Raw genomic sequence first — 144179 nt, forward strand, 5'->3', positions numbered from 1 at the left:
AGTAGGTAAACCAAATAAACAACAAGCCAAGAATCAAAACACACTACTAAACTACATATCAATTAACCATAAAGAAAGAGCAAATGATTACACAAATGGTATGCCTCTACTTCATGTACAGAGAAACAAGATGTATCCCATTTGTTTACAATAAAAATGAATTTAAAAAAAAAAGAAAAGAGTAAAAAAAAAAAGAACAAAAGAGAGGGAGAAAAAGAGAGAGAGAGAGAAATCAAGTCTCAGATTGTCTGTAGTAATACTTTACCTATTGATAATTACTTTAAATGTAAATGGATTAAGTTATCTAACTGAAATACATATGGTGCCTAAACAGATTGAAAAGCAAGAACCAACTAACTGTATATTGCTTATAAGAAATATATGTCTCTTCTAAGAACATGCATAAAATGAAACTGAAGGAATGTAATAACATATTCCATGAAAACGGAATCCAAAAGAAAGCCTAAGTAACCATACTTATATCAGAAAAATATATATACTTCAAATAAAAAATAATAAAAAGAGATAAGGAAGGTTATCATACAATTATAAAAAGGTCAATTCATCAAGAAAATAAAACAAATTTAGGCATATATGTACCCAATATCAGAGGGCCCAGATCTATAAAGCAAGGAGTAGATCGAAAGATTACAATACTATAATAGTAGCAGTATTAACACCCACTATTAGAAATAGAGAGATCATTCAAACAGAAAATCAACAAAAAAATGGAGAGTTAAATTTTACCCTATATCAAATGGACCTGACAGACATCTACAGAACATTCCATACAGCAAAATACAAAAATACACAAACTACAAAATACACAATCTTCTCAGCAAATCATGGAATATTCTCTAGGATAAATCACATGCTAGATAATAAAATGAACCTTAATAAATTAAAAACAAATTGAAATCATATTGAGCATCTTAAAATCACAATGTAATAAAACTAGAAATAAATAACCATAAAAACTTTGGAAATTATAAAATACATGAAAATTAATTTACTCTTGAATAAAAAAAATTAATCAAGGAAGATACCCAGAAGTAAATAAAAAAATTACATAACACAAATGAAAATGGAAAATACTAAAACCAATGGGAAACAGCAAAATAAATAGAAAGAGGGAAGTGTACAGAAATAATCATCTACATCAAAGAAGAAAGATCTCAAATAAACATTGTGGTATTACAAGGTGCTAGAAAAAAAGAACAAACCAGATCACAAATTGGGAGGGGAAAAATAATGATCAGAGTATAAATAAATGAAATAGACAACAACATTTTTAAAAATGCAAAAGCACAATGAAATAAAGACAAGTTTCTTTGCAAAGCTGAACAAAATTGGCAAACCCCTTAGTTAGACTTACCAAAATAAATAGAGAAGATTCAAATAAAATCAGGGAAAAAAGGGAAAGAATATGATTGATATCACAGAAACACAAAGGATCTTTAGAAAATCTTATGGACGACAATATGTTAAGAAATTTGATGATCTAGAAGAAATGGACAAATTATTGGACACATAACTTATTGAATCATGAATATATAGAAAACTTGAATAGATATGAGGAATGAGATACAAGGAATTATAAAATGTCTCCCATCAAAACAAAACTCAGGACCAGATAACTTCACTGCTGATTTCCACTAAATATTAAAAAAAAGAGTATTGATGCTTAAATTATCCCAGAAAGTTGAAAAGGAGGGAATTAACCCAAATCTATTCTATTAGACCAGAATTACCCTGATTTAAAACAAAAAACAAAAAACAGACAAGAAACCAGGTGCAGTGGCACACACCTATAATCTCAGCTTCTTGGTGGACTGATGCAGGAGTATTGCAAGTTTATCCTATGGGACAAGTTAAGGAGACACTGTCTCAAAATAAAAAGGTCCAAAGATGTAACTCAGTAGTAAAATACAACTGGGTTCAGTTCCCCGTACCAGGAGCACACACATACACACCAGAAAACCAGGCAAGAATACAGCAAAAAAAGAAAACTATAGTCCAATATCCTCCTTTTCAAAAAAATAAAAAGATAGCAAATTTAATAGCACATTAAAAATTTTACCATGATAAAACTGGATTTACCTCAGCATGTGAAGATTGTTCAAAATATGCAAATCAATAAACATGATACACCACATTCAAAAATGAAGGACAAAAACCATATGATTATCTTAATAAATGCAGAAGAGTCATTTGATAAAATTCAACATCACTTTGTGATAAAAACTGAGCAAATTTATTATAGAAGGAACATACCTCAACATAATACAGGGCATGTATAATAAGCCATCAATTAACATCATTGTGAATTTAGAACGCCTGAAAGTGTTTCTTTCTAAAATCTGGAATGACAGCAGGATACCCATTTCCACTACTTTTATTCAAAATATTATTGGAATCCTAGCCAAAGCAATCAGGCAAGACAAAGGAATAAAGGGCAACCAAATTAGAAAAGTGGAAGTCAAATTGTCACTGTTGACTGATTGCATGATCTTACATTTAGGAAACTCAAAAAAAAAAATATATATATATATATATGTGTGTGTGTGTGTGTGTGTGTGTGTGTGTGTGTGTGTGTATTAGGAAAAAGTCAGCAAAGTCACAGGATACAAAATCAATCTACAAAAATCAGTAATGAATCTATACACTGATAGTCAATTATCTGAAATAGAAATCAGGAAAATTGTCCCATTTACAATAGGTAGAAAAAATACCTAGGAGTAAATTTAACCAAAGAGGTAAACTATTTCCACAATGAAAACTTGTATGAAATAGAATAAATCAAAGAAGATACAAACAAATGTAACAGTATTTATAGATTAGAAGAATCAATATTTAAATATTCATATTGGCCAAAGAGAGCTACAGATTCAAAATTCAACTCCTATCAAAACACCAACAACATTCCCCACAGAATTAGAAAAAGAAATCCTAAAGTTTGTATGGAACCACACACACACACACACACACACACACACACACACACACGGCCAAAGCAATCTTGAACAAAAAAAAGCAAAGCAGGAGGCATTCACCACCTGATTCAAAAATACACTAAAAAGTTTCAGTTATCAAAAAAAAAAAAATAGTATTAACAGAGAGAGAGACACAGAGAGGCAGAGAGACCAACCAATGAAACAGACAAGATAGCACAAAATTAAACTGGTACATCTACAGTTAACAAATTTTGGGCAAAGGTATTCAGAACATGCATTAAAGGGAGGATAGTCTTTCAATAAATGGTGCTGTGAAAACTGAATATCTACATGCAGAAGAATTAGATCCTTATATCTTACCAGGTTACAACAAAACCCTCAAAATGTACATAAATGAAAGACCTGAAATTAATTACAAAACTATCAGAAGAAATCACAGGAAAACTACTTTAGGTCATTGAAATGGAAAAGTATTTGGACAGCAAAACCCCCAAAAGCCCAGGAAGTAAAAGCAAAAATAATGTCTATTATCAAAGACTAAAAATAACCATCACTGACAATGATGTGGAGAAAATGGAACCCTTGCAAATTGTTAGTGGGAAGGTAGACTGGCATTAAGGAAAACAGTATTAAAGTTTCTCAGAAAAATAAGTTGTTATCACTTTAAACATGTTTTATTTATTTGTGGTAAAAATATTCAAAATCCTCTCTTCCACATTTTGAAATATACATTACCATTAATTATGCAGTCCTACTGTGCAGCAAAACACCAGAACTTATAAATACCACCTGTTCTCACACATATGTGAAATATAAACTACTGGATCTTGTAGAAGTTGAGAGTAGAGCAGAGGTTACCGGAGGTTGGTGGGGCATGAGGGAAAGCAGAGAGGTTAGTCAAAGCACACGAAGTTATGGTTAGAAAAACACTTTTCTTTCATATGAATATTTAGTACAGAGATTATTCCAATAAATTTTATTTCACAAGTTTTTTACTCGTTCACACAAGTAGATTAACAACACAAGTAGTTGCTTGAAACTTAGAATTTAAATAAAATATACTTCATAATCAAAGGCAGGTTTTTTGTTCCTATTATAGATAATGGATAATTGTTTCAAATATTCTTATGAATGTTTTCCTTCCTCCTAGGGACTATTTAATGAGCCATAAGCATTATTGTCTGGGAAAGGTGCTTGCTTATCAATTGCTTAAATGACAAAGATTACTATTATATTTAAATTTGCAATGCAAATTCTGAATTGGTGCTATTTTGATAGTTTGTTCAATAATAATAAGTACTTATCAATTGCCTTCTACAAATGAGTAACTGAATAATACAGACACTCCTGTGTCTCATTGAATTTACCTGCCAACATGGATTATGAGAATTGGTTGAAATGATTATTCAGGTGCCAACAATTTATTCTTTTGTACTCTCTTACATTAAGGTAGGAAATGATTACTGGAAATTGGATTATTTTGGAGTATATGAGCTTATTTATCTTCTGAAGAGAATCAGAATTTTGTTCTAAACGCTTAGAGCACATCTGGCATATTGGATAAGTACAATGATAAGTCATTATACAAACTGCAAAGGGTCATAATGGAGCATGTGCCCATGTGTGAACATGAGAACTGCACCCCAGGGAGGGTAGAGGCATGTGCGCCCTGCTGTTTTAATTTATCTGCACACGATTTGTTAAGTGAACAAAAGAACATGGAAGCTTGCTTGTGCAAGTGTGCCAAACTGCAATCAGGCACTCCACCCATTCTTTTCAGCCTGTCACCCCTGTGAAAGCTGCAGATACAGAAAAGTTGGCTGCTGCACTAAGGTATATATGGCACAGTAGCCAGAAAGAATTTTGAGCTATAAGAATGTAAACCACAGATGTTGTACTGGAAGGATACACAGAGAGGGGAAAAAGAAAAAGAAAACAAAACAAGCATAAAATATTCATAGAAGGGAAAAATGAAACTCACTTTTTCAGATGTCTAGATAAGCAAAACTTTATATTAAAATATACTATGGAAAAGATATTCTCCCACTCTGTAGGCTCTCTCTTCACATTGCCGATAGTTTCCTTTGCTGAGAGAAAGCTTTTTAGTTTGAATCTATCTCAGTTGTTGATTCTTGCTTTTATTTCTTGTGCTATGGGAGTCCTGTTGAGGAAGTCTGGTCCTAAGCCAACATGTTGAAGATCTGGACCTACTTTTTCTTCTGTAATATGCAGGGTCTCTGTTCTGATTCCAAGGTCCTTAATTCATTTTGAATTTAGTTTCATGCATGGTGAGAAATATGTATTTAGTTTCATTCTGTTGCATATGGATTTCCAATTTTCCCAGCATCATTTTTTTTTATTGTAAACAAATGGGATACATGTTGTTTCTCTGCCTGTACATGAAAATCTTTACCAATCATACTTCAGATAGAGCACTAATCTCCAGAATCTATAAAGAACTCAAAAAACTCTACACCAAGAATGCAAATAACCCAATCAACAAATGAGTTAAGGAAATGAACAGACACTTTACAGAAGAAGATCTACAAGCAATCAACAAACATATGAAAAAAATGTTCAACATCTCTAGTAATAAGAGAAATGTAAATCAAAACCACCCTAAGATTCCATCTCATCCCAATTAGAATGACGATTATCAAGAATACAAGCAACAACAGGTGTTGGCGAGGATGTGGGGAAAAAGGTACACTCATACATTGCTGGTAGGGCTGCAAAATAGTGCAACCACTTTGGAAAGCAGTGTGGAGATTCCTTAGAAAACTTGGAATGGAACCACCATTTGACCCAGCTATCCCACTCCTTGGCCTATACCCAAAGGACTTAAAATCAGCATACTACAGAGATACAGCCACATCAATGTTCATAGCTGCTCAATTCATAATAGCCAGATTGTGGAACCAACTAGATGTCTTTCAATTGATGAATGGATAAAGAAACTGTGGCATATATATACAATGGAATATTACTCAGCCATAAAGATTAATAAAATTATGGCATTTTCAGGCAAATGTATGAAATTGGAAAATATCATGCTAAGTGAGATAAGCCAATCTCAACAAACCAAAGGACAAATGATCTCACTGATAAGTGGAGGATGACACATAATGCGGGGTGAGAGGAGTTAGTGTTAGGGTTAGAGTTCAGGTTAGGGAGGGGGCAAGAATGGAGGAAGGAAAGACTGTATAGAGGGAAAAGAGGGGTGGGAGAGATGGGGGGAAGGGAAAAAATAACAGAATGAATCAAACAATATTACCCTATGTAAATTTATGATTACACAAATGGTATGCCTTTATTCCATGTACAAACAGATAAACAACATGTATCCCATTTGTTTACAATACAAAAAATAGAGTTTTGTATGTAAAAAAAAATATATATATATACTATGGATAACTGATGTAAATATTAATGTGAATTGTATAACATGGAACATTAAACATGATGGAAACTGACTCTGTAGAGAAGAAAATCTGTCACTTATGAGAGAAAATGATTTTCCAAGGCAAATAATAAAGTGTGACTGAAATTATGGCTTAAGACTCATAATTCCTAACTGATCATCTTTCCACTGAAGTATGCTATCTCTCTATAACACCAATAACACAGACATTCATGTTACTAATAAAATGTTGCTGTAAAACATGTTACTTATTATATCAAATATATCCACCTAGTATTTTAAATTGTTATGTTATGTTTTAATATTATTGTGTGAAATAAACATGGAAACTTTTGCTAACTTTCTCATTGATTGAGCAACTAATAGTGATTTTAAAATAATTATATAAAATAAAGTATATATTATGATTTTCCTGTGGCAATATTCCTTCTATGATTTAAACCTTTTGCTGTTTTTGTGATTTCTTTAAAAAAGTTTAGTTTCTTAAAAAACTGGAATAGTCAAAATAATCTTGAGCAAAAATAGACCAAAATTGCAGACATGAGAATACATGATCTTAAGACTCACAACAGGGTAACTAAAACAATTTAGTACCGTCATTAAATGTGGCATTAAAAATGACACATTGACTGCCGGGCATAGTGGCGCACACCTATAATCCTGGCAACTGGGATTGAGGCTGGAGGATTACAAATTCAGAGCCAGTCTCAGCAACTTAGTGAGGACCTACACAATGTAGGGAAACCCTGTCTCAAAATAATAAATACAAAGAACTGGGCATGCATGCCTGGGTTCAACCCCTGGTACAAAAAAAGAAAAGAAAAAAAAAAAAAAGAAAGAAAGAAAGAAAGAAAGAAAGAAAGAAAGAAAGAAAGAAAGAAAGAAAGAAAGAAAGAAAGAAAGAAAGAAAGAAAGAAAGAAAGAAAGAAAACAAAAAACACGTAAACACATAGGCTTATGGAAAAGAGAGCCCAGAGCCCAGAAATCTATCCACAGTCCTTTGTTTTTTGGCCAAAATGCTGAAAACATTGAATTGAAAAACAGACCCTCTTCAATAAATGGTGATGGATAATCAAATGAAGAAGGAAATTTGATCCCCACTGCTCGTCCCACAAAACAATCAAGTCAAAATAAATCAAAGACATAATCATAAAACTTGAGACTTAAACTACTAGAAAACATTTAGAGAATAAACTGTTTAAGACATAGTTCATGGCAATGCTTTCTTGAATAAAAGCTCTAAAATGCAAACAACAAAGGCAAAGGAGCCAATCAAGTGAGTAAGAGACAAGCTACAGAATGGGAGAAAATTTTTGGACACTATTGATCTGAGAGAGGATTGGCATACCCATTAGAATAACTACTTTGATAAAAAATAAGTAAAATAAAAGTATTGGTGAAGATAAGGAGACATTGGCGTTCTTATACAATGCTAGTGATAACATAAGATTAGAACATTTCTTATAAGATATGTTGAAGAAATTAAAGAAATATATGAACACAAGAAAAGTAAAAGTAAAAGTTGTGAGAAAAAAATCAAATGTTTTATCTACCACTGGGAACTATAATGTATGAAATACAATATGTAAAACTGACTTGATAGTCTTTAACAGTAGGTTAGAGACTCTAAAACAAATGATTTCTAAAGAAATAGTAAACTGAACACAAAATGTTTTTTAAAAAAGAAAAATTTTCTGGTGATATGTGGGGCCAAATCAACCTGCCCATCATTTGTATAAAAAGGTAAGACTGTCTAAAAACTTTGTGTGTGTAAGAGGAAGTGGGGTGAGGCAAGATGGGGGTGGCAGGCAGGCATGTAGGCAGGCAAAGGAAGCAAGCCAGACAAGGAAAGAATGTGATGACATATTTAAAATATCAAAAGATATTTAAAATAAACACATCAGTCCGTAATCCCATATCTAGGGAAAATATCCTTACAATGAATCATAATGCAGTCTGTAAAAATTTAAAAAAAATTTTAATTAAAAAAACCCTAATATATAGAAGAAAAAAAAGAAAGAATGAAGGCAACCTGGCATGGTTCTGCATGCCTATAAGACCTGTTACTTAGCTACTTGGGAGGCTGAGGCAGAAGGAACACAAGTTTGAGGCCAGCAGCCTGGGAAACTCAGAGAGGTCCTGTTTTATATATATATATAAACAGAGATAGAAGGGAAGGAGGGAGAGACACAGAGGCAGGCAGGCAGAGAATGAGGATGAAATAATATCCCGAAAAAAAGAAAAGTTGATAGAGTTTATAATAACTAGATCTGAACTATAAGAACCATTAATGTATAAATGTATGTGCTTCAGGACAAAAGAAAAATGATACTATATTGAAAGTTGGATCTGCACAAATAAAAAACCTATAAAATATTGCCAACACACACACACACACACACACACACACACATAGTTCTTCAGTTTTTAATTTTATTAAAGATAATTAAAAGCTAATAGAAAACTAACAATCATGGGTTTCATATCATGTAAGAAAAAATGACAACAGCAAAAGGAGAAAGAAGGAAGAAATGGAAATAAATTGTTTTAAGATTTTAACACTATGCAGTGAGTACTTTAATAGTATTTGCAGGTAGATTATTACAAAATAATGATGGATTTTATATACACTGGAGGTGCCACTAAAAAATAAAGAGACAGCTAGGAATTCATAGACAAGATATTATAGACACTAAAAATATTTTAAAAGAGAAAAATAAAAGAACAAATAGAAAATCAGAGCAAGAAAGTGTGTCAGATAGGTAGTAACCCAAACCATTACTGATACTCTGCCTCTTCTTCCAGCCTTAGTGTTGCTTATTTCAAGATGTGTTCCATTGTCTCAGTTTCCAAGGCTGTTTATTTTGAAGGAAGGATCTATATTGCCTCCTCTCCTTTCTCAAAGATTCAGAATTCAGCTCTTTGGGCTGTAAAGGGAATTTCTCCTCAATAAAATCTGCCTTTATGCTAACACTGAATTACCTGACTCTATACCCAGCTCATTCAAATCTTACATGGCCTCATTCAACTTTTAGTTATTCTTTTTCTTTTTTATAATTGTTTTTCTGCATTTAGTATTAATACTATAATCCCCTGAATTCAAGAGGTAAATTTAAAAGTTCTTGAGGCATTACTTTAAAACTATCTTCTATTTATCTTTATTGCCTCATTTTTTTTGTTTTTGTTTTTGTTTTCGTTTTGGTGTTTTGTTTTGCTTTAGTTTCTCACAGTCATAACATTGCCTGTCTGACTCTCTGGAATCTTAGTTTGTGCTCCCCTTCCTTAAGGATTTTTTGGGTATTTTTGATAGTTGATCATCCTATCTATAATAATTTAAAAAATCAGACTTATCTACACAAAAGAGATACTTGATATAGTAGAGTTAGCTAATCATTCAATTAGAAATCTTGAATGGACACTCCAGAGTTCATTTAGTTAGTTAAAAAAAAAAGGAAAAGAAAAAATCTCCTTTGAGTAGAACTTTCAGTGTGCAATCATAGGACTGCTTTTTTAGTAGGCTTCAGTAACATTTTTCCTCATGATCCAAGAAAGCTTTGGTGACTTTAGCCTGACATCTGCATCTCGGGAGAAAGAAAAACAGAAGAATGATGCAAATGTTAGACATGCTTTCTAAAAAACTCTCCTACCCGCCTGGACTTTCCCTTTACTATCTTTGTCCAGAAATACTATACATGGTCACACTTGGTGCAAGTGAGTATAATGAGGTGAATACAAATGGACACCTTGCTTCTCTCAAAAAAAAAAAGTGCCAGTAGCAAAGAAGAAAGGAGACCTTGGAAATTAGGGATGTAACTGGTATATGCTGCCTCTGGTCAAAAGATTCCTTAACACCTTCTTTTTTGGGTTCCTTGGTATAAACATAATAGAATGTCTTTTTATCTCTCAATTGTGCTTTCCCAAGCACACAAGACAACTGATGCCACATAGAATTAGTTTGTGTAGCAAAATCTTTGAACATTTGCCCAAGGGCCCCTCTTCTACCTGAAGTCATTTGTATAACTGATTGTCCTAAAACATTCTCCTTCTTTAAGAAATCTCAACTTGAGAGGAAATAAGAATCATATATTTTGGGTCCTTTTTCCCTCTAGATAGTCACAGTTTGTCCATGAGAACTCTCCCTCACAGATTTAAACTGTAAAATCTTTGATCTACATTTTCCCAATCTGTCAGTATATGACATCATGAAAATAAATAAAACCATAATTTGCTTTCTACATAGATATTTCTAGTATTTTAAAGTTCTGCTAGGATAAGAGAAAATGTTCATGATATGATTTAGTAAATCATTCAAAATGTTTACTGTTTTATCATTATTTAGATGTTATTTATTATTCCCCATCAATCTGAATACCTACTTTACCTTTTGGAAGCTAACACAATAAACTTCATTAAACAAAAATAAACCAAATGTTTATAGCTTTTCTTGTCTATAATTTATACCAATTGGCTGTTCAAGCATAGCTCTTTATTTTAACTAGTTTTTTCTATTAATTCAGTTCATCTTTTTCTAGAAGACTTTTAAAGTAAACACAAATATCAGTATATAACCTCTCCATGCTGAAGTAAAGACAGTATTTTCTCTGTATAATACTCATATACAATAAATGTACAAATCTTAAGTGTACATTGGCTGAATATTTTACATTTTTAATATTTATCTTTGGTAATTTTTCAATTTGTATTAGTACATTGTAATTATACCTAATAGTGGGATTCACTTGCCATATTCATTAATGCACATAATTTGATTAATCACATTCCCCATTACCTTCTCTTTTCCTTCTCTCCACTCTCACCTTGATCTGCTTGCTCTTCTCTACTGATCTCCTTTGTGTAATTATTATTTCAATTAGTGCTTCATAATTTTATATATATATGCAGGATTCACTGTGCTGTGTTCACAAATAGACATACAATAATTTGGTAGATTGTTCCCCAATGTTTCCCCATTCCCTCTCATGTATCTTTCCTGTTGATTATGTTCCCCGATTCTTTTGGTTTCCTTTCTATTTTCGTGAGATCCCCTTTTATATTCCTTTTTCTTCCTCTCTCTCTCTCTAGCTTCCACAGATAGGAGAATACATTCAACCCTTGACTTTCTGAGTCTGGCCTATTTCACCTAACAAGGTGTTCTCCAGTTCCATTCATTAACCAGTAAATGACATCATTTTGTTCTTTATGACTGAGTAAACCACCCTTGTGTATGTATACCACGTTCGCCTTATCTGTCTATTGAGGGACACCTACTCTGGTTCCATAACTTGATTATTGTGACTTACACTGCTATAAACATTGATACGCATGTATCACTACAGCATGCTGAATTTAGTTCATTTGGATCAATACCAAGGCGTAAGATTGCTAGGTCATACGATGGTTCCATACCTAGTCTGTGAAGGGATTTCCATATCACTTCCCAAAATGATTAGACTAATTTGCAGTCTCACCAACAATGTGTACTATACCTTTTTCCCCACATCCTTGCATTAGTTAACTTTTGATGTATTCATATTCTTATGCTCCTTACCAAGATAAAGAACATTACCATAGCCTCAGATATTTCCTTAATTTCCTTTCCCACCCAATCATTACAAATCTTTTCAAAGGCAATCATCATGATTTTTTTTCCATAAAAATTAGTTTTATTTGTTCTACAAAATCATATAAATGAAATAATTCAATGGTATTCTAGGGAAGGTTTATATCATACAACAAAAAATTATCAAGATTTATCCATGCTGTTTTACACATCATTATTTTGTTCCTTTTCATTCGTGCATAGCATTTCACTATATACATTATTATTTGTTTAGCAGCTCTATTGAAGGAGAATTGTTTTCATTTTTGGCTATAATGAAATAAGCCTGCTATGAGTATTCATTTACCCTTCCTTTTGTGAACATTAGTGATCTTTTCTCTTGAAAAAATACCTAGGAGGGAAAGTTTGAGCCATAGTGCAGTTTATTTTTACCTACAAAGAGGGGGAACTTCAGATTGCTTTCTAAAGTGGTGTTACCATTTTATATTAAACCTGTATATGACAGATCTGGTTAGTTCACATTCCTGTAAATATCTGGTGTTGGCAGTCATTTTCACTGTAGACATTCTGATAGATGTGTAATAGTATCTTGTTATTGTTTTCATTTGAATTTCCCTGAAAAGTGGTGATGCTGATGTGAGCTGCTATAAGTGTGCATAAGTTGGCTACAGGTATGCGTGGTTTTGGAGTGAGCTACAGATTTTTACAGAAGTTATACACAGAATTTGGAGCTCTTCATTTCTATTTTCAGATCTAATATTTCCACTGGATTTTATTTCATGTATGCCATTCCACTACTGACATTTCCTATATTTGCACTGATTATAAGCACATTTTTTCACTTCTGCGAGCATAGCCAAAATTGCTATTTAATTTCTCAGTCTGATAATGCCAGCATCTGATCTAATTAATAATTACCATCTGTACTTTGCTGACTGTTAAAGAATTAGATTTTGTCCTGAACATGGTGAATAGAATGTTGGATAGTCTAGATTCTGTTATATTGTTTCAAAGAATGCTGAGGGTTTTGTTTTAGCAAGAAATCAACTTGTTGAATTTACATTGCTGATCTTAACACCTATCCTGAGTGGCAGTTCAGATCTCCTCTCAGCTCCTTAGGCTTTACTTACAGGCTGCTTTCAATTAGACCCTCATCTGTACAATTCAGGAATCATTCAGTGATTGGGAAGGAGTTTGTGAATGAATTTAAGAATTCTCTCTGGCTGTCTCCTTTCTGGGTAATCTTCCATACTTTTTAGCAACTCTAGTTTCCTGAAGCTCCTTCTCTTGCTGTCTCATACTTTTTTCTGCTAGACTTCTGGAATCAGATGCCGTCACTTTTGCAACTATGGCTTCTCACAGGAAAAAGTCACAAAAGCATGGGAATCACTTCACACTAATTAACTCTTCCAAGTGTTGCATCCCCTATCCCTAAAAAAGTCCCCAAATTTTTTAAGCTTCAAGAGTTCCTAGTAGTGTTTTATTTATTTATTTTTTCCTTAATTTTGGGGGGAGGTAACAAGTATTGAACCCAGGGGTGTTCAACCATTAAGTCACATCCCAACCCTTTTTTAAATATTTTATTTAGGGACAGGTTCTCCCTAAATTGCTTAGGGCCTTATTTAGTTTCTGAGACTGGTTTTGAACTCATTCCAAGCCACTGGGAGTATAGGCATGTGCCATCTCTCCTTTAAAATATTTTAATAAATTATTTGTAGGAGGTCTAGTATGTTAAGTACCCACGCCTACATGCAAGACACCAAATTCTTGTAGCATTATATAAAACTTACCTGTGTTTGATTAAAACTCTAATATCCAAAATATTACACATATCAGTCAGTGATGAAAGGAGAGACCTTATATAAAGTTTTTTTCCTTTTTGACGGGCATTTAACTTTCATTACTAAACAAATATTAAATGAACTCAGGGCATTCCTTCTGTATCTGCTAAAGACATTATTAGTTCATTAGTCTAACTATCCTAGTAGTCTCTTTCATTTCCACAATTCCAATAATGTTTAGACAACTAAGTTATTTTAAAAGAGGATATATGGCTCATGTAAGAGGGACTGGAAAACCAATGTTCTGTATCTGTAAGGTATTGTGTTTGTTAAAGAAATTATCCCCACATATCTGGCTCTCTTAAATTCATCCTGGCTGTCCCATCTTTTCACATGGTTCAGATTAGTGAAACCTTAAATTTTTAGTGTTCAAATAGAGCCTAAACAAACATAAGTAACAACAATGAAGGACTCTATTTACTAAAAGGTTTTCAAATTGAAAAATTTATATAGTAACATAGTATTTTTATCAACACAAGCAGGAATTTTAAAATATATATCTAAAGACAGATTAGGAGATAAAATGAGTGCATAAAATAAGTCAGAACACAAAATAATTATCTTCAAAAATGATAATGATTTTCTTCATCTGTAGATAATGTGGCAGCAAGAATAAATGTTTTAAATTTTACCCAGGCTAACATATTTTATAAACTTTGTTTAACCTGCTGATTAAAGTCAATTTCTATAGTCAATTCTTCTTTCCTTAATTTTCATATAAAATGGGTTTCATGTCTTTTAAATTAATCTTAGCACATTCCAGATTTTAGAAAGTCTATATACTATATTAGTTAAGTAATAAATGACTTAGACCCTGTGGTTATTTTATAGGTATACTATATTTTTTATATATTTGCAATAGATTGAATGAAAAGATGCAATAATTCTTTCAAATTATTCCATTGGCACATAATACACCAAAAATTATATTAAACAATACCAGACTTAAAAAAAAAGTCCTTTCTGATGAAAAAAATCCAGTCATTCTCTATGGTTCAGTTTACCCTCACCTCTTCTGATTTTATTAGGCATGCCATTCACTTACAATTGATCATGTACTCTCCTGTGATATCAAAATCTGCAAGTGTAAAGTACCAAGACATCTTTTAAGGATACCCACATTAGACTAACAGCATATTTCTGACCTGAAACCTTATAGGTCAGAAGGGATTGAAATAACATATTTCATGTTTCAAAGAAAATTAATGTCAACCAAGAATATTATATCCAGCAAAGCTATTCTTCAGCAATAAAGAAAAAATAAAACCTTTTCAAGAAAAACAAACCCATGGAAATTCATCACCACCAGACTGACATTACAAAAGATGCTTAAGGGAATCCTATATCAAGAAGGAAAAGAAAGTTATGTACTCTCACAATAACATATGAAAGTATGAAATTCACTGGTTAAGTAAACACACAATAGAGAAATAAATAACAATCAAAACTTATTGGTACAATAAGTGACCAGCCCCTCCCCCCCCAAAAAAAGGAAGAATCAAACAAATGATATCCAAAACAAACAAAATTTAGCAAAATGACAGAATCAAGTCTTTGTATATCTATAATAATCTTGAATATAAATGGATTAAATTCCACAATTAAGAGAAACAGACTGGTTGTATGGATACAAAAACAAGACCCAATATTATGCTGTCTATGAGAAATTCATTCACCAGTAAAGACACACACAGACTAAAAGTGAAAATACAGAAAAAGATATTCCACACAAACATAAACCAAAAGTGAGCAAAAACAGCTACATTTCTATCAAAGACTCAAAAACAAAAACTATAAAAAGAGATAAATAAATTTCACTATGTAATGATCTCTAATCAAGAAAAAGATACAATTATTGTAAATGTATATGTACCCATTGCTGAGTTACACAACTTGTAAATCAGATAGTATTAGATCTAAAAGGAGCAATAATATCCAATGTAAAAAAGTGGAAGAGTTCAACAACCTACTTTCATCAGTGTACACATTATCCAGAATAATAAAAAGAAAACTTTAAAGGAAGCATCAGTTTTCAATTATACAATAGAGTAAATGGACTTAGGCAACAACTTACAGAACATTTCATCCAACAGTTGCAGAATATACATTATTTCTTATTTGTTCTTTTTAGGTATACATGGCAATGATGTGTATTTTGATATATACATACATGGAGTATAACTTACTCAAATTAGGATCTCATTCTTGTGGTTATATGTGATGTGGAGTTACAATGGTCATGTATTCATATATAAGGAGAGGAGACTTATGTCCAATTCATTCCGCTGTCTTTCCTATTCCCATTCCCCCTCCCTTCCCTTCATTCTTCTTTGTCTAATCCAATGAACTTCTCTTCTTGCCCTCTCTACTCTCCCTTGTTGTGGATTAGCATTCACATGTCAGAAAGAACATTCAGTCTTTGATTTTTGGACTGCCTTATTTCACTTAGCATGATATCCTCCAATTCCATCCATTTACTGGCAAATGCCATTATTTCATTCTTCTTTATGAGTAATATGCCATTGTGCTTGTGTTTTATATATATATATATATAAAACACAAAAAAGTTGTGATATATATATATAAAGTTGTGATATATATATATATATAAAGTTGTGATATATACATATATATATATATATATAAAACAACTTTTTTATTCATTCATCTGTTGAAGGGCACCTAGGCTGGTTCCATTCCAGGATATACAAAGGACTCAAAAAACTTAACACCAAAAAACAAATAACCCAATCAATAAAAGGGAAAAAATAAATGGTCAAAAAAAATGAAAAAATGTGAATGTGAATTGAGCTACTATAAACATTGATGTGGCAGCATCACTGTAGTATGCTAATTTAAGGTCCTCTGGGTATAAGCTGAGAAGTGGGATAGCTGAGTCAAATGGTGATTCCATTCCAGGTTTTCTGAGGAATCTCCACACTACTTTCCAGAGGGTTTGCACCAATTTTCAGTCCCACCAGCAATGTATGAGTGTACCTTTTCCCCCACATCCTAGCCAACATTTTTTTGTGTTTTGTATTCTTGATAATTGCCATTCTGACTGGAGTGAGATTGAATCCCAGTGTAGCTTTAATTTGCATTTCTCTAATTGTTAGAGATGTTGAACATTTTTTTGATATATTTTTTGACCATTCATTTTTTTCTTTTATTGATTGGGTTATTTGTTTTTTTTTGTGTGTGTGTCAAGGGTTTTGAGTTATTTGTACATCCTGCAGATTATTACTCTATCTGAGGTATAGATGGTAAACATTTTCTCCCATTCTGTAGGCTTTCTGTTCATATTCTTGATCTTTTTCCTTTTCTGCAAAGAAGATTTTTAGTTTGATACTATCCCAGTTTTTGATTCTTGATTTTTACTTATTGCCCTTTAGGAGTTTTACTGAGGAATTCAATTCCTAAGCTGATGTAATAGAGAGTTGGGCCTACTTTTTCTTCTAGTAGGTGCAGGGTCTCTGGTCTAATGTGTATGTCCACTTTGAGTTGAGTTTTGTGCAGTGTGAGAGACAGTGGTTCCATTTCATTCTAGTACATATGGATTTCCAGTTTTCCCAGCACTGTTTGTTGAAGAGGTTATCTTTTCTCCATTTACACATTCTTTTCTTCAGATCAAGGAACGTTCTATAGAATAGACCACATATTAGGCACAAAAAAAGTTGGGACAAATTTTTTAAAAACTGAAATTTTATCATTTATCCTCCTGATAACAATAGAATAAAACTAGAAATAGTGAAAGAAACTTCAGAAACCACAAAAATTCATGGACACTTAACAACATGCTACTGAATGAGTAATGGGTTATTGAAATGAATGCATAAATAAAAATATGTGTTAAAACAAATAAAACTGGAAACACAACATTTCAAAACCTAAGGGATACATCAAAACATTATCAATAGGGAAGCTTATATGAATAAATGCCTACATGAAAAAAACAGAAGGATTTCAAATAAACAACTCAATGATGCATCTTAAGGACCTAGAAAAACGACAGCAAAACAAACCTCAAATTAGTAGAATGAAAAACAATATATACATATATATGTTAAAGATCAGAGTATAAATAAAATAGAGACTAGAGAACAATGCAAAATCAATAAAAGAGAATTTTTAGAAAAGGTAAACAATTGAACCTTTGACCATACTGAATAGGAAAAAAAGAGAGAAGACCCATATAAATAAAATTAAGCATGAAAAAATAGCCACTAAAACTGATACCATGGAAATACAAAGGAACATTGGGATGATTACAAACAATTATATCAAAAAATTAGAAATATACCCAAAAATAGATAAAATCTTGGATACATATAATCTACCAAAAATGAACCATGAAGACATATGAAGACATAGAAAACCTATGAAGACTATTAATGAGCAGTAAGATTGAGTTAGTAGTATGTCTCTCCAAAAAAAAAAAAAAAAAAAAAAGAAAGAAAGACCAGGAGCAGATGGTTTCACTGCTAAATTTCTATCAAACCTTTAAGGAAAAAGGAAAAACTAATACCTAATTTTTTTTCAAACTATTCCAAAAAAACTGTAAAGGAGGGAATTCTTCCAAACTCATTCTATAAGGCCAAAAATACATTGATACCAAAACCAGACAAGGAAGCAATAAAAATAACTATACACCATATTTCCAATGAACACAGACAGAAGTATTCTCAATAAAACACTAGGAAACTGAATTCAACAACATACCAAAAATATCATTCTTCATAATCAAGTGAGATTTATCCCAGAGATGCAAGAATGATTAAATGCATGAAAATCCATACATTTAAGACATCATATCAACCAACTGAAGGAAAAAATATCATGTGATTATCACAACAAATGCAGAAAAAGCATTTTAAAATTCATCATCCTTCATCAAAAAAGTTCTGAAAAATTATTACTAACAATATTATTGAATGGAAAAAGCTTAAAACTGTTTCTCCAATATCAGGAACAAGACAAGGATGTCTGGTCTCATCAGTCTTGTTTAGCATTAGTACTAGGAATTTTAGCCTGAGAAATTAGGCAAATGAAGAAAACAAAACTTGTACATAAGGGAAAGAAGGAAGTCACTTTATCTCTCTCTGAGGATGAGATGAGTCTATATACAGGAAAACCTTAAGACTTCACCAAAGGATTATCTTCGCATTTTGATCTCAGAGATAGCATATGAAAAGTGAAGCATGTATCAGTCAAGGTTCAGCCAGGGAAACAGATCCACTTAAAAAAAATTGTAGCAAGGAGTTGACTTATGAAATTCTGAGGGCTGCCAAGGAAAGTTTGAAATGTGTAGACAAAACTTCAATGTAACATCAGACTAGAACTTAAGTATAAACTAAAGCTGCTATCCACAACAGAAATTCCTCTATTTCAGGGAAGCCTGATTTGATGTTAAGGTCTTTCAACTGATTGAATAAGGTCTGCTGAGATTATCTACTATAATCTCCCTTACTTAAAGCTAAGTGAATATGAACTTCAATCACAAAATAAATTCACTGATCAGTTCTTGACTGAATAATTGAGGATTATAACATAGCCAAATTCACACATAAAATGGGACATCACAATCTGCACATGTTCAACAGCATCAATACACATCTCCTTAAGCTACATATAACATCTAAATGAGAATAACAAAACCGCTTTTCCAACTAATATGGTAAAATCATCCAATATACCACGACAAACATGTTAACTCTTTATTAAAAAGAGGATTAAAGTTTTGGGGTGATGTTCATTCTTCCATACTATTCTAAAATTTAAATACTGTGATAAAAAGTTGACTATTATAATCTTAGATTATAAGTGAATGAGAATTGGAAGAACATGCACATAAAAAATGTGTGTACAAATATTCAAAACAAATAATGAAGAAATACACATAGCTTTTACAGTTTTTATTTCTTCAATTCAACTGTCATATGTTTGTAGTGAGTATTTATAAATACCACCTTCCAAAATCCATTCCACATTCCATATCTTCTTTTGCCTCATTAAAACATTTCAAATGGTTGCAGTTCTTTGGTAGGGTGATTCAAGTCTTCAGTCTAGGTTAGAGTTCTACATGAATTTGATGTTGTACTTTTCCATTTTTTTATTGGTTCTTTTTAGTTATACACAATAGGATTCATCTTGACATTATTATAAAAGCATGGAATAAAATTTGTTCTAATTTAGTCCGCCAGAACTTCCCCTCACCCTCTCCTCCCTAACCCTCTTTCCTTCCATCTACTCTACTGAAATTGCTGCTATTTACTTATATTTTAAAAAATAGTGTCTTGTGGATGTACTTGATGGTGAGATTCTTGTGGTATATTCATAAATGCACATAGTAAAGTTAGGTCAGATTCATTCCACCATATTTCCCTATACTATCCTTTTCCCCTTCCCTATGTTCCCTGTCTACTCCACTAATATGTCTCCTATTCTTTCTTTTTAATCTCTCCCTTAGTTTGGATTAGGTTCTGCATATCACAGAAAAGATTTGACTTTTGACTTTTTAGGACTGACATGTTTCACATAGCATAATAAGTTTAAGTTCCATTCATTTACTGGCAAATGCCATAAAATCATTCTTGTTTATGGCTGAATAATACTCCATTGTGTACATATATACCACATTTTCTTTATCCATTCATCTTTTGAAGGAAACCTAGGTTAGTTCCATAGTTTAGTTATTGTGAATTGAGCTGCTGAAAACATTGATGTGGTTGCCTCACTGTATTATGCTGATTTTAAGTCTTTTTGGGTATATAACAATGAGTGGGACAACTGAGTCAAATGGTGGTTCTAATCCAAGGTTTCTGAGGAATCTCCATACAGCTTTCCAGACTGGTTGTACCAAACTGCAGACACATCAGCAATGTGTGAGCATACTTTATTCCCCATATCCTCTCCAACATTCATTGTTGCTTGTATTCTTGATAATTGCCATTCTGACTGGACTGAGACAAAATCTCACTGTAGTTTTAATTTGCATTTCTCTAATTGCTAGAGATGTTGAACATTTTTTTCATATATTTGTGAACCACTTGTATTTCTTCTTTGGAGAAGTGTCTGTTTACTTCCTTTTTCCATTTATTCATTGGGTTATGTGTTCTTTTGGCAGTGTTTTTTTGAGTTCTTTATATATTCTTGATGTTAATGTTCTGAGTAGCAGGTGGCAAAGGTTTTCTCCTATTTTTCTTGGGCTTTCTCTGCACATACTTAATTGTTTACTGTGCAGAAGATTTTTAATTTCAGGACTGGGGAGATAGCTCAGCTGGTAGAGTGCTTGCCTGGCAAGCACAAGGCCCTGAGTTCAATCCCTAGTACCACAAAAAAAAAAAAAAAAAAAAAAAAAAAAAGGATTTTTAATTTTATACCAATCCACTTACTGATTTTTTATTTTATTTCTTGAGCCTTAGGAGTCTCATTAAGGAAGTGATTTCCCTGGCCAACATGTTGGAGTATTGGGCCCACATTTTCCTCCAGCATGTGCAGAGGTTTTGGTCTAATGCCTAGGTCTTTGACCCACTTTGAGTTTTGTGCAGACTCAGAGATAGGGGTTAAATTTCATTCTACTACATACAGGTATCCAAGTTTCCCAGCAACATTTGTTTTAAAAGGCTATCTTTTTGCCAAAGATAATTAGTTTTAATTCTTCTTTAAAGATCTGCAATAACTACACTGAGAATTCATCTGGTCCTTGGCTTTTCTATGTTGGAAGAAGATAGCTGCTTCAATTTCATTACTTCAAATTGATTGATGGAAGTTTTCTATATGCTTATGGTTAAATTTGGGTAGGTCTTAGCTTCAAGATTTTCTAGCTTATTGGAGTATAAATTTTCAAAATAGTTTCTGATGCTCCTCTGGATTTCAGTAGTGTCTGTGGTGATATTTCCTTTTTCATCTTGGATTTTGATGATTTAAATTTTTTCCCTCTTTCTTTCAATAAGTTTGGCTAAGAGTTTATCAATTTTGTTTATCTTTAAAAAAAAAAACAGATCTTTGTTTCATTGATCTTTTGTATTTGTTAAGTCCAAATTTCAATGATTTTTGCTCTGATTTTAATTATTTCCTGTCTTCTACTGATTTTAGTGTTGGTTTGTTCTTTTCCTATGGCCTTGAGATTTAATGTTAGATTATTTATTTAGTATCTTTCTATTCTTTTAATGTTTGAGCTCAATGTAAAACTTTTCTCTTAGAATTGCATTCATACTATCCCAGATATTTTGATGTGTTGTATTACTATTCTCATTTACTTCAAAGATGTTTTTATTTCTCCCTTGATTTCTTCTGCTATCCATTCATCATTCAAAATTACAGTATTTAATCTCCTGTGTGAGAGTGGGTTTATCTTTTCATTGATTTCTAATTTCATTCCATTATGTCTGATAGAATACAGGTATTATCTCTATTTTTTTTTGTATTTGCTAAGATTTGCTTTGTGACCTAACAAATGGTCTATTTTAGAAAATGTTTCATGTGCTGCTCAGAAGAATGTAAATTCAGTTATTGATGGATGAACTATTCTATAGATGTTGGTTTAAGCTCATATTATTAACTGTACTTTTTTAGTTCGGTCAAATCCTAGTTTATGTTTGGATGATCTATCCAGTGGTGAGAAAGACAAGCTATAGTCACCCAGTATTATTGTATTATGGGCTATAAATTTCTTAATATTGAGAAGGGTTTGTTTTATGTACATAAATACACCATTGTTTGGGGCATAAATATTTGTTATCATTATATCCCTTTAATATATTATCCTTTAAGCTGTATGAAATTACCTTCTTTGTCTCCTGATTAATCTTGGCTTACAGGCCACCTTAATCTCACATGAGAAGTTATCCCTGTTTATGTGGTATAATCCCCCCCCCATACTTCCACCTTCATTCTGTGAATGTCTTTGCCTGTGAGATGAGTCTCTTGCAGATAGCATATTGTTGGGTCTTCTTTTTTGATCCAATCTGCCAATCTATGTCTTTTGATTGAAGAGTTTAGACTGTTTTACACTCAACGTTATTATTGGGAGATGATTTTTATTACCTGCCATTTTATTTCTAATGTTTAAATTGGACTTGATTCTCCTTAATTGACTATTCTAGTGTAATTCTTCCCTGTGTTGGTTTTCATTTTTATGCTTCATTTTTTCTTCATGAAATATTTTATCTAGTATTTTTTACAGTGCAGGATTTCTACCTATCATTTCTTTTAGCTTCTGCATATCATGGAGGGATTTTATTTCATCTCCAATTCAGCGGTTTAATTTTGCTGGGTGTAGCATTCTATTGGCATCCATTTTCATTCAGAGCTTAGTATATATTATGCCAAGACATCCTAGATTTTAGGGTCTGGGTTGAGAAAATAGCTCAAATCTGGACTGGTTTTACCTCTAGTGACCAGTATTTTTCCTCTTGCAGTTTTAAAAAATCTGTCCTTATTCTACATGCTAGGCATTTTCATTATAATGTGCCTTGAAGTGGATCTATTGTGCTTTTGTATATTTGAAGTTCTACATGCTACTTGCATATGCACTTTCATTTTATTTTTAAGGACTGGAAGAAATTCATTTTTATTTATTTTTATTTTTTAATTTGTTCTAAATAGTTTTACATGACAGTAATTGCATTTTGACACATTGTACACCAATGGAAGCACAACTTCTCATTCCTCTGGCTGTACATGGTGCAGAGTCATGCTAATAGTGTAGTCATACATGTATAAAGGGTCATGATGTCTCATTCAACAGTTGTTCCTACTCCCACACCCCTCTCTTCCCCTCACTCCCCTCTATCCAATGCAAATTTCCTTCATTCTTTCCTAACCCTCCCACTTCCCATTATGGATCAGCATCTGTTTGTCATAGAAAACATTCAGCCTTTTCTAGGTTTAGCTTATTTCTCTTAGCATGATATTCTCCAGCTCCATTCATTTACCTGAAATCCCATCATTTCATTCTTTAAGTCTGAGTAATATTCCATTCATCTGTTGAAGGATATCAGGTTGGTTCCATAGTTTGGCTATTGTGAATTGAGCTGTTATAAACATGGATGTGGCTGAGTCAAGGTAGAATACTGATTTTAAGTCCCTTGAATATAAACAGAGAAGTGGGATAGCTGGGTCAAATGGTGGTTCCATTCCAAATTTTCTAAGGAATTTTTATACTGCTTTCCAGAGGGATTGCACCAATTTGCACTCCCATCAGCAATGTATAAGTGTAACTTTTCCTCCACATTTTCACCAACATTTATTATTGCTTGTATTCTTGATAATTGCCATTCTGACTGGAGTTAGATTATATTTTAGAGTAGTTTTGATTTGCATTACTCTTATTGCTAGAGATGATGAACATTTATTTTCACATGTTTGTTGATGGATTATATTTCTTCTTCTGTGTCTGCTCAGTTCCTTGGTCCATTTATTGATTGGGTTATTTGTTTTTTGATGTTGTTTTTTGATTTCTTTACATATCCTGGAGATTAGTGCTCTAGCTAATGTGCATGTGGTAAAGATTTTCTCCCATTTGCTCTCTCTTAATGTTATTTTTTTCCTTTGCCAAGAAGCTTTTTAGTTTGAATTTATCCCTCTTACTGATTCTTGATTTTACTTCTTGAACTTTAAGATTCTGATTAAGAAAGACAGATTCTAAGCTGACACAAAGAAGAGTTGAGTCTATTTTTTCTTTTATTCAGTGCATGGGTCTTTGTTCTAGTGCCTAAGTCTTTGATATACTTTGATTTTTGTGCAGGGTGAGAGATGGGGGTTAATTTCATTTTACAACATATGGCTTTCCAGTTTTCCCAGAACCATTTGTTGAAGAGGCTATCTTTTCTCCAATGTATGTTTTTGGCACCTTTGTCTAGTATGAGGTAACTGTATTTATGTGGGGTTGTCTCTGTGTCTTCTATTTTGTACCATGGTCTACATGTCTATTTTAGTGCCAATACCATACCATTTTTGTTACTATTGCTCTGTGGTATAGTTTAAGGTCTGGTATTGTAATGCATCCTGGTTCACTCTTCTTCCTAAGGATTGCTTTGCCTCTTGAGGGTCTCTTATTTTTTCAGAAGAATTCCATGATTGTTTTTTCTAGTTCTATGAAGAATGTAATTGGGATTTTAATAGGAGTTGCATTAAATCTGTATAAAATTTCAGCAGTATGGCCATTTTTGATAATATTAATTCTGCCTATTCAAGAGCATGGGAGATCTTTCCATCTTCTAAGGTCTTCTTCACTTTCTTTAATGTTCTGTAGTTTTCATTGTAGAAATCTTTTACCTCTTTTGTGAAATTGATTTCCAAGTATTTTTTTTTTTTGAGGTTATTGTGAATGGGGCAGTTTTCCTAATTTTCCCTGCAGAGGGTTCATCATTTATATATAGATTTACGTTTGATTTATAAGTATTGATTTTATACCTGTTACTTTGCTGAATTCATTAATTAGTTCTAGAAGTTTTCTGGTGGGAAATTTTTGGATCTTCTAAATATAGAATCATATATTGATAATTTGAGTTCTTCTTTTCCTATTCATATCCCTTTAATTTCTTTTGTCTCATTGCTCTAGCTAGATTTTCAAGGAATATGCTGGATAGAAGAGTTGAAAGAAGACATCCCCATCTTGTTCGTTTATAAAGGAAATGCTTTCAATTTTCCTCCAGGTAGAATGATGTTGGCCTTGGGTTTAGCTCTTACAATGTTGAGGTATGTTCCTACTATCCCTAGTTTTTCTAGTGTTTTTAACATAAAAAGATGATGTATTTTGTCAAATGCTTTTTCTGCATCTATTCTGATAATCTTATACTTGTCTTTAAGTCTATTGATGTGATGAATTATGTTTATTGATTTCCCTATGTTGAACCAAACTTGCATCCCTGGGATAAGTCCCACTTGATCGTGGTGCACTACTATCTTTTTAACATGTTGGCCGTTATTTTATTGAGAATTTTTGCATTTAAGTTCATCAGGGATATTGGAAATTTTCTTTCCTTGATGTGTCTTTCTCTGGTTTTGGTCTCATGGTGATAATAGCCTCATAGAATGAGTTTGGAAGGTTTCCCTCCTTTTCTATTTCATGGGATAATTTGAGGAGTACTGGTGTTAATTCTTTGAAGACTGAGAATCCATCTAGTCCTGGGCTTCTTTTGGTTGGTAGACTTTAATGACATCTTCTATTTCATTGCTTGAAATTGACATATTTAAATTGGGTATGTCCTTCTGATTCAGTTTGGGTAGATCACATGTCTCTAAAAATTTGTGGATGTCTTCAAGTTTTTATATTTTATTGGAGTATAAATTTTCAAAACAGTTTATGATTATCTTCTATATTTCAGTAGTGTCCATCATAATTCCCTTTTCATCATGAATTTTAGTAATTTTTCTCATTTTTATTGTTATTATAGATAAGGTTTTATCGATTTTATTTATTTTTTCAAAGAACCAACTTCATTTTTTCAGTTTTTTGAATTGCTCCTTTTGTTTCAGCTCTGATTTTAATTATTTCCTGTCTTCTGCTTTTGGTGTTATTTTCTTCTTTTTCTAGAACTTTCAGAGATGTAATGTTAGGTCATTTGTTTACTTTTTATTCTTTAATGAGCTCAATGCAACAAACTTTTCTCTTAGCACTGCCTTCAAAGCGTTCCAGAGATTTCAATATGTTGCATCAGTTTTCTTATTTACCTCTAAGTATTTTTTTTCCTCCCTGATTTCTTATGCTATCCATTCATTATTTAATAGCATGTTATTTAGTCTCCTGGTGTTGGAGGGGCTTATGTTTTTTATTTCATCATTTTTATTTCATTCCATTATGATCTGATAGAATTCAGGGTTGTATTTCTATTTGTTTTGTATTTGCTAAGAGTTTCTTTGTGGCCTAATATATGGTCCATCAGAGAAGGATCCATGTGCTACTGAGAAGAAAGTGTATTCACTCATTGATGCATGTAATACTCTACCTATGCCCATTAAGTCTAAATTATTGATTGTATTATTTAGTTCTATAGTTTCTTTGTTTAGTTTTTGTTTGGAAGATCTATCCAGTAGTGAGAGAGGTCTGTTAAAGTCACCCAGTATTATTGTGTTGTGGTCTATTTGATTCTTGAAATTGAGATAGGTTTCTTTGACATATGTAGATAGATACCTAATTATTTGGGGTATAAATATTTATGATTGTTGTATCTTATTGATGTATGATTCCCTTAGGCAGTATGAAGTGCCCTTCTTTATCCCTTCTAACTTTGGCTTAAAGTATACTTTATCTGATATGAAGATAGAATCCCCTGCTTATTTATGCATTTCATGTGAGTAATATGTTTTTTCACAACCTTTCACCTTCAGTTTGTGAATGCCTTTACCTAGGAGGTGAGTCTCTCAAAGACAGCATATTGTTGGGTCTTTTATTTTTTTAATCCAATCTTCCAGTCTATGTCTATTGCTTGATGAGTTTTTGGTTTTTAACTTGACTTGGTTTCTCCTTCAATTCAATTTTTTTTAGCATATTTCCTCTCTTTGCTGATTTTCATTATTTTTTTTCACTTCCTCCTCATGGAATATTTTGCTGAGAATGTTCTATAGTACAGGCTTTCTAGTTGTGAATTCTTTTAACTTTTGTTTATCATGGAAGGTTTTTATTTCATCTTCAAATCTGAAGCTTAGTTTTGTTTGATATAAAATTCTTGGTTGGCATTTATTTGAGGGTCTGGGTTGAGAAATCAGCTGAGATCCAAATTGGTTTCCCCCATACTACTTTGATTTTTTCTCTCGCAGAATTTAAAAGTCTATTCTTATTCTGTATATTAGTCATTCTCATTATAATGTGCCTTGGTGTGGGTCTGCTGTGATTTTGTACATTTAGGGTCCCGAGAGCCTCTTGTATTGGGTTTTACATTTCATTCTTTAGATATGGGAAATTTTCCAATATTTTATCACTGAAAAGACTACGCATTCCTTTGGTTTGTATCTCCATGCCTTCATCTATCCTGATAAATCTTAAATTTGATCTTTTCATGTTCCCATATATCTTGGAAACTTTGTTCATGGTTTCTTACCATCTTCTCCACAGAGTATACTTTATTTTCAAGAGTATACATTTTGTCTTCATTGTCCGAGGTTCTGTCTTCCAAGTTGTCTAGTCTGTTGGTGATACTTTCCAATGATTTTTTAAATTTGGTTTGCTTTTCTTCATTTTGAGGATTTCTGCTTTTTTATTATCTCTGCCTCTTTATTGAAGTGCTCTTTTGCTTCCTGTATTTTCAAATACCATCCTTAATTTTGAACATTAGTTCTAACTATATACCTTCTAAATTACTTCTCTGACATTTCTTCTACTGTCTTGTTTATGGATTCTACTGTTGGAACATCTTGGTTTGTTTGAGGCACTCTATTCCCTTGTGTTTTCATGTTCGTGAGTCTTCCCATCTAGCAGTATGGATCTGAGGCAGTAGAGTTTCTACCCTGTAATCTTGTGTTGTCCCTGAAGGCTTCTGGTACCTCACCTTTAAGGAGGAGACAACTAGGGAATTGGCTCCTGTGCCCCTGCAACTCTGGAGAGACCCACAGCCAAAGACTGATAGACATCCACTAAATGTTCAAACCCCAATGAGATACAAACCAACATTTAACCAGAATTTTCTTCACCTTGACATAGTGGTGGGAGTAGAGGTTTTGCATGGGCTCAGTGACATGGACTTTTATTCATCAAAACTATATTTTTTGCTGAATAGTTTATTTGGCAAATCAATCACTTCATTCTTCCTATAAGAAAAGAAAAAAATCTTGTGAAAATAAGTTTAATAAATAATTGTATGGCATTCTAAAATTTCCATTATGAAAACTGTTTCTTGATATATAATTGATACAAAATTTAGAACCTACAGAAACAATGATTTCCGTAATTATTTTTATCTAAGACAGAATTCAATATATTTTAAATGAGAACAAATCTAAAACAATATTTAGATCTCTCAGTGAATACTAATACTGAAATTAAATAAATAACTAATAAATGAGGACTAATGGAATATTTAATCCTTAAATGACAAATTTTCTCTTAATTTGTCTTTCTCATGAAAAAAACATTTTTTGCATATTTAAAATCTCAATAAGAAACAATAACTCTGATGGTCTCTTAAATTGAAGTATTACTATATTTTGAAGTATTACTATATTTCCTGTGTTCATTCCCTGAGTCAGAATAAAAAATGTTAAGAGCATATCCTCAACAGCCAGTAGCTGAAAATCACTTTATCATTACTTTTTTTTTTTTAAATCTTAAAGAAATTTAGAAGAAATATTTACAGGGCCACTGTGACCCTTTACAAGGTTGAAATAGAGAAAGAGCACACAATCATGAAAGAAACAGCATAAAATAATTTGACTGAGATGGGCATACATAGTATTTATTATGTTAGTAAGTGAAAATAAATTATTATATTTTTCAAAACAAAGATTTCAAAGTGCACCATGAAGCAAAACCCAACACTTTAATGCAGAAATATATCTAAAACAAAGTGGTTCAGAAGAATTTTAAATAAAAATAAAGAATAGTGTGGCAAACATGATACTACTAATACAACAGGAGTGAGCTCATGATATCAGACAAAGTAACATTAAAACAAAACAACAAAAAAGAAAGCAAAAATCTCAAATAAAAAACAAAAGAATGGAAAGGTTTCAATTTCCTTCATTTTGGTTTTTAGGTTTTTTTTTTTTTTTTTTCTTTTTTTTTACTTGCAGAATGTCACTCAAGGTCTTTTTAAATTTTAACTTTCATTACTTTTGAAACCATACTAAAGATTAAGCTTTTCTCAGACTGTTCACTAATTAGGTGAAAAAATTAATCACCTCCCCCCCAAAAGCCCATAACTAGTAAGCAGCTTCCTGAAATAACACTGTGATCCCCTGAAATGTTAATATAAACAACCAGCTGGCAGAACATGATAAGGATGCAGTAATATTTTTAATCAGCACTTGTTCTGAACACTTATATTAGAATAGTTATAACACCAACTACATAAATAGGTGACAATTATCCATGTTAACAAAAAACCAGATTCCTCTTAGTTCAATATTATAAAAATAAAAAAGTAATTACATAACCACAATTAAAGGAACTGTACTTAAATAAATGTTTACTCATTAAAAAACTGAAAAGAACAACATATTTCTATGGTTGACTACATTTAGTACAGTACATGTCCTTCTTAAATAAAATCTTAAACTCAATACTAGTTTCAATCTAATAAGTAGAACAGATTCAAAGTTACAAGCTTGAGCAGTTAGTGTAATATTTTCTTTTCTTTCTTTAATTTTTTTTTTTTTTTTTTTTTTTGGTGTTAATAGGAATTGAATCTAGGGGGTGACTTACCACTGAGGCACACCAGTTTTACTTTTTGAGACAGGGTCTTGCTAAGTTACTGAAGTTCTCATTAAATTGCTGAGGCTGGCCTGGAATTTGCAATCCTCCTGCCCCTGTCTCCTGATCATCTGGGATTATAGGCATACACCATTTTGCTCAGTTGTATGATATCTTTTTAAACTGTGCTATTTCATAGAAAATTGATAGAAAACTGAGTTATAAGTTTAAATTTGCAATTTTGGAAGATAATTCATTTTATAGGGTCACTGTATACATATTTATAAAGCAAAATATTCAATTGATAGTCAATAAAAATTTCTATTTTCACATTTAAAGCAATTTGCTTTGAGAATTTCTTATTGAAATATAAATACTCTAAATCCAGTCTCTTCTTGCACATTCAATTTTTTCTTCCTTAAGCTCAAAACATGTACATTACATATTGACAAATTTATTTAAGCAAAGTATGTGAACTATAGATTTATAATATTCTCCCTGTTTGAAAGACTCTATTTGCTATTCTTTTTATTTTGTTTTATTTTTAAAAAATTACTTTTTTATTTTTATTTAGCTTTCAATTTTTTACAGACTGCATTTTTTGACCTACTAGATATTACACATTACTAACAGTTTGTGATCTTCTGTTTAACAGAATAATTACATCTTTATGCAAATCAGCCATCTACTTTGGTTAATTTGTTAATCCTGAGGTTTTATGAGCATGAGTGCATGAAGCTAGATAATCACGAAATCTTCTATTAAAAGCAAAATCTAACACAACATTACTATTATAAATTTATAATGCACATGTTTATAAAATAAATAAATGTGAAAACAGGCCATAACACATTTTTTGCTATTCCATAGCTCATGTTATTAACATTGCATAGGGAAACAGTAATTTATTAGTTAAAAGCATGGGATGTCATCTAAAACAGGACAGAGACAATTAGAAGAATCATGTTCATAAATGAATGACAAATAAACAAGCAATCAAACAAAAGAAAAGAAAAGGAAAAGAAACTGGAGATACCCTGAGAGAAACATCAGTAATGTCCATTTAAACAGTGACCAAGAAAAAACAAATTTACTCATTTACTGAGTACTATTTATTGAATAACTACTATTGAGATCATTCTATGTAATGGGAATGGCAGGTACTGTAATAAATACTGCATTGACTGAGAAACATAAATATCTTCTCTAAAGCTTTTTTCATTTTATCTTGATAAGGCAGATAAGACAGATAAGTACAACCGTATGCAGAGTTCCATCTTAACTTTCATTTAAAAAGGAGCTGAATGCCCACTAAAACTTGGGTCTTCTCAAGGTTTTCCTTCTATAAGTGACTGTGTCATCTCCTCTTACTGTAAGGACACAATTATATCGGATTAGGGCCCAATCTAATGACCTTATTTTAATGTTATTGTATGTTTCCAGAACCTATTCTACCAAACAGTAACATTCTGAGGTATGGTGGGGTGGGGGAGCTAAACTTCAACTTATGCATGTTGGCAGCCCAGAACAGACTCTAAGGTTTCTAAGGGGATGACCATACAGGCACTTGTTTCTAGCACATATCAAAATTCCCAGGTTCCTAGAAAGAAGGCAGGTTATCAGCATAAACCATATAATTTTACAGATAGTTTAAGCACAATGAACTGGTCTTTTCAGTTTATGAATAATTCAACTGCCAGATTCCCAGAAGCCAGCCAAGGAGAAATCTTGCAAATCTGCCTTTCTACAATATAGTAGTCTGTGTTAAAGCCTACTGTGTTATATCATTTGAACAGGTAGGCTGACAAGTACAAAAGTATTTTCAATTTGTAGTATATTTTCATTGCAATCATATAAATCATGTTTATTGTGATTACTTAAATTTGCTTTAATTTTTTAAAAGATATAAAAATCATAAAATTTTGTAAATTATTCCATAATAAGAAACTGGGTCACTTTTACTTATCATCTTTTGTCCTTTATCATATAAACACATAATTTGAAAAATATCTAAAAATTTTCCAAAGATTTAGATTGAAATTTGACATGAGTAAAAATTTCATAAAAAATATAAGAAGTGAAAATTGGGGAAAGAAGAAAGAAAATTGATTATCTCTAAAACCTAATAAAGATATACATAGGGACAGAGAGATTCTTGTCTATTACCTGAAACCACAAATTTTGAGATAGGTCTTTTCAATATGGAAGGAGGATAATAACCCATGCACATACCTTCTCTGATTCCCATTTATAGGAGGTCACATTAGTGTAACAGCTTTGAGAAAAGCTTGACCAAATCTGGAAAAACAAATATTGAATTGGACATACACTTTAATCCAGCAAGCTGTTTTAAAAGGATACTTACTATAGAACTTTTGTAATATAAAAATTCTAAAAATTAAAAAATAGAAAACTAATTAAATAAATGAATTACAAGACTAAATACCTTATACACATGGCTAAATACTGAATTAAATCCCAGTATGCTCATATGGAGTCTTTGTCAAGATATATTATACAGTGAAAAATGTAACATGTAGAACTCTGAATGCTAATAGTTTGCAAGATATGTTTGCATGTGTGTAATTATACACAATCTATTGATATTTGCTCCTGGGTTGAAAGCCTTAGGGTCTAGGGTTAAGGGGTGAAATATATTTCTTCTAACAGATGGCTTTTGGCCCAACATGTATATTATTTCACCAGTGTAAAATTGTGCCTCCTATATTTCTAGGGAATACAAAACTGACTGAATCAATCAGTAAAAGAGTTAAATTTGAGAAGGGCCATCACAAAAATCAATACAGTTTGGAATTTTAGATAGCATAAAAGATCAGATTGATAATTCAGACCCAGAGGACTCAGAGATCTTATCTAGCATTGAGCTTTACTAACAATTTCAAGGACATGTGTAATTATAAGCATAAGTAATGCAAAGAGAGGTCTAGCTCCTCTGGTACAGTTCCCCAAGTGCTATCATATTACATCATTCTGATCCAAGTAAATAAATAAGATTGCTATGAGATATGCTGGGGCCTCACTTTCATAGAAGCAGTTATATTATAAAGCATTAATGTCATGTGTGTGTATATATATATATATATATATAGACACATATGGGGGGTTATACAATTATATGGTAAAAATTTTACTAGAAGTCATTATGAATAAATCTATGTATCCCAATGTGTCTACCTTAAGTAATTCTAGAGAATTAGGCACATCCTGCTAAAAGTATACAGCATGCACCAATCTTTTGCTAGCAAAATCCTTTTCTGTCATCATTGTTTTGCCTGGAGTTCAGTCATTAGTATGTTGATAAGAGAATTATTTCATGACACTTGCTTTCTTTCCTCTTCCTGGAGCACTCCTAGTGAAGGAAAAGAATGTACTGCAGAGCTCCAACATAATCTTTTCTTTTCCAGATAGACAGATGAGGTCAATGGAACCATTGCTCAAATACATTTATACTAGAATGAGGAGAGAGGTAGTCAATTCTGATGGGTCAAGAAAGGAATTAGCAATTAGTATTCAATATACAAATTATTTATTTACATTCCTCTATGTTAAATATAAAAGGTAACTAAAATGAATGTAAATAAAAACAGATTTTGATAAACAGATGAATGAGATGATAGAAGATTACTGAAGTATTTAAAATAGTTTAGGCATTTTATTTTCAATATATGAGATAGAATCAGGGAGAGAAATCATTATAGCAGTTGTTCTATAACTGTCCTCAAGTCTCTTTCAGGCTTCGTCAGAGTTATGGTGCACAATACAGATAATGAAGCTATATCTATGCAGTGGGTTTAATGTTGTCTTTAATTGTTTACCCCAATTTTGTACTAGTGAAAGTCAATGTGGAAAATAAATACATACAGGATTTTTAAAAATATACTTAATATGTAAGAAATCATTTTATTTTTAAAAATTTGAGGAGAAAGGCAGATACCTTACAGGTTAAGAATAATCCCTTGCAACTAAGACCATTTCAAAGCTTTATAATATCAGGCAGGTATTTTTCCCTAAGCCTAAAGTTCTTTGTAAAACAGAGATTTTGATTACTGTCTCACAAAAATAATAAAAGCATTTACTATGTCCACTCTGTTAGTTGATTGACACAATGAATAGTACATAGAAAGTGTTAGGCAGAAGGGAGTGAAAGGAGGGGAGGTGGCTTGGGGGTAGGAAGGATAGTAGAATAAATCATGCATTATTATCCTATGTGCATATATGACTACACAACTGGTGTGATTCTATATCATGTACAACCAGAAGAATGAGGAGTTACACTCCATTTATGCATAATGTGTCAAAGTGCATTCTATTGTCCCATATAGCTAATCAGAACAAATTTTTTAAAAAGAAATAATAAAAAAAAAACACTGAACATTTAGCATATCAATTTCTGGTTCTGAGAAGTCTGAGCACAGCTCAGCAGTATGCATTTCTTACAAAGCTGCAGTTAAACTGTAGGGCAGATCTGAGGTTTTACATGAAGACCAAAATGAGGAAGAATTTGACTCCAGCTCGAATTATATGATTGTAGGCAAGATGCAGTTGCTCACAGGCTCTTGAACTGAGGATCCCAATTCCTTGCCACATGGCTTCTCCATACATTACTCACAAATGAACAGCTGCCTTCATAAAGGATAATCTTGGAAGAGATATCCCATCACTATTGCAACATTCTGTATTTTAGAAGAAAGTTACTAAGTCCATCCCACTTTTTAAGTTTTGGAGATTATACAATAGTGTGAATACAAGAAGACAAGGATCACTGGGAAACAGCAGACCTCTAGAAATGGAGAGATATTATAATCTGTATTAATGTAGTCCTACTGAAATTTGGTCCTGAAGTCTCCCATGTCTTCTGTCACACTTCCATAAACCCACCTTCCATATTGCTGGCAGAGAGTTCTTCTAAAATGAGCATTTGTTAAAACTCTTTATGGGTTCTCATCTGTAGGTCAGAACAATAGAATAGTCACAAGTACTTGCTAAGCACTATGCTTGGGCTGTGCATATATAATTGTATCAGTCAGTCCCTGTTCTCAAGGAGTTTACATTCTAGAACAAGGCTGACAGGTCAACAGATATTTTTGATGTAATGTGAAAATATTAAGATGGAGGTAACCACAGAGAAACTGAATTCGTTAAAAGGTTGGAATGTCAGGATGACTTCCCACAGATGATGACATAAGCGGCCTTAAAGGCTGATTGAAATTCGCTAAGCAATGAAGTGCAGAGACAGAGATAGAGACAGCATGAGCAAAGACAGATTCATGAATCAGCAGTCTGCATGTAGGGAACTAATTACAAACAGTTCTGTATCATCTGAGGTTCAATTTTGAGAGATGGCACAGGAATGTTGTGTCCAGATAGCGAAGAAAGGTCTGCAGTTGGCAGTACCATAGACCCCAAAGATTTCTGCATCCTAATTTCAACATTTTTGAAAGTCAAGGAGGAATTAATATTACTGATGGAATTAAAATTGGTAATCAGTTGACCTCAAAATAAGTACATTTTCCTGGGTCATCTAGATGGGCCCAATGTATTCACAACAATTCATTAATTGCAAAAGAGTAAGGCAGAGATCTGAATCAGAGAAGATTCGAATATACTATACTGATGGATTTGAAGTGGGAAGAAGGGGAAACTTGTAGAAGCTAGAAAATGGAAGGACAGATTGTGCCTCAAACCTCAAGAAGGAACATGGTGAGAGAATGAAGCAGGAAGATAGACCACCCACAGGCAAACAAATGCAGGACTCAGAGAAGGAAAAGAGGGCACGAGAGCATGTCATCCTAGAAGGAGATACCGGGCCTGGAGAATATCTTGTCGCTGCCCCTGACAGCTTCAACTGCAATAGCTCTTCCTTAGTTACCCCTACCCCTACCCTACCAACAACCAATCAGTCACAAAATATTCTCTAAAGCATTGCCTCTTGTGCCAACAAACCCTCAGCCCCATCCTTATGTTAATAATGGCTTGAACACTGCTTCCCCAGATTTGTTCAAGAAGAAAAACAGAGTTGACTGAATCCTATCATACCACAAGTCAACTATGGGGATAGATAGAGCCCATAAAAAGCCCTAGACAACAGACAACTCTTAGCATCCCTCTCTTGGAGCCTCTGCTTTCTATTACTCTAATAGACCTCTTTGGACCTCTGCTTTCTATTACTCTAATAGATTCTGTTGCTTTGCTCTCACTCTGAGTACGTGGATTTCATTCTTTGTATTTTCACAAGACAAAGAATCCACCCACCTATACTCTGTGTTACAATGGCACTTTCAACACCTTAGTTTAAGCCCAGTTAGATTCATTTTTGACTACAGACCTTCATTAAGATAATATACTTTCCATATTTTAAGCCACTTATTTTGTGATGATTTGTTAGATGAGTAATAAGGAACAAAACAGATTAAGTAATAGAGGCTGTCACATGCTTTTGGTCTTCCTCAGTGCAACAGGAATTTTAATGCAAGAGAAATGGTGAGTTTGCCATCAAAGATCAGTTTGACAAAAGATGAACCACTGAGGTAAATAGACCTTTTGTAAGGCCACAACAATGACATAAATAAAAAGTGATAATTTGCTTAACTGGGAGAGTAGTGAAGTGATAGATAAGAAGGGACACATTAATTTTAGTGACAATGGAGATTTAAGTGTGTACCCAATATGGGTACAAGGGAAAGGAAAGTATCCAAAAGTATCCCTTAATTAGATAAAAAATGCAAAAATGAGCCCTTTATTTTATACTGTTTTGGGGAAGGGTGTCTGCAGATTGTGTGTGTGTGTGTGTGTGTGTGTGTGTGTGTGTTGCAATTTCAGTATATTGAATATGATTGTGTACAACCACATGGAGAACTGGCAGTAGACTTCAAGTTGAATCCTATGCACACTAATGAAATTGAAAGAGAGCAAAAGTAAGATGATATTGATGAAGAAAACAGTCTCTGCCCCCACCATTTAATAGTGATTATTCTTTTTTCTCAATATTTGAAACAAAAGGGTAACTTTTGGCAAGGTTGTACTGAGAATGAAATGTTTTAAAGGTGTTTGGCACAGTATTTCTAGGGGCCTAGAAATAACAGGGAACAGTAGTGGGTCAAAGAACCTATGAAGCCAAGTTCTAACTTCAGACTGAGTTCAAATAATATCTGCTTTAGTCTCCTAATGTGGCTTAAATTCAGGAGCCGTATGTCAACCACAGTGATATGGCTGTCCCTATTTCGGTGGGTGGGGCAAAGGAGGTGAGAACTGTATGAAGTTTGGATAGTTTAGCTCAGCGGAAAGAGGGAAATAGGATAAAGCAAGAGAGTCCTAAAAGTCAGAGAGATGAAGAGAGCCAGTAAGGGAAGAGTGAGGCCAGAGGAGGGAGGAGTCGGGCGGAAGCTGATGAGCTCCTGGGTGCACACACGTGTTCCCAGCATGTGTTCGTGCAAGGTGCGGAAAGCCAGGCAGCTCGCCCCAGCACCTCTAGACGTCGGCCGAAGGACACCACAGCTCCCGCGTGCTCAGGAGACCTTAACCAGCCATCCTGCAACCAAACTTTGTAGGTTTGGGTTTGGATCCTCAGAACTTGACTGCAGTTGGGTCCTCTAGGACCAGGCCTGATCACCGGTCTTCCCAACCGACGGGCTCTGGACCAGCGCGAGCCGCCACCGCCCGCGAGGACACCGCGCTCTGGCCTGGACGTTCCACGCGGCGGGTGGGGCCTCGGGACACCGGGCACTGGCCATTCCCGGAGAGGTCGCGACAGAGGGACGACGGCGAAGCGCAGCGAGGGAAAGCGAGCCCGGAGGGCGACAAGGGAACACTGGGCCCTAGCTGGTCATGGAGCTGTACCTCAGAGCCTGCTCCAAGGCTGCCAGTGTCGCCGCCACCAAAACAGCCTCCAGCAGCCTGGCCGCAGACAGTCAGCAGTGCGGAGACGTGAGTGGCCGCTCGACGTTCTCGTCTTCAGCTGGGCCTCCGGCCTGCCGGGCCGGCCTAGCCACACAGGGTCTGCGCGTATCCTAACGGTCCGGCTCGGTGCCCCCTTGACGCGCACCCGGGGCGCTGGAGCCGGTGCCGCGAGGGGCGCGAGGGCTCCGCGGACGTCTGCAACCCGAATGAAAGGCCCGAGTTTCCTTAGTGGGATTGAGGGGAGACTGGCCTGAACCAAAGGGTTCACCAAAAAGAAAACACTAAACTCTCCAATTGTACCCGACAGGGTGGCCACAAGACCCATTTTCCAGGGATGGGAGCCTCTCAGCTACTGGATTTGCCCCTCGGGGTCAAACTGCCTGTGATTCCAGGAAGTGATACTGTTTTCTTTACTACGAATATAAGTGAAAAGGTAAACTAATTTTTAACTGTCTTACTTTAGTGCTCTTTAATTCAGAGGCTACAGTATACAAAATTCATTAAGGGAATTTGCATTAACCTTCACAAGAGAGAAAGAAAAAAAAAAAAAAAACACATCTAACCAGAAGCATTATTTAGAATATCTATAAGCAGTTTCATCCAATATGATTTGGATAGACTTATAAGCCAGAAAGTTTATATTCAGAGTTCTGTTTTAATTTATATTTTGTGGAAGTTTATCAACAATTTTAATAATGATAAAGTGTAATAATAATAATAGAGTGATTATGAACCCAATGCTATTTTCACACACGAAGTGGAAAAAAAGTGGAGTCAAAATAATTTTCTGTGTTTAGTACTTCACTCCGTTCAGTGAAAGAAGGCCCTGCCTCTATAAGGAGGAGTTCCCAAGATTTACCCAATCTGGCCTTTCAGTCATTTCTCCAGAGCCTCAACTACTTCAAGTAGATGTCTTTTATAACCACCTCTCCATACCGTTCTTTTGTCCTCCTGTCTCCAAACCTACGATGCCAGTTTTTCTTCTCCCCAATCCATGAAGCTTTCATTCTTCAAGATCCTTTGGGAACCAGCACAGACTTTGACTAGCTTATCTTTACTAAGAATGCACACGTCCTCGGTTTGATTGATCTCACTTAACTCTCAGACTTGATTATAATGTTTACTTCTCTCAAACTTCTTCATGTTTCTAGTCCTCAACCCTATCCCTGTCTGAAAACTTCCCAGCTCTTTATTGACAAATTCTTGTGATTTGGTATATTCTTATTCAGTGATTACTTTGACTGTATTCCATAAAGTTCTATAAGAAGGAATTCTAAATGAACTCAACCCTTTCACTATGATGTCATCAGAAATAAATAGAGATCCTCGATATTTTATACTTGCCTAATGTCTTAGTTTGGGTTCCTATAATAAAGTACTATAGACTACAGAGCTATAAAACAAAAGAAATTTATTTACATAGTTCTGGAGGCTGGAAGTCTGAAATCAAGGTGCCAGCACGGTTGAGTTCTGTTTAGGGTCCTCTGCTTATAACCCTTAAATGACAGAAAAAGAGTTAATCAGCTGTCCGTGGTCTCTTTTATAAGGGCATTAGTAAAATTCCTGAGGACTCAATCCTCATGGCTTAATTACCTCCCAGTCTCTACTTTCTAATATCACATGTGGCAAATAAGACTGCAACATATGAATTTGGTGTAAAACTTTCATTATATAACAACTTATGAATATGATTTCCCCAAATAAGTTTTACTTCTGTCAAAAATATAATTTACTTTTTGAAAGCTAATTCTTTTTACTTGAATAGAGAAATCTAACATATAGATAGCAGAAATTAGTTCTGTATTCTCTTGCACATAGAGTGACTATAGGTAGTGATAGTGTACTGTATATTTTTCTCTTAAAAAAACTTGAAGAATTTTGAATGTTTTCACCACAAAGGAATGAAGCATATTGAAGAGATATGTGTGTTCACTCTGATTTGAACACTACACAATTTATACATGCATTAAATCATCACATGGTACCCCATAAATGTTTACCAGTGTTATGTATCAATTTAAAAAAGCAAATGAACCAACCTCACAAAATTTGTGCCCTATCTACAAATTAACTGCTAATATTTACTTGAAATTTATTGCATTACTGTTGACACAATAATATAATTTCTCTTTAGCATAGAAACTTAGCCCTTTTATTTGCTGTTTCTGAATGTTTACTGTAATGCTATTTTTCCATCAATTATAAATTCCCTTGTATATTACTTTAAAAAATTATATTTTCTATTACTTGTTCCAAAATTATGCATCTAATCATAATTAGGTACCAGATCAGATCCCTGAAGACTGACTTTGTGAGTTATTTTTCCTCAGTGTTATCTCTTTGATGAAGAAAACCTTTATTATTTTTATATATAGGAAAACTAATTGTTTAGATTGACAACAAAGGTTTACCCTGACTTTAATGAATGGATGTGTTAAAAGGTAATATCTTTTTACTGCATAGGTGATTAGGTTGCACCTTGAGAAACATGCCTGTTACAACTAAAAGTCAACATTTGTCTGGAGCAGTGGTGCACACCTATAATCTCAGGGGCTCAGTAGGCTGAGGTAGGAGGATTGCAAGATTAAGTCCAGCCTCATGAACTGAAGGAGACCGCCTCAAATTGAAAGAAGTGAAAATAACAAAGGGCTGGGAAATATAGCTCAGTGGTGGAGTGCCCTTGGATTCAATCCCAGTACCACAAGAAAAAAAAAAAAAGAGAGAGAGAGAGAGAGAGGAGGATTTAAAAAAAAAAATAAATGAAAATAAAGGTCAAAAACACCTAAAAGAAATCGAAAACTAAATGTCACCATCTAAAAGAGACAATCGGTCCCCTCCTCAACTTATCATTATTGATTGTATCCTTTCCAGGAAAGATGTTGGCATTCTCACTGAATTCAAGACTTTATGCTAGCAGATTCCTTTTTATGTTTTGTCAGAGAAACATTTGGTCAACAAGCAATTTGGTTTTCTGATTTGGCCACTTGAAAAGAATTAAAGTTTGGTGTTAAACAGGAGGTCAGAAATTTAACAAAGAAGCTTTTCAACAAAGGGAGAACTCCATACTATTACTACTGTGCTCCTCCTGTCTACCCTTTTGTGGGAGTTTTTGTAGGGTTCCACCCAGCTAACCTTCTGAGTATAAAAGAATTGAACACAGTCATATGTAGCCAAACTGGACCTAAAGGTCACAAATGAGTAGCTGCACTTATGTCTGGAACGTGCACAGTGTTGTGCAATAGTATGAACTGAACTGGATGCCTACAAAAAGGGCAAATGCTCTCTGGTTTTCCAGATCGTCCATGTCTTCCACTTCTTTCACCTGATTCCTGATTTGGTTTTGTTTTGGACTCAGACTTGTGTTGTTGCAGTCAAGCTCAGAAAGAATGCAAAGAAACCTCATTTCTTATAAATATGTTTTAAAAATGACTCTTCAGTATGTTGAAGATCTAGAATTTTATTTGAATGTAAAATTTTCTTCGGGTTTCTTTCATTAAAGACCCTAAATACAATGACTCTTCAACCCAAATGTTTTAGCATCTGAGTTTTGCTTTTACTGTTTGTTCAAGTTACTTCCATTTAATTATATTGAAATATTTTTTCAGATGATTGCCATATAATAAATATGATTAATTCTATCCCTTTCAGATGTAATGCCATGATCTGATAGAGTGAGGTAGAAAAGGGAGAATCATAGTATTGCTTTTTGCCTTAAAAATTTTATACGATTTTTCTTTTCTTTTCCTCTCCTCCTCCCTTCTCTGGATCAGGGCCAAAGACTGATACACATCAGAGAAAGAACTAATTCAGTGGGTGTAAATCTTTAGAGTAGTTCATGTAATTGAGGAAAAGAAGAGGAGAATAGCATTGAAACTTTCTTCAAGTAAATCTTTCTGTTAGATTTTCACCAGTTCAGATTCTTCCTCCATGTTTTATTTTCTAATCATCTCAATGGGTTATTTAAATTTGAAAATGCACTAATTTTACATATGTAATATTTTTGAATCCGTGTTTGCAGCTTTTTCGACCTTCCTACGGTTTTAACCTGACTGATCCTTATTGTCAGCTTATGGAAAACCAGTATAAAAACCTACATGATCCACATTTAAGAGCATACTATAAGCGCAAAGATATCCTTAGAAGACTAAAGAAAGGTGGCTACATCACTAGCAATAATAAAGTGAGTTAAAGATTACTATTTTTAAATGAAAAAAAATGCTTTCAAAGTTTAGTATATATGTGCTTCTATACCTTCCTGGAGAGCCATTATCACCTTTAATTTGGTCAAAGGAGGGTACTTAATGGACAATTCCATAGAATATTCAATGTTTGAGTCAAAGGAAATCAGACAACAGGTGTTTCTAAATGAAACTAACTCCTCACCTTTTTTTTCTTTGAAATATCAAAAGATTATAAATAACTAATTTATGATGTTAAAAATATATTATTTGTCTCAGCTGTATTATAGTCTTGTTCATCTGTCTCTAAGGGCACTGTACACTTCTCAGGATTATGTCCCATATACTTTCTTATTGGTTCTTTTTAGTTATTTATAATATTATTATTTATTTTATCATAATAATGAAAGTATAGAACATAATTTGTTCTAATTCAGTCTCCAGTACTCCCCATTTCCCTCTTCTCCTCCCTCCCATTTCCCTATCTTTCCACTATTTACTTATAGTTTGTTTGTTTTTTTTATTAGTGTCTTAGGGATATATATGATGGTGAGAGTCACTATGGTATATTCATGTAAAAAAGTTAGATGAAATAGGATTGTTCAGCCTGTTTGAATCCTGATGGAATGTTCTTGAGTTAAACATGATTACATTTATAATTACAACCCAGTTATAATTAATTAGAATTATTATTTTAATAACTTCAATTAATAGTAAATTCCTTATGGTATAGGTCATATTAATAAATTAATATTTTTGGATAGAAATTTTATGTTAACAAATGTAGAAAGATACTATTCATGATATTAACAGTTTATTGTTATTGGTACCAAAATGTGATTAAATTTTATGTCATTACTGTTTTTCCTCTGAAGAATTAATATCACTTTTATATATATTTAAAATATTTATACATTTTTGTTTTTGTTTTCAGATTGTGTGTACCTTGAGGGAATTAAATAAATATAGGCAATACCTTACCAGCTTAAAACTAGACTTTGAAAGAAATTATGTAAGAGAACAAGTAAGTTAAATACTTAAATTTGATTTCTTTAAGCAGAGTTTAGAAAAAAGTTTTGTTTGTGTTTTCTTATAACATTTTAATTGTTTAATTGTTGACAAAGTAATTTGACATTTCTCATTTCTTTAATTGTTGACAAAATAATTCAGTATTTTTACAAATAAAAATAAAGAATATTTGTCAACAATATTTGGAAGTTGGCTATGTTTGACCAAAAAGGGGAAAGGAAAGGTCATGTATTAATACACTGGAGGTGACTGACATAATCTGAAAATTAAATTTCTAGTCAAATGTGTCATTTCTGTTTGATTTGTGGCCAATAAGAAGTGCCTGTGACAGCAAGATTCTTAAACTGGAATCCAAAACAGGTTGAGCAGTAGGAAGAGAAAAGTATGAGGAATATCCATGAACATGGACACAGTGTGCTTGTACTCACACCCATGCAGCTGTATTTATCCCATGAAAATGTTCTTAAAAGTGCATTGGAATTCTGGGCCATAGAGAGTGGTTATAGGCGGTGACTTTCTTCTGATTTTTGACTCTTAAGTTGTATATGGAATGTGTGTGTGTGTGTGTGTGTGTGTGTGTGTGCGCGCGCACACACATGTGTGAGAATTCAGGTTTCAGGGGCAAGAAAGTTAATTCAAAATAAGGAAAGGTGGGTTTTTGAAATTTTATGTTCTGAGATTAGAGTTAGATAAAAATGATAATGAGGTCCCTACACTTTTAAGTGTTCTGTATTTTTCCCCACTTCCCCTCTCTGTGCCTAGAGTGTTTCCTCTACTTCTTCCATGTTTTTATTTAATTTCTTTAGAATTAGCATACAAATGAAGCATTTATCTTTAGTTTTCAGAGAGATAAATCTTCAGTTTGGTTTGCTTGTCCATGTCTTGGATGGATTCAGAATAGACTTAAGTTCAATTAAATGATTAATCATTTATATAATTTAGAAATGTTAATGGTTCTATTTCTGGGAAAAATAAGAAATTACATATTTATCATACACATTTCTAAACTAGAAAATGATTGCAAAACAACTACGTAGACTGCAGGAAACCAGTCACCTCCCTGAATGTTCTGATGTTGCACGGTTCCAGAATTGGTTGTTACAGGAGGGTGCCACCCGGTCTATTAAGGACCAGGAAAGATTAATAAGACACAGGTAAGATTGAAAGTAATGCATGTTTTTACATATATATCATGAACTCAAATAAATTGAAAAATACTGGAAAACATTGAAGTCAGGATTTTTTTCTTTTAAATAGTAGATACTTTTTAACTCCTTTGTAGTCCTCAGTGTGGAGAGGAAGAAGGGGAGACAAAGAGATATAGGGTTTGGGAATCTTGGTGCCAAGGCTGTGAAGGGAAATTTAAACTTTACCAGAGAAGATGAGCTTAAATCAAGAAGTAAGCCAAACATTTAACTGAAGGAAAAAACAGTCCAAAACCCTTGCTATAGAAGGAGAGGAAGGGTAAGTATTTTTAGCACATGCTGAAAACAATAACAAGTTTTCATGATCCATTTTAAGGAATGAATGACAGCATTAAGTTTGAGGGAGTTAAGGCAAAGCCAAAAACAGAGTAAGATATCTGATGTGAATTATGAACATAGGTTATCTGTAAAAAAAAAAAACAAAAAAAGTAAATTAATTCAGATATTACCCAATCATTAATATTTCATTGCCTTTTTTTTTTAGGAAGTGAAGGGAGGTGGCATTCTTTTTCTTTCACTAGGAGTTGAAAGATTGGGCTGTATTACCTGACTTTTATATTCCATAGTTATATTTTGTGGTAATGCCATATAATATGTATCAGAGACCCAGACTATAAATGGGAGATTGTTCAAAGAATTATAAATTACAAGAACTCTGTTTTTAGAAAATTCAAATCTATCGTTTTTTTTTTCTGAATTTGAAGCTGTATCAACTGCTTCAATTATATCAACATTCTTTTCAAATTCATACTGCTAAACCACCTGAGTTTTTAACGCTTACTGTGAAAATGCTTTCATTAGTTTGCTCCACATTTTACCTTTGCCTTCGCTATGACAACACATACAAATGTAGTAGGAAAACTTTAAAATGAGTAAAACATTATGAGTCAAGCTGACTTGAAGGTCCTTGAAAAGGACTGATAGAAAAAAACTATAAAATTCCCGTAGCTCAAAAAGTGAAAAGCAAGCAAGGAGATGATTTGGGAATATCAAAACACAAGATGCTGTAATGCAGGAAACACTCAGTTCACTTCATGATATTTGCACTCTTTCTCAGGTATTTGGATATGATATGTAGGGAATTAGAACATCTAGAGCACACAGCAGAAGAGCAGCGCCTAATCCAGAGAGATAGAGAAGAGAGACGTCAGCGGGAACACACAAGAAGAAAACTTAATCTTCGCAGAAAAATTGAGGAGGTGAGATATAACAGATTTAAAATATTGAGAGAAAAATTGTGTGCACTTTTCTCCATTTGTAAATAATGTACACCATAATGCATGAAGTCAGTTCAAGTAATTTCAGTTCTAAATAATTTACACCTATTAAACTGTCTTCAGAATTATAATGTATAAGTTATTACATAAAAACTTAAGGCAGAGACCACACGCTATACATATGAATCAACTTCTGCTTCTCTTTTCTTTGGGAACAGGTCTCTACATAGCTCAGGTTAGTCTCGAACTCCTGGACTAAAGGTATCCTCCCATCTCAGCCTCCTGAGTCGGGGATTACAAGCATTTTTCATCACACCTAACTTAACTTCTGCTCTTAAAGAGCAGCATGAAAGAGTTACTGGGCACTCTTTCACTTCCCTATATCACATGGAGTGAGGAGAAACTTTTTTTTTTTAATTATGTTAAGTAAAAAATAATTATGGTCAGGAGTGGTGGTACATGCTGCAATCCCAGTTTACTTGGGAAGCTGAGGCAGAAGGGTTGCAAATTTGAGACCAGCCTGAGCAACTAAGGGATACCCTGTCTCAAAATCAAAAATGAAAAAGGACTGGAGATGAAGCTCAGTGGTAGGGTGCTTATGCAAAGCCCTGGGTTCAATCCACAGTACCACAAAAAACAAACCTGCTACCTGCTTTTTAAAGCTAGGAAACAGCAAAATAAATAAATGAATAAAGAAAGAAAGAAAGAAAGAAAGAAAGAAAGAAAGAAAGAAAGAAAGAAAGAAAGAAAGAAAGAAAGAAAATAAGTAAATAAGTAAATAAATAAGTAAGTAAGTAAATAAATAAAATAAAACATTCCAAAGCCACAATATGACTTCATTTATGCTTGACCAGACCAGATACTTGTTAGGCCCTTGACTTGTCTAATATTCTTGTTGATGGAAAATTAAGGTATCACTGGGAAGAGAACAAACACCAAGTCTAGTAACATTGTGTTTTCTAGGAATGGAAAACAAAAGAGATGTTACTTCTGACAAGGATTGGACAAGATGTTAAGAGAGAACAGAGGGTAGAAGAACAGCGTCGTAAATGTAGAGAAGAGAGTGACAGAAAGGTAGGGTGATCTGTATTTGGGACTGTTCAAAGAGAGGTTTTTTTCAAAGTACAAATCACTCCGCAAGATGATCATAGACTGCTTGCCCTAGATTATATGCATTATACAAAACTGAAAGTTATGACCAATTTTTTTGAGACTTTGTCTAGCTATGTTGCCCAGACTGGCCCAAATTCCTAGGCTTAGGCAATCCTCTTGCTTCGACCTGTGAGTTACTGAGTCTTCAGGGGTGCACCACCACACTTAGCTATAAACATTTTTACTATATTTTACTGAAATACTTTTCTTTCATGGAAACATGCTGCCCTATTATTTGATATAATTACCTTTGGCTTTAGCTTCATACCACATGCTATAGTTATAATTCTTGTAAAAATTAAATAACCAATTTGGTTTTTCTGAGAATAAGAAATTCTTGGTAAAAGTTTTTGATTTTTTTTTTCTGATTGATAACTATATTTAATGTTAATAATATGCAGTATGTTTTGATTTATACTATAAATCAGAATAAGAAAAGAGATAACATCTGTAATCTCATGATAGCCTTATTAACTTTTTAGTGCACACACACAGACATACCTATACATAATGTTTCCATGACATTTTTTTATTCCAATAAATAATTAAATATATGCTATTATACTTTACAGACTGGTTTGTAGATTGCCTCTTCATTTAGTGAAATACCATTAGCAACTTTCTATGTCAACAAATATGCAATTTTTACCACTTCCTTTTTTTTCTCATAGACATCAGTGAGATTATCTTTCTTTTCTGAGAGCAATAGAGTGCTGCAGTTTTTACTTTTTGCCTGATATCAATTCTATTCAAGGAATCGTGGGCATTCCAACTTTCTTTTGATTAACATTAGCATGACATGACATCTTCCTTTGTTTTACTTTTAACTCTCTATTGAGACTCAAAGGGCACAGTGGCGCACACCTGTGGTCCCAGTGGCTCAGGAAGCTAAGGCAGGAAAATTGAGAGTTCAAAGCCAGCCTCAGCAAAAGCAAGGCCCTAAACAACCTAGACCTTGTCTCTAAATAAAATACAAAATGGGACTGGGGATGTGGCTCAGTGGTCGAGTGTCCCTGAGTTCAATCACTGGTACCAAAAAAACAAAAGGAACCAATAAAAAATTCTATTGACTCATTTTCTATGTTCCTTTTTTGTACATACTTCTCATAAAGAAGGATTGAACTGTTTTATTCAATCTGACAATCTCTGTTTTTAATTAAGTTGTTTAATATATTTATACTTAATGTTATGATTAATATGTTTAATTTTATATCTATCATGTCAGTATTTGTTTTGTATATATTTCCTTTTTTCTTTATTGACTTCTTCCTCATTTTTTGCCTTGTTTGTGAATTTTTAAATTTTAACTAATTTTAAAATTTATTTTATTGGAATTTTACTTTTTTTCTGTTATGTAGTCTAGTGCTTTGTGATCATGGTATATATCTTTTATTTATTAGAGTAGACCTTAAAGTGCTATTCTATAACTCTACACATAGTATAAGAATGTTACAATAATATACTTTATTTTCCTCCCTTTGGCCTTTATCTGTTTCAGTCATGCATTTTACCTACCTATATATATATATATATATATATATATATATTTTAATAGACAAAGTCAGAGCCATATGTATATATATATTTAAATCCCTTACTACATTGATATGTCTAAACAGTCATTTTTATATTAATATGATTGAAATAATAAAACATGTATTTGGTCATGTGCTTACAAGGTTTAGTGTTCCTCATTCTTTTCTGTATATCCATATTTTTTTCTGTTGTCTTAACTTTCTTCTTTCTGAAGGGTTTTCTTTAGTACTTCTCTTCATCAATTAGATCTGTATGTCAGAAAAACTATTTACATTTATGTTTGAAAGATTTTCTTTGAATATATGTTACTTCATATATCAATTAATATCAGATAGATATAGAGTTCTCCATTGACCTTTTATTTTGTTTTAGAACTTAAAACATATGTTCTGTTCTCTTCTCTACATTGTTTCTAACAAGAAATTTGCTGTTCTTAACTTTGTTTCTCTCTGTGTAACAACTTTTTCCCTCTGGCAACTTTTAAAATTTTCTTTTTATTGTTGGTTTGAGAAATTGGATTATTATATACCTGGTGACATTTTTGTTGTTTTCTGTGCATTGGTTATTTGGGCTTCCTGAGCCTGCAAATTTACGATTTTCATCCACTTTGGAACACTTTAGGTCATTATTATTAAATATTTATTGTATGTGGTCTTTTCTCTTTGCAGTTATTAAACTGCTTGAAGCTATCTCACATCTCTCAAAAGTCTTCAATTTTTTTCTTCTTAGTGTTGACTTTTGGATAGTTTCTCTTGCTGAATTAATGTTAGTTTCTTATGTAATATCTATACTGTCATTAATATCAATATTAATGACTATACTCATCTCAGATATCAAAATTTTATCTTGGCCTATTTTACATCTGCTATGTCTCTTATCTTACTGTTAAACATACAGAATGCCATTTTGTTTATTATATTAATGCACGTCTTTGTCCTAACATTTGTTTCTTTTATGAGTTGATTTTAGTACATTGATTTATTTCTTCTATCAGTTATGTTACCTTCTTTTATATATGCCTAGTACTCTTTGACTGAATGCCAGTTATTGGGAATTTTACTTTGTGTACAGGATATTTTTGCATAGGTATACATATTCCTTAGCATGTTTCTTACATATGTGTAATTTATTTGGAAAGTTTGATTATACATATCTTTTTTAAAAATGATTTTTTAGACAAAACCAGAGCCACATTTGATCTAGGACTAGTTATTCCTTATTACTGAGGTAAAACTCATTTTAGTACTGTGCCCCATATGATTTGATGTTTTTTTCAGTGCAACTGGTAAGAATAGGTATAATTTCCATCTTAAGGTAGATGTAATTTCTGCTCTTTAGAATGATCCTTTAGAATGATTCTTTAGAATGATCCTTTATGCAATCTTAGTTTCATTATGCACATGTGCTGATCCATTTTCTTGCTGAATACTCCATTAAACCCCCTAAAGATCTCTGAGTTTCTTTCTCTGAAGTTATCTTCTTTCTGCTATATCCATGGTCTAAAATAACATAGAAATTCACAAAAGGAAGTTATAATTCATGTTTTATGTTTGCCTGTGGTTGACCCAGATGACTTTTGCTTAGGCCCTCAGGAATCTTCTAGTTAAAAATGATTGAGAAATTACTTAAATTTACCAGGATAAGTATGTATAAGAGACCCTATCTGAACAGAAATTGTACTAGTTCCCCAAAAGTGTGCAGTGAGTTCTGTTGTATCTCAATGTTTAAAAATGTTCTTCACACTTGATCACAGATAGAAATGTACCCCTTATCCCCTTATTATCCTCCCATTTTTTTACTTAGTGTGAACTTACAAGTCACAAGACAGACTGTTCATTTTCAATATACTGTCACATTTTAAATAGCATTTTTGTATTTATAAAAGGCAAATTGATGTTAACCAGTATATTTTAAAAATATTTTAGAAACAAGCTCTGCTAGAGAAAAAAATGGCTTATCATTTACAAAAAATGCAAGATACTGGCTTTAAAGAAGATATGGGGAAAAATACGTTAGAAAACGGACAAGATGGAGCCAATGGTGAATGTGAGAACCTTAAAAGGCAATGTAATACATGCTTATCTAGTAAAAATCCTTTTGTAGTATTTCTTTTCTTATTTTTGTTTTACAGACTGCATTTTGATTTATTGTACACAAATGGGGTACATCATTTTGTTTCTATGGTTGTGCATCATACCATTCATGTAATCATACATGTACGTAGAGTAATGATGTCTGTCTCATTCCACCATTTTTCATACCCTCTCCCTCTCATTTCCCTCTATGTTAAGTTCCTCCTTTCTTCTCTCATCCCCCATTCCCCCACCCCCATTATATATCTTTGATAGTATTTCATGTGCTTACACTTGCTACCCACTTGGTTCTAGGGTCTGATCTAATAATTTTCATATTACAGTTCAAGTCGAATGATAGACATTTTTGTGTAAAAATTATAACAAACTGAAAAAAATGCTATGAAGAAACTCAAGAGACAAGTTTTCCTCCACTGTAGTTTAAAAAAAATTCCCTACACTACTGAAACTAGACAATTGTGTTTGAAATAAATGCTATTATATACCAACATGGTATATAATACCATACCAGTGTAGAAATGTTACCAACCAGGGAAAATATACAGCACTAGGAAATAAAAGAGGGAAGATAAGAAAGAAGATAGAATGTACACAAGGAAGAATTTTAAAAAGAAAAAAAAAATGAAGTTTAAAGAAGGGATACAAAATACAGAGCAGTGAAGTTGCTATGCCCAATCCATACCAGATTCATTTTTATTTATAACATTATAAAACCGTATTGAGTCCCCTTCCTTATTTGGTGGCTCAAATGTAAAAGTATACATGGACTTTAATTATCTATGATTACGTAGTATTAGGAAAGAACATGATCTCAATCCTGTTTCCTTTCTCATCCTGTTTCTATGTCAAAATCTCCTTGTGTCTTTCCAGAAAATTGACTGACTAGTCTCAATTTACTCTTTTTTTTAATTGACTACAAATCTATTGTGTGCACTGTTCCCCAATTGCACTTAAAATTCTGTTCTAATGATTTCTTCTCCTGACCCCAAAGCTGTTGCCTATTAATGCAGCTCAGAATGCTTATGCAAGCATACATCACTAAGTAGAATCCATTCCCAATTTTAAATTTTATTCCACACTATACACTTGAAGATGATAACTATGATTTAAGGATAACACAAACAGGCTCTGGAGCCAGACTGCCAAGGTCCAACTCCTGCTTTATCATTTTATGGCCTTGTAAATTGCTTAAGCAAATTACTTAAGCTCTCAGAGACAGTTTAAACACCTAAAAACAAAGATAATACCTCAAATAATTTCTATAAAGAGCCCCCTCTTCTGGCACAGAGTAAGCAATGTTTTTGTTTTCATTGGTCTGTCAAATGAGACTACTGACATTTCTAAAATACAGGTTGCATCTCATGCTTCTCTGCTTCTTTATCTAATTTTCTCAGTTTAGAATGATCTGCTCACTCCATGAAAATCCTACAATACTTAAAGCCTCACTTTAAGCCTTCATTAAGTCTTACTTGATAACCCAATGGGAAGATACTTCTCTTTTGAATCCCTTCAGTAGCTTGTAACATTCATTATTACATACTTTCCACTGTCTTACTCACTTGTAATAATAACTCCCACCTTTCTGTGTCACAGAGCTTCAACAAAAATATGTATGCTAGCCAGGCATGTTGGCACACATCTGTATTCCCAGCAACTGAGGAAGCTGAAGCTAGAGGATCACAAGCTCGAGACCTGCCTTAGCAACTTTGCAAGGCCTGAGCAACTTAGGGAGACCCTGTCTCAGAATAAAAAACTGATAAAGGACTTGGGAAGTAGCTCAGTTGTAGAGTATACCTGGGTTCATTCCCTGGTACTGAAAATAAAAAACATACATACTTAAATGCATGTTTGCAAAATGGATTAATTCAGTCTGTATAATTCTTTGAGGCAATGATAGCAATCTATGGTTCAGATAAGAAATTACTTTAGTAACTATATATATCCCAACATAATTGTTAACTTTCTCACTTAATAGGAAAAGAATGTCAAGTGTTATCTTAAACACTTGTTACCGCTTGTCTTTTTTTTGAAGTGGTAGTATATTAATGAATTTATAACATTAATATGAGAGAAGAACAATGATATTTCACAAATAAAATTGAATTTTACCACTATAGTAATGTCATCATCTTCCATCAAGTGGAAAACTTTCAGAGGGGTAAAAGGGATATTAGAAGATTCTTCTCCAATGATCAGTGAGGAAAGAGATCACTCTCACATTTTACCTCTCTGATGTAAACCCATTGAGTACATATGCAGTGAAGTTATTGCCCACCTAAACAGCTATTATAAAAGAACTCTATCACAAAAAGGGATATATGTATAATTTGCTTGTGCCAGGCTAGAATGAACGCAAATCCAACAATTGCAGAAATCACTGTAGGCTGTAGATCCTCAGCCATCATCATGCCAGTATGCATTCCCATGTGAGAGAAAATGACATGTTCCAGTAGACTGCAGTACAGATTTTCTTTTGTGCCAAAAGAAAATTCTGTTTCTGAAACATGTCCCATTCATATCTCTCCATCTTCTCATATTTGGCCCCACAATCCCGCATATGGATTAGCACATGGCTCACCTAGACGTGACAAGTATAAAGTCTATCTTCAGTACTTCTTATCACCATAATTAACAACCATTGTTTTATTACTTTTTTTTAATTAAGCTTCTGCGAAGAAGAAAAAGACGGCTTATGATGATATAAAAGTAGTTTATCCAGTCGCTGAACAGAAAACACAGAAAGGAATACATGGTAATTGAATATTATTATAAGAAATACTAAATGCTAAGTATAATAATTTGGAGAAAGACTAAACTTGATAATGACCTCTTTCACTTAAGTGCAGAAAAGTTCTCTGTTACATTTTGACAAATGATAGATTTAGAGTGATACTAAAGAACCACACATCCTGTTATTTTCAGAATATAATCCCTACATAACTGATTGTTTTGAACTTATTATCACTTACAAAAAGTTAAATGAAAGTTTTATTACCATTAAATGTATAATACAAAGTACCTATTAAATTGTGAAATATTTTTAATACTCAAAATAATTTTAGGAAAACTGAAATGGTTTAGAAATTACTCCAAAGCCACTGTGAACTTATTGAATTGTCAACTTTTACATATCTTATTCTATTGTCACTTCATGTTGTCCATTGGAGCTCACTAGAGTGTAGGTCCAAACAAAAAAATGTTTCCTAATAATACACCATAAAAAGCATAAGACTTCAAATTTGAACAATATGACTCACTATTACATTTAAAATTTCAAATTAATTGATTTATGAACATTAAATCACCTGGTTCTTCTAGATTAGAACCTAAAAAGATACAATTCAAATCCTTTCTTCCTAGTATACACTATGTTTAATTTTATCAAAACTCAGAAACCTGAGTATTTCATTTCTAGATATTTAATATGTTATTCCCTTTTTTTGTTTTCTCCATTATTATGATGAGGTGCCCACAATATTTTGATTTTCATTTCTCTACAAAAAATGCAACCGTGTTTTTTCTCTGATTATTTTCAATTATTTTTGAAGGGTTTTAGTTTTCAGCAACTTATGATTTGTCTAGATATATATGTCTTTGTTCCCATCCCCCTTCCATTGGATTCTTGGAACTATAAGTTTATATCTATTGTTAAATTTTCCTGAAATAAACCTTCTTTCCCCCACAAAAAGAGCTGTCATCTAATTCTGGTCATTATCATAAACTTTTCTAAAAAATACATTTATTAAATGACTGTGTATTCTTCACCTACATATATCCAAATATAGATATAAATACCATTTTAATATATTTTAATACTTATATATGATATTGTATCCAGTCTTCTGTGACGTGCTTTTTATACTCAGCATTGTTTCAAAACATTAATGTGTATGTTGCTTGAAATTTTGGTTCATTTCATAACTAGTCATATCCCATTATATGAATTTACCACAATTTCTAACATCCATTTTTCTGTTGATAGATGTGTTAGATAACTTGAACAATGATTCACTGACTATATGTGTAAATCACATATATGTGTATGTGTAAATCACCTGGTAAACATGGACAAGTGATTCTTCAGGGATTCTAGGCCTTCTCTTCTCTTATGAGAAGTTACCATCTTTTGTCCATTTTCATCCTGGGTTGATTTTAATGGATTTGGGAGTTCATAGTCATATTAGACACTCACCTATTATACGTGTGTATATAATATAGCAAATATTTTCTTAAAATTTATGCTTTGTCTATCTTTGGATACACAGTTCTTAATTCAATGTAATAAAATTCAACTTTTCATAATTTGTATATTTTGTTATATTTTATTTTAGGTTTATTTGGATGAGCTCCTTTTGGTATTGTGGAGTCATTAATCTTTTAGATGTGAAAAATATTTTCAGTTTTTAAAGATATTCTTAAGCCTTATTAAATATTTCAAATATAAACAAAAACACAGAAGAGGATAATGAACCCTTGTTTACCTGTCATTCATTTTGATAACTCATGAGCAATCTTGTCATTGCCCTCAAACTCTTCCTGCAGCCTTATTGTTTTTGGACATACTGTTTTTGAGACACATGCAATAGCTTTTCATCTGTCAGTATATCTTTTGAAGATGAGGATTTTCTGTTTTTTTTTGTTTGTTTGTTTGTTTGTTTTTAATTAGAGCTTAATGGTTATACATAGTAGTTGGGTTCATCCCAACAAGCTCATCCATGCATGGAAACCAATTTCAGTTCATGATCTCCCCCTTTCCTTATCTCTTTCCCCTCCTGTCCTCCCCACTCCCCTTCTCCTTCCTCTATACTACTGGACTACCTTTCACTTGTCTATTAATTTGTATTTGATTGGTTCTTTATATAATATTAATCCTTCCTCCCCCCTTTCCTTTATTCTACTCTAATTTGTGCATATGAGAGAAAATGTTCAACCTTTGAGTTTCTGAGTTTGGCTAACTGAGCATGATATTCTCCCATTTCCATCCATTTACTAGCAAATGCCATAATTTTATTCCTTTTAATAGCTGAGTAGAACTCTATTTTGTGTGTGTGTATATATATCATAATTTTGTAATCCATTCATCTATTGATGGGTATTGGAGTTGATTCCATAATTTAGGTACTATGAATTCTGCTGCTACAAACATTGATGTGGCTGTGTCACTGTAGTGTGCAGATTTTAGGTCTATTGAGAAAATACCCAGGAGTGGGATAGCTAGGTCATGTGTTGGTTCCATCCCTATATTTTTGAGAAATCTCCATACTGATTTCCAGAGTGGTTGTACTAATCTAAAGTCCCACCAACAATGTATCGGTGTTCCTTTCTTCCCATAACCTCCCAGCATTTATTATTCTTTGTATTCTTAATCCTTGCCATTCTAACTGACATGAGATGGAATCTTAGAATAGTTTTCATTTGCATTTCTCTAATTGTTAGAGATGTTGAACACTTTTTAATGTATTTATTGGCATTTTGTGTTTCTTCTTTTGAGAAGTTTATGTTTAGTTCTTTTCCTCATTTATTGATTGGATTATTTGGTTTATTTATTTATTTATTTTTTGGTGATGAGTTTTTTGACTTCTTTGTATATTCTGGATATTAATCCCCTATTGGAGAAGTTGGAGACCAAGCTTCTCTCCCATTCTGTAGTCTCTCTCTTCATGCTCTTAATTATTTTCTTAAGTGTGCAGGAGCTTTTTAGTTTAATGTCTTCCCATTTATTGATTGTTGGTTTTATTTCTTATGCCTTTGGGGTCTTGTTAAGGAAGTCTGTGCCAGCACAAATATGATGGAGTGTTGAATGTATGTTTTCTTCTCTCATTGGTAAGGTTTCTGATGTAATTCTTAAGTCATTGATTCATTTTGATTTGAGTTTTCTGCAGGGTAAAAATTAGGGGTCTAATTTCATTTTTCTACATAAAGTTATTCAGTTTTCCCAGCACTATTTATTAAAAAGGCTATCTTTTCTCCAAGTTATTTTTCTGGCACCTTTGTCAAATATTGGATAGCTATAGTTTTTGGGGTTTGTCTCTGGTTCTTTTATTATGTTCCATTGGTCTTCATGTCTATTTTGGTGCAATATCTTGCCTTTTTACTATTGTTTTGTAGTGTAATTTCAGATCAGGTATTGTGATGTCTCTTGCTTCACTTTTCTGCTTAGTATTGCTTTGACTCTTCTGGGTCTCTTATTCTTTGAAATGAAGTTAAGAATTCTTTTTAATTCTATGCAGAATGTCATTGATGGGTATTACTTTGAATATGTATATTGCTTTTGGGAGAATGGCCATTTTGACAATATTAATTCTGCGTATCCAAGAACATGGAATGTTTTTCAATCTTCTGAGGTCTTCAATTTCTTTCTTCGGTGTTCTATAATTTTCATTGTAGAGCTCTTTTATCTCCTTGGTTAGATTAATTCCCAAGTGTGTATATATATATATATATATATATATATATATATATATATATATATATATAATTAAATATATATAAATTAAATATATATAAATATATATAAAATATATATATTTATATTTATATATATATATTTATATATATATAAATTCCCATATATGTATATATTTATATTTATGTATATATGTATATATGTGTGTATATATATATATATTTAGTGTTATTAGGAATGGAATGATTTTGCTGATTTCTTCTTGAACTAAATCACTATTTGAATATGGGGAAGCTGTTGATTTATAGGTGTTGATCTTATGTCCTGATACTTTGCTAAATTCATTTATAAGCTCTTTTGGTGGAGTTTTTTGGGATCTTCTAGATATAGGATTATATCATCAAAGAGACAGTTAGACTTCTTCTTTTCCTATTTCTATCCATTTGATTCCCATTTCCTTCCTAATTGCTCTGGCTAATGTTTCAAGGACTATATTGACTCGTAGAATAGACATCCTTGTCTTGCTCCAGATAGTAGAAATGCCTTTAGTTTTTCTCCATTTACATGTTGTTGGCTTAGGGTTAGTCATAAATGTCCTTAATGATGTTGAGGTAAGTTCTTTCAACCCCTAGTTTCTTGGGTGTTCTTAATGTGAATGGGTGTTGACTTTTAACAAAGGCCTTTTCTCCATCTATTGAGATGATCATGTGGTTTTTGTTCTTAATTCTTTTTAAGTGATGAATCACATTTATTGTATTCCTGGAATGAAATTCACTTGATTCATGGCGTATTATTTTCATGATGTGTTTTTGAATGCAATTTGATAATACTTTATTTAGGATTTTTTTGTATCTATGTTTATCAGGAATATTTATTTTCTTGATGCATCTGCTTTTGGTATCAGGGTTATACTAGCTTCATAAAATTATTAAGGAGTGTTCCCTCTCCTTTAATTTCATAGAATAATTTAAGAAAGACTGGCATTAATTCTTCTGTAAAGGTCTGGTAGAACTCAGCTGAGAATTCTTCAGGTCTAGGGCTTTTCTTTTTTGAAAGCTTTTAATTGCTGTTTCAGTTTCATTACTTGATATTTATCTGTTTAAGACATCTATCTTCTGGTTCAATCTGTGCATGTCATATATGTCTTCCAGATTTTTCCATTAATTGGTGTATAAATTTTCAAAATAGGATATGATAAAATCTGAATTTCAGAGGGGTTTGTGGTAATATCACCTTTTCTGTTTCTGGTCTTATCAATTTGCTTCTTACATTTTCTTTTGGTTAGTTCAGCTAAGGATTGCTAATTTTATGTTTTCAAAAAACCAACTCTTCATTACATTGATCCTACATATTGTTTTCTTATTCTCAATTTCATTGATTTTGGCTCTGATCTTAATTATTTCCTGTCTTCTGCTGGTTTAGGGGTTAGTTTGTTCTTCTGTTTTCTAAGATCTTGAGGTGAAGCATAAGTTTGTTTATTTGGATCACTCTAATTTTTAATGTATGTACTCAGTGTTATAAGTTTGCCTCTTAAACTTCTGTCATACTGTCCCATAGAGTTTGTTATGTTATGTCTCTGTTCTCATGCATTTCTGCGAATTTCTTAATTTTTGTTTCCATTTCTCCCTTTGATTTATTTTTCATTTAAGAGAGTTTTATTCAATCTCCACGAGTTTATGTGATTTGTATTATTTTTCTTGCTGTTGATTTCTTGTTTCTTTCCATTGTGATCTGATAGAGTACATCAAATTTTATCAGTTTTTTTTTTTTTATTTGCTAAGATTTGCTTAGAGGCCTAGAATATGATCCATTTTGGAAAATATTCCTTGTGCTGCTGAGAAGAAGGTAAATAGGGGTGGAATATACTGTAGGTGTTCATTAGGTCCACTTGATATTGTTTAGGATGGAAATATCTTTGTTGATTTTTTTAACTGTCTACTGGTGATAAGTGTGTATTGAAATCCCTCACTATTATTGTGTTGGGAGTCTAAATAAAATTTAATGTCATAGAGAATTTTTTCCATGTACTTGGGTATGTGGATATTTGGGGTGCACATGTTTACTATGGTTATAGCTTCTTGTTGAATTGTCCCCTTTACTAGTATATAATGTCCTCCTTTGTCTCTTTTGATGAATTTTTGCTTGAAATTTACTTTTGTCAGATATGAGAGTAGCTACTCCAGCTTGTTTTCTTGGACCAGATGCCTGGAATACTTTTGCCCATCCTTTTACCTTCAGTTTGTGAGTGTCTTTGCCTATAACATGGGTCTCTTATAAACACCATATAGATGGATTTTGTTTTTTAACCCATTTTGGTAATCTGTGTCTTTTAATTGCAGAGTTCAGACTATTAACATTTAGCATTAGTATGAATATGTGTTTGTGGTTTCCTGCCATTTTGTTTTTTTGCTATATTTTACTTTGTCTTTATTCTCATTTAATTGATTATTTTTCTATTGACTTTCCTCTCTAGGGTTTGGGAATTGTTGGTTTTTTTTTTTTAATTCCTCTGTGTGAAGTTTTACTTTGTAGTGCTGGTTTGCTGCTCATGAATTCTTTTTTTTTTTTTTTTTTTCTTGTCATAGAATGTTTTTAGTTCCCCCCCTAGAATTTGAAACTGTGTTTTTCTGGGTACAGAAGCCTTGGATAACAGTTGTTTTTTAGTGTTTGGAATATCTCATTTCACACCCTCCTTGACTTTAGTCTGAACAGAAAAATCAGACTTACTGGTTTGCCTCTAAATGTGACCTGTTGTTTGCTTCTTGTGACTTTAATATTCTTTCCTTATTTTCTGTGTTGAGAATTTTGATTATGATATATCTCAGTGAGCTTCTCATTTGACTTGAGTCCATTTGGGGTTCTGTAAACTTCCTGTATGTGGATGGCTCTCTTGTTTCTGATATGAGAGAAGTTTTTTTTTTTTTTTTTGTAACTGTCTCATTGAAAATGTTCTTCATATATTTAGTTTGTTTCTAAACAATGATTCTCAAGTTTTGTCTTTTGAAGTTATCTCAGAGTTCTTGTATATTCTGTTCATGTTTTATATTTTTTTCCCTGTATGGCCTTCTGTGTATTCAAGATCATATATCCTGTCTTCAGTGCCTGAAATTCTGTCTTCAAGGCCTGAGGTTCTATTTTCTGTACTACCTAGTTTGTTATTGAAACTTTCAAATGAGTTTGTAATTTGATTGATCTTTTCTTTCATTTCTAGGAGATCTGCTTGTTTTCTTTTCAGTATTTCTTTATTACAATTGTAACTGCTCCCTGTAATTGCTCACCTAATTCCTTTCTTAGATCTTTTTTTAGTTCATTGACCATTTTGATAATCAGTTTTTTACAATCTTTCTCTGAATTTTCATCTACCTCATTGTCAGTGGGTTCCTCTGGGGGGATTATGGATTTTGGAGGGAGACTTGTTTTGCCTATTTTCTCAGGTTTTCAGAGGTCTTGATCTTGAGCATCAATTGAGATGGATTCCTCTACCTCTTGTTTTTAGGGCCTGGACTTCAGTTGCTAAAGTATCCTAGAGTGATCTGGATTGAGATCACTTTGTAGGTGTGGCATCTATATCTTGGTGTTATTTCACAGTTTCTACTACAGCTGTTTCTACTTGGGGCCTGGTTGTTAGTTTATGGTTTTTTGTCTTTCCTATTCTTCATATTAAAGTATAGCTGAAGATTAAGTGTCATTAATTTGTATGTAGAGGAAGGTGCACTGTCTTTTGGTTGAGTTTAGTTCAGCAGCCAAATTTCTATCCTGTAAACTTGAAATGTTCCGGTAGGTTTCTAGCATCTCACAGATTAGGGGAAAAAATAATAGCAACAAACAATACAAACAATATACAGCACAAAACTAACTACTTAGTTCCTACTATGAAATCTATAGTGTTAATTGCAACAAAACCCAGAAATGGTAGGTCAGTAATTGCCACAGCAAAAACAACAAGTAACTATTTTTATGAAATCAAACAGATGTCAACTGTGGGATTCACAGTAGTAACAACTGCAACAGCATCAATGGTGGGGGAAGTTGTTATGTAAAACAATTAGTGCTAAAAGATGATAGGAATACAGCTAAAAGAAAAGAAAATGTGATAGGAAGGTAAAAAAGAATTTACAATTTCAAAAAGCGAATGAAGAGAAAGCAGAAGAGAGGTGTAGGGTGTGGTGCGGTTATAAGAAAAGAAAAAAAATAGAAGTAAATAAAGGAAAGGTGAAAGAACAATTGAATTTAGCTGTTAGCAGAAGAAATGAAAGAAAGAGAAACAGACACATGAAAAACAATACAAAATAAAACCAAGATACACTAATCAAAAACCCTAACCACCAAAAAGCAAGGCAAAGAAAAATAACTGCGTTTTGAAAAATGCTACAAATGAGATAAACACACACACACACACACACACACACACACACACACAAAGGGAAAAAATATCCTGAATGAAAAGTTAAGGAATCATTTCCACTGAAATAATCCCAAATAGTCAATGAGAATATATGCACTGTCTATGCCCAAATGTCTTTCCTTTTCCTTTTGAGCTATGTAGTTAGCATGCGTGTAAAAGCCAAGGGTTGTTAGATCCTTCCCCTTTTTGTGTTGCTCCCCAAGTGGCCAGTTGAGTTCAAAACTGCTCAGCTTTCCTTCTCACCAGTATGAGTTAGGATGGAATGGGAGGTACTGTCAGCTAGAGTTTTCTCTGCACAGACCAGGTCCATACACTCCCAGGGTGGGGCTGCTGCAGTGTTCTATGATGGAATTCCCACTGTTGGGGCTTGTGTCTAATCAGGACTCAGGGACTTTATTGGGTGGAGACTGTTCTTGAGAGATTAGATCAATACACACCTAGGATCTGGAAGTTACCAATTTCTGCTAGAAGTCTGGATTCCTGAAGTGTCCCTGGAATTCTACTCATGGATTGGGGGAGCCAATCCTTCACTCGCTCTGTTGTCCACACACACAGTCTTTAAAGGCTTCCTGGGCTTAGTTCCTGGGTGTATTCACACCTATTGTTCAAACTCCTAACCCACTTCAGCTGGTCTTATGAGCTACCAGACAAAGGGGGAAGTGAGTTGGACTCCCTTTCACTTTTCCAATTTGAATCCCCCTGGGTAAAATATTCTCTGCTCCTGTTTAGCTCTCATTCTGTTAGGTGCAGCCTAGGGTATGCAGCAAGCACTTCCAGGACCATATAACCATCATTATTTAGATCTCTGGGATCCCTCAGCAGCAGCTGCAGCATGGCTACCTCAAGATCACTCCAGCCTCAGCTCTCTGGAGCCAGTTGGGAAACACAGACACTTTTCATACACCAGTGTACAGCGCAGCCTCCAGATCAGCTATCGGAGGCTGCTTTTCTGATCTCAGGATTTTCCATACTAAACCTGTTCATTGTATTCCTCTATGTTATTTCTCCCTCTGTGCAACTACTATTACTGCTACAACCAGCTTGGTTCCAATGTAGTCTCTGTCCTTCTGAGTCTCTAAGACACTCTGACTGTTCAGTATTGGGTTGTGGTGAAATCCCTCTTTCACCCACCTCTCAGAAAAGCACTAATCCCGCTGCCTAAATCCCAGGTCATGGAGGGACAAATAATGCAGTCTCCCTCTAGTCCACCATCTTGAATCTCCAAGATAGGGATTATTTTAAAAAATACATACCAACAATACAATTACATATTACCCAAATCAATAATGAATAATTTCATTACATCATCAAATAACTATTTAAATTTTCAATAATGTCATAAATGTCACAAATGTATTTTGATGTTTGAATCTACACTGATTAACTTATCAATAGGTTGATATTTTTTTGAGTATGTTTTAATCTATAAATTTCTCTTTCATGCATCTCTTATTCCTGCCTTCTTTTTTTATGTTTATAGTTTATTTGTACAAAATTGAGTTGCTTATCCTGTACATTTCTTATTTATATGGTATATTTCTGTATATTGTTTCCTCTGTATTTCCTATCAAGTACTAGTTAGATCTATTTGTTTTCAGGTTGACTTTCTTTAATAAGACTGATCCCAAATGTTGGTGAACCTTTCCATTCAGGAAGCACCTAATACCTGTTTTTTCTCTGTGATCTCAGCAGTCTTTTGTGTTGAATTAAATATTGCAAAATTGAGATACTTTAATTCTGTAATTACTTCTTCACAGATTAGCTGAAATAATTTTTTAAAAAGAATTTACCCTCAATTTCAGTTTGCTTACTCTGTGGTACAGAATATTTAGGAAAAGCAGAGTAAATATGTAATATTTTGTTATTATTCAGCAATTTTCAAAATGGTGAATTCTTTGAGTAACAGTATTCAAAATATGCAGTTAGTGTTTTTAAGTGTCATGAAGAACTCTCCCAGGTTTATACAAATTTAGTGTACTTCAACATACCTAACTGTGTAAATTTGTGACAGTTAACAGCATATGTTATTGTTTATTAATGCCAACGTTGTGACAGTTCTGACCAGTGGAAACCCCCTCAGGATGAATCTAGAATTTATTTATGTCTAAAAGTGGGCATTTTAGTCTCTGAAAAGATAGAATAATCCAAGCTTATTTTCTATATATAGAGTTGCATAAACATCATTGAAATGCACTGGCAAATTTGAGTATAGATAAGTGGTTCTACTTATAAGCATTCACTGCTGTTTTGTTGATCTATTTGTATGTAAATATAGCATTTTCTTCATTATTGTAGCTTTATAATAAGTCTTGAATTCTAGCAGTTTGAGTCATCCAATGTTTGTTGTTTTTCTTGACTTGGTTATCCTTGTGCACTTATAAAAACTAATTTAGAAACAACTTTCCAATTTGTACAAAGTAGCCTGTCATGATTATATTTAAGACTTAATTTTCATTTCTTTTTTTCTGGATAAGACTTCCATTACAATGTTAAACAGAAGGTTAACAGGTTGTGTTCATTGTGATACTGTTCTATTAGTTGTAGAAATTTGAAGATAGCCTTTATCAGATGATATTCGTCTCCTCTATTTGCAGTTCACAAAGAGGTTTTCACATGAATAGTTATTGAACGTTATTTTTTCCTTCATCTTTGAGATAATCACATAAATTCTTTCCTTTTTTTCTTTTAATGTGATAAATTACTGTGTGGGTGTGTGTGTGTGTGTGGGAGAGAGAGAGAGGGTGTGTGTGTGTGTGTGTGTGTGTGTGAGAGAGAGAGTGTGTGTGTGTGTGTGTATGTGTGTGAGAGAGAGAGAGACAGAGTGTGTGTGTGTGTGTGTGTGTGTGTGTGTGTGTGTGTGTGTGTGTTTGGTGCTGGGAATCAGGAATCAAACCCCGATCCTCTTACATGTGGCTAGTGCTCTACCACTGAGCCATGTCCCTAGTCCCTTACTTTTTAATGTAAACTAGTGCTTTATTCCTGGGATAAACTTCACTCATTCACAATATTCATGATATATTATCTTTATTATATATTGTTGGATTTGGTTTATTTTGTTCTTGGAGAAATTGAGATTTTATTTTATTATAATATCTGGTAAATGATATTTTGGATCACTGAGATCCTGTTCTCAAAATATGAGTTAATTACTATTCAGACTTCTTCAATTCTTTGAAAGAATTTGTGCAGAATTAATTTCTTCTTTAGAGATTTGGTACAATTCAGAAATGAAGTCATTGGAGGCTTTGTATAAAAGTTTTAAACTACGTATTCAATTTTTTTTAATAGATTATTCTTCCTATTTATTTATTCATGAATAAGATTTAGTAGTTTGAGTTCTTCAAGGAATTTGACTCACATAAATTTTCAAATTTATTGGTATGCAGTTTTCATTATACTTATTATTCATTAGTAATTGTCTGTAGAATCTGTTGTGCTGATTTATGTCCTTTTTTTCTTTTTTTATTATTTTTTTAATTTAGTTTTTAATTTTTTACAGACTGTATTTTGATTCATTGTACACAAATGGGGTACATCATTTCGTTTCTATGGTTGTACACAATGTAGATTCACACCATTTGTGTAATCATACATGTACATAGGGTAATGATGTCTCTAATTCCACAATTTTTCATACCCCCCTCCCTCTCATTTCCTTCTACATATTCTAAAGTTCCCCCATTATTCTCTCACTCTCCACCCCCCACCTCCATTATATATCATTCTCCACTTATCAAGGAAAACATTGACCTTTGGTTTTTTGGGCTTGGCTTATTTCACTTAGCATGATATTCTTTTTTTTTGGATCAATCCGACATATCATTTTTCCTGAACTTCTTAAAGAGTCAGATGTTGTTTTCATTGTCTTCTTTCATTTTCCTATTACATTACATTTTACTTTGATTCTTATTATTTTTTTCTGCTAAGTGTTGGTAAGGCATGAGAGAACTGAAATTTTGATGTATGTAAAAATGAGATGGTCAATTTGGAACTGGTTGGAGGTTTCTTACAAGTTAAACATACTTACCGTATGCTCCAGGTATTTTGCTAGCAGATATTTGCACAAGTTAAATAAGAAAATATGTACATTCCTATAATTTTTTTTATCTGAAAGTTCATAGAATTTTATTTATAAAAGACCTAAACCAGAAACAATACAAATGTCCATCAACTAATGAGTGGATAAAAAAATTGCAACATATCCATACGATGATAAAAAGCAAACATGATAATATTATGTTGAATGATAGAAACCAGGCCAAAAAAAAAAATACAAAACAACAACCAAAAAAAACATGAACAAGCAAAAAAGCAAACAGAAGAGGATTACATGCATATAGAATTATAGAAAAATGCAAAACAAAATGCAAACTAATTTTTAGTAAGAAGAACAGAATTAGCGATCATATGATCCAATGTTGGGGGATGGGAATAGAGAGATGGGTAGATTACATTGGGGCATGAGAAAGCTTTTATGGGTAATTAAAATGCTGTCTTGATTGCAGTGATGGTTTCAGAGCTGTATACAAATTTAAAAGTTGATTAAAAGTAAGTTTAAATAAGTACAACGTATTGTACCTCAGTTATACTTAAAGTTATTTTTAACTTTTTCATTTACTTTTAGGTCAAACAAATGTTCTTTATCAGTCTCCAAGTAATTCAAAGAATTTTATGAAAAAATCAGCTTCAGCTGTTTATCAGCAAGATGTACAGGATAATGGTACAGAACAAAAGGTAAAAAAAAAAAACTAGGTTTCAAAATTTTATACAATAGTTATTGATTTGTCTTCTTAATTTTTACTTCTTTGAGCTATGATACAGTGCTGATTACATAGGAAGGTTAGGTTCTATTCATGAGAACCTGACCCCTTTCCCTGTCAAACTATTGAGTTACTTATGTTCTCAATACACTGTGCAATGTAGCAGAAACTGCTCCAAATACTTAGCAATTAAAATGTTAATATTAGCTAGTATTTATTGACCATGTACCATTAATCATACATTGTACTAAACCAGAAGGATGGAAAACAAGGAAATTGGGTTACATAGACTCCAAAGTTAAACAAGATGTTATCATTGTCTAGTGAGGCAACAGGCACAGAAAAATGTTGTAATAAAATAAGTGGAATGATGAATTTTGGGGGGGTTTCTAAGCAGTGTTTTCAGTAAACATTCAATTAGAGAGGGTATGAATGGCTAGAGTTGGATTTTTTTTTTGAGACAAATTAAATGACTCTGAACTTTTTAGATCCATTCATTGAAGGGATCACCATGTCTTTAAACAAAATATAGACTACAGGAAGAGTAATAAGTTTGTACATTGCTATATATTTGGCTCACTTTTGAACTAAATTTGAGATCCTATGGCAAGAGGTTGATAACTATGTTCTTCCTGAAACAACTTTTATGAAAGCTTGATTGGATGAAAGGGGAAAACAGTGAAGATTCATTTGGTTGACTGACTGAAAGGAAAATCTCTTTCAGAAGTACAGTTACTCATGGATTTGTTTTTGTCTTTTATGTTGTATCATATAGAGAGATGGAATGGTAACTAAAAGATTAAGTGCTACTGATGATAGAGGTAAGAAATTAGAGAATATTCATGATTTTTCTGTTATTAAATGCATAATTAAGTTTCATTATATAGTTTTTAAAGTTGTTTTGCCTGATTGTTAAAAATATGCTTATTTTGAAAAATAAAGGATGATATAAAATTATTAATGAATATAATATTTTAATGAGAACATCTATTTAAGTTACAGTTAGATTAATGTACTTTTTGTCATTTATGAATTGTAAAAGAAAAGATAGAGTCTCTACTGCAGTTGTTTGTAGTAGAAGGTAGAGTAAGTTACTAAAATAGTATGGTTTGGGAGGCTACAATACAGACAATTGTCCTAGTATTCCACTACTGTTAGTTCCCTGAAAACAATACATCCAGTTTCCCATTTCCCAATGGTATACACTTTACTTAAAAACGTTATGACTTGCTATGTTTCTGCAAGTCTAAATACTAACATACTAAATATGCTAAAAAATACTCCCATGCATATCCTAAATACACAGGAAATATAAGACAGCTCCTTATAGTGGCTAATGACAACCTCGAATTTAACATAACCTGAATTCATCACCTTCATGACTCTCATATTTTCACTCAGGCACAGAATCTAAGTTATCTGAGCCTTTCTTGTATTTTTACATCTAAAAGTTGCTACTTCTGCATAATCTATCTCCTTATTTTATCCTATCTTCATATATATATATGTATACACACATATATATAAATATATAAAGCTGGTTTAATAGAATCCATTTGTTAATCATAACATCAATTTATATATTTATGTGTGTGTATTATGAAAAATACATCAATCTAATAAATTAGCACTTTTCTGATGAATAAAGGTTTGATTTCATGTTATTTATATAGAAGTGGATTAAATATTTTATGGGAGCGGTTGGTAGTTTGGGATTTAGCAGTAATTTTGTGTAACTCTCGACTAAACCTCCCAACAAAAGGATAGTCAAGATCAGCTCTAATATCTTCAAGGTGATGGAGAACTCAGTCAAATGTTCCTTATACTATCAGAGACTGAGTTCTTAACATCATTTGATTTTTTCTTCAGATAACATTTGGTTCTTATTTTTTTAAAATTTTTTCCAATTTGTTCCAATTTGTTGTACATGACAGTAGAATGCATTTATACATTTTTATAGATCATAGTGTAATCTCTCATTTTTCTGATTATACATATTGTAGGATCACAATTCTTATTCTTAACTCAAATGTAGGATCTATACCATCTCCAGTAGACACATGAGAAACTTCCTAATATTTTCTATAGAGCAAAGGAATAGATACCTACATTGAAATATTAGTGCTTTATCTAAATGTTTTCATGATAAATATTTAAAATATGTTAAAAATGTTAAAAATGAATTTTGTATGAAATATTAACTAGTTTCTACACATCTATTATTATTGTACTGTGCTACTCTAATTATAACTTGTTCTAAATTTTTATAAAAGTCATATTGTAATATTTTCACTAAGCCTTATTAAATTTGCCTCCAAAATTATATTACCATGTTAAAATTCCATAAGCAATATAGAAGAATTCTTAATTCAAAACATCCTCTGCACCATTTGATTATGTCATACCTTACATATTTGTGGGGCAGATATCTAAAATGTTCTTCAAAAGAAATTTTATTTTAATGTCCTGGTTTTTCTGATTATTAGCTATGTCAACCATTTTGGACCCTTTAGGATCTTTACATATTTTCTGTGTATTTCATTTATGATCTAAGACTTGAGTGTGAAAAAAATGACAATTCTCTTGTCTTTCCATTCCCACTACTTCTGTCCTTGTTTCTCTATTCTTTACTATTGCAATAACTTTCCACCTATTACTTCTTCCTCTTTTAACCTACCATACATTTTACTGTGAAAGTAGTCTTATCAAAACACAGTTTTATTTATTCTCCTGTGTGAGTCATATGTTGTTTCTCATTACCAACTGGATGAAATGAAAACTGTTATTCCAGCAATGGGCTCAGGATAGTTTCATAAAATAAGCTGGAGTAATACGTGAACTAGGGTCAGAGATTAAGAACTTCAAACTTGTCTTTGAAGGAAATGATGAGCCACTGAAATTTTTAACCAGTGTTAACAGGTGTACAGGTGTGAGGTATCTGCCAAAACTTCAGGTGTGAGACAAAGAAATAAAGTTTATAGGTGAAATGATTGAGTTTTGAGAGCCTAAAGTTAATCAGTTCACTAGTCCACTCATAGGGATTAACTGGCCAGTAACTTCAGGCAGGTCAGATGTGGCTGGAAGAGGTTCCTGGGGGTATATATTTTGTCCTTGATCAGAGCTCTCTCTCTCTCCTTCCTGGTATCATGTCGTCACCTGCTTTCCTCTACCGCACTCTTCCACCATGATGTTACCTTGAGCTCAGAGCAATGGAGCTGGCCATCTGTGGACTAAGACCTATGAGAACATGAAGTCCAAAATATATTTTTCATCCTTTAATTGTTCTTATCAGGTCTTCTTGGAGACACTTCCTTAATTCAAATAAATTCCTGATTGTGGTAATTCCAGTTATTGTGACAGTTCAGCAGGGAGAATGTTCAGCAGGGAGCAGCACTATAAAAGTATTTTCCCTTTTCCCAGCAATATTATCTTCTTATGTTTAAAGGAATCTCTTCTTTCCCTAGGAGCTATAAACATATCAGCTCAAGGTTCAATTCTTTCATCTCAACCTTCACCCACAAAATATTATCCCACAACTTCACAGACACTTATAGGACCTCCAAAAGATGAGGTATGTAATATTTCTTTTTCTCCAAATACAAACAATAAATGAGATATAGTCATATGCTCCTCATTTGCATATGTCATTGTTTGACCATGTGGAACAACTCTATTCCATGAAATTAATAATGCCATAATAAAAATGTGATAATCCTAGGACTCTGTGCCTAAATGTAAGCCACATGATGGCAGTTTGCATTATGTACCTGTAGCCTTCAAAAGAATCAAATCATATTTCTTTGATTGGGTTTCTACTTTACAGACTTAGAACATTTTGACCAGTGAACAATTACTTGCTGTTTGAGAGTTACTAAAAAATATTCAAGATACTGCCTTATATATGAATTGGATCATCTCATCGGACGTGGCAGCTTGGGAGCCTGAGGCAGTAGGATCAAAAGTTCAAAGCCACCCTAAGCATTGCAGTGAGACCCTGTCTCAAAATAAAAAAAATAAAAAGGGTTGGGAATATGGATTAGTGGTTAAACAACCCCTGAGTTAAATCCGCAGTACCAAAAAAAAAAAAAAAAATTAAATGGATTTTCTCTGTGGATTATCAACTTTTTATAAGAGAAATCAAATCCACAGTTTTGGTTCCATAATATTAGCATAGTGTTAACTGGCTAACTGTGATAAGGATTAGCATGGTTTGAAAAAGATTTCAATAAACTGAAGACGTACTATTTATAAATAAAATCTCTAAGTAGCAAGCAACATTTATTTACTCTCATAATTATGCTATCTATATAATTATTGATAGTTTAAACATAACTTAAATGTAGCATAGTTAGCACAATATGCTTCTCTACAGTATAGTTTCATTATAAATAATAAGTTGACACTGCCTACTAAGCATAGTTCACTGTTTTACAATCTCAGTTGCCATATTAAATATGTTAAGAATCAAATAATATATTTCTTAAAAACAACTGACATTTGGAGTAGTCATATTGTCCTACATATTTCAAAGGTTATGTCTTTAATTATAAAAAAGAAGAAAAATGACTTTACAACTCTGTATGAATTTTATCTTTTCCTTTTTGGAAAATGTATGTATTATTAAACCGATATCCATATGAATCTCAAATTAGTATAAGATGGTAACAGAAACCTGATTTATTGTGAAAAACTGAATGAATATTTTGAAGTATTATAAAACGTTTTCCAGCCTACCATTGTCAGAAAATGAATTTCTGGTACCCTGTTTACAGCTCTCAGACAGGGTGGAAAAAAAAAAAGAAAGAAAAAGAGAAATCTGTTACAAGAGATTTGCTTCCCTAGAGTTGCTTGAGTTCCTAGAAAAGTCTAAAGAGCCACGTTGATGTTTTGAGAGAATCTATTACCTACCTTCCAACTTTACTTAAATTTTGTTCTGTTGCTCCAAAAAAAAAAAAAAACAAAAAAACCCAAACACCCATTTTTCTTCCCATTGAGTTGATTAACTTTCTTGTTAATTAGTGCATTCCATGAATAGTGAACTGGAGGTTATCAGTGAATAGTACTGTGCAGAAAAGGAATAACATAAGCAGCCTTCGGACTACTGTCTTTAAAGAAGCCTTCTTATATGATTGGTCTTTGACTGGTGTCTAGGAAGATGACTGGAAAAGTTTTACTTTCCTTACTAAGAAGAGTAGTTCACCATACCCGGAACAAGAAAACAATATGATCTTGCAGAGTATCTACAGGACCATCCTTTAATAAAACCATCAGATGCTAAATTTCTAATATATTTCCTTGGACAGAAACATTGTAATAATATTATTTTTTCTTTTATCGTTAGAGAAAGAGTACACTCAAGTTTTTTTTTTTTTCTCACAAGAGAGAAGTAGATAAAATAAGGAAGACTGCGTATGGATTTCTGCATACCTAGCCCTTACTTTTTCTAATGTGTATCTTTTATTATAATAAATCTTAGATGTGAGTTTCAACTATATAAAGTCTTAGAAAATTATCAAATATATGAACAGTTCTATGGATACCCTCTGACAATAATAGATATTATAAAAACATAATAAAATGTGTATATTTCTTATAAATTGATATTCAAGAGAAGTATTAAAAATTTTAATTTCTGAATATAAAAATTTAAAAGATATACATACTTTAAATACAGAAATAGTAGACAATGTTCAAGTTCTAGAGTAAAGTTTTTCAGGATCTGTTTGTTTTGTCGTTTATGTAGAAGGGGATGAATACTGATTGGAATGGAAGACCACCCAAGAAGAAGTCAAGCTACGTAACTGAATCAGGTAACTGTCAGCAACAATTATTGAGTAAATCATGCAATTTATTTACTCACTCTCTCTAACAACATTATTTTTCTCTTGCTATATGCTAGGTATGGTACTGAACATATAAGGGAAAATATTCCTTATTCTTACCCAGAGCTATTACAGTGTAGTTGTGGGAAGATAGTAATGGGAAAAATCACAACTCAATATTTTAATTACCATAAAAAAGTGGGTATGTATAAATGTCAGAACGTGTAGGAAGACAATGCCTATGTCTATCTAGGGTCATCAGGGAAGCCTCTACAGAAGAGATAAAACGTGCTACATGAGTGATACAAAAGAATTTTCTATATTCCTATCTTTTATTTTTATTGAGTTACTACTAATGCTGACGATCAAATTTGAAAACTATTATTGACATTTGTGCTTATATCCTTATACCCATTGTTTGTTTGTATAGCAACTCTTCCCTGCAAACTTTGAAGTATAGGTTACAATTAAAATTATGTATATATAAGAATTACAAGTTGATAATTTGATACTTGTGTGCATTATAAAAAATTCACCACAATCAAGCCAATTAGCATAACTTTTATGTGCAGTTGGAACACTTAAGATCTACTTTTTTACTTTTTAGCAAATTGCAAGTATACAATATTGTTAACTATCACATCACGAATCATGTGTGTATATATGTGTGTGGTTAGAACACTTAATATCTGCTCTCGTGACAATTTTTAAATGTATAATAACATTTTGTTACCTATAGACATATTGTATATTGGATCTCCAATGCTTACTAATATTGCATAAATAAAACCTTACACCAATTTGCTGTGCTTTCCAGATTGTCTGCCCCCCTCCCATTGCCCATGCCCTAGTAATAGCCATTCTATTCTGGTTTTGTTTTCTGTTCATTTTTTTCTTTCTTTCTTTTTTTATTTTCTTCAGGTGCTAAGTTCTAAGGCCTTTGATTTTTACCACCAGTGAAAAATAAAAAGTCCCTTTGAACTAAAATTTACAGAATCCTTTGAATTCTATTCTGTTTTTATAAGACTAACATTTTAATATTCCACATATAAGTGAAATAATGTGTGTTAGTCAGATTTCATTACTGTGAACACAATAACTGGCAGTTGCTTAAAGGAGGAAAAGTTTATTTTGGACTCAGAGTTTCACAGGTTAAGTCCATGATTGGGCGACTGACTCTGGGCCTGAGGTGGAAGAACATCATGGTGGGAGGGTGTGGGAGAAGAAAGCTCCTCAGGTCATGGCAGACAGGAAGCAAAGAAAAAAGTGGAAGGGGCCATAGAAAATATAATCCCTTCTGAGGCATGGCTCCAGTGACCTATCTCCTCTAGCCATGCTCTACTTGTCTAGTTACCACTCTGTTAGACCATTAAAATTATTAATCCATCTAATGGATTCATCTACTGTTTAGGTTGTAACTCTCTTGATCTAATCATTTCATCTCTTATCATCCCTGTTTTAATACAGGGGCTTTTGGAAAACAGCTTATAGTCAAGCCACAACATTTTACTACTGACTGCAAATGTTCATGGCTATCTCACAATGAAAAATATTTTTAGTTCATTTCCAAAAGTTCCCATAGTCTTAGTAGTTCAAGCATTGCCCATTTAAAGTCCAAGTCTAGTGTCTCCCCTTAGACTCAAGACAAACTCTTGGTTGTGAGCCCCTATAAAAATTAAAAGCAATTTACATATATCCAATATATGGTGGCACAGATTAAGTATTCCCATTCCAAAAGGGAGAAACAGAAAGAAAGGATGGGACCAAAGTAAGACCAGAGTAAACCCAGTTGGACAAACATTATGTCCTGTAATTCCATGTCCATCATCCATGACATATCATGGTGAGATATAATCTCGAAATTTCTTAGCCAGTCCTGCCTCTATGGCCTTGTCAGTTGCAGAATTCACAGTCTGTCACTTAGGCTAGCTCTGTGTGCAGTCAAGCTTTCCTGGGCAGATGTTCCACATTATGGGCATCTGTTAATCAGGGGGTTCTCCACCACAGCTTCGGCTTTCTTCTCATCCCTTTATGTATCACTCTCTCAGAGGCTGCCTGCAAGGATACCACTCTGATGCACTTCATCTGGTCTCTCGGGCATTTCTTTGAAATCTCAAAGCCTTCCTGATTTCTAACTTCAGCAACCTGCATTCCTGCAGACAAGGACATCTTGTAAAAACTCTATAATATTTAGATAGGTGGTTTTACATAAAGAAAATTTTCACATGCTACTGCCAGGCATCTGGGAGAGCTATAAGCATTGGGTCATTTTAACATAAATTTTTAATTAGAGTTTTTATGAATAATACATATACCATGAATTTAAAACTCAGATTCATATAAAAGATAGTATGTGATTATGAATTCATACCAAATATCTTTATCTTCTCTTAACTCCACCTCTACCCAAAACCAAAGCCAAGATGTGATTCTTTTGTGCTACTACCTCTGTTTTTTTTTTAATTATTTCTTTCTTTGTTTTTTAGATGAATATTTCAGTGAGAGTATAGTTCTTTGAAATCCTACATATTTTTAGGAGTTCTTAATTTTGACTTCCCATCTTTTTTGAGCCTGATGCATTATTATTTTAATCCTCTGACTATAAACCATGTTTCCAGGAATGACCACTATTCATAGGGTAGAGGCATTAACTTCAACATTTGCTTAGAACTCTAGATTTGCTTTTCCACAATTTTTTCTTCCCCTGCCCCTTTTCTTCTTTTCTTTCTTTTTCCCTTTTCTTTAAACTTCTGGGAGTTCCCTTACCTCCTTGAAAAGGTTAGTTATTTTTAAGAGCATGGTTTTATACTTCTACGTTATATTCTCATCAAATCATTTGTTTATTTTTAATGGTACATTATAATTATACATAATAGGGGGGTTCATTATACCACATTCGAATATGTATATAAACATAATTTGATCAGTCTCATTCCCCAGCACCTTTTCTGTCTCTCCTCTTCCCTCTCACCTTGCTCTACTCTACTGATCTCCCTTTTATCTCTATTATTATTTTTTTGATGTTATTATCATTTTAATTAGTCATATATATGTATAGGGACAGAGTATAATTTGGTAGGTTTAATTCTCTTGTACTTCCCCCATACTTCTGTACTTCTCCCCTCCCTGCTGACCTCCCTCTACTCCATTGGTCTCCCTTCTATTTTCATGTGATTCCCTCTTTTTTCAATTCTTTTTCATTTTTCTCCTTCTCTTAGTTTTGTCTGTTGGCTTTCTGATTCTGGCTTATTTCCCGCAGCATGATGTTCTCTGGTTCTAGCCACTTAGCAGAAAAGACATCATTTCACTCTTCTTTATGGCTGAATAAAACACCATTGCATATATAAGCCACATTTTCTTTATCCATTTATCTGTTGACAGGCATTTAGAATGTTTCCATAACATGACTATTTTGAATTGAATTGCATACATCAGTATGCATGTATTTCTATAGTATGCTGATTTTCGTTTTTTGGGATAAATATCAAGGAGTGTGATACGATGATTCCATTCCTAGTCTCTTGAGAAATCTCCATATTGCTTTCTAAAATGGTTTACTTTGCAGTCCTACCAACATTGCATAAATGTACCTTTTCCCCTGCATCCTAGCCAGTAATGGTTAATTGCATTCTTGATGATTGTATAGGCAAATATTTTAAAAAATGTTTCTTTGTTGTATTACTAGAAGACATAAAAATATTTATTGGATCATTTTAAAATTAGCATTGTCTTCACACTTAATTTCTCAGGTCTGGGCAATGTTTATGTCACTTTTCTTCAAAACTGAACATATTCTAATATAGCTACACAAACTCAAAAAGGTTAATAGGAATCAAGACTCTTAATATACATTATTGATATGTATTGATTATTCATTGTTTGGGAAGAACACAGGTTACCAATTAAACTTACTTTGAAATGGCTGTAACTAACACAACTTTTCTCTGAGCTGGGCATTCTATTTGTCTTAAGACTTACATTCATTTTTGTAGTTGCATAATTGACAGACACAGATTCACACAGATCGAATCCAGTATTCAAGTAGAGATATTCTGCACAAAGACTTCCTATGTCATATATGTCCAAAATATTTATCAAAATGAGGAAAAGCATTTTTTAGTATTACAAAGTTAGATAATATTTCAATGGAAAGAGATAAATGACAGCCAGATCAATGAATAAATACTAAGGAAACATATAAGTCAAATAATATTTTCAACAAGTATTTGTTATTGACTACTTACTATGTTAGGTGCAAGGGACATAGTGGTGAAATTATAGTAAAGGATATATAAAAGCAAACAATTACAATAAAACAATGAATTTTATAATATAAGCATTAACAGTACTTTGGGAACAGGAGGTTTATTTAGGTAGGTTTCACGGAAGACTTTCAGTAGGAGTTAACACAAGCTTAATGAGACTTAAAAAAGTTAAAAGAGGGCACAGAGTGCTTCAGAGGAAATGGCAAAATCAATGAACCAGAGGCATAGAAAACATTTCTTTAGGAGATTGCAGTATATTCTGTGTCTCTGTGCCACACAGTACAGATGACAGACTAGCTATAGACACTGGAGGGGTAGACAAGGATGTCAGATCTTGCAGTGTGTTTCATGCCTTGCCAAGGACTTTGGACTTTACTGTGGAGAATCCCTAAAAACTTATAAACAAGGCATTGACAACCAAGAATAAAGACCTGCAAAAGGATGCATTTACCATTTACAAAGTTGCTAAGGATGGATACAAATTAAAATTTTCTTTTCCTAATACATAGGACCTCAGGCTAGAGCTACAGCCCCAGGTATTTTTTCTTCTCCTGTTTTCTCAAATACGTAAGTATCTAAAATTTTCATGTGTAATTATAAATTAATACTTTAATCATTGCATAATAGTGCTCTTCATAAGTACATTATTACATGGAAAGTTCCTTTCTTGTAGATTTACTTGGATTTAGTGAAGCTTCATTATTTTCAAACTTTCAAGCTAAGCTTAAATTGAAAACAAAGCAAATGACGGTTTGTTCTCCTTTCTATCTTATCCTTACACCTGCCCCCCTTCCAGGTAACTTCCCATGATCTGAATTTTTTTCTCCTCTTTGAAACACTTTACTATTCTATGCCCTTTGAGATTATTGACTTCCTATTATTATATTCCTATAATTTAGTACATAATATGAATGAATTAATCAGTTATTCCCTCCATAAAATATATTTGCAATGTAATCCACAATAATAATATCTAATGATGTAGAGACTTGGAAGATGTTTTTTAAAACCCAAGGGTCTTTTCATTGCTCAAATCTAGGTAGCCATCTATTTTAAGGATGCTTATTTTTCTCAACTTGAGAAGTTATTTCAAATTATTAATCCCTCAAATGGATTAATCCAGTGATTAGTTTACAGCTCTAATAATCTAATCCTTTCACTTCTGAACATTACTACATTATCTAAAATAAGCTTTTGGGAGATACCTTATATTCAAACCATAACACCTCCCTTCCAGTCCTGTGTCCTTCACCAGAGTATCACAAGCATAGAGAAGGTATGTTAGAAGCACAACAATCAGACAAGTATATTGTTTACATAGCAGCTAAAATTCTGTGCCCCTAAGTAATAAGATAAATTTTTGAATCCAGAGGCCAGTATCTAAAGAGGAGATGAAATAAGAGAGTTGGACCAAAAAAATAAAAGGTTTATTTTTCCTTTTAAATTTCTGCAGTGAACTGCCAGGTATAAAAGGGAGAAACTAGTTAAATTATTATATATTATGGAAAGATTTTCATAAATTCTTCAACCTAAAAGTGATCTACCTTTCTTGCCTTTACAGACAACAGAACCTTCTACAAAATTGCTTGCAAGAAAAAGTATGTATCATAAGAGCCACTGAAAAAACAGCATATTAATTATACCTTCTTATGTGTTGTAATAGGAAAAATTTTTGTGAATCTGACAACCAGGAACCATGTATTAATTGTGCATCTTCCCTCTTTGCCCTTTTATCCTCTTTGAAATGTATTTCAATTCATTCTTAGATTTTTTTCATGGTCCAAAATTGTTATGAAAAAAAATGATGGTGTACCTTCAAGGAGTCCATAGGTATAAAATGGGGGAATATTAAGGAACATAGCCTTCATGGCACTAGCATCAAATGGGAAGCCATTAATCATCAGGTTCTGCATATGTTGCTGTTGAACTCAGAAGCAGATGAGCCTGGATGCCTGTATCTGTCTCCAGATGTCTTCATGGGAAGGAATTGGTCACCTCTCAGCTGGTACCTGAAATGAGCAAAGATAAGAGAGTGTTTATTTGTTTGTTTAAATATTTAATCAATTTATTTATTGGTGAAAATAGGATCAATATGTTTATACAACCAAACAAAAATCAAACTAGCAAATATTGTTTAAAGTTAAAAAAAAACTATATAGAATACACAAAAAGGTATATTATGCAGCCGACTTTTTGTTTGTTTTTTCTTAAGATTAAGCTCTGGATCTAGATAGACCAGTCAGAGAAGATGAAGGTGTTGGGGTATAACACATACGTCATCTCCATACCTGCTCAATTCATAGAATATGCAGCCAAATACAAAAACTTTGTTTCAAGGGAATATTTTTCAAAATTATATTACATAGGAAAAAATTGAAAAATAGGATTCTCTTCGATTTATGTCACTACATCCAAAACTTTAGGAATGTCCCTTCTTTCGTATATTGAGGTTGAAAACTGTTCCATACCTAACCCAAGAGTAATAATGTAGGTCTGTTGTTCGTTATCTTGTGTTATAAAAAAAGTATGTATTGAATATTTTAGTTTAGATTCTAAATGTGTTTTAGTTGATTTTGAATGATTATCTTCTGTGTTAAACTTTAGGTTTCACTCTTAGAAATATTAATTTAGGGTATTTTTATGTAAGACAAACATTTCACAACATATACTGTCATCCCAATAATGTGATTTTCCAGATCACCAGCACTGTCTGTAAAATTAGTTAAAAAAATATAGAGATAGAGATTTATTTTTAAGAATTTAGGGGATAAAATTTGAATAAAATGAACTTTCCTAAGATGTATCCTGAAAACTCACAACTGGATCAGGAGAAAGGGCACTACATAATGTTAACTTGTCTTTGATGGTTTTCCTGAAGCATAAGTAATTTCAAACTGGATGAAATTTTGGATGTAGATAATCTCATTACAGTAATCATATTATTATTTAGTCTTATGCTTAAAAAACCAGGCTTCCAGCTTTGCTGCCATCTATTGTGTTCTCGGTCTATATGCTTTCAGAGTTGTAGTAATTTAAAAAGACTACCATTTTGTTGTACAAAATGACATTTAGAAATCCAAAATGTATGTGCAATACGTAAGTATAGGTTTAACTAAATCCTTTAGGTGCACTTTGTTTCTACCACACTTCAGTTTAATTCTATGAGAGCAACATTGACATTAAGGAAATGGTGATTTAAATCTGGTTTCTGATCTTTCACTGCTGGTTCAAGTTCAGGAATATTCCAATTCCCTACACTCGCTCATCCCTCCTTGCTCCTTGAGATCCAGTTGTAGCTCATCTCCTTATTTTCTGTCTAAATTAATTTGTTCCATCACTTGATCATTTGTTTTCTTTCCTATCGAAGACAGTTTGTACCGTACTCTTGTTGGGTTCAAAGCCATTCAATCTCTATGAAGCATTAGCTTTTAGTGTAGCCTATCAAATTGTTGTTTAGCAGTGAGATTATATCATATGTACAGACCACAGATTCACCCTTGCAGCAGGAAATGGGGATAAGGATGGGGTATTTTCTATTCTTATATTCCAGGGAGGCAGACAGATGCCTCTGAAGGCATACAGACATATGGACTACATCTATTTGAGAAGTAATTAGTTGGAAATAATTTGATATACATTAAAATTTTTTATCATGGTTGTGAACACATTTCCTCTTACTAAAATAGTTGCATGATACATGCCTAGGTAGCAATTCGTGGTTTGTTTTTAAATAGACATTTATTCCAATAATGAATGCTAGGGAAAATAAATTTTTAAAAAATTCCGAAGGAAGATGAATAAATGAGATATTATGCATAAAATATTTTCTCTATGATAGAGAACAAACTAACCAAAATTAATCTGAAACTCTAAATAAATTCTTTAATATGGTTTCTTCACAAACCATGATGGTATTCTAACTATGCGTTGTTTGGTATAAAAAATTAAATGTTCTTCTCTGTCCCCCAAATAGAAATTATTACATGATTTTCTTTTTATCCCCACTTATTTATTTTCCAGGTAACTTCTGAAGAACTGAACAGAATAATTCAGAATATAATGACCTGGGTTGTAGCAACAGTGACTAGCATATTATATCCAGCCATCACAAAGTATGAAGAAAGGTTGCAAAATAATACCTATCCAGTGTCTGATGACTCTGTCCTTTCTTCAGATAGTTCAAGTTTCTGTAGCACATGCAGTGAAGAGTTTCCATATGGAAGCTACACAACTGCAACAACTAAACCATTTCAGGCAGAGCCTTGTACATTTGCAGTTGACACATCAGTAAGGAGAACAAACACACCTTTAGAACCTCCTTCTGCCCAGGTGGAAAGAAGAGTTGTGGGAAAAGCATATCACCAGAAAGGACAGTCTGTAACCCCTGAACTCAAAAGTAACAAAGCCAGCTTGATGTTTTCATACCCTAAGCTGGGAAGTTCTAAATCAGATAGTAATCTTGTAGCACCATTTGACACAGGCAGAAAAAAATCTAAGGACGCTACCACAGAAACAGATGGCTTAGTGAGTCCATTGTTTTCTAATCAAAAAGCAAAAGCTATGGATGAGATAAAGAAATTAAAGAATGTTTTTGTTAACTTTAAATGTCACTTGAAAGGGGAAACTGAACTGATTTTAGAAAGCATTTTTCAAGAAATAATGTCTGATTTAACCCAGGCCATTCCTTCTCTTTCTTCTGTTACCGCTGAAGTTTTTGTTGACCAGTGTGAGTCTGAGAGAGAAGACTTGTTCTCCAGTGTTGATATCTGCTCTGTAGCTTCTGATATCGTGGAGAACATGCTTGAGAAGCTAGAATTTGCAGTTGAGAAAAAATGTGTTGAGGTATTTTCACAAGAAGATTTGTCAGTCGACATTAAACCAATTTTAACAACCAGTGATGAGTATTTCACATCATCAAATGGAAAACTTTCAGAAGATTCGCTGTCTTATACTTTGGAACCTATGTGTGATATTGCAGAGGATATGGTACATGCCATTTTAGAAAAGCTGATGACACTTGCATCTTATAAGAAAAATGAACTTCCTCTTGAAGACAAAACCAAACTTTCCTACCAGCAAAATAAGACAGACACAACAAAAACAGTCCTTCAAAGAGCTGACAGAGAGAAATCTAGTCATGATCCTGATAAAACCAATTTAATTATCAAAGAAGAAATACAAAATGCAATATCAAGTATTTTTTCACAGTCATCTTTGGTTGGTTATGTAAAGGAAGCAATCAGTACTATACTAGGTTATGTACAAACTGAACTTAATAATGAGAGACTTTTCGCATCTGAAGAAACAATAATATTACTTAAGCTACTTGATGATATCTTTACCCAGCTCCACCAGAAACCAGTAAAAGCCAGTCTTCAAAAAAGAAGACAACCTAGACTGAGAAATCTTTCTGACACTGAAGAAAAGTATAGACTCACTGGCTCTAGATTATCTAATGGTCCTACATTTAGAAAACCCTTTCCTCCTATTAATGTTCCAGGCATGGTGTTTTATTCAGAAGATGATAATGAAGAGATTGACAACATTGTGAAAAATGTGCTTGATTCATCTTTCAAAGAAGAAAAAGCAAAACCACAAGAACAGATTCCTAATCATTGGTTTACAAAAGGAAACAATGGTTTTCAATGCAAAAAAATCAAGAAACCACCTACAAAGTCTGCTTCTCGAAGCCAAGTTGCATTTGATGATTGGGAATTAAAGACAGAACTACCATCTTTTAGTAATGAAGACATTTTAAAAGAAACACCCTGCTTGAGTAAAAATATTTCCATTTTCAGCAAAGATCAAAAGCATCAAATTCAAAAGACTTCAGAAAACATAGTTAAATGTATTTTAACAGAAATGTTCAAGGATATATTTTCAATTTCTTCTGGTTATCTCAGTGGCAAAATTGGCAAAGAATCTTCAGTTCTTGGTACAGAAGAATCTCAAGGACTGTCACAGCAAGAATGGATACGCAAGACATTTTCTGTGTCAGAAATTAGTGCAGTGGCTCAAGAAATAACAGATTCTGTGTTAAATATACTTCATAAGGCATCAAGCTACATTCCCAATATTCCTGAAAGTTTCATTTCATCATCAGTACATCAAACTCTTGTAGATAATTTTGACAGTCCCCACAAAGTCAACAAAGAACCAAATAAAAAACCTTTAAAAATATGGTTTGACAGTGAAAAGAAAATGAAGCATTTATCATCCTTCGACGACGATTCTGAAAAGCCTTACTGGTCAAGATCTAGAGAAAGTACACCAAAGAATATAGGTGATATTAGTAATAAGATCATTGATACAGTTTTTAAAAAACTGAAGCTATTGGTTTGTCCAAAATTGCAAATGGGCTTCAAATCTCCACTTCCCAAACAATCTTCATTACAGTCTCAACTTAGTACTTACACAACTAAAGTAGTAAACATTGTTTTGCATGCTATCCAGAATGAAGTAGAATTCAGTAAGAAAAACCTACATCTTAGGAAGATGGACCATACTCATTCCCCTCCAAGGGAAGGATTTATTGCCGATACTGATAAGAAATTAGAATCTCTTGTCACAGATCTCAGTGTTGACATTATGACAAGTCCATTATTAACTTGTATATGTGAGATATTATCAAGTATAAATGAAGATCAGAGAAATACCTTGTTCCTTCCAGATAAGTCAACATCTTCAACTTCATACGGATCTGACCACATTGATAAACAAAACACCGTTTTGCCAATTAGACAGGATAAAAACGCTTTTCGTAAATCTTTGGCTACTCCTTGTGCTCTCCACAGTATCAGTAATGGAAAAGACCTCAAAGAGAATAACAAGTTGCAAGTGTTAGATAGTATTGGGGAAACACTACAGGAAATGTTAAACCAACTCGCGTGTGCCTATCCTGACTCTCAGCCCTCCTCTCGTCAGCAAAACAGAGAGAAGCCAAACAAGGAGCAGCAAATAGCCACCGAACTGGCATCTAATGTTCAGTTCATTTCCAAAACAATTTTGGAATATATCATTGCAAGCTTATGTAGTGTTGATACGGATACCAATTTAGCAAGTGTTAAAACTTCATCAGAATCTATTGACATTGACAACCTATCATTTGCTTCAATTATTGAGGAAATGTCCAAATGCACCAGTATAATCTCTGACATACTTTCCAGAATGACGCAAGAGAGCAATAAAGATGTAACTAAAAGCAAGGCAAAAAATGTTGCTTCTGTGTCATCCAAAGCAGAGAACTCAAAAGTAACGCACCCAAATAAACTGAAAGCTGTAGCTTCAGATATTCTTAATATGGTTTTTGCTAAATTGGAGGGATTTGCCAATGGGAATTTAGATACCCTAGGTGTTACTAATAGTGACAATCAGAAAGACAGTAAGATGGACTGGGAATGTGCAAGTACCAGTGCTTTCACAGACATCTGTGAAGAACCATTGCAGTCTGCTTTATATACACAAGCAAAGAAGGTATCAAGTGCTCTTTTGAAAGCCATTCAAACTGAATTAAATATGAACTTGTCAGATTTGGGGACAAGTGTAAAAAACCCATCACCTGAGACACAGATGCTTACAAATGTAGTTGATTTAATTTTAGATGCAGTATCCACAGATATGTTTGGTGAAACTGAAGCTGAAGACAGAGGCATTGAAACTTATCATTACAAGCCAACTTACGGAAATTTTCTTCCTGGCGGAGCTGAATCAGAGTCATTTCTAGAAGATGATGCACCTACAGAGAAAAAATGCAATGGAGAGAGAACATCAGTGGGAGAGGAAGCTAAAACATATTCTAAACAATGGATTCTAGAGAGAACACTAAACAAAATTGAAGTGAAACTCAGAGAACCACATAAATCTCCAGTTGTTCCAATTATAAAAAACATTTTGAATGAAATTTTTCAAAGCGCCTTAATCAATGAATTAAATGTGCTTTCTCCCTTCCACTCTCAATTCAGTGACATGCCTCACAATGTTCATGAGTCAACTACTCAAACATCTGTTCAATTTATGAATAAAATAATTGGTCCTTTAGTGTCAGACACAGATATAACAGTAGTGGCAGATGATGTGGTTAGAACTGTATTCCATAAACTTTATTCAGCTGCTATGACAGAAAAAAATGTAAGTGAAAATAGTTGCAAAACTGTCACATTTTCAGCAAATGTTTCTTTTCATGAACACACCTATGGTCGAAGCTCCTCTGTTGCTGTGTCGGATGAGAATCCATGTTCTCTACAGTCCAGATTCTCTGTTGACAAAGAAAACAAAGTAAACGTAGTTGAAGATATTGTACAGACAATATTAACGAACTTAGAAATTTTTACTACATCCAAAGTAAAATCACTGTTTTACCCCCAGGTCAATTTCACAGTGCCAGTGACTTTACCAGTTCCACATGGTGAGAGTACATTGAGCAAAGCATTATCAGCCAAAGACTCATACTCTGATGAACAATTTTCCAGTTGCTCAGTGGATCAAATTAAGTCAGGACAGCCCAACTCCTGGTGCCAACCATCTTTGTCTAAATTAAATAATTATGCAAAAGAAGTGGCTACAAAAATTCTACAAGGCATCAAGCATGAGTTAGATAAAGAAAGGGAAGGTCCTTTCTTAACTCAAAAAATTGTGGTTTCTGAAAGTATTGCAAGTCAGGTTGTTAGCACAGTGCTAGATATTGTGTCATGCAAAAGTAAATGTGACAAAAATAGTTCTGAGAAAGAGATTAATTCAGATCAGCAAGATGGTATTATTGAAAAGCTGTTCAATAAGACTGAGTATCGAAAAATACTTCAGTTTCAAATACAAGATACCATAGAAGGTATCTTATGTGATATTTATGAAAAAACTCTGTTTCAGAACAATCTCTCCTTTGTCATGCCCTCTCTGAAAAGTGGCATAACTGGTAAATATTTGAAAGCAAATTCTGAAATATTCATTGAGGGTGCAAATAAGATTATTCCTCAATTTTCAGTTCCTAAATCAGATGTCATTTTGTTCTCTAAGGATATAGTGGATATTGTTCTTCATAATCTCAATTCTGTTGTAATGCTTGGCATAAATGCAAAGAATTACACTCTTGCACAATTGACCTTTTGTGATACATTTCCAAAAGAAGAATGTCATCAGTCTCTTTTGGTGGGGTCAAAAAGTCAAGAAAAGACAGAGTGTTTTCCATATTCAAAAAAAAAGAAATCAGCTTATGCTGATGATAATCAGATAGCTGTAGGGGGGAAAGAAGACACCAAGAAATCTGTTCCTGACCCTTGTGAGGAAAATGCTAATTCCATCACTAAAACTATTTTTAATCGGTTACAATCTTTTGCCACAGAAAGAATAGATTCATTAATTACTCTTGCTTTACAGCCTAAAGCAAAGTCATTTGTTAGCCCAGAATTGGAAAATTGTAAACAAGATGATAGCATTTTTTATGAATCGAGTCAAGTGGAATCTGATGTGAATGTCTTGAAAATATCAACAACTAAAACTATTCTCAGCCAAGAACTTACAGAATGCACTTTTTCCAGTTACAGAGAAAAACGTGGATGCACAATTCATTTATCAGAAGCTAGTCTTAAGGAATATGCTGATATTATTGCTAGCACCATTTTGAAGCTTATTAAAAATGACTTAGACTTAGAAATCAAAAAAATGCATCCATTTCCAAATAATATTTTATTCCAGAAAAATGTCTTTGTGAATGAAATTGTTGAAAGTACCTTAAAGATTTTATATAATAAAAGTTCTGTAAAGGAAATTAGTTTTTCCTCAAAAGAGAATCGTAACTTTTCACAATTAACTATAGCAAAGGAAATATTGCTGGAACACAAAGAAAAAGAAAAAAGCACCACAATATCTCTGTTTACAAACTGCCCAATAGAACAAAACCAAATGACATTGGAAAAGGAAAGTCAGAAAATTGCTTTGGAAAAAATATTTATGAGAAATGGAGAATCAAAACAAAAAGAAAAAGCTGAGTTGCTCAGTGCAGTAAAAGATCTTTTGAATAACTTGGATCAAAGAATAATGGAAGTCCTAGGACAGTTGCCTCCATGTAATGAAACCCCCTACTTTATGCCTAATTATAAAATTAAAACATCAGGTATAGCACAAAAAAATTTCTTTCAATCACATATTAACAGTGCTGCAAATGATATAGTTGAAAGTGTTTTGGAGAAAATGTACTGTGTTGTTATGACATCATTATACAAAAACAAAAGGGGAGAGGTAGAGACATGTGTCAATAATGACTCTTTACCAGTGAAACCACCATGCTTTAGAGAAACTAAACAAGTAGGTAAAAGAAATAATGCTGGTAGATGTGGGATGCTACAGGTGTATTCTTCTTCAGACAGTCAAAGTGTGTCTGTGTTAGAAAGCACTTCTTTGCAATATTCACCATTGCATGTAGGAAAAGATTTAATCCAAATGGTTCTCAGTATAATCACACATTTCATCTCACTCCACCTAGAAGAGAGCTTTTCCCCTAAAGATTGTTTTGATGAATTGCCACCTGTTAGACTATGTAGTTCTAAAGTTAGCCCTAAGGGAAGCCCTAAGCAAGGTCTTAAAACAAATTTAAAAGGAAGATCAAAAATTAGCTCTTTGCCTAAATTTAAAACAAAACCACATCTAGGACCGAGTGCTGCTAAAGCCAAAAACAAGACCAAGTTAGGTGCTGGAGAGAAGACTCCAAGAGATAGTTGGTCCAAGACTGTCATTGGACTGCCACACATCCTATCAACAGGAGATGCCAAAAATTTACTGGAATCAAAATTGCCCACTTCAGAACTAAAAATGTATGCCAAGGATATAATAAGTAATATTCTGGAATCAATTGTGAAAGAATTGGATAGAGTGATGGAAACTAGAGCAATGGTAAATACAGAAGTTTCACCATCTGATGAAATCATGGAAGCAAGTAAAATAGTTAATACTGTTTTGCGAGAATTATATGCTACAAATAACTACAATTTGTCTTATCCAATCAAATTATCATATCAGGATGATCTCAAACCTTCACAGCATGATTTATATGCTCGGTATTCTGCCAAAGAGCAAGCATGTTTTTACTTAGAAAATGTTTCTTCACAGCTCGAACAGATTTTTCCAAAGGAAGGTATATTTAAAAAAATGTTTGACAAATGGCAAAGTGAATCGAATGACATGGAAAATGAAAAATTTAAGCTATTGATGACTGCTGAAAGTGTTTTGACTGAAATTTCAATAAAAGCAAAAGATTTAGAATATTCTCTTTCTCTTTTAAATTTGCCACCTCTTGAGGATTGTGAAAGCCAGTTCTATAATCGCTTTAAAGAAGGTTCTACTAGAGCTGAGGATACCAAAGCACAAATTAATATGTTTGGAAGGGAAATTGTTGAAATACTCTTTGAAAAATTACAGCTGTGCTTCTTATCTCAGATGCCCACTTCAGATAGTAAAAAAATTCCAACAAATAGGAAAGAACATATCTCTGCTAAAAGTAAACATGGTTTTCCAACCAAGCATATCCTCAACAGTTTACCAGTCTGTAACATGAAGACAAAAGATTCAGTTTCTGTGGGCTCTAGCAACCAGATTGTTCAAGAGATTGTAGAAAGGGTTATAAACATGTTAGAGTCATTTGTAGACTTGCAGTTTAAACATATCTCCAAATATGAGTTTTCAGAAATAGTGAAAATGCCTATAGAAAACCTTTTCCAAGTCCAACAGAGACTATTGAGTAAAAAGATATTGCCAAAATTACAACCACTGAAAAAAATTTCTGATGAATCCAAGTCACGTACTACTATTTCCAAAGAAAACATACAGGATACCCTCCTACGGGTTCATTCATTCCATTCAGAATTACTTACATATGCTATTAATATTGTCAGTGACATGCTTGGCACAATCAAGAACAAGCTAGACAAGGAAATAAGCCAAGTGGACCCATCTTCAGTTCTCACATTGAAAGAGAACATTGTAGCAAGTGAGATCATTGGCACACTAATGGACCAGTGTACTAATTTCAAAGAGTCTTTGATCAAAAACCTTCCGAAGGAAAGTTTGTTCCAAGGAACTGAAAATACTTACATTGTTAATCAGGTTGAATTAGCACCTAATGTAAAAATGCCCACATCAAAGTTAAAAGAAAATAGTTTGAGGAATAATCCTCCACAAAGTAGTGTACCTGGCTTAGTGTTTTATTCAGAGGAAGATAAGACTAAAAAGTACAGGTTGTCATCAAATTTACCCTTGTATGTCAGGTCCTCTGTGGAAGACACAATTGAAAGATCAGAGTCCGTGGAACTTCATTCAGAAACTATGCCATCATGTTCTAGAAGTAAAGTACAATATCACAGCACACAGAAACCGAACTTTGGCCATTTTGTTGAAACCATGAAAGAAAATAACTCCCTCCCTGAAGGCAGTGTCTTACAAAAACTGTCTAAGAAAGCAGATGACTCCACAGAAGCATCATTAAAGCAAGTCATGTCATTTATAGAGATGGGAAAAGAAAATCCAAGAGTATTTCATTATGAGACCCTAAAACCAGTTGGTGAGCCAAATCAAATTCAGACAACTGTTTCTCCACTTAAAATATGCTTAGCTGCAGAAAATATTGTCAATACTGTGCTGTCAAGCTATGGCTTTCCAAATCAACTGCACACTAATGAAAGCATGGAAACAATAAAGCCATTTTTCATATCAAAACAAAGCTCTCTGTCTGAAATATCTGGAGAGCAAAAGAATAAGGAGAAAAGCTTGCTTAGAATGTGGGACAAAAATATTAGCTGTATACCTGAAGAAAAAGGCAGAAATCTTGATGCCTATAGGGAAGACTTTTCTTTATTGCAAAAATGGGAAAACAAAAACCCAAAGATAGATAATGTAATTACTCTGAAAGAATTTGAAGTCATTGCTTTTGCTGATCATGAACTGGGTCCAAATGAAATTCATCTGATAGCAAGACATGTCACTACCTCAGTGATCACACATTTAAAGAACTTCAAAACTAGAGGTAAGCAAGAGATAACTTACTTTTTAAATTAGTATAATTTAGGGAAAATAGTAAGAGATATGTTTAAAGATCTCCTAGGAGTATGCATTCTCTGTTTTCCTGAAAATAGTCTTGGAGATTCATGATGTTAAAACAGTATTAAAGTCAAAACAGTTGCGTGGTTTGAATCTAAAAGGTGTATTCAGGTGAGGTGGTACATGCCTACATTCCCAGCAACTCCACAGAGACTGGGGCAGGAGGATCACAAGTTCACAGTCAGGCTGAGCAACTCAGTAAAATCTTGTCTCAAAATAAAAAAAAAAAAAAATAGGAATATTGCTCAGTGGTGGCGCACCCCTGGGTTCAGTCCCCAGTACTTCCCAACACACACACACATACACACACACGTGAACACACAAAATGAATCTGAAGTACATGTTGTTCAATTTTTTTGTATCTGCAGGTGAAGAAAAAGAGATACCATTTTAAGGCAGGCAATTTTGATTATGCATGAGGCATGAATTCCAAAGTTTTAAAACACATCATTGCAGCCTATCACTAACCTTTCTAGAGTTGCCACACTTTTAGTTTAGTTTACCAACTTCTTAGCATCCTAAAAGTGTGGCATTGCATTACATGTTTTAATTAAAACTATTTTTAAATAATTAAATACAGACTCTACATATCACTGGAGACATAAGATATTTAAATTAAACTGGAGATCCTTTCTCTGGGCTAGGTTTTCCAGCTTGTTAAAGCTCATAACCATCCAACCAAGAAAAAAAATCAACACATGACTTAGATATTTTACTTGGGGGATGGCAAGGGGCTATATTCTGAACCTACTGGCTAAAACTAAGATTCACAACATATGAGAAATAAATATTTGAAGAGAATTTAATTTATTTCTTAATTAGGGCTTTTAGGGTTTTCTTTTTCTTTATTGAGGTGCTACAAAAGTAACTAATACACATGTAAATAATTTCCAATATATTTAATTTTCCATATTTCCTTTGATGCCTTCTAAAAATTATAATGTTTTCTTTTTTTCAGTTTCCACTGAGGAGGAGGTATCTCTTATTTCTACACTCTCAAGGAAAAAGTATGAATCAACACAACCTCTAAAGAGCATGTACAATAATTCTGCAATTTATCAATTTTGTGAACAACTCACTGAGTCTGTCATATGCCATTTAACTTCAGTCATTTCTGATGGCACTGAAGAGGGTAGAGAAAAAGATAAAGCAAGGGAAATTCAAAGTGCAGCATTTAACAAGATTATTTCAGTTCATTCCGAAATGTTTGAGAGCAGGTCAATTTCTGTTGGAGAACTCGCTTTAAGTATTTCTGAAATTATTATTGAAATTCTATCTAATGGTAACATTATAGAAGCTGCCATTGCACAGCAAATGGTTTCCATCAAAACAAAATACATATACTGTCCAGGGGTAGCTTCTCCTGACTTGGATGATTTCTTTCAGGATCTCTTAACAGGAGTGATTTATGTACTCTCCAAAGAAATAGGAATAAATCACCACTTTGAAAGCAATGGAAGAAACAACTCGCTTTCAATACTTAGAAGCAATAGTGGGTCCTTTTGTAGCAAAAGCAGTACCATAGAAAAACAGATAAGTCCCAGAGACTGGGAATCATCTACACACAAAATGGATCAACTTGTTAAAAAAAATAAGTTAAATTATCTTGCAAAAAAGTTAGACAGATTGGCTGGTAGCCTAAAAACTAATGAATCCAAAGAAGTAGTCAATAAGGTGTTTAATATTGTTTTAGATTTATTTTTGCCAGATGAATTTCCAGATGAGTCTATGGACTCAAGTAAACTATCAAGCACACTTTTCTCTTCCCCAAATAATCAACAAAGTAATTTCATGCTTAGAAATAACCTAGGTCTCTCCCCCAAATCAGTTTTTCTTCTCAATGTTGTGTGTGAGAAACTCGTTAGAACACTTTTGGAAAAATGCACAAACACTGTCTTTGCTGATGATGGTCCTCTTTCTAATGAAATATTGGCAGAAGAATGTCAGCTTTTAAAAATACTTCAAAGTGAAGATGATGAAGATTTTGATTATTGTAAGGGATCAATAAGCTGTGAACAACTTCAAGGAGATTACATGTCAGATCTTTTGGAAAATCTAGGAGACATGGATCAAGACTCAATGTCTTCAGATAGTATGCTTGCAAGTATTTCCCACAGCTTAGTTAAATCACTGATGGACAAACTATCTCACAGCTTACAACCAGTTCCTGAAAGTCCACCTTTTGCAAACAAACATTTGAAACACAGAACAAGAGAAATACAGTCTACTTTTTGCTCAAAAGCTGAAGTACCAGAATTAGTAAAATTAGGTCAGGGTAAAGACGTTTTAGGATTCACGAGTTATGACAGTAATTCTTTGACAGGATCTCTGAGTAGTCCCAGTGTGACTAGTTCCAAAATACAAGCACCATTTGGCAAGCAATGTACAGTAAAATCGTCTTTGTCACCTCTTAATAGACAGGAAACAAAGGAAATGGATAAAATAGCCATTTCTAACAAGGTACTTCAAAGAGATTTGAACACAGGGGTTTATTCAGCCACATTTTTGGAGGAAATAATTTCAGAATTGTTTTGTAACCTCTCTACATCGTTGTGGGAAAAAAATGCAAACATCACTGAGGCCCATCTCAATGAGATGAATACATTGCTTGTCAACAATATAGTGAATGAAATTAATGCTCAAATCACTGTTCTACGGAATGCTGATGAAAGACTGTGTTTTCCACCAATCGATAAAGAAACTGTTAGTAAGATTGTTGACTTAATTTATTATAGTATTGTAGAGCAATATGAATTGCATGTGACATGTGGCAATCTGGTATATGGCAATACTTCAATAGCAGAACAAATAACTGATAGCATATTGTTGGAGATTTTAGACTATCAACTCCCATCTTGCCACAGAGGAAAGCTTGTGCCTCATTCTTATTACCCTCTCAAAGCTGACATTATACTACAGAAGCTTCAAAATAGCTTGAGAAAATTTACTTTCCAGCCCAGATCACCTAAAAGCTATAGCACAATGTTGCCACACTCATTTTTAGAAGATGTCATCAGAAGACTTTTATCTCAGCTCAGTCTTCCATCCATTAATCCTTCCTCTTTGGAAAAAAATTACTTAATGAGTTCAGATTTTAATGAAATGTCTACCTGTATAATAAATAAGGTTATGTCAGCCATTTCAAAACATAAAATCTGGTTCACTCTCTATGATAGTCAACATCTGTGTACAGGAAAAAAACTCCAAAAGATGGTGGATTCTATTTACAGTAGCATTTTACAAATGTCTGGTTCTCTTATTTCAATACAGAAAAGTATAGTCAGCAGAAGTCCAATTATGGTTGACCGAATAGCCAGTTTTATTATCCAAGAGACTATTGAAAACCATCTTCAACCATTTTTAAGTGGAGAGATTTTGCCTCGTCCAGGGACTCCACTGGATGCTGTTTCTAATATGGTCCAACAGGTTCTCAGTGACGCTGTAGAATCATATGGACCCCAGAAGTCATCATCCTTAGGTGTTCGCCCAGACACATTTGTAGGGGAGATTGTTACCAGACTTTTATCAAAGATTTTTAGCCCAAAACCTAACACTGAAGTTGAGCTGGAGAACATGACCCAAAAAATAATAAACTCAGTGAATAATCATTTTGACAAAGCTAAAATTCCCATTCCATATGATAACAAAGAGCAGTCTTTTCCCTCTATAGATACAGATATTGTGGATGAGCTTGTCACCTCAGTTTATAGGAGTGTTTTAAAGCAGCATGGGCTAGACCCTGATACTGATAAAGAGTCTGATGATAGTGTGATTTTTGTGGAAAATATTACCAATTTAATTGTGGCAGCCATTTCAAACTACCTTTTTCATCCATTGTTTTCTGGTGATTTGTCAGCTTCTTCCTATTCTATTTCAATGGCTGAGAATATTGTTCAAGACATCCTCAGTAACATCAGTAAATCTATCATGTCAAGCCAGAGTGTACCTCCATATAATACTTTACTACCATACACATTTTTAGAAAATATGATACGAGTACTATTATCTAGATTCTTTCCTTCTACATCCAGCCTGGTTCCAAACAGAGAAACCCCTAAAGATAAATCAAGAATGAATTTTAATGAAATTGCTTCCAACCTAATCAGTGACATTAGGATGAAAATTTCCCAACATGAAATTCGATTTTCAAAAGATGAAGAGGAAACAAAGTTTGTTTATTCAGAAGATGATGTTCAGCATCTTGTTGACTCAGTATTCAAAAATATTTTACAAAACTCTGATTCTCAAGCTTTAGTGCAACAGAATATCACAAGCGGTAATGATGTTCTTATTGATAAAATAGCAGGTTTTATCATTAAATTTATCTGTGAACAACATCTTCAACCATTTGTGCATGGAAAGTCATTACCATCTTTATCATATGAGTGTTTTGATTATGAGAGAGAGCAAGTATTTTATACTGGTACTTATTCCTCAACTTTTTTGGAAGACGTGGTCTCTGGGGTTTTGAGCAAAATATTCCACAGAGTAGTAGGCATTGTACAAACAAAATCAGTGGCAGACTCAGAAGATGAACTGTTTGATAAAGCTGAACAACTCATCCATTTCATAGCAGAAGAATTCTCAAAAGCCCAAGTGAGCATTATAGATAATGCTGAGGAACAATTGTGTTTGCCTCCTGTGGAGAGAGCTGCAGTCAAAAACATTATCGACATGGTATACAGCAAAGTTTTAGAAGACTATGAAGTGGAAATTATGCCTGATAAAGATTTCTTAAATGACACAAAGACATTGGCTGCAAAGCTAACTAAAATCATTCTGACTGAAATACTTGATTTCCAAATTCCTCCAAATCTTATAGCAAATCTTCCTTTTAAGTCACATTCCAAACTCAGTGAAAATGTTTTGATACAGAGAGTTCAATATGACATTAGTAAATCAAGATTCCGAAGACAGGCTTCAACAATGTATACTACTATGTTATCACATACTCATTTGGAAAAAATAGTGACTCAGCTTATGTCTCAAATTAGTCCATCAGCTTCCAGTTTAGAACATACAGATATTTCCCAATCAAACTTAAATAATACAGTCATAAAACTGATAAATGAAATTATGTCAATAATTTCAAAACACGCAATATGTATTACTAAACATGGGGATATAAAGCAAAGTATGATTTCAGAAAAAGATATACAGTCTATGGTTGATTCCATATATGCTGATCTTTCTCATTCAAATCTATACCAATCTCTTGTAAAAGATAAAAAAGGTATAAGTAACATACCTGTTTCAAAAATAGCAAGTTTTATAATAAAAGAAATCTTTAACCATCATCTACAATCATTTTTGTCTGGAGATAAAACTTTCTTTTCAGCTTCAGTTGATCAAACTTATAAACAGAAAGCAATAGATCCTAAACAAAGAGAATTGTCTTTTGTTGTGAACTCAGCTATCTTTTTGGAGGAAGTGATTTCTGAGCTTTTATGCAAAATTTTTTATGCATTCACACATAATGTCTTGGTTGCTGAAAACCCAGATAGAGCCAAAGCCAAAATTACTAACATTGTTACATCATTAGTAAAATCAATTATTCTAGAGTTCACCACATCAGAGATTTTAGTTTCAGATTACTTGGATGAAAATCTGTGTTCTTCAAAGGAGTATAAAGAAATGGTTCAAAAAACAGTCAATCCAATTTACGAAAAACTATTAGATGAATATAAATCTCTAATACAAATATATAGGGCTATACAAAGTGACACTGCCTGTTTTGGAAGAAAAATATATCATTTACTATTGGAAGAAATTTATGATTATCAGGTACAGTCATTAGTTTCAGGAGAATTAGTGTCTTCTTCCTATTCTTCCCCGCGAGCTGATAACATCATCAGAAATGTGCTTAGTATCATCTTGAAGAATAGCAGTGCCTTGTCATCATGTGTTACTGTGTTGCCTCGTTCTCTTTTAAAAGACATGATTTATAAGCTTCTAGTGCATATGGTTCCTTCAGCTGACACTGAAAATGAACTAAAGGAGGAAGAGGTTACACCAGATTATAAGTCCATGGATACAGCTTCAAAATTGACTGATGACATTATAAAAGAAATTTATGAACATGAGATTCGACTTGCCATAGCAGAAGAGAATTCAGAAAGTATGCAATTAGAAGCTATTGAGAACTTCATTGACTCCATATGTAATAATATTTTGAAAAAATCTGAATTCCAAGCTGAAGTACAGAAAGATGCAGACCAAAAAGGAGGTTCATTTCTCAGTAAAATAGCTGGCTTCATTATGAAGGAAATTATGGATCATCATTTACGACCATTTTTATATGGTGAAGAATCATCTTTCAGTGACTTACCTGATTGTGATTGTGCCCCAGTAATTGCTAAATCTTGTAAAAAAAAGACACATTCTGTATATTCAGCTACATTTTTAGAAGATGTAATTGTTGACCTTGTTAACAAATTTTGTTCTTTCCCAACTATTACTGAAGATTCTAGCAAAAAAGAAATTCCAGAGTCAGATATTGTGGGCTTGGCTATCAAGTTTGCCAACTCACTCATAGGTGAATTTAGGAAAAGTGAAATTAAAGTTATACCACAAGCTGAAGAAATATTTTCTTTTCCACCAATTGATAAGGAAACAATTGATAATATATCTAATTTTGTATATGATGAGTTCATAGGTAAATATGGATCCAAGGATATTCAGAAAGGTGATAAAAGTAGCATTGTTATAGAAATGATTGCCACTTTAGCCCAGAAGGCCATCTCTGCTTTCAAGATTCAACCACTGTTCTCAGGAGAATGGTCTTCTACCTTCTTTTCATTTCTAAATCCAGATAACATCACCCAAAGGGTTCAAAATCTATCACAACAAACCTCTATGCAGATAACTAGATGCTTAAAAGAAGACCAACTTACTTTACCAGAACAATCACATAAGCACACTTCTCAAAGCTCAAATCAGAAAAATGTTATGGGCATAGACAGAGTTGCAGTGAGCACAAAGAAAAGCTTCAACACATCAGTGAGAAAAAGTGGCATCCAAGATCCAATAGTTAGCTCTATAAATGCCATTATGAAAAGCAACCTGCTTAACCTGGTACCTGTGTCAGCTACAGGTGTGGCAAATAAAAAGAAAGAGGATGAAAATAAACTGGGAAGTCACACTAAAGAACATAGTGAGAATATATCAAAAGTTACTTCTCCATCCACCACTGTGAAAAGGAAGCAGGCTCAGGATCCAGATATAAGTAAAACAATTAAAGATAATGAAATTGAAAGGAAGAAAAAATCCACTGCAAAAAATGAGCAGCAAGGTACTAAGGTATTATCAGTTGCTACTGATAATACAGAATATGATAAGTATATACTTGGGTCAGATTTTGAAACAGACAATGAAAAGAGTAGTGACAAAAACAGGGAAAGGTCAATAGAAAAAGTTGACAAACACCCTCAGTTACCTTCTTTCAAGTCAAGGGCAAAAAGTATGGAGACTATAACAGACAAAACTTTAAAAGTAGCCCAAAAGCCAAACAATAAAGAAAGGAGACACTCTCTCACTCAAATAGATGTGGATGAAATACCATATTCAGATTATGAATGTGTTCAAAATGTTATTGAAAATATTTATGAGAATGTTTTAGAAATGTCATCTTCTCAAGAACCTCTGGATTTATCAAAACCCAGAAACAGCAAAAGCTCTCCAGGTGACAAAGTGCTGAATACAGTTCAGGAGGTTGGCAAAGATTCTGCACAGTCTGCTATCACAAAAGGTTTATCCCTTTCAATTAATGAAAAAGTTCTTGACAAAGAGAAAGAAAAGAAAGAGAGAGAAAAAGTTAAAGAAGGGGAAAAAGAGAAAGAATATGAGAAAAAGAGAGAGAGAGAGCATGCAAATCAGAAAACATTTGAAATTAAACTTAATAAACCTGACCAGGTTCATCTACCAAGAAGAGAACGTGTAATTTTTCCTGCTAACTTTTTAGAAGATGTTATCACTGAAATTGTTAACATATTGATCTTTTCTTCCTCACCAGAAACCCAAATATGTGATAGATGTCTAAATGCACATGATGATCAAAATCAGGCTGAACTCTATGAAACTGCCATGAAACTCATTGATTCACTGTTGAAGGAGTTTTCAGATGCTCAAATTAAGGTGTTTAGGCCAAATAAGGGAAATCAGTTTCTTCCACATGCAGATAAAATATCTTCAGTTCCTACAGGACTTCGTAAGTGTAAAGAACCAACTATAGATGAAGCATCACCCAGTATTAAGACTAAAAATGTGAATAAAGTGTCACGTATGCATAAAATGACTGAAAAAGCATCTTCAGATAAGATACCTTTCCTAGATAAAATCCAGTCAATTGATAAAACATTAGTCAATAAAGTTGTTCACTCTTCCGTTTGCAGTATTTTGAAGGAGAATAGATCTCGGGAATCCATTTGTAAGAAAATAAACAGTAACAGGGAAAATTTAGCAAGAAATCTAACTAGTGCAGTGATAAGTGAAATTTTTCAACATCAACTTCACTTGCTATTTTGTGATGAGGTTCCAGATTCAGCATGTTTGCCTCTAGAATCTAAGGATGTTGTCAAAAAGGTCCAAAAGGTAGTCCAAACAGCCAGCAAAGAATGTCAGACATCATCACCATATACCATAATGTTGCCTCATAGATTTTTAGAGGATGTGATTTCTGCTCTTTTATCAAAAATTTTCAATTTTCAATCAGTATCCAATAGTAAAAACAAAGCAAAAACATCTGGGGAAAATTCATCCACAGAACTGGATTTCCTTCAAATGAAGTTAGTAAGTACAGTTGCAGCAGAAATATCTAAAAATGAAGATATGGTTATACGATATGTAGAATCCTTACATCCCAATGATGATGAGATCATTCAATTAGTGGTTCAGTCTATTTATAATAATTTGCTACCACAATTTGGATCACGAGAGGTCATACAAAATTGTGTAACCAGTGGATGCAGACTCCTTTTAGAAACCATAGTTGATTTAGTTCTACGAGAAGTTGCTGGCAATCAGTTGCAGAACTATTTTTGTGGAGAGTTAACTCCACATCAGTGTGCAGAAGTGGACAGTGCTGTTGAAAATATACTTAAAGATATTATTCAAACTGCTCCACCTCAACCGTCACAAGCTCATAAGCTATGTTATAATGTAATAGAAGAAATTGCTGTAAAATTTTTATCTAAGCTACTTTCTGTGTTTCCAAAGATAGATAAAGAACAAACCAGATCTCTAGAAAATGAAATGCAAAATATAACCTTAAAAATATTAAAATCATTCCAAGAATTTATGTCTAAAAGTAAGATTAAACTTGTATCACCAGCTAAGGAATCACCTACTGTACCTTTGGCTGACAATGCAACTATTGAAAAGGTGGTTAATTCTGTTTATACTAATGTTTTAAAACACTCTGGCTCTCATAAATCTGTTTTTACAGATTTAATGGGTAAGAGCAATGTCCTTTCTGATATAATAGGTTTCTTAATGGTAAAAGAAATTTCCAATTCTGAATTTGAACCACAAGTAGAGGAAGAAGTATCAAATTCAGAATTAGCCCTGGAAGCTGTTCAAATTATGGAAAAAGTGGTCAAAATTATCGAAGAACTTAAGAGCCAAGAAAAGCCTTCATCCATAAAAGGTTCTATGTTACATGTCAAGGTTTTAGAGGAAGCATTAGCCTTGTTTTTGGCTAAACTTATAGGATTGCCAAGTGTATCAAGCAAAGATACCAACAACTTAGAAAAACCTAAGTTAAATAAAGTTGCATCTCAACTGACAAAATGTGTAACAGCTGAAATTTCCAGAAGTAACATTTCTCTTGTAGCTGCTGATCCTGAAGAACATTCTTTAGAACCAGAAAATATGGAAATGATTTCTCAGGTTATTGATTCTGTTTATAGCAATATATTCAAACAATGTGGAACTGATAAGGAATTTTATGATATCAAAGGGGCAAACCTAGTCTTCCCTAAGAAGGTGGCTAGTTTAATTATTGATGGAATTTCAAGAGTTCCATCAGAAAGCATTATCTCAAAGAATCCAAAGCCTCATGTATTTGGAGAGCTGGACATTGAAAGAATCATTGAAAAGGCAAGAAAGCATGCTATCAAAATTTTGCCTGAGTTAGATGTTGAAGAAGCAGGTGAGGAAAACCCTCCAGTTAAAATAGTTCCATGTATTGGGAAAAAACCAATCAAAATAGATCCAGAAATTGTTTCAGAACACTTAACTGTCCTTTCTGTAAAAACCCAACCTATTGAGAAACTTAAAATGGAATGTTTAAGAAGAACTGGACATAGCATAGCAGAACTGAGAAGAGCATCAATAAGTGGGAAAAGTTGCTCTTCTACAGAATCAATTAATTCAGAAAAGAGAAAGAAAGAAAGACGTACTTCACTCAATAGGATGGGACGATTAGATGTAAAACCTTTTGAGGTAAGTGCAAAGGCAGTGGTCACTGAGACACCATGGTTCTGTAATTTCTTTAGTCTGATAGGTGTATGGGAATGCATGTTTGTTGTTGTTGCCCAGCCTAAAATAGAATTGGTTTCACCCAGTTCATCCACATAGTTATCCACTTAGTAAATCATTTTACTAAGACTTGTAGTATCAGTTCTGTGACTCACTGTGAAGGTCTCAGTCAAATTTTCCTAGAATAATTCACTTAAACTAGCTTTTTTCTTTTAAAGAATGGGAATATAAAAACATATCCTTAACAGTAATACTACATTGGTTGAAGTTATAATTGTCATTTGAAGATTGAGAAGAAGTATAGTCTTGCATAATTCTTTTAATTCTTCATTATGGATATCTAACACTATTCTAAAGGGCCAGTTAATGGAATATCAGGATACCTGAAACCATATAAAATAATTTTGATTTTCAAATTTAAGTCTCCTAAATAGTGTTATTTTTCTTTTCACAGCATTGTTCTGCAAACATACTGCTATTAGATTATGCTTATTCTTGTGATTTCATTTAATTAAATTGGCCTTTCTGATTTCCCCTATACTGTCAAGATGTACCCAGCTTTCTTCCTCTTCTACCCTTGTTGTATACCCAACTGTCCTAATGTTGCTATTTTTAGGAACCTGTTCGCATATTCTGTGGTTGTAGTTCTGTCCTGGAATCTCATATTCATGCCTCAAACACATTAAACTTAATGGGATGTCAAAATGTCAAAAATGATGTTCTTGTTACAAGAAAACTATTAATGAATACAACAGAATTATTTTGCCAATGGATATAGTTATACTAATCCATTGCACATTTTGTTTTTTATCAAAGCTTCTCTAGAGATAGTTGGGCATTTGTAAGAGAGCCATGAGTGCTTGAGGTTGCAGTATATGTATTGGACAGTGAGCAAAGTTTTGTAGAACCATGTTCCCTAGAGGGTAAACTGAGAGTGGATTTTTCCCAGCACTGTTCTGCAACCCATTGAGCTAAATCTCAACGCTGATAAATGAGTGAATAGATGATTTGTGTTTTCAAACCCAAATACTGAAATTATCATGTCTGAGACTCTTTTAATATTTATCCTTAGGTTTTAGAATAAGTAATGGTCCTTTCCAGTTGTAAAATTTTCTTTTGCATCTGAATTCTCATCATTAATTAAGCACATACATAGTGGTATTAATTTATATATAAGTAATTACTTGGGAGTAAAATTTGCAAAAACAGACTGTAGAATATCATTAGCTAAGATCAGTTTTCAATTATCTATAGAATTGTCTGTCACAAATCCTCTTAGTTATCAACCCTCTTAAGTAATAAAATCACAGAAAGCCATAAGTTACCAACTCTCTTAAGGAATAAAACCACAGAAAGCAATATTTAAACCAAACTAATGCCTCTTTCCTTTTAAGAGAAAGAAGATAAATTTGTATAAACTAAACAAATAAAAAATATTTCAGCAACCTCAGGGACCTTAATTGATCCCTGTACATAAATTATAGGGACAAAGAAACAGACAAAAGAATAGTATATTAAGTCAGATAGTATAATTTTTGATACTTCCTCAGAGATTATTTGTTTTGAGCTACCACAAATTCTGAACTCACCAGACATATGATATTAAAACCACATTCAGTATCAAATACCAAAGTCATAAAGAACGATTTTTTTAACCCACTCTTTCCTCCTCCACAATGGATAATTGATTGTTTTGATTTCTTGAATAGTTGTTTCTATTAGTTTGTTTCCATAGAAGATATCCCTTTAAGGCACTGTTATCTGAAAAGCTGGCTTGCAATATTACAAAGGAAGGTCTAAGATTATTAATGTAGAGATTCTATGGCCTGGTCAAAGGCTACAGAGATGGGAGTATCTTGGTTACTTAATTATAATTATATTTTCTTTGATCTGTCTTTAACATTGAAAATAGAAACTGAGACTTGACTAGGGAGGAGAAAAATAATGAGGATTTATATTTTGAAGAATCTTTTTGGAAAATATGTCCAAAGGATCAAGAGTGGAGGAGTGGAAAGTAAATATTCAAAGCTCATAATTTTGGCTATTCAATCTTTTTATGAGTGAAGATCAAGTAGTATCTTGTCATATTTTGTAGTATCTATATTTAGATTTCTATAGAATTTCCTACCTAGGATTTTAAAAAATATTATTATATCTTATTCTGTCACAAAAATTTTAAGAGAAATGGAAAAAATAGAAAGTAATAAAACTATTGTGCAACAAAATGTACCATGTAAGCAACAACTCATGTTAGGCCTACTTTTTGGAATGTTATGATAGTTCAATATGATCTCAATGTAAAAGCAATGATAGACACCAACAAGTATTTCTTACGATTTGTTATGATTTGTATGTTTCTTCTTTTTAAAATACTGCTAATATATCAGTAAGTGGCATCAGAAAGTATTACTTAAGTTGAAACTAGAAATCATAAGAAAAGAGAAATATCACAATAGTACCACAGGAAATGTGATTGAGACTTGTTTTTAACATTTGTTGTACCTTTCATTTCAGGCTGTTGGCAGAAATTCATTTCAGAATATAAGAAAGCCTGATATCACCACAGTAGAGCTTTTAAAAGATGTTCAAACTTCAAAAGATCTGATCATTCGGTTAGTAGCTCATGATATTAATCAAGAACATCCGGGAAATTATATAGCTGAGGAAGGAATTTCTGATGAAGATGAAATTGTTTTAGGTGAAGTTGTTGTTCAAGGAAGCTTAGGAGGACTATCTGAAGATCAAGAGAGAGAATCTGGGAAGCCAGTAGAAAGCAAAGTTGCTTTTTCCAAAACAATAATAAGTGCAACCAACCTGAAAAAATTCTTAGCAATAAGCAAATGTTGTCAGACTACAAATGGTGTGAATATTGAAAGTATGGAAGAAATCTCAAATCTGACACTAGAATCCAAGGACACACAAGTTAAAAGAGTTACTGCTGAGCTTGACATGCCCTTTTCAAAAACCTTGACTGAAACAGACTCTTCTCGGCAGAAAAAGACACAACATAAGGTAAGTGAGAAATGTGACTACCCATGAATAGAAAGGATAAAGAAAAACACTGTTCAAGAATGTACCTTAAGTAGAAAAGAATACTAAAATGAACTCATTATCCTCCTAAGCCTATAAATATTTACAGTACAGGGGGAATTAAGATAAAACTCAGAAACTGAACTGAGGAAAAACAGATAAGGAAAGAAGCTCAATTAGAAGCTCAAGGGAAACAAAATAGAAACCAGTTAAGAAAATGCAAGCTAATTATTTAAACAATAGATTCCAGTCCTTTTGTATTGGGACTGATAAATACTTATTGGACATCTTTTGTGGCAGGTAGAAGAGGTTGAAATGATCCATAGAAATTAGAATCCTACCTTGTATGCATGATGCCTTGGGTTCCATGCCCAGCACTACCACCTGCACCCAAATAAAAGAAAAACAGATTGTCTGAGTTTGTATATTGACCATCACTTAATAACTATGTAACCTTTTGACAATATACATAGTTAACTTCTTTAATAATCTTTAGCCTACTTTCCAGAATTAAAAAGTTAAACAATGTATTTTGAATATCTATCACCTTTACAATCAGACATTAACTTAACTCCACTATTATCCTGGTGAACACTTCATGTTACTGTTTACAAATCCTTAAGTGATGATGTGGGCCTCGATGACCTTTTAGGTTTGGCCCTATCCAAAAAATTTCTATTATTCTTTTTTGGAGGATATATGATTTAGGATTCCCTCATGAGACAATTCTCTTGATTAGTCATTTGATGTGACTGATGTCACGGGGTAACACAAAAGCTGAGGTGAACCAGAGAAAATGGACATACAACTTCAGACAATTCAGGAGCACATGATTTCTCCACAAATAGATCAGAGTATGTATTAAAATGATTGACTTAGCAAGCTTCTGAATTTTCCAGAGTTGCATCTCTGTTCTTTTTAAACCCAGTAAAATATGACTAAAATATTTTTATAGTTTGGAAATAGAAAAACTATATCCTTCAAACATTTCACTAGGTTCAATGCTTAAAATCCATTCAAAGGCCAATATCATAATTTAGAACATCTTCCTGAACCACTTCAAAAGAATTATACTGGAAGAAACATTTTAACTGGAACCCTACCGTTGTTTAAGTGATTCCAAAACTTTTTCATTAAAGTGTAGATTAGACTGCAAAAATGCCAATAAGAGGGAAAAGTACATATCAAACTCATCTTTGTAATAACTGATTTGCGATTTTACAGAATGAAGAAAAGAGTCTTGTTACTGAACCTACACATTACTACATACACAGAATTATGAGTACATCTTCATATAATCAAGATCTCATTTCAACTACAAGGTACATGAAATTAAAACAATACAAATATAAAAATATGAGCTGAATACAGATCTTATATGCAGGGTACCATTAAAGCTGTAATTAAACAAGCACCCTGCCTTGGCTCCCCACTGTGGATAATTCCTGAGCCTCTTCTTACTACTTGCTGTCCCATTTCTAGTTACCTACACTTGTATCCTTGTTTGAGCCCTTCTTTCCAGTGTGTCTTAGATCAGGTGTTTGCTAATGTGTTACTGTATTTTTTAACCTGAGAGATAGGCATTAGGTCAACAATAATAGTATCATCACAAAAGGGTTTCTGCTCAACTCTCATAAGTAAACTAAATGTCCTAGTATATTGTGCTGCCTGTAAGATCAATCAAAAGAGGAGAGGGAAAAATGTAAGTGGAAACCTTCAGATATGTTTCTAGAAAGCAATAAACTTTGATGTGTGTCTTTTAAAAATGGATATTATTTACATGAGAAAAAGACAAATCCAAATTTGAATTGCTATAGGAACAAAGTATGTGGATTGTGGCAGTTATAGAGAACAGAGAGAAAAAAAATCTACTGTATGCTTAAAATCTGATTAGTAACTCTATTGAGAACTGTTAAAACATCTAAAATTTTTGTTGTTTATTGTTGTTATATTCATAACCAGGAATAGTTGTTATTTTCTATCTGTAGGGAAGAACTGGGTATAAAGAGAAAATTATCTGGTTACATACATAATTAGTAATGCAGGCACCTCTATATTATTTGCATATGTGAAGTAGAGAAGGAGCACAGATAATACTAAGTAAAAAGAAATTTAGAGTAAGATGATACCAAGAAGTTCCAGGCCCTTGTTTCTCTAAATAAATAAATAAATAAACAACTACAAACAGATTAAAACAAGTTTTTTAGAAACAAGTGGAATATATGCAGCAAACAAACGAAAATTCCATCAAGAAAAAACCACAATGAAAATAGAGAAGAAAAGTTCTGTGGGTTTTATCTTACTTTTACCCATTCTCCTCCCAGCATTGCCCCATATACTTGGGAGCAAAGAGTGCAGTTACCTTTCTTCCCTTGGGAGGAGTTTGTTTTCAATGTTTTGTTTTCATACTTGTTTTAAATGTTTTGGCCTGTCTGTACACTTCCTGAGAAAATTATTTTTGTTTCACCTTTATGGAGCTCAGATAGGAAAAGATGGAGTATTTTGGATCTAGGCCTGGAAACCATAGAAGGTAGTTGATTAATGCTGTAACACACAAAAATGATAAGAGTCCTGTAGAACCACAGACATCTTAGATGAGAGAGTATGGAAAGTGAAACACAATAGAAGATCCAAATATCTGAGAAAAAGCAGAAGAAGACTCTATGGGTCATTAAATAACTTACAGTAGCCCAGGAAAATTGAGGGGAAAATAAACCATATACATAGGCACAAAAAGACACATGCCCAGAAAAGATGTGAGATCTTAAAACTCCATATCACATTGTTCATGGGTTCATAGTCACACTAATTAATAGAGTCTTCCACATCAGTCTGAAAAAACTGAAAGAAATTGCTATTTTTTTCTAATGTCCAAATTTCCACAAATTAACACTATGCTTACAAAGAAATAGGGAATTATGGCCATATTCAATGGAATAAAATGAATCTCACAAGAAATATCTGTGAAGAGACATGAGTGGGACATGATAAAGACTTTGAAATTCTGCCTTAAGTATGCTCAACAACTATAGGAAAACACAAAGAATTAAGTTAAGAAAGTATTCATAAGCAAAATAATAAAAAGGCAAAAATATTTTAAAAGAAACATAAGAATTCTAGAACTAAAAACAATAACCGTACTGAAAATTTTACAGAATAGCTTCAACAAGAAACTCAAAAGGCAGAATTAGAAATCAGTGAACTTAAACACTGAGAAACAAAAAGAAAATGACTAAAGAAAAATTAGAGTCTAATGTATTTTGGAGATATCATCAAGCAGACAAATATATGCATTGTGCTATTCCCAGAAGAAGAGATTAAGAAAATGGAAGAGAGATTATTTTAGGAAAAAAATAGCTAACAACTTCAAATTTTGAAGGAAAACTTGGATATTAAAATATAGGAAACTCAACATGCTTCAAATAGGGTAAACTCAAAAAACACTAAATCAAGGCACATTAAAATCAAATTGTCAGAAGACAGAGAATTCTAAAAGCAGAAGAGAAAAGAAAACTCATAATGTACAAGAAATCTCAATAAGATTAACAGTAGATATCAAAGAAGAAAGCTTGCAGAACAAGAATCAATGGGATGATATATTTAAAGGAATAAATGCAAAACAAAATAATTACCTAACAATAATTCTACAACCAGCAAAAAGTTCCTTCAAAAATGAAGGACAAATTAAGATATCTCAAGATAAGAATAAAGGAAAGAAAAAAAAACCTCAGGTAGTTCATTAATACTAGACCTGTTCTACAAGAAATGCTAAAGAGAGTCCTTCAAGTTGAAATGGAAGGATACAAGATAGTAACTCAGAATCTTATGAAAATATAAACTACTCCAATAAAGGTAAACCCCTAAAAAAATTTTTAAAAGCAGTATTATAATTTTGGTTTATAAATGCACTTTTTCTGCAGAATTTAAAGATAAATGCAGAAAATATAGAATTATATCTTTAAAAAGGAAATAAAATTGACAGACATAAATAGATTGTCTAAGGAAAAAAGAGAAGGAAATGAAAGAACATTGCAACTGAGTTTGTAGAAATAAAAAGCATTATAAAAAAGTACTAGGAAGTTGTATACAAATACATTAGATGACCTAAATAAAATGGATAACTTCTGAGAAGCACAAGACTTGCCAAAACTGAATGAATCATGATGAATTAGAAAAATCTGAACAGAACTTTGACTAGAAGGGTGAATCAGTAATTAAAACATTCTAACAAAGAGAAGCTCAGGACCAGAAAGTTTCACTGGTGAATTCCAGAAAACTTTAAAGAACTAATATCCACCCTTCTCAAACTTTTCCAAGAAATTGAAGAGGAGAAAATATTTCCAAATCTATGATGTCAGCTTTACCTTGATATTAAAGCCATAAAAAAAAAAAAACCCTACAAGGAAAGAAACCTACAGACCAATATTTGTGGTGAATGTTGATGAAAAAAATTAATAAAATACAAGGAAACCAAATTTAGAGGCATGTTACTGGGGTTATACACTTGGACCAAGTGGTTTTTATCTCAGGAATGCAAGAAAATTTCAACATTAAAAAAAAATCTACATAATATACCATTTTAACAGAATAAAGGAGAAACACACATATATGCTTAATTGAGCCAGAAGAAAAATCTTGAATAAAATGAACATCTTTTCATGAAAATGGCACCCAACAGGCTATTATTAGGAAGAAATCATCTCAGGAGCACTAAGGCTATATATGAAAAATCTACAGCTAGCATTGTCTTCACTAGGGAAATATGAAGACTCTTATTCCAAGGACAGGAACAAGGAAAAGCACACTTACCTTTGCCATTTCAACATAGTACATAAAGTCACACCCAGAGAAATTAGGAAAAAAAAAAAAAAAAAAGATAGAAAGAAAGAAAGGAAATAAAAGGCATTCAAATAGGAAAAATAAGAGTAAAATGATTTGTATAAAAAATGACTCAATATTGTTTAGAGATTTAAACATAAAACTTTATAAAACTTTTATAAAAAGCCATAGGAGAAAAGTTGTATGACATGACATTAAATTTGGTAATAATAGAAAAGTAATAATAGATAAATTGTATTTCATCAAAATTGAAAAAATTTCATGCTTGAAATGACATGATCAACAGAGTGAAAAATCAACACAAGGAACTGCAGACAGTATGTTATATGTCAGTCACAAAAGGACAATTCTAACTATATGAGGGCCCTAGAGTAGTCAAATTCAGACTCAGAAAGTAGAATAGTGGTTCCTGTGTGATGATGAGGGAGGAAACTAGGTTGTTTTGTAGGTATATAGTTTCAGGTCGGGAAGATGAAAATGTTCTGGAGATACATGGTAGTGATGGTTGAATAAAAATGTAAATGCACTTAATACTGCAAAACTGTGCACTTAAAAATTAAGCTGGTAAATCTTATAGTATATTTAATCACAGTTTTAAAAGTGGAAAAAGTACATTTAGAAATCATTTTCATTCAGTTTGGAATTTAAGGAAATTATGCTACTACAGGCTTGTTTCCACATAAAGAATGAATGATTGCTGTTTTGCTTAAGCAGTAATTTTTTTCATTTATTAACTACACAAATAAAAATGATGATTTTTTTTTTCCTTTTGTTTTAGTGAGGCAGAAGATTTTAACCCATATCCAATGTGTAAAGTATTAAAAGGTTTGACATTTTTATTATTGTTTAAAGAATGTTCAAAATGAAACTTTAATATTTTGATAAATAAGTTGTTCAATACTTCAGTGATTATTTAGGTTTCAGATTTGAAGTTAATACTGTTTTTCTTCCTTTGAGCATGTTGTCTTTTGGAAAGTGATCCAATATTACAACACTCACATGTTAAAATGAGCCAAATACTTTGTCTTGTCTGAATTGCTCTTACTACTTCATTGATAAATTTGGTATATGATGTGATTTGTGAACTCACATTTATCATGGTCCTGTAAGAAAGTAAAAGGATGTATTGTCACACTAGTTTTTATCTGAGCAAGAACACATAATACTTGGATGTAAAGCGCAACCTTAGTTATGCTTTCTCTGTTTCATAGGTCAGCCCTACTAAAATGTATAAAAGGCCTTTTAAAGATAAATTTATTTGCTCACATTAAAATCTGAATAGCATGAACCTTCCTTTCTTTTGGAATCAATTTATATATACTCCTTAGGACATTTGTTAGAACCTTTTAGTTCTCTATTTGTTCACACCTTAAGAGGATAAATTTAATTCTAACAATGACAGCATACACAGGAGGTAGAGTGACATGCTTACTATAAAATGGCCTTGAAATTCAAACTGCAAGTTTATCATGATTATTTCCACCATGCAAACCACTCAAGAAACATTCTCTCAATTTGGAAGTGGGTACAAAATCCACAGAAAGGCAGTAAGCATGCCTGAATTCCATGAACATACCCTAACTTATAGGTATCACAGTAACCACTGACATGATTTCTGCATTTTGGAATCATAAGCTATTAGATCCATACAGAAACTGCCTAATTCAATCCTCTTCAAAAAACATAGTCCTATCTGCACCTCAACTTCTGTCCTTAAATTCTGTATATCGTTTTGTTTGTCCAACTTTTTTGTTGTGATCAAGCTTAAGTTCTTAAATAATTCAAAATATTGTGTCCGTCCATTCATTCTTTACTGAGCATCTCCTTTTTGTTATGACTCCTTGCATTAACAAGACTCACAAAGTTCTTGCTCTTGTGGTATTTACATTTTAACTTGAGGTGAGGAGTTGAAGAGTAAGGACATAAGATAATTCCAGACATGAAAAAGTGCTTCCCATCTGTTTATGACAAAATCACAAGTCATTGCAATGGCTTACAAATCATCATCTGAGTACTACCCTAACCTCCAATTACCTTTCCAATTGAACTCTTTTCCTCAGACCTTTCAGAAATTCAGGGTCTTTGCATCTGCTAATACTTCTATAGTGTTTTCTCCCTGTATCTGCATTGCTCTTTTCCTGGCCATCAAAACTTTGCTCAACTATCACTTTCTCAGTTTTCCTCTGAATACACTCTATGAAACTGTCTCAGTTTTCCTCTGAACACACTCTATGAAACTGCAACCTGTTTCCTTTCATGACCCTACCTCTCCCACTTGTTGCTTTCATATTCCCTAGCACTTATCTGGCAGACTGTGTATTTTAGTTACTGTCTGTCTCTACAATGTAAGTTTCATGAAGGTGGACATTCGTGTCTGTTCACATTTTGTATCCCCCCAAACCCAAAGCAGTTTGTGGACATATATTAGAGGGGAGAATTTAGTGAGATCGTAGAGACTATGGGAGGAGCTAGTGGTACAGCAGGGAGAATGTAAATGTTTTGATTATATTTAGATTGAGATATCCATTTGCTACTTGAGTTGAGAATCACATAAGCAATTGGATGTATAAATCCAGAATTCAATGTTTGGGGTCATGCTGGAACATATATATTCCTACTTTCGTAGAATTCACAAAAGCATCTCAAATAACTTAAATCTGAACACCTGGGACTCTTAACTATCAGGAGTTTTTCTGCCTCTCTTCATCAAAAGAACTTTCAAGGTGGTCTGGGAGTTCTGATGCCTATATCACCTAGCAATCTAAACTTATTTGGAACAATGGCCCAACGTTAAACCCAAATAAGCTGTCACTTAAAAGTCAGTTTACTGACATGCAATATAAGGTTGATTCAGACACTATAAGAACATTGTTAAGTAATCATAACATTTTGTCGAATAATTCTGTTTTTCTCCTCCATATTTCAGTTAATTGGGGTTTTACTCTTCTAAAATCTCAGTGGTCTGAAGAGTAGTTCAGAGTGATTTTGTTGACTCTTGATGAGTGCATGTGTATAAACTTCAGTTTCTGCATGTATTTCCTTGTGTTCTTTTGTAAGATGGAGAAGGAAGATAATCTCACTTCTATTCTACATAGGAGGAAACTAAGCTAAGGAAGTTAGATGCAATTTGCCAATGTTCACATAGCCCTAAACAGTGTAGCTGAGACTCAGGCAGCTTTTTTTTTTTACCCCATAGCATATTGGCTGCTTCCCTTGCATTGGTCTTTGTAAAACTTCTTTTGTAGTGATATTTATACCAGCATTTTACTCTTTATTCCAATGATGATCTTGTAATTAATTATGCATAAAGAGTGTCAGAGTTGGAAGGGTCCTTAGTATTATGTGCCGAGTAATCCCTCATCACCTGATAAACAGGGCCATAGAGATAGAATGATTGTGAATATGTAGCATGGAGTGTGGGGTCTCATGAATTTGAAGAATAAAATCTATAAACAAAAGGATGAGAACAAAGTAACAAGATTTATTAGAGAGAGAGAGAGAGAGAGAGAGAAAGAAAGAAAGAAAGAAAGAGAAAGAAAGAAAGAAAGAAAGAAAGAAAGAAAGAAAGAAAGAAAGAAAGAAAGAAAGAAAAGGAAAGGAAAGGAAAGGAAAGGAAAGGAAAGGAAAGGAAAGGAAAGGAAAGGAAAGGAAAGGAAAGGAAAGGAAAGGAAAGGAGAAAGGAAAGGAGAAAGGAAAGGAGAAAGGAAAGGAGAAAGGAAAGGAGAAAGGAAAGGAGAAAGGAAAGGAGAAAGGAAAGGAGAAAGGAAAGGAGAAAGGAAAGGAAAGGAAAGGAAAGGAAAGGAGGAAGGAAGGAAGGAAGGAAGGAAGGAAGGAAGGAAGGAAGGAAGGAAGAAAGAACCCCCAAAGAGGGAGGAATCCCAAGACAGGGATACCAAAGAGTGGCTGTTGTCTAGATCTATAGGTTTAAGGAAGTCAGCCCCTTGCCCAATCTTGGGTAAGGCATTCAATGTAGTCATGCAGGTTTTAGTCCAATCAGAACACGAATCAGGCATTTTTCCTTCTTTGGAGAGGCATGGACCCCATTCACATAGGTCCTGATTTAAAAGCAACCTTTTGGTAAGTTACTTAGCAAATATCGGCAGGTGCTATTTGTGCTCTGCTACCCAGGAAGTTACCCAGGGCCCCATCTCCCTATCCTCCCAGCCTAATCTCTTCCTCCTAAGTAACAGAGCATATCTCTCCTAGTACATCACACTTCATCTTTCATAATTCCTAAGACATATCTCAACATTCAAGGGCTCTTACCTATTTCAGCATTGTGCCCATTGTCTATGTACTTAAAAATAATATTTTTTTGTGCCTAAATTATAGTATTTTGATAAAAAATGTAATTACATCTGATTTATGTCAACAAATATATAAGCCTTAGGGGGGAAAAAAATGTCTATTTTTCCTTTGTTTTCCCTTCCTGTAGAAAGTCATCAGGAACAAAAGCCAGAGAATTCAAACAGCATTAAGGTAAATGTTTTTCATTGGCCTGTAATTGGTTGTACAATAGGGCCCAGGTGAGCATAGCCCAGTTTTAACAGTCCAGATACTGTGTGGTATGATATGGGAAACTGCAGGAAGCATTCCCTTATTTACAGGTCTTCCCCTCTGGCTGAGACCTGTCCCTAGCATCTGAAAATCCCTTAATGAAAATCTTCACCCCTTAGGGTTAAATCAGCATTCCATGTTTTAGGTACAGGAGAAAGCCACTGATTCTCCCTAGCACCTAAATTCTTTTCCATTGATTAGCTCTGTTACTTACATCTTTAGAGAGAAGCCTGGAGGAAGTGAATCATGTGGCTCTGCCTAGAGTGGGCACACCCCAGTGAGAACTTGGTGGAGGGAGGGAGGGAGGAGCACTTTCAAATATGAAGGGGCAAAGACTTGTAGGAAGCAAGTGCTCATTCCACCTACTTCTCTCTATTTCTAAGGACACATTCTGTGTAGACAGCATAAGCCCCAGTGCAGATCAGGGAATTTCCTCTTCCTAAATCCTCCTTGTTTCCAATAAGGAATGAAGCTACAGACTCCATTCTCTCTTTTTTTTTTTATTCACCTTGTTTTCTTCCTGAATGAATTTAATTACTTTAAAGTAGATCTCCCACCTCCATAAATGCACAATTTGTCAATTATCCTGTCACTTCTCAGTACCAAGATACAGCAGAATTTTCAGAACCAATTCTTAAAATCTTATAACTCATACTTAAATATTTTTTGTCAAATTTCAAATATACTAGTATGGTTAGTTCCTAGTCAGCCTAATTTTTATTTATGAATAAAAACATCTATTTAAAATATCAGACTTCACTTAGGTCACACTTTCTAAAATGTCAAATTACATGGCATAAAGGTGAGGCACTGAGACTTGAGTCTGGGAATCTATTGACACTCTGTGCCATTCTGAATTCCTAGCTAATCTGAACTCTTTCCACTCTGTTCTTTCTCTCATTTTCTACTATTTCCACAGTAAAATTTGCTTAAGTAGTTGTCTAGTCGAACTCCAGCTAAGGTAGAGTAAGTACAGTTCACTGTATCTCTCATTGAGTACAACTAAAAACCCTACACAAGTACTGAGGACTCGAAAATCATGATAGCAGGAATTTGGGGTGAGAAGTCAAAACTCAAAGAACAACCAATATCATTGTGAGTTTCTTGGCTTTTTTCTTTCTACATTTCCTTGTTTAGAATTAGAGCAGCTCAAACCTGGAATTTCATAGAGAGGGATTAGATTAGAATCAAGTTTTAAACGAAGTCATTGCCTTCTGACCTGAGTTAGAGGATAAATTCCTGTGGGATAGAGACTATATGTGGAATGGGGGACCCTGCTTTATATTCCACTCCCCTTTTTCTTTGTACTTGCCTTGAAACAAATTATGCACTTATGAAGCTACATGTCAGTAGTGGAAGAGGCTGCTGAAACACTACCTAAAATTCTGAACAAAATTCTTTTCTCTTGCCAGAGAAATTAGGGCCCCCAGTAGACTAAAGAATATGTTATTTTTTTCCTCTGCTTTCTCTTTTCACTTTACCATGGAGGTAGATGCAGTCTCAGGAAATGTGAGACAGCATTACAGGGAGGCTAGAGGCCCAGCATTCTAGTCATGGAACTAGAAAAGGGAGGCTAAGCATCAGAAACTCTGAGGCAAGTGATAGAGAGGAGGGACACTGAAAAAGGGAATCCCTAAAAATGTCATCTCTCTTGAGTTACACACAAATAGAAATGACTTGAAGTTACATAGTAAAAACTTTGAAAACATGAACTGTTGCCTTCATAGTGTTTCATACACGGCGCTTCTGGGAAAAATGCTACTCCTGCATTCAAATAAATTACTCAGGTCTATGGCTTTGTTCAAAACCAGTGTCTGAGCCATGATCCCAGCTAACAGGTAAACACAGCCACTTGATTGCTACAGACCACACAATGGCTCAGATTTCCATAAAAGGTAACTGAGAGTTAGGAAATGAACATTCTTTTCTTTACACCTTATTATTTTCTCTTCTCTAAAAAGGATTTGTAACTTACTGAAGTTAATCCAAAGGAGCAAGTAGGAAGATAGAACTGACATTTTTCATTATTTAATATAGCTGAGACTTTGACTATCATGTTGTGGTAGCCAAAGTCGAAATTCATAATAAAGAATAATCCTAGGAATCATCATTGGCAAAAATTACGAACCTAACTCTCAGAGAACAATGACTTTAGATTGCAGAGTACAGATTTTATTTACATAAGATGATATAATGGTTGTGCTGTATCCTTTGTCCAATGAAGACTAAGATAGTATGTCAATTTGCCTTGACAGTTTATCACCATCTTTGAAGGATCAAAGAATGCTGCTTATAGTGCATATCCCTCAAAGGAAATCATTTCAGGTACAACATATATACTGTCATTTTAACAATTAAATAAAACTCTCAGTTACATCATTTTTAATTTAGAATTTATTATCATTTGTACTCTTGGAAGTAATGACCCTTCTCTCTATATTAGCATATTATATAAATCAAAATATTTATATAAATGGTAAAATGATACATAAGTTGGGAGTGGCCCTTCCCTTCTCTGTTAGCTATATTTATATAAATGATTTATATGATTTAAAACTTATTAGGCAGTCATTTTTCTTTAACTTTACAGTGCAACTAACATTTATTAAACCCTAGCTATCCATATTTTATTAGCAGAAATTATGAGAATAAGGAAAAAAATTATAATAGGTTCTCTAAGGTCACTACACAGCTAGTAAACTGCAGATCTGTGATGCAAACACAAATTTGCTTTGATTTCAAAGCCAAAGTTCATTCAGCATCATCATAGTTCATATACTCAGATGGCTACTTCAGCAAGGTAGTAATATAAGCAAAGCAGTAGGTTGAGCAAGAGTCTGTGACTCACTGGAGATGACATACTTCATCTGAAGAGGAGAGCTTCAGTCACTGACATGTTAGATTACTGCCAGGTCTTCTATTTCAGGTCTTTCCATTTCTCAAGAGAAGCTTAATATGAAAGCTTTATATTAAAATTCCTGGCTTTTAAATATAATATTCTGCAATTAAGAAAATATGGATTCTTGGTGCCATGTGTGTTTTCAGGTCCTATCATGAAGATCAGAAAAATACATTAATGCTCATTTTTCCTTCTATTGTGAAATAATAGTTTTGTTAAACAGAAATATGATATTCTCTTAGAGAACGGTTTGCTGAATAAATGGCACAAAATAAATGAATCCAAATAAGACTTTTATTACATTACGGTCCTCTCTTATCTGAACCAAAAAATTAGTTGGGACTTGTCCAGAGAAAAATTTACCCAATATGGGTGAGAAATCATAGCATTTTTAATGCACTTCTGCTTTCATTTGACAGTTCAGAAATAGACACTCTCAATGTGTAGAGTTGAAATTTATTTTCCGATTGAGCTTATTAGGCATTTTCAGAGAATTTTCTTCTAGAAAAAGAGAGGTGGGGTTTCCACACCTGACTGGAGAAACCTCCAGGGCGAAGTAGGCCTCATAATGCCGCAAGAGTCAGGGAGCCTGGACCCTACTCCCAGCTTGAACACTTTTACTCATATGATCTTAGGCAAGTATGTGACCTTGCCAAGCTCAGTGTCCAAAAATGAAGGTCTCTTTCTCCCTGTCTCCCATCATAGGAGTGTCATGAGGTCAAGTAAAAACAATCTTTGTCGATTTTATTTAAATTCCAAAAATTATTTTGTAAGTATCAACTTCAGAATTCTGGATCAACATTGCCTAATATAACTATCTCAGTTAAAATATTTTAAAAATATCCATATTACTTTATTTATTTATTTATTTATTTATTCATTTTTTGTCCACAGAAACCCCCAAGTCCAATATTCCCAAACAAGGATCTAAAATGCTGGCAAAGGTATCTTCTGCTCTGTCAAAGGTGTTTTCCCGATCTAACAGCAATATTCCCAAATCTTCCTCACCACCTCATCGGGATGAACACTGAATCTTCCATACTTGATATGCTTACTTCCCTTAGAAAATAAAATGATTTTAAAACATAGCATTGGTGCCCTGTGGTTCATAAAATACTGAAAATAAGCAAAAGAAAATACAAAAGACCTAAGTAAAAGAATGGGTTAATAAATGCTTATTTTTCAATTAAAATTTTAACTGATACATAGAAACATTAAAATTATCCTTATTAAAAGAATAACATAATATTTAAGCATGTGTATATATTGTGTAAAGTTTAAATCATGTTGGGCATATATATTTCCTCAAACATTTGTCATTTCTTAATGGTAATTAAATCCTTCCTTCTAGCTTTTACAAATGCACAGTATATTATTATTATCTATACTCAGCCTATGGTACCACCACCCTATGATCCAGCAATCCCACTACCCAGGTGTAATAAATGTTTTGGGTAAGCATTTTGTTATAAAATCTTAAGCACTACTATTACCTGTATACTCTGACATTAGATAAATACAATTATAATTGGTAAAACAGGCAACACAGTAACCACAAGAAAATAAATTTGAATTTTTCCTGTGAAATTTTTATAGGATGTTTTCACCAAGATGGTTATCAAATCAACAAAAAATCAAGCTCAATTATAGACACAGTTATGAAACAGATTGATTCACTGTCAAAGGCATATTAAGATGCTAAAACAAAGGTACTTACACCAGACAAATCTGATTTTATCATCTGCAGATAAAGTTTCATCAGTTCCTAAAATACTTCCAAGGCAAAAAGATCAACTTTAGATAAGGCACCATCTGGAGATAAATAACTGTGGATAAAATTACATATGCATAAAATGGCCTTGTGATGAAAAAAAGATCTATTTTCAGATATGGTACCTCTATTAGATAAAATGTCAATCAATAAAGAACTTGTCAACAATGTTGTTGAACCATTTATATACATGTTTGAACATGAATATAAATATCAAGAATGTAAGAATATAAAAAGTAGTGAAGACTATTTAACAAGATAGCTGGCAGTGCAGTGATGAAGTTTTTCTATATTAATTAAACTGCTACTTGGTGAAATGGTCCCAACTTCAGCAAGTTTGTCTCTGAAATCCAAAGTTAAAAATATCCAAAGATAAGTCAAGCAGATAGCAAAGAATGTCCAAGATCATTGCCATCTACCCAAAGGCTGACACATGAATTTTGGAAAATGTGATAAATTATCTTTTTAATAAAATTTCCTTGACAATTGTCAGTGGTAAAGCAAGAATATCAGAAAATTTTGTTTTGTCAAATTGGATTTTCCTTAATGAAATTTTTCAGTTCAATTATGACAGGAAACTTGAGAGAAAAAAAAACTGCATACATAGTAATTTGAAATTGTATATGTAGTAATAAATTATTGAATTGGTATTTTAGTCTACTTCTAATAATTTCTTAAAAAGTAAATGATCTCAAAGATCATGTAACAGGGTATAACCTATAGATACAAATCTTTTAACAATGAGAGTTGACAAGAAATACCTAGAAATTCATTTCAGACTTATTTTCAGGAGACCTAACTCTATATCTGTGTGTATTAATTGACAGTGTTATGAGAAGTATCCTGAAATCTGTCATCCGAGCCATTAATGTTTCCCAGACTGAGATATCTCATGCTCCTAAAAGCTTTCTTTCAAAATAACATATTTCCCTATAAAAATTTAAAGCACTATGATTCACATACCTCTGGATTTGAAGATTTAATATGTAAGAGTAGTGTACTCTCTGATATAAGAGGAATTTATCGTGAAGGAAATTTCCGGTTTTCTCCAACTTAAATAGAGAAAGAAGAAATAAGATCAGAATTTGCCCTTGAAGCTGTCAGACTTTTGGAAAGAAATGTTTTAAATGATTGATAAATTTATGTCCCAAGAAAAACTTTCATTCAGAAAGATTTTTTTGTTTGATGCAGTGTGTTAGGTTAAACGTTGTCCTTATTCTCCATTAAATTAGTGAAGTAAAGAAGCTAAAGATATCAAAGATTGAATTGAATGAATACTAATTATTGGACAAAAATTTTAGTAACTGAAATTTCCAGAAGTAATACTGACCTTCCATCTGTTGGCTCAGAAAAATCCTTTTTATATTCATAAAGCAATAAAGTGATTTCTTAGGTTGTTGATATTTTTAAGTTGTACTGAAAAAGAAGTAGGAAAAATTTTATTGTGAAGGGTTAGATAGTAAACATTTTGGGTTTGTGGAGCATATGATCTCTGTCAAAATTACTCCATGTCCTGTTGTGACATAAAACAGAGAAAATACATAAACAAATTAATGGTAATATGATCTATGTGACTTTATTCATGAACACAGAAATTTAAATTTTTTTTTTTTTGGGTACCAGGGATTGAACTGAGGAGCACACCACCACTGAACCCCATCCCCACCCCTATTTTGTATTTTATTTAGAGACAGGGTCTCACTGAGTTGCTTAGTACCTCACTTTTTCTGAGGCTGGCTTTGAACTTGCCATCCTCCTGCTTCAGCCTCCCCAGCCACTGGGATCACAGGCATGCGCCACCACGCCTGGCAAGGATATTTGAATTTCATGTAATTTTTACATGTTACAATATATTATTATTCTATTGATCTTTCAGTAATTTTAAAATATATTTTTTAAATTGTTCAATTAATCAAATTGGCGACAGACCCGATTTAGCCTAAAAGTGAGGTCTGGGAGTACAACTCAGTGGTAGAGTGTGGATGCAGCATGTATAAGGCCCTGGGTTCAAGTGCCAGCATTGCTAAAAAGAAATGAGAAAAAAAGAAAAAAAAAAGCCCATGGGTGTCAGTTTGCCTATTACCTCTGCACTATGGTGATTTGTAACCATGAATAAGTTTATTATGATATGAAGTGTATAGACTGTTACATAAAAAAAAAATGACCTCCACTACTAAAGGTTCAAATGTTATTACAAAAAAGTAGTTCATAAGATTTAAATTCTTTAGTGATTTTTGTTCTTGAGTATATGGTTGAGAAGTCCTATTTATTGATGAGACTATCCTTTCCCCATTGTGTCCTCTGGGTGCAGTTATCAAAAATTAGTTAACCGTATGTGTTTGGATTTGCTTCTGGGCTTTCTTTTCTATTTCCTTCTGTGTTCACTGAAGCTTTATTAGCAAGAACCAAGGCATGGAAACAACCTAAGTGTTTATTAAAGAATGAATAGATGATGAAAATGGAACACTATTGAGCCTTATAAAAGAGATTCTATCATTCGTCCAAAATGGAATGGGTCAAACACAGAAAGAAAAATATTGCATGATATAAACTTACATGTTAATCTAAAATAAGCCAGAGGCTGGCGGTATAGCTCAGTGGTAGGGTGCTTGCCTAGGGTGTGCACAGCCCTTGGCTCAATCCCTCACACTGCAAATGATGATGATGATGATAACAAAACAAATCAAATAGACAAATATGGAAAATAAAACAGCAGTTACTATGAGTGAGATCTTGGGGGAGAAATGGAAAGGCATAGGCTGAAATATACAAAGTATCTATTATATGTAAGTCTAGAGATCTAATGTCCAACATAAGAAATACAGTTAATAAAACTGTAGTGTACTTTTTAAATGAATTGATTTTATCTGCTCTAATCATAAGGAAAATAAACTATGTGGGATAAGGAAATTTGCTTCACTATAGTAATTATTTTGCTATCTTTATATAATACTTCATGCTATGACATCAGATATGTACAATAAATTTTATTTTTAAAGAATTTTTAAAAAGCTCTCAGGTTTGGGGGAAGTAATATGTTGCATGAATTATGCTTTAACATTGGTTGACTTCAATTTAAAAATCTACATATAATTTATGCAGGAAAATAGAAGGGTCTTATTGAATTTTTAGCAACTTTAAACCTAGAAGTTTGGTTAGACCCCTTTTCAAATCAGTTTCCCCACTGGGCACAGTGGCACACTCCTGTAATCTCAGTGGTTCAGGAAGCTGAGGCAGGAAGATGGCAAGTTCAAAGCCAGCCTCAGAAAAAATGAGGTACTAAGAAATTCAGTGAGACTCTGTCTCTAAATAAAATACAAAATAGGGCTGGGGATGTGGCTCAGTGGTTAAATGTCCCTGAGTTCAATCTCTGGTACCAAAAAACAAAATCAATTGTCCCATCTCAATGGCAGTGTTTGATTTCCATTACCCAGAATAATCTGGATGTTTTTAAAGCTTCACATAAATGAATTAATATACTATAGACTATTTTGTGTTTGGATTTTTCTGCTCAATATTTTGATTTTGTGACTACTTTTTTTTAACATATCGAGTAATTCATTCTCTTTATTGCTGACTAGTATTCATTGAATAAATACACCACACATTATTTATCATCCTCTTCTGGGACATGTGGTTGTTGCTAGTTACAGGCTATTATAAATGATGTGTTAAGAACATTATTGTATAAATGTTTCTGTGAACATATGCTTTCAATTATATTGGATACATAACTAGGAATGCTATTTTTGTTCACATGGTAAGTGCATATTGATTAAAACTGCTTAACAGTTTTCCTAATATTTTCCCTCTCAACAGATTTAAATTACTAAATAGCCTTCGACACTGGGCTCTATGTTGCACCCACTTAGATTTTAGTTTTGATTGGATAGTTTTTTCAATAATACACACTAGGATTTGGTTTGGGTTTGATTTGAATCTGCATTTAAATTTAAAAAGAAATGACTTTTAAACAATATTGCATATTCTAGTATATGAATCTGATCCATCTCCACTGATGTTTTCTTGTTTTCACACGTTCTATTTTGTAGTTTTGATGTAGAGCAATTACTTAAATTTACTGAAATTTAACCTTAAATATTTCAGTAATGGTATTAGAAATGTATTTTTAATTATATTTTCTTATTGCTAGAATATAAAAGTATTATGGATTTTTCACTGACCTTATAAACTATAATATCAACATTATTTCTAATTTGTATGAAATGAATATTGAATATGACTTAGCATTTCATACATAAACAGTAGTGTCACCTGAAAGTAGTACAGTTTTAGTGCTTCTTTCCAAACTTACATGCCTTTTAATCGATTTTTGTTGATCTATTCCACTTCCTAGTATCTGTAATCTAACCTTGAATAGAAGCGACAGGAATGAATGTCAAAATTTCATGATTAAATATGCTGACAGCTGTATATTTTTCATATATGTCCTTCCTCAAATTTAGAGGGTTCACTTATTTTTCTAGGCTCATGAAATATTCTTCCTGGAAATATCCTTGTCAAGTTTTATTTTTATGGGTAAGCTGAACTCAAAAATATTCTAAAATGTGTTCCACAATTTTATATACCAAGTTTCTGTAAGACTGGTGTTATTTCTTTCTTAAATGATAGAATTTATATGTGAAACTGTATGGATTTAATTTATCTAAGAATAATTTATTTGCTATAATAGATGTAGGATTATCAGATTTTTAATGTTTTTCTGTTTTAGTAAAATTTTTAGAAAAATGCCCTTTTTAACTAAATTGATTAATGTATTGGAAATATTTATTACCCTTTTCATTTGTTATTGGTGATATTCTTTCTTATACTCCTGATATAGATATTTTTTCCTGATTTTTATTGATCGGTGGTGTTAATTTTCAATGTTTTTGATTCTAAGAACCAAATTTTGACTTGCTTGATTTTCTTCACTGTTTGCCTTTACTATTTTGCTTTTTTTTTATATTTTGTATCGTTTCCTCCTGTTTCCTATATTGAGTTTAATATGATTCTCATTATATAGTACCCTAAGATTAAAGTATAGATTATTTATTTAAAACATTTTTTGTTTTTCTTATAATTATTTAAAACTTTCTTCCAAATACTATTTTAAGCATATCACACAAAATTGAATATGCTCTATTGTAGTCTCCTTCAGTTTGAAATAATTTTGCTAATTACTTTGTGCTTCTTTCATTTATGGGTTTTCAAGTATATTATTTAATTTTGCAGTGCTTGGAATATTTTTGTTATTTATAATCTAAAATCAATTTGATTGTATTGCATATTGATCTGATTTTAATGGAATCAAATTTTATCAGGGTTTTGTTTTTGATTTGGGGTTGCTTGGTTTGTTTATTTGCCTAGTAAAATATTTAAGATTTTTTTCTTGTGACACTTTATTACAAAATAGGCCCTGGTGCAGTTTTGATTAGGATTGCATTGAATTTGTAGATCAGTTTAGGCATATAAAATTTCTTTAGATCAAAATGCTAGGAAAAAGCACTACATATACTGCAAAGAAAAAACTGACAATGTGATACACTGCTATTGTTAAAATTTAAAAATATATAATTATTTAAGACAATATAAAACATAAATTTCATTTTCCCATTGTACTATGTACATAAATATACAACTTTGCATGTTTATAGTAACCTTGTGTTCTGCCTTATTGCTTAACTCATGTTAGTTAATTCATTAGTTCATGTGTGTGCATAAGTATACATTACATAAGATAGTGTTTTCTAAACATTTTTATCTCAAAAGTACTTAAAAATTATTAAAGAGTTCTTAGAGCTTCCATGGGTTAGATTTGTCAACATTATTTTACTACAAATGAAAACTGAAATTTGTAAAATTGTCACTATAAAATAATTTTAAAATAATAATAAATGAGCATTTTAACATAAGCTTATTTTATGACAGCACATCTTTACCAAAACAGCAACTAAATGAGAAAATTGGCACTGCTTTACATTCTATTAAAATTTGATTTGATACAGGACAGCTGGATTTCATATTCTTTAGCCATTCTAATAGATATGCAGTTGTATCTCATTATTTTAATTTGGAATTCCTTAATAATAAAATCCTAATTCCTGTCTCTTTTCTTGTATTTTACTATAAGCAATCTGGAGAAACCAAACCACTCTTTCAATGCTTCACTTAGAATTCTCCTCAGCTAAATATACAATTTTATGATAAGTTCTATCTTCCACGAAACACTAGAATTCAGACAATTCAGCCAACTGCTTTCCCATTTATAATGAGAATTATCTTCCTGGAGGTTTCAAGATGGCAGAATAGAGGTCACTTTCCTGTCTGCTCTGAGGTGTGAAACCAGGAAAGCTGATAGGCAGCTTCTAAGAAAGGTGGGTGGGGAAAAAAAAAAAATGGATCTTACTGTGATTTAATACTGGATATTCAAAGCAGATCAGGGACTCAGGAAGTTGAATACAATAAAATAAGGAAGAAGTCCCCAGTACCACAGCAGCTGTCACATCTGGAGGCACCAGCCAGAGTGGTCCCTCTATGAGCAAAGTGGAGGAATAAGGGAATTAAAGACACTGACTTATTAAACTGAAAGGTATCCTTCACAGTATCCTTGGGCAAAAAGAAGCTGCACCTCCCCTGGCTGCATGCAGAGGACAGAGAAAGGATTTTGCAGCCATCGCTTGGAGACCTGCAGTTGGGGGAGTCAATTCCTGGAAAACCTGAGTTTGACCTGAAATACAGGCCTGGCAAACCCACACTGTGTGGCATAGTGTGTACTTAAGTGACCAGAAGAAAATCAAACTTGGAGAGAGGTTTACACAGGCAAATACTGGTTTTAGAAACTCATATCTCTCCCCTACCCCTTCCAATCCAAGCAGCTTACAGGACTGGCTGGGAGAGATGAACCTGGCTGGGAATTCAATAGGGCAGGGACTGAAGAGATAGAGTTTAGAGACTGAACCCCAGATCAGGAAACAAGGGGTCCACAGTTAAAGGAGTGGACTAAGAATTGGTTCCTCCACTGCATGAGTGGAACCCAGGAGAGACCCCTGGGATATAGTCTTCCAGTGTGGACTGGCAATTGCTGGGTCCTGGAGGTGTGCTGATTTAAAATCTCCAGGCCAATCCGCAGAGCCTACCTAAGCCTAAGCCTTGCCTCCAGGCTGCCTCCAGGAGTTCTGCTTCTGGGATGACCTCTCTCTAAAGGAATCCCACCCTGAGGGTGTCAAAGCAAGCACCACACTCCAGACCATCCCACCTACCACTGCTAAGAGAGGCTGAGAATATTTCGAACTCCAGTGGAAGCAATTTTTTAACTTTTCATTGAGAATTGTTTTTTCTTTTCTGTATTTAATATGATCTTAATGGTTCATGCACATATACACCTATTCATATTTGTTTTTCCTCATTTCTAGCATGTTTGAAGCCATTTATTTTGCATGGATCAGTTTTTGAGTACTAGGATGTTTAGTTTTGGATTCTTTTATTTTTATTTTCAAAATTTTTTACTTTATGTGTTTTTTTCTCTCATCTTTTTCCCTTGATTCTCTCTCCTGCTAACAGCCATTATCTATTGTTCTTTCACTTTTCCTTTAATTTTTTACTTCTATCTTCTCTCCTCCTCACTCAAAATCATCATATCTTACATCACTTCTGTTCTCTCCCTGTTCACCATTCAAAATTATACAACATTTTATGACTTACTGTTTTTACTGTAGGCAATAACTGATCATATCATTTCTATTTATTTTGATAATTAACATTGTAGATGTATATAACATTGTAAATGTTATATGTGACATTGCAGATGTCATATATATCTAAAAAGAATGAATTTTTAAAAAAGAAAGTGATAGGTAAAATGTAAAAAGCACTGATTAAACTTAAAAGTATTCAAATTAAAAAAATTATCTTCCCTTCATTTTCCAACAAATGTTATATTTCACTTTGCTAGATGAAACCCCATCAGAATGACCTTTATTATTCATAATCCTACAAATATTCCATTCACGACTACATATTCTAGAGGACAGATGGTCACTATTTACTCAGTTCTTCCCTTTTCTTTTTGAGCCCTCACAAGATTAGCCTGTAGAATTCATTTTTCAACAATACTGTTTTTTTCTAGCATGTATTGCAAAGTTCATTGTTTCTGCCCATTACCCACTTCCAAATGCACGTCTGCATTATTAGTGTTTTACAATAGCAGCATCCCACTTCTCAGTACCAAAATATCATAAATCTGGTGGTTTAAATAATAGAAACTTATCTTGCAAAGTTCTGGAGACTGGATGGAAAGCTCAAGCAAAGTGCCAGTGTTGGGATAAGCCCCAAATGGCTATAGTTAGGGTCTCTCATCAGGGCTTGGACTATCCTAAATTTTTAGTATGCAGCCAAGTCATGAATTGGTTATGTTACGGTTAGTGTGTAGTCAAGTTTATAAACACCTTGGTTCAACATATGCGTACACCCTGATTCAGTATATATATATATATATATATATATATATATATATATGCTTGTGAGCATGTGTCCACTTATTTAACCTGCTGGCAGTATGCTTTCTTTGTTTAGTCTACATATAAAAAGGTCTATGGAAAAGACTCACTGGACTAAATGGGCTGTCTAGAGATTAGTGCCACCTCAAAGGCTGACCAATATTCCCGCTGTGCCTCTCATCTTCTTTCAACTGCTGGATCCCTGACACTTGCTTCCAGGGTTTGAGCCTCACCCCCAAGCCTGACAGCTAGCCAATACTTTCCTGGCAAGAACTGAGTGGAATGTAGTTTCTTATGAGGGCATTTATTCCATCATGAGAGCTTTACTTTCATGACATAATTACTCCCCAACGGTTCATATCCAACTATCGTTTCATTGAAGATTAGGGATTCAACATATGAATCTTGAGGGAAAACAAACATTTAGTTCATAGCACTATCCACAAACATGGACCATGTCTCCACTTACTAGGTACTTTTAAAATTTTCTTTATCAGATTTTTGTTTCTTCCCTAATATAGATTTTATATGTATTATGTTGGATTTGAGCTGAATTACTATTTTTGCTTTTGGTACTAATGTGTTTTAACTCTGAATAGCAATTGATTAGCGCAGGTATATAAGAAACTAACAGATCTTTTCATATCAAGTTTGAATTCTGCAAACTGCCTGTAAATGGATATAAGTTCCAGGAGTTTTTGTTATTGTTGTTGCTGTTAATTGGGGAGTTTTTCCTATGAAAATAAATCATCTGTTAACAAAGTTTTATTTCTTCTTTCCCTTTATGTATATCACTTGATTCCTTTTATCATCTTATTTCACTAGCCAGGACTTCCAAGTCAATGTTGAATGGAAGTGACATTCCTTCTTCTAATTGTAACTGGAAAACTTCTTGTCTTAACCATTAAGTCCAGAGTTATCTATAGGTTTCTTGGAAGATATTCTTTATCAAATTGAAGGAGTTCCTTTCTATTCCTAGTTTTTGAGAGTTTTTTTTTTTTTTAATGGGTATGGAGATTTATTAAATGCTTCTTAAAATATGTTGATGTGATCATATGATTTTTCCTTCTTTGGCTCATTGATTTGATAAATATAACAACACTAATTTCAAGTGCTGGGTCAACCTTCAATACTTGTAATATATTTTGCTTGGTCATGATGTATAATTGTTTATACGATTCAGTTTAACTTTTTTAAGAACTTTGCATCGATATACACGAGAGAGACCAATTGGTTGGTAGTTTTCCTTTCTTGTACTGTCTAAATTTTGGTGTAAATTTAATGTTGGCCTCATAGAGTTAGTTATGGACTAATTACTTCTATTTTCTGGATAGGGAAACAGAGAAATGGTATAATTTGTTCCTTAAAGGTTAATAATAATCACCAGTAAATTCCATTAGCATATGAACTATGTTTCTTTTGCCCCCCTCTTTGTTTATTTAGGGTTTTTTTATTGGTTGCCCTATAGATTTCAATATACCTTTATAAATTATTCAATGTTATAACATTATACCATTTAATGAATACTGCAGATATCTTATATTGATCAGGTATTCCTAATTCCTAATTCTTCCTCATCACTTGCCATGTGTAAACTCTGAGTACCACTCTTTTAAAAGAAAAATTCTTGATTTTAAAATTAAAAGAATTTAATCTAGTAGTTGTAAATTTTCATTCCTTATTTATTAATTATTTTCAGTGTACTTTCAAGTTGAGCAATTTGATAATTCAACGTTGAAATTTTCAGGCATGATTAACCACAGAAGTGCATGAAAGAATGCTAAATTTAGCATTAGAGAAAGACTTATATTACAATGTATGCCTATCCAACACATTTGCTTCTGTATAGCAAGTGCATTTAGGCTGGTATATCTGGAAACAGAAATTTCGTTTGTAACTTTCTATATTCCATAGATGCACTTAGTTTCTCACTTGCATTATTCCTCACATCTTAGGTTATACAATAACATGAGAGGAAAATTTCTTAGCACATCTCCAGATTTGTAGACTGAATTTTGTAAATACATTTTTTCCCAGAGAAATAAACATTATAAAGAGAAAACAAAATAATTTCTAAATCTCTGACTAATATTTATTGAATAATCTGAATAATACTTATCAAATAATCACATTTCAAACTGATTCATACATTTTTAATTGATATACTTCTATAATCTATGTTGCTTTAAACAAGATAAGAGTTCATGTTTAATTATTAAATAGAATAATATTAGGTGACAAGCATTGCTCTGATGTTTATTATAGTACAATTATAATTGTGGTTAACTCATGTACACAAAACTAAAGTTTCTTTGCATTTCACTGAAAGTAATCTTATAAATATTTTTAAATGAATGTTTTATATAAAAACAATATTTTCAATAATTTATTCTCATTTTTAACATTTTACTAGTACAAATCATGTTTCAAACTACTACTCTGATGAATTCTTCATAAATAAGCAAGATCAACACATTTAAAAACCTTTTCACAAGTTGGAGTTAAATAGAATGTGAGATCTATTATCAACATATCTTCATTCAATTTAGTTTATAAATATTTCATAAGCTAAGCACCAATGATTGCAGGATAACTTCCATTGATTCGAACATATGATTGTTAAAATTTTCTTGTAAAGCCAAGAACCGATCAAAATAAGTACAGTATTTTTCTATATGACTGGAACTAGATAAAACAAGTGACATATAGAAAAATATACATAAGTTAAATGAGAGATGAACATTTTACAAAGAGCATTTACAAAAATTTTCTATAATGCTTGGAATTAAACACTAAGAAAGGTTTAAAGGTGCTAGAGAAGATTCAAAACTTTTCTCAATAATTTTACAACAAAAATGTCCAATCTAGAAATGACGGCAGTGTGACACCTTCTTTCCACTCTGATATACTAAAACTTGACAAACTAGCCAAAGAAAAAGTTGCTGATAGAAAATCTAAACATATGCTGGAGCTAAACAATGGTGACAACCTTGTAAGATAACTTCAAAAGAGTAGAAGAAATGGATTTGAAAATGGCCAAGTTGCAATTCCATTTCTAAAATAACATTGCAACATTGCTCAAAAAAATTGTGTGAAAAGTCATTGAACGCCTGACTTGAATAGAGCTGAAAAGACTGTGAATGGGGGAAAAAAAACAACTTTTACTACTCGCAGAATACTTTTGAAACAAAGAGAAGAAACATGAAATAAAAATAATCCAATTATAAATATAGGTATTATGAAGAAAATATTAACACTATTATAGGGCAAAATGTGAACATAACTACTGAGACAGTAAGAACTTTAGAAAATACTTCAAACTTATTTGAACATATATAAAATAAAATTTGAAAAAGTGGAAAGCCAAAATAAACCAATAATTATTAAATTATCTTTATTAATCATCAAAATATAGCTATTTCATGATGGTTTTTGTTTCTTCTTTTGGCTTTGTTTTGTTTTATTACAGTGCTAGGGACCTAATTAAGAGCCTTGCACATGCTAGTCAGGTCGCGCAGTGTATCATAAAGAAGATTTACCAAGCCTCATGGAAGAAATATACATCCTAACTGAAAGAATTTAGGAAAACATAAAAATAAACAAAGATAGACAAAGGCTTGGTACCCAGCTTGGCAATTTTGGGAGATGGCAGAAATTTTAAGAGGTGGGGCATACTAGGAAGTCTTTGGTCACTGGAGTTATAGGTTTAAAGGGTATCATAAGAACCGAGTCTCTTCCTCTTTCACTTTTACTTCCCCATTAGAGGGTGTGCAAGTTTGCTCCACCACATACTCCTGACATGACATTCTGCCTCTCTACAGGCCCAAAAGTAACTCCACCAGTGAACCATGGACAGGAACCTCTAAGACAGTGAGCCAAAATTAACCTTTCTTTTTATAAGCTGATTATTCAAAGTATTTGTTATAGTGATGGAAAACCAACTAACACAAAAACAATAATACCAAAATTTTATAATAGGTGGAGAAAAGAAAAATATTGTTGAATCTCATTTACAAGAAAAAATGTCAAACTTCCAAATAACATATTAGGAAATTGAATTTGGTGCAGTGTAATAAAGTAGTAAATAAAGTACATTAAGCAGTAAAAGTACATAAAGTACATTAAAAAGTACATAAAGTAGGAAAGTACATAAAGTAGTAAATAAAGTATGTACTAAGAGCCATGGACTTAATATTGGTGCTTTCCCTTAAATTCATAAGTTGAGAATGAATCCCCCATGTGGTAGTATTTATTGGTAGGACCTTGAAGAGGCAATTAGGTTGCACCATCATGAATGGTATAGTGCCTTTATGAGCAGAGACAGATGGGCAAAGGGAATATACTTTCTCTTTCTCTCTCTACTATAGGAAGATACAGAAAGAAAACCAGGAAGAGGGCCTTCATTAGAACGTGGCCATGCTGGCACACTAAACTTGGCCTTTCCAGTCTTTAGAACTAGGGGAAATAAATTTCTACTTAGGCTACACAGTCTATGATACCTGCTAAAGCAGTCCAGTTGACAAAATTACAAATTCGATTCTCAGGAATATAACATTGCTTTACACATCAGAGATTCATTAGTATGCATTAAGAATAATAAAAGAAAAATCGCATGATTGTTTCAGTTGGTTAAAAGTCATTTAAATGAACTCTAATAATCATTTACTATAAATAATTTCACAAGCTGGAAAAATTAGAAGTTTAAAGCAATAATTTCTTACTTTGTTCTATTTGCAATGAACAACAAAATATCTGAAATGTCAAATTGACTACATGTGCTTCACAGCAGCTCAGACTCCAAAAGAAGTGATAAGTAAACTTTACCTACTTAGAAACAGAAACCACACATATTACAGAAGGATAAAGAAAGGTTGGAGAAAAAAGTATATATATGTTCACTGATCCATGGGCCATGTCAAACGGTTATACAAAAGTGAATTTGGAGTCCTAGGGGGAAAAAAAAATAGAAAAATACCTGAAGGAATAGTGGTAAAACTTTTCCAATTTTGAGGAAAATTCAAACACACACACACATGAAATTCCTTCTCATGAAATATTTTGCTGAGAATGTTCGGTAGTGCAGGCTTTCTATTTGTAAATTCTTTTAACTTTTATTTATCACAGAAGGTTTTTATTTCATCATAAAGTCTGAAACTTAATTTTGCTGGATATAGGATTCTTGGTTGGTATTCTTTTTCTTTCAGATCTTAGTATATGTTGTTCCAGGACCTCCTAGCTTTGAGGGTCTGGGATGAGAAATCTGCTGCGATTCAAATTGGTTTCCCCCTATATGTAATCTGATACTTTTCTTTTGAGGCCTTTGATACTTTATTCTTATTCTGTATGCTAGGCATTTTCATTACAATGTGACTTGGTGTGGGTCTATTGTAATTTTTGTACATTTGGGGTTCTTTAAGCCTCTTGTATTTTATTTTCCAATTCATTCTGTAGGTTTGGAAAATTTTCTGATATTATTTCATTGAACAGATTGTACATCCCTTGGTCTGTCTTTCTGTGTCTTCCTCTATTTCAATAAATTTTAAATTTGATCTTTTTATGTTATCTCATAATTCTTTGAAATTCTGTACATGGTTTCTTACCATCTTCACTGTGTGGTCAACTTTATTTTCAAGATTATATATTTTGTCTTTGTTGCCTGATGTTCTGTCTTCCAAGTGATCTAGTCTGTCAGTGATTTTTCTACTGAAGTTTTAATTTGGTTTATTGTTTCATTCATTTCAAGAATTTCTATTTGTTTCTTTTTAGAAGAATCTCAATAATCCCCAAATAAGACACACACACACATGCACACAGACACACATAATAAAGCACAAGTTTAATACAGAAGGGGTCAAATAAACATTTTCAAAGTACTCCCACATACACATCAAAAAAATATTTATTGGGGATCAAAGATAATTCTTATAATATTCTCAACAAGCATAGTGCAAAGCAGAAGAAAACTGACCATAGTTTCCAAATTCTAAAATGAAAATCAATATCCATGTATGCCTTTCTATATATAATGAAAATATATTTAATGAATGAAAATGAAAAAAAATCATTTTATGCAAAACATGAATTAGTTTATGGCAGATTTTTTATTATAAGATAGGTTAAAAAAATATTGGGTCTGTAAGAGAAAGATACCAGATGAAAACTTTGATATACACAAAGATACGAAAGGTTCTAGAAGTGCTAAAGAAATGAACATATGTAGAATATATTTTACCATATTTTAAGCACTCTGAAAAGCAATTAAATTAATTTTAAAATAACAATGCCTGGTGAGATTTATATGTAGAAATATATTTCTAAAAAAAAAAAAAAAGCACTAAGAATGAGGTTTCTCACATCTCCAAACAATTTAAGGATGAAAGGCTGTTAAAATAGACTGAAAAAGAATGGCAGAGATGGGGCTGCATTTCCAAAAATAGCAAGGGACAAGAATGTGTTAGTGCCTCTCATGATTAAACTGTGGGCCACTGGTGTAGGAGGCCCAACTGGGAACATTATAAATCTTGCACAGGGAAGTCATATACATTTCATAGGATTCAAATTGAGTCATTATGAAGTAGAATATTAGAAACTCAAGGACAGAGAGAGTAGGAGTCAGTCAAAACAAAAAACAAAAAAACAAAAAAACAAACAAACAAAAAAAAAACTCTTGATTGACCAGGATAATAGGAAGACTTAAAAAGAAATTTAAATGTTGATGAAAAGATTCAAAATCACAGGACCTTTTATGATTTCTCTTCTCACTTTTTCCACTTATGAGTGACAAACCTACTGAATGTATATGGGTATGTATTACATTATTAATACCTAGAAAAATATATGTTAGGAGCTCAAAGAAAACTTGCACCCTAGATGAATGAAGAAGAAACATATTTCTTTTTCTATTGCATTAATTTTCACATTACCAATACTAAGGAATTATTCATAAGACGGTTACAATAATCCAATCTACCTTTTTCTTTCATTTCTATTGTTACATGCATGATGTATATTGAAGATATTTATGATTATTGTTTCCTCATAATGAACTGACAGCCACGATTAAAATATTTCTTCTGAAACATACTTTATCCTGATATTCATATAACTATTTCATCTTTCTTTTAGGATGTTCAAGGTATATATATTTTTTATCCATGTTTTTAAAGTGGTTTTTCTATGCATAATACAATGCATAGAATACATTACTCACTTTGCTACCCAGTCTGACAATGTCTGCCTTTTATTTTAGAATTTATGTCTCATGGTTTATAAAAACATTTTCCCATTATTGGTTTTTAGTTACACATCTTTGGCTTTTGCTTTTGTTGGGGGATGGGGTGTTCTAATGTTGAGAATACGTGTCTTAAGTTTAAAACTATATATTCCCATTTATGCTTCCTATCTTTTATTCTATTGCTACCACAAAATTTAATTCTGTTTATCTTAAACTACAAAACACACACTTAACATTTTGATTTGAATTGGCTTTTAGAGATTAGAAAATTTACATTTACTGACATATTTAATAATTCTTATTTATTTGTGTAGATATTTAAATTTCCTTTACTATTATTTTCCTGCTGCCTGAGCAATGTCCATTAAAATCTATTGCAGGGCAAATCTGCAGATGATGATTTCTTCAGCTTTTGTTGGTTTGAAAAGTGTCATTTGGCCTTTATTTTTCAAAAACATATTTTGATGAGTAAAAAAATTTAAATTAAAGGCCCTTTTATTCAATTTTGTTCTTGGTACTGGAGAATGAAACCAGAAACTTTCTATTATTGAGCTACATTCCCCAGTTCTTTTTATTTTTAACAAGATGTCTGCTGTCAGTTCATCTTTCTTCAAAATAGATGAAGATTTGGCTTGGTTTAAGATTTTTTTCCAGTTAACACTGGTTCAAGAATTGGATTATAGATGTATCTTTTCCCTTTTTTTTTTTTTTTTTTTGCTTTGAACCTAAAAAATAAAATTTATTTAAAATAGTTATTACAGTAAATGTTTTAGTCAACTTTTTTGTTGGGAACCAACAACCAAGACCTGACAAGAACAATTTTAGAGGAGGAAAAGTTTATTTGGTGCTCAGTTTAGAGGTCTCAGTCCATAGATGACTGACTCCATTTCTCAGTGTCTGAGGTAAGGCAGGACATCATAAATGAAGAGTGATTTTTATTTATATTTATTCAGCTTAGAATTTATTAAGCTTATTATTTGTGTGGAAGGTTTACCATTTTCAACAATTTTGGAAAACATTTTTATTGTTATTCCCTTTCCTTCTGAGTATTCAATTATACTTATATTAAACCTCTTTACATATTCTCATGGGACACTGCTATACTATACTCATTTAAAACTTTTTTCTGTGTCAGGTTCACTGAAATTCTTTTCTACAGCATTGTATTTTTATCTCTAGCATATACCTTCCCCTTTTTTCCTCAAGACAATTATGTTTGTTCTGCCTTCTTGAATATATTGAGCATGTTGTATAGCAGCTATATGAAAGTCTTTGTATGCTAATTCTATCATCTGTTTTATACCTGGTTCTCTTTTAACTTGTTTTATATCTCAACTATATATTTTATTTCCTTATTTCCTGATTCTTTACTTATCTGGTATTTTTTATTGGATGTCACACATTATGAACTTCATATTGATGATTGTTCATGCATAGTTATGCACAGACCAGTTCCCAGACAAAAGTTCTAGGTGATCTTTCTGCATATCTTCAGTTTCTCTCTCCCTCTCTTTCTTCCAGCTCTCCAGAATGCTCTGAAACTATGCTATGAAAAGGTCCACCCTCTGTTTTCTGAATTCAGTGATGTGTCAGGCTTTGTTTGGGTTTTCTTTCTTGCACTGCAGTAAGAATATTGTTTCCAGGCAATAATTTGGAAAAGTTCACAGAACTCACCTTGTTTTTTTTTTTTTTTTTTTTTTTGTGTGTGTGTGTTTGCTTTTTATAAAGTGTTTCAGACTTAAATTGGACTTTATTTAAAGCCTGAAAACACTTATTTCATATATATTTGTCTGTCTTTCAACTTTGTCTCATAAGGAAAGAGGGTAAATCCAGTCCAATACTCTGTCATGGATAGAAAGGGAAAATTAACACATTCCTTATTTTGTATATGAATTTCCACCAAATAGGAATGCAGCAGACCTCAGTAAACAGCTAAGAGCGTATGTCAAGTAAACAAATTAAAGCAAATGTATATAAATGTAGTTTGTTATTGGCTTAAAAGTAATATTTAAGTTATTTTTTGTATTCCATATCATATTTTAGGAACATTACGGTTTCAAATTTCAAGTTTCCTACTATTGATGTGAGTCAGGATTTGATATAATTAAATACTTTTAAGTCAATTTTATAGATGATAATATTTTGTAATGACTGCACAAAAGATTCCAAAATTCTCAAACTTCATTTTCCTTACAACTTTTAAATATGACATTTTGTGTGTCTTTAACCAAGAAAAATGTTTCAAATTTTTACTGCAACACAATTAGGAAAATTGATCATTATCAATATATCTTAGTTTAAATTATGTATTCATTTTCTGAACATTATATATTTCTCACTTGGTGACAGCCAAAGTTAAATACTGAATAAACTTTTATTTTCTAATATATTTCTCCAACGATTTATCTTTGAGTGTAATGGACAGAAAAAGGAAGCAGCTGCATTCTCCTGCTGTGACAAAGTGTTTCAACAAATGAGGCAAGCAACACCAGTAATAAATAAAGCAAATTACTTCTTTACAAAAAATGACTATTTCTATCTAAAATAAAATGTAACTAGTGGTAGAGCCTAGCAGCTGGTAAACTAGATACTCACTGGAAAATTAGGTTGTCACTCCATTAGCTATATTATACTGAGAAGGGCATACTCAGTTCCCTGTGGAAAGTGTTTAGGAGCATTCCTTCTGAATTCACTACCAAGAAATTATTGTTCTTAACTTTGGTCACTGATACCAGTTGAATGACAGAATACAGTCCATAAGTAATCAAATTCCACTTCCCACTGTAAGCAGAGATTCCATAGTACTCTTTAACGATAGAAGGAAGAAATGTAGTAAATTGATGCTATGTTTCTAGGATAGTCAGAGGTTGTAGAAACAGATCATATTCCAATATGAATTGTCAAGAATTCATCATTTTAAACACACACACACACACACACACACACACACACACACACACTTCTGCTTGTCAACCATCATAGGGTAGTAAAATTAAAATTCCCTCCTGTCTTCGGAACTAACTGAAATTTTTAACAATTACTAAATTCATTACAATTAAACTGAGATTCCTGATGTTGTTTGCACTGGGGAAACCACACAACTATCCAATAGTGACATCTCAAATCCCACTCTGGAATCATATTCTCACACTTATATTTTGGATAATAGAGATAAAGTCAATCATCTATTCATAGCTCTAGGCATGTGCCTTGAATTTACATATACCAATACCTGAGAACTAGCATTATGTTCACATTTTATTAAAATATTTAAAACATATTTGTTTGCTATCTAATGATTTATCTTTACTTTTATATGTATGTTATTTTATATATTAATATATTTAATACTATGCAATATATAGGAGAAAAAGTGTTGTCCTACTTGAGATGATATCACTAATTTGTAAATATTAACCTAATGCTATCTATCTAATCAATTGCAATCTTTATGTTTACCAGACTGTGAAAAAGGAAAAATTACACATAATAACAGGCAGAACAAAGTCTAAAGGCTCTGTAATAATAGTTCTTATTTAATTCCTGGCTTTAGTAACCAGTGTCTTCTCCTTTGGTTTTACTGATTTTTTCTCATTTTGTTTTCAGTACAAATCACAGGGCATAACTCAGGATAAACAGATAAGAGTTCCAAATGGTAAATGATATGTTTTCAATTCATCATATTTTTTTCTAGAAAAAAAAACTGAAATAGTATGTTAAAGAAGACATGTATTGCAAGGCATTGATAAAATTAATGACTAGAGAACAAACAAAACTTTGAGCTGCCTCTCAGCCAGAATAAAAACAAACATCAATTGCACTGCTCTCATTATTTGAATGAATGATGAATACAAAGCTTTAGAGCAAACAATGTTTTCTTTTAAATACTAAATTTCTCTTAGTCTGTAGTTTAATATGGTGATTAATAATGTTGTCTCTAAAATAAGACTGCCCAAGGTCAAAACTTGTCTCTGCTACCTGTAAACTGGCAGTTTCTACCCATAACATGGGTTTCTTATCATGATTATGTATCATACATTTAAAATTCTTAACATACGCCTAGTGGCTAGAATTGTTAATATTTCTTGAATATTTATATGTATAAAACTGAAATATATAAAATATACCCACATATATTATATCCATATATATGATGGATAAGAGAAGAAAGGGTATTATATTTGTCCTTTCTATCCATGGTTATATAAAAAGAACTGCTCTGGAAAGAATTTTTTAAAACAAAAATAAAGGAAGATTTTGTTGTTTGTTTTGGTCTTGAAACAATTGTAATAAAAGTTCAGGTCCTTGCAAAATGATTCTCAATGTAGGGGACATTAATATGGTTCTAAAAGAATATTTCAAATTCTAAAGTTTATAAGTAGAATTGTGTCTGTGTAGGTAATGTTGCTCAGCAACACAGTGTTCAGTTTCTGGTCAGAAAGCTGTGAAGGGCAGTAGCAGTTTGAGGTCATCATAAATCCAAGGTTTATGTTATCTATGGTTAGCATGTGCTGAGTGCAATTTGACAGAGGACTCAAAGAAGTTAGGCTGTAAATGGCTAAAATTTTAAGTTACATTGAAAAATAGTTGGATATAAAAAATTATGCATTTGATGGTGATGGGGTTTTAAACTAATGACCTAGACTACTATGAAGATACAATGCTATAGGGCCAATATACAGAGAACATTATCTGTCTCATTCATATAACAGAGACTTTCATGTTCAACATTGTGGGGGTCTCTCAGCCACAGCCCACGCGGATGAGAAAAGGGTTAACTGCCAGAGGATGATGTTGGCTATAAATCAATCAATTACCCATAAACTTATCTAATCAATAAACACACAAGAGCCGATACTCTCTTTAAGTGAGAGGGGGTGTGATGGGTCTGGCCATACCAGCCCTGTCCTGTAACAACATGGAGTAGCCCAACTCTCTTTTATTTATAGACACAGGTAAAGGGGCCCGGAACAGGAGGGGTTTCTTCTGTGATGAACAGGATAGGGTGGAGGTAGGGGAGCCATTTTCTTAGGGGGACTATTGCAGAAGCAGACAGAGAACCACTTCCATAGTGCCACATACCCCCAGCAATCTGGGACAGATTGCCAGTTTCGGGAAGTTAGACCTCTGTGTCATGAGGCTCCTACCACATCTGACTCTGCTAAATAAGGGTGGCTCCCCACACAACATGTGATGTGAACAGAGGTAGTTCAGAGCTAACATGGTAATCATGTACCCTGGTTTAGCAAGATCCCCAAAAGCTAGTACCCTAAAGAAGATACCATATAAAGACCCATACACCCAAAACACACACAATTAATATGTACAGAGTTTAACTGGTGTGCACACATAAATATTCCTGGAATAATATTAATCCTAAAACAATAAATCCAAATTAATAAATTTTGATGCTTTAAGTACAAATGGGATATGATAAAAAATATCAAAAAATGCAACAATCGAATTGTCTCATTCAATGCTACAATATAAAATATTCACATTACGGGATTGACAATCATACAGACTATCTGTTCCTTCTCTTCTTTAAAAAATATGTCATTTCTTGGGTAAAGATTTGTTTCAACTCTTTCAGGTATTAAAATACAGAGAGTAATCCTCAAAATGTATGTTATGCAAAATGAAACATGTTTCAGACATTTTTATGATGGTTTTAAGTTTTACATCTTTCAATGTGACTATCAGAGTTTACACCGTGACTTCTGAGCACACCTATTATTGTCATGGGCTTGAGCACCCTAGCTGAGAATGACCATTGTAAAATTATCACCTAAACTGTATATTCAGTAAAAGAATTAGATTTTAAAATAGAAAAATTTTATTTTGTAAATAGTTTATTTCCCAAAAAGAAAAAATTTTGCTAGTTACCTTCTAACTAAATAATTTTTGTGGTTTTCAATATATATAAACATAAATTTCTAATGCTTTAAAATATATGTGAATTTCAGAAACTTTTCTGAATACAGAATATTTAAATACTTTAATATTAACATTGAAATAGGTTATGAGTCATCAATAAATTTATATTTAGTTTTCAGTATGAATTTCTAATTAGCCCAACTATAGTTTGAGCATAGTTTATGTTTGTAACCAAGAATGTGAATATTTTGTGTAATCAAATCATAAATTTTACCCATTATACCTGAACTTTACATCTTTATCTTTCAGAAAAGTTCTAACATCCTTAATTGCATCCTGCACTGTTTTTACAAAATAGCTTTGTTTTATAGATTTATTGCACAATCATTTCAGACAACATGAGTACACAGATATTGCATTCATTTTATAAGCATATTTTTCTTGCCATTTTGTTTTATGGTTGACTAGGGACCTATAATTCTGTATTTCATGTTTTGTTTGAACATCAGATAGTGCATTAATTTAGTTTCAATTTTAAAGAACTTGCAGTGATCTATAATGAAGAAACTTGTTTTCAACCTATTTGGTGCATGTGGAGATAGACCTGCAGATTCCCCATATCAAAGAGAGCTTACTATCTATGCATGGGTAAGAAAGTCCACATACATTCCCCAGCTCCTACCTTCTTCAAAGCCTAACTCACTGCAGGTAGTTGGTCTCACTCAACTTCACACCTTTCACAAGACAAGTCAAGTCCAGGAACTGAAAAAGATGAGGATAAAGAGAATAGAAGGGTCTGCTTCTTTTGACCCAATAAGGTATAGTCTGATGGGTGAGTGTCTCTGTGTCCTGCACAAGGAGGGATCAGTTAACCACAATGGAGGTATGAGTTGTTAGACAAATTAGAAGTCCGAAATCATTAATAAGAAATAAAAGACAAAAGACACAGGGAAATAGCTTCGACAGCTGGGGCCTGGTGGGGAATTGGATTGATGGGTCCGATCTCTTAACAAAGAGTGAGGCTCCGACTGCTTTATTTATAGGGAAGCACATCACAGGGATTTATTATGAGAAAAGGTTTTTTAAGATAAACAAGAAGTGAGAGACTGTGTGGAAATTGACCTGACTGGAGACTTATCACTTTGCAATTCTTCCTTCTCCAAGCAACCGGTGCCTCAAGGCTACTTGGGTGCACTGGTATCTCTTTCTACCTCTGATTGAACCTAGGGCTGCACTGTCACAGAACTCTCTTTGAGCAGAATGTTGCCAAGGCAATAGAGCAGTTTCAGATTGGTGAGATGACACCAAGAGTCCTCCAAGGGAGACACCTCCGCTTAGAGATGACTCAGACAATCCCAGAATTCAATCATGGCTCCCAACAGACAAGGTCTCCTAAAATTTAACCAAGGCTTTTCTTGAACTTTCATTATAGTTTGAATCTTCTTCTATATGAATCCTATAGGAGCAGTATCAACATAAACTAGGACCTTTCTAAGTATGCAAATTCTTGAGCTTATCACTGACTGAACTATTCAAAGTGATATTGTAGAAGTATATATCATAAATTTCTGTTTTATTAAATCCTTTGGGTGGTTCCAATAGAGGCTGAAGTTGGAGAAACACTAGTCTACTTAATACTTCCCTTCTCCTCCCATGTAAATGTTAACTCCTAATAAGTATCTTACAACCCAAAACTTTTGCAACACTTGCTTACTGGGAAACCAATCTGTGACAACTTTGTTGTACCAGTACCTGAATCAACACTCATAATATCACCCTGAAAATACACACATATGGCAGTTTAAAGAGCTCCTAAAATGTTATGGGTGGTCAGGTCTTTAGTTATCTAAAAACATTACAATAGTCTTTTTATCTCGTAACCAACTCCTCTGAAGTGGATATTAATCTATCCTAATGGTAGTCGCTAGTGAAAGATAGAAAACTGAAAGTGATAAGAACTTCCAACTCCCTGTTCTGGTAACCTCTCTGTAGATAGGACAGCTCTGTCAAGAATATAGCTTTTTTTGACACACTCAGCAACTATATGTCACTATTTCTGGGTATAAATAAATGCCCAAAAATATTCACTTTGGATTTGGAGTGTTAGAAGCACCAAGTCACCTGGACATTTCCTCTGCCTTCTGGGCACAGTCAAACCACAGCTACTCATTAAAGGCTGGCTGCAGGAAATACCCATAGTCCTCTCATCTCTCAGCCGCAGCCATTAATTCAGGAAAGAAACCTGATGAGGGATGATGGAGGATGAAGAAAAGACAAACAGACACATACAGAAAGAAAAAGGGTGGGGCAATGCGGGACACAGCTCTCTGATGGAGAAGCAGTTACCCAGAGCTAGCTCAGCACATTTATTATATAGATTTCATCAAAAGGTTACTTGTGGGAGAGTTTTAGCAAAGTAGGCAACCTGAAAGATGCAGGACTGGGGAGACATTAGGTTCATCTTGTTATGTTCAGAATTCTCTATCCCCCAGAGCTGGTGCCTGAGCTCAAGGTCTCAAATGATACAGCTTTGGGCCTTTGCATGTAACCTCCTCTGGCTGGCATCATAGCAACTGGGCCATCTTCACTGTACCTTCCCACAAGAAGTTCCTAGCACAAATGCAGCCATCAGAGAGTCAAAAAGACCATGATTCAAATTACCACTCTCCACAGATGCCCTTCTCTACCTTCAGATAATGTCACCCTTCCCACCAAGGGGTGGTGGGAGCTTTATACAGCTAGGAATCTCTAGTTCCCTCAGTGTCCCTTTTATTCTTTTTTAGTCCTCACTCATAAAAATACTTCCCGTATTAAATTGATTCTACTTTCTTCTTTACTGGGTCCTGACTGATGCAGGATGTTTTTTCTGAACTGGGCCTAATTTCTCTTACATGAAAATATTTTCATGCTTAAACATAAGATTGGGAAGAAGTATTGGAAAAAGAAATAGCAGCAAGAAAGTACAAGTCAAATCTTATAGAAATTCCTATATTAAAATTCAACAAGAAAATCATTTTAACAAGATCATAATGTTTTAAGTAGTGGACTCTTTTTTTAAAGTGCATACATATACAAAACAAAAGTTGAAAGTAGGAAAAAAGGTCAATTCATCTATATCTGATAATGATAAATTCCAAGTTAAAAGATACATTGAGAAAAATTTCCATCTATTTAAAGTCTGTGGTTTCCCTTTAAGACATGAAGTATAAAGGCATTTTTGTAAAATTTTAGGATTGTGGATAATTTTTAAGTCAATCATGTGAACAGTTTTAAAACATTATTGATACCTATTTATGCAAATTTTGAAGTATGCAGCCTTAAAGATGCTCCTCACTATACTCCCCCACACATTGCTTCTAAACCCAGTGACCCTTGTGCAGTCCTCTATACCCTTGAGTATGGGCTAGACATATTAACTTGCTTCTAATAAAGAGAATATGTCAGAAGTAAGGAGATGTTTTTTCTGATATTCGGTCATAAAGAGACTGTGGCCTTTGTCCTTGGCACTCTGTCTTGCTGTCTTGGGCTGCCCAATCTGGGAGAAACCAGTCAGCATGTCACACAGCAGCTGGCATGTTACAAGGCAGTCTACATTACTCTTCTTAGAAGCAGATCTTTAAAAGCATGCGAGAATAAGCTTGGAAGTAAATCCTACCCTAGTTAAAATATGAACTGACAACAGTCCATCTGACACCTTGACTGTTGTCTCATGAGAGACCATGAGGAGAAACATCCAGCAAAAATGCTCCTGACTTCTTGACCCACAGAAACTATTAGATTAAAAATGTTTTCTCTTTAAGTTAATAAATTTTGGAGTAATTTATTAAACAGGAGTAGATTACTAGTATACATTTTGGTACCTGAATGTGAGGGTTGCCATTACAAAAAACATAAAACATAGTGAAGATTTCGAAATTGAGCAGTGAACATTGAGCATAGTGTTAATGACAAATTAAAGTGACAACATGAACACACTGTGTGTGGAATTTTGGACTTTGAGGGTGCTACCAGTAGCAGCATACAGAAGTGAAGACAATCTCTTCGAAAACTGAAAGAAGGGGGATACTTGTCATTTAATGGAAGAAAGACTAGTAACACTAGATAGGATTGTGTTGAAAAATGGGAAAAGTGCCTAATGAACTGAGTGATATTTCTAAGGATATATCTAAGGAAAGTTTTAAAGGTGCTTCCTGGTTCCTGTACATCATGAACAGTGAAATGCAATAAAACTAAGTTGGAAGAATAATTATTTTAAAAGATCTAAAATTTTATCATTAATTTTTTTTCTCAGCTTCTCCAGACTGTGAATGATGCTAAAATTAAGAAAGTACCAAATGTAAAAAGTCTTTAGACCTTCAGATTTCTACTTGTAGGAAATAGGTTAACACATCTGATTATGGGGAATGGAGGAAGCAAAGCTATCTTTCATTAAGAGAGAGAGAGAGAGAGAGAGAGAGAGAGAGAGAGAGAGAGAGAGAGAGAGAGAGAAAGCAGAGATCAATGCCAAAGAGATAAACTAAAATTTTTTTTATAGATGATTATTTTCTGCCTTTCACTTTCTCCCTTTATAGAAACAGGACTGCAGTAATTATCCTATGTCTATCTAACCACTGCATGCTATGTAACATGAGGGCAGATAACTTACTTTTTATTTTTCTTTTTCTATAGAATTAGAGGAATTATATTGAGAAGCTGTACTTTGAAAACACACTGAAAAACTTCATATACATAAGGACGTGATTTAGATGTTGGGATTCTGGGTTTTGAGCTGATACAGTCAGTAATAGGTTAAAAACTTTTGGGGCCTTGGGTATGTTACATGTGGGACACACTGAAATCACTGGAGATGACCGGGTGGCTGTGGTGGTTCTATAATGACCTCCAATATTCTTTGCCTTCTAGAATTCATACCTGAATAAAATAGCCTCACTTTATGTGTGTACTGAGCTTGCTCAGTCCCTTCAAATGAATGGAACAAAACCAAAATGATGGTATGTCACTCAGAGATTAAATTATAAAAAAAAAATCTCTGGTGAACTCAGTTGCCACATCTTGGGTCTTCCTGGTGGAGAGAGGTCCAGGTGAGCAAATCTGCAAGTAGGTCTTTTGAGACTTTCTAACAAGAGCAAGTTAATTTGGAAACTAATTCATCTCCAATTGAGTCCTAAAATGACTGTGACCCTGACTTATGCTTTGATTGCGATCTTATAAGAGACTCTAAAGTGGAAAAATCTACTAAGTTGCTCCTCGATTCTTGAGTTACAGATATTATGAGATAATAAATGCTTCTAAGTATTGGGATATTTCATTGAATAGCAATGAAGAAGTAAGAAAATTATATTGTCTAATTAATTAAAATTTATTAATTTGACATCTAGAATTTACAGGTGTATGTGAGATGAAAAAAGCAAATGCTGATTATAACAATGAAATAAATATCCATTAAATTTTTGAAAATTATTTGAAAATTTATTAGAGTTATGTCTATGTATATAACATTGACCATTTATTATTATTTTTGCTTTATTTTTATTTTAGAAGTACAATCCTTCCTTTTCCTACTAATTTTTCATTATAATCCTTGTAGCCATAGGATATAGTCTTTTTGATTTGATTTCTTGGTACATATTGAGGCTTCTTTAATGGAATAGATGATTGAATTTTGAGAATAGTTTATTTGTACCCCATTTCACTCTTCTTCTCAAGTATAAATTATAACTTTAAATGTCACACTTTTGTTAGAAAAATGATAAGCAACAATAGTAGGCAAAGAACAAGGAATCTAGAGCTATTCTCTCTGTGACTGAAT

At 33.1% G+C, this 144179-nt stretch overlaps 1 protein-coding gene across 1 annotated transcript; it reads left to right on the forward strand.

Moving 5' to 3' along the window:
• Positions 1 to 37969: 37969 nt before the first annotated feature.
• On the forward strand, positions 37970 to 116021 carry Fsip2 (fibrous sheath interacting protein 2). Its single transcript, XM_047547561.1, has 23 exons — positions 37970 to 38068; positions 38349 to 38474; positions 42060 to 42221; positions 43154 to 43243; positions 44260 to 44402; positions 45511 to 45652; positions 46634 to 46744; positions 50284 to 50398; positions 53117 to 53203; positions 65887 to 65996; positions 66798 to 66843; positions 69487 to 69593; positions 71766 to 71832; positions 76619 to 76676; positions 77671 to 77707; positions 80130 to 89115; positions 90148 to 99629; positions 102180 to 102677; positions 103920 to 104017; positions 108313 to 108359; positions 111970 to 112013; positions 114347 to 114416; positions 115885 to 116021. The coding sequence occupies exons 1-23, from the start codon at positions 37970 to 37972 to the stop codon at positions 116019 to 116021; spliced, it is 20862 nt and encodes a 6953-aa protein (XP_047403517.1).
• Positions 116022 to 144179: the final 28158 nt, after the last annotated feature.

The sequence above is a fragment of the Sciurus carolinensis genome, chromosome 3 (assembly GCF_902686445.1).
Source record: "Sciurus carolinensis chromosome 3, mSciCar1.2, whole genome shotgun sequence".
NCBI lineage: Eukaryota > Metazoa > Chordata > Mammalia > Rodentia > Sciuridae > Sciurus > Sciurus carolinensis.

Coding starts and splice junctions, on each gene's coding strand:
- Fsip2 (XM_047547561.1), top strand. CDS start 37,970: ATGGAGCTGTACCTCAGAGCCTGCTCCAAGGCTGCCAGTGTCGCCGCC. Junction 38,069..38,348: donor ACAGTCAGCAGTGCGGAGAC/GTGAGTGGCCGC, acceptor TGTACCCGACAG/GGTGGCCACAAGACCCATTT. Junction 45,653..46,633: donor TTCGCAGAAAAATTGAGGAG/GTGAGATATAAC, acceptor TGTGTTTTCTAG/GAATGGAAAACAAAAGAGAT.